Source organism: Lithobates pipiens, unplaced genomic scaffold (assembly GCF_037356315.1).
Source record: "Lithobates pipiens isolate NorthernLeopardFrog02 unplaced genomic scaffold, aLitPip1_a1.2 Scaffold_3, whole genome shotgun sequence".
NCBI lineage: Eukaryota > Metazoa > Chordata > Amphibia > Anura > Ranidae > Lithobates > Lithobates pipiens.
Window position 1 is genome coordinate 256,332,053 of NW_027507790.1, and position 144,179 is coordinate 256,476,231.

The 144,179-nt window shown below is 44.5% G+C and overlaps 1 protein-coding gene across 6 annotated transcripts; it reads right to left on the reverse strand.

Moving 5' to 3' along the window:
* Positions 1-337: 337 nt before the first annotated feature.
* On the reverse strand, positions 338-87,014 carry SLC14A1 (solute carrier family 14 member 1 (Kidd blood group)). Of its 6 annotated transcripts, none has more exons than XM_077463078.1 (10): positions 86,976-87,014; positions 27,309-27,480; positions 17,247-17,348; positions 16,914-17,103; positions 14,764-14,892; positions 14,482-14,674; positions 12,131-12,278; positions 6,799-6,933; positions 3,937-3,986; positions 338-2,388 (listed from the first exon to the last, which is right to left on the reverse strand). In XM_077463078.1, the coding sequence occupies exons 2-10, from the start codon at positions 27,457-27,459 to the stop codon at positions 2,212-2,214; spliced, it is 1,275 nt and encodes a 424-aa protein (XP_077319204.1). In that variant the 5' UTR covers positions 27,460-27,480; positions 86,976-87,014; the 3' UTR covers positions 338-2,211. The 6 variants fall into 6 exon arrangements, with proteins under 6 accessions (XP_077319204.1, XP_077319202.1, XP_077319208.1 ...); XM_077463076.1 differs by lacking the exon at positions 86,976-87,014 and adding an exon at positions 86,588-86,687; XM_077463082.1 differs by lacking the exon at positions 86,976-87,014 and adding an exon at positions 48,175-48,328.
* Between the last annotated feature and the right edge of the window lie 57,165 nt (positions 87,015-144,179).

The following is a 144,179-nucleotide window of genomic DNA, read 5'->3' on the forward strand; positions in this document are numbered from 1 at the left end:
AGCACAGCGGCACCGACCGGAGTCGGCAGTTTTTTTTCATTCAACCCAACTAGTGGTATGTACTAGGCTTAAAATTAAGTGTATACAATCATATATTATATGGTGATTTTGTACAAACAGTGTATGGTGAACTTTACATGTATAATTAAATATTTTTTAAAGTTAAACACCTGCCCCCTACCTTTTTTCATATTTTAAAACTCCCCTAGATCCCATAAACCCATCCATACCTTTTTTCTTGCAAGACCAGGTCAGTCTGGTGATGTTACAGGCCCTTTCAATTCTTCCTCAGTGGTAGAGGTGGACTATCCTTTCTCCTGATTGTAATGAAATGCAAGAGCTGCTGTGAGGCCAGGCTGTGTAATAGTGTGTTCACCCAGGGGATGTGTCCATGACAGCCTAAGCTCAAAGGAAGTTGGTTGATTGATGCTGGCTGTCATTCCACCCAGAAGAAACCGGTGGAGATATTGCTCGAACATGGAGAAGTTTGCAGTGCTTGGCCACATTTTTTATAATACAATACAGGGGGGGAACCATAGAACTTTAAAAATAGAAATAATTGCTTTAAAGTGTATGTATAGGCAAAATTTTTTTTTTTTTTTTTTAGTTCTGGATCCAATAAGGAAGCATTAAAATCCCTGTCAGTTTATTTTTCACTATTTGTGTACCATTGGATAAATCTTTCTTAACTTCCTGTCCCAGGGATGCAAAAGGAAGTCCCCCTAAGTGAGTGGGGGATTTCCCTCTTTGGGTTTTAACAGTTGTCCCTGGAGCAGGTGTTCCTTGTTCTAAACTCTAAATTTTTGGATTCTTCTTACTGTCTTTCTAGGTGATAAAGGACCCCCAGTACAAATAGAAGGGTGAATCTCCCCTTGTGAGCACAGCCAGCAATAAAATCTTGACAGATGGTTTAACCCTGGGGCCTGCAAACTAGAGCCCATGGGCTGAATTCAGCCCTCGTGACACCATTCCTTCCAATGGCATCAACGATGGGGCACTATTCCTCCCAATAACACAATGAGGGGGTGCTAGTCCTCCCAGTGAAACCAATGATGGAGCACCAATCCTCTCAATGACCACAGTCCTGCCCTCCCTAATGTCTGATGGACAATAAATTGGCCCTTTGTAAAGTTTGGAGACGCCTGGTCTAACCCTTTCCCACTCTCTCCAAAACGAAAAAAAGGTTTAGTCTAAAGATATATTTTAAATGGTAAATTGTTGCTGTAAATGCACCTGTAACCTTATAAGTATTATAGTTTGCCACAACCCTTGTAACTGTCACTTTTTCAGGACACCATGGTTTGCATGCAAATGTGGGAAGGCACTAGTGAAACCCCCCCCCCCCCAAAAAAAAACCCAACAAACAATATAGTGAGTAAGTATGTAAATATATATATATATATATCTGTTATTTTCTATTCTATTTCAAGCTATGATTTTCATTATCTGCCAAGAAATGTAACTTTTGTGGGCAACCATTGCGGCAGTACTCTATATGCACAACTAACCATAATATCTATTTTTTTTCATTTTTTTTTGTATAATCTACAATAAGTTTCTTCTGTGCCCCTCCCAGATTTAGCTTCACTTCGTTATTGCAGTCTGACTTTCCCTGATCTCATAGCTATGTCCTGTCAATTGCCATTTCACAATCCAATGAGAGGAACTCAGCGACCAGTAAGAGCACTCTTTATGGTTGAGTTTAGATATAAAGTCAGACCCCAGTAACAAGGTGACACTAAATCAGAGCGTAGCACAGAAGGGGCATTTCTGGCTAATAAATGTTATGGTAGGCGTCTTCTCTTAGGCACTAAAAGTATAAACTGGAGTACAGGTTCACTTTAATATTTACATGCCTCTGTACTAAATTTGGCAGTGTGTGCGCTAAAAATAACTACAACAGATAAAAGTTAGCAAGAAAATGTAAATTTAACATTCAAAAATATATTTAGCTCTCCAAGAAAATTGTAATAATACATAGAACGGCAGGAATTTTTCAGTACTCAGAATATTGATGTGATCCAGCTTTCCACAGCTTGCAGTGTGAGTGTATAATATGTGCATTAGACTGCATGAAGAATGATAGAAGAGTTCTCCCAGAGGTCTAATCATTTGCAGATGAGCCGGAAATGTCCACGCGGAAAGCGCAATAAGGTGAAAAAAATGCAGTAGTCCACAAAATGCTTGGCTAGAATGGACCAGAGTTTGTGCTTAGGCATTACACGGTTCTTTTTTTTCCTTCTTTAGGTTCAGATAGTAGATCCTGTTGGCCTCGGGATAGGTGACTTTGGACAGAGGCAGTTTGTATATGGCAGAATTGTTTGTGGTCAGTAGGACAAAGGTAAGTGTCGTTAAGCAAAACGGCCAAGTGCAAGACGGCAACCCAACCTGGAAGAGAGCGAAAGATAATGAATCCAAAAGCACAATGGTGGAACCCATGAAGTAGGTTAACTGCTTATTATCACAACCGTATTAAGCATATATGTATATATCCATTCAGCTATTAAGAGTTTGACTCTTGGCAATTATATGGACCAAAATTAGTGTAAAAGTGGGTTAAGTTGTGTTTGATCAATAGCGCAATCTCACCTTTTTTCTATACTCAGTTTTTTGAGACACATAAGGTAGAGGAAGCTCATACCCATTGTGTTTGAGCCATAGCGCAATCTCACCTTTTTCTATACTCAACTATATGGACCAGCTCTCTGAACATCACATCTGATATGCGTGAAAGTCTCTTCCATAGAATTTTTTTGGCAATTATATTATGCGGCAGGTTGCCCGATCTTTTCTTTTCTAAACCTTCACAAAAAACTTTATAACCTGGGACTGGCATACAGAATATGGTAACACTTGTGCATAGACATTTTTTTTCACAAATACTAGGGCCAAGTTAGACAGGAACCAACTAACCTACTGACATAGTGTATATTTGGAGTGTGGAGAGAAACATACTACCAGGAGGAAACCCATGCAATCTCCATGCAGATAGTATCTTAGCTTTGAACCAAGGACACCAATGCTGTTGCAAGGCGTAAATTCCTAACAACTAAGTCACTGTGCCACCCTTACCTTATTCAGTAAACACAGACAGAGTCCTTCACCCCTTGTTGCATACTGTGGTTAGTAGGTCTTGCTACCAATTGTGAGATCTTTAAGTGGTGGGCAAAAGGTAAGTAGGTGATGTTAAGGAGAGTATATATATCCATACATTAGGCGTAACTACAGTTTTAGCCAAACCACTTGGTTTTAATGTTTCCCCCAGCAGCGCCGACTGACCTTCACTTTGCTCCCACACCATTTTATTCAGCCGCCAGGAATAAGGAAAGCCAGTCTTTGGCAATTGGCCTTATGACTAGAGTGGCTCGGAGTTTACAAAGTATTTGCTTCACTCCCAGCAGCTGAAGAGGGTAAAAGAAAGGTGACTATGTGTTGTTGGGGAGGGAGATATTAAAAAAGGAAATTTGTTGCTTTGCCCACAACCCTATATGGCAGGATAGGTGATCCCATTATTATTATTATATAAACGTGCCTGGTATTGGTATCTAAACAGACCATCATATAGACTTCCGTAGTTGGACCTATATGTCCATATTTGCTTAAAAACGTTGTAAAAAGAATTTTGGGTATGCAAAGTGTTTATAATTATATATATATATATATATATATATATATATATATATATATATATATATATATATATATATATATATATATATATATATATATATATATAATATAATTTTATTTTTATTTGTTGAGTAAACCACTGCATACCAAAAATGTTAAATTTGGTCTGGTCACAAAGGTTTTAATTGCCCTGGAACTTGGAAGGGTTAAGTTAATTACTTTCAACATGGAGTTTAAATATTCTACACAAAAAATACAGCGAGTGTGATTTTAGGCTCCCTGTAATTACTTTTCAAGCATACTTACCACTGCCATCACATTAGCCAATGCTGCTCCTAGATAGGCACACATCAAAGCTACAAAAAAAAAAAAAAAAAAAAAAAAAAGAGAAATATATAAAAAGGATCATATTAGTTATATGAATATTGTTAAAAAACTAAATCTGAATTTCATAAGTATAAAATACAATCAGTAGCCGACATTAGGATACCTCAGAAGTGGAAGTCTACATTTTGCTCTCAGTAAATTTCTTTTAGGATCCATTCACACCACTTGTGGTGCAATAATGTGGCGCCATTGACTGTTCATAGCGCCCCATTGAACCTTCACAACAAACATGCACTGCAGCGAAACACACCTGTTTTTCCATTTGTGGGGTACAGTGTAGCCTATTTTAAGTGTGTTGCCCGACACAGCGAGCCACAACCCAACTCAATGCACAAAAAAAGTGCATACATTGCAGCCTACTAGTGCGGTGGATTTACTAAAACGGGAGTGTGCAAAATCTGGTGCAGCTGTGCATAGAAACCAATCAGCTTCCAGGTTTTATTGTCAAAGCTTAACTGAGCGATCTGAAGTTACAAGTTGACTGGCTACCATGTACAGCTGTGCCAGATTTTGAGTGCTTTAGTAAATCTCCCCCACCGAGACTTGTGCTGTGAAGGAGCCCTTAAAAAGTCAATCCACGCAAAAGTGATTTTAGTACTTGGCAGATGCACCCCTAAGAATATCTTCTTCAGTTCCTAGGTCTACACATTTGCTTCGCCCATTATGAGGTGTTCCTCTATTAGTAATGGATATATTTTTTTATTTTAGGTTATGGGAAAAATTATAAGAGGAGCTGGGAGTGTGGGACACGCGAAGATGGGCAGGAACGCCCAAAACACTCTTCTTTATGTCCCTATGCCCATTCATTGTCCACTCACCTTCCCTATGGTACTTATGAGACGACTTCACTTGATCTGTTGCTTGATCAAGGTTACTATCATTATTGGATGCAACTACTGCCTCTTTTTGCCACTATATAACCACTATAATGCTGTCTGTTTACTGGGTAGCTACTATATAACAGACGAGATTGTATCATCTTTGTAATATATAAGTGCCTTATATGTTACGTATTTCCCTTGTTATTGATATACCTTTTTTCTAATAGATTCTATATTTGTGAAAAGATAAAATAGGTAATATACTCTCAAATGGTAATGAGAAACAAGCTCATTACAAATCTCCAGAAGAACCATAAAAACTTTTGTGCATGACTCTAGAACAGGGGTGTCAAACTGGCGGCCCTCCAGCTGTTGCAGAACTACAAGTCTCATCATGCCTCTGCCTGTGGGAGTCCTGCTTGTAGTTGTCAGTCTTGAAATGCCTCATGGGACTTGTAGTTTCACAAACAGCTGGGAGGGCCGCCAGTTTGAGACCCCTGCTCTAGAAGAACTGGGAAGATGTCAAAGTTCTGCAGATGCTATCACGTTTTGAGGGTGCCTGAATAAAGTGGGGGCACCCTCAAAACCTGTTAGCATCTGCAGGACTTTGTGACAGTTTCCAAAGTTTATCTAGAGGTGTGCTTATCAGTTCTGGTTGTTCTCATGGAGACTTGTGATGAGCTTGTTGTTCATTACCATTTGTGAGTATATTAGGTACTGTATTTTTATCATTAGAAATAAATGGTGTCTGGGTTAATATATAAGAAATCAGGGGCTGACCTAACATAGAAGAAAAAAAAAGGTGCTATTACACCAGATTATGTGGAGACCCTCATGAGCTGTCGGGTGCAGAATGCACAGTCGCTCACTACTAACAAAGTAAGCGAGCAGAAGCCAATCCGCAACTCCATACATGCTCTTCAATAAGTCCAAAATTATTGCAACTCCATAAAAGATGAATATACACAGCAGATGTTAACGCGTTTCAGCCATAATGGCCTTGTTCACAACGTTTATGTTTGTGAACAAGGCCATTATGGCTGAAACACCTTAACATCTGCTGTATATATTCAACTTTTATAGAGTTACAATAAATTTGGACCTATTTAAAAGCATGTATGGCGTTGCAGATTGTCTCCTACCCACTGACTTAGCATACCAGGGTCCAGTGGTGGCTGGTGCTCAATATTTGGGGGGGGGGGGGGGTCAGCAAACCAACGCCCCCCCCGCGGGAGATGGATGGGACGAAGCAATTCCACCCTCCGGTGCGAGTCAGACATGAAGACGGTGTTTCCCCCCGGCGTGAGGCGGATGGGAAGGCAGCGTTTAGAGGCCTCCTTACCTTGGGAGGCAGAGGATAAGGATCCAGGAAAGGGCTGCTGCTCTTCGCTCCAGCTACTACTCCTCGCTCCGGGGGCCCTTGCTTCTCCTCTCGGACAAACAGAAGGTGGGTCCTAAAACCCAATTGGCCAGGAGTCCTAAGACTGGCCAATCGGGTCTCAGGACCCACTTCCTGATCGGCTGGGAGGAGAATCAGGAAGACAATAGGGAATATTCTCTATTGTCACACAACTGGGTGAGCTCAGGGCACAGTGCTCTGCTCCCCAAGCCCATCCTTTTTTTAAGCCAATTGGAACCACGGGTTCTAATCATGTGCTTCAAAAAATAAATAAAAATAAAACCCTATTGGAATCCATGCGTCCGGCACCCTGCAAGTAGATTAGGGGTCAGACGGGCCACTGCTGCCTGCCAGGGTCCACCTGTAACTTAAAAATCACCTTGGATGGACTAATTCTCTTATAGGCTTTTTTTTATTTTTGTAGCGTTCACGTTTAGGTGAATAGAACAAGAGTGGAACACCATTATATCTTCATAGATATGTTCTCTCCTTTGAATTATGCATGGATTCATAGAACAGTCTAAATATGCATTACTTAATTCTACTTAGCTTTATACTCACCACAAGCAATGGCCAGCAGGTGGGACTGCCAGGTGAGAGCGTAGAACATCCCTCCTACTGCGATACAGCCGAGCACCGCGTTATAGCCCCACAGTCCAAAATAGATTGTCTCAAATGGTGCGGCAATGCTTAATCCTAAAGGAATGAGATCCATTGAGAAAATAGGAATATGCTGCTTCAACAAACATTTTGGAGGAGAAACTATAGTCATTTTTATATTTTAAGATATACACATAAAGTCATCAGCTTGAAGAAGATCAGTCACAAGTGAGCATCTATCATAATCTAAATCTCCCCTCTTGCATTGTTATAACAGTGAACCCTTAGGCCGCGTACACACGGGCGGACTGTTCGCCCAACTTTGTCCGCTGAACAGTGTTTCAGCGGACAGTCCGCTCGTGTGTGGGCTTCAGCGGGCAGTTTCAGCGGACAGTCTGACGAACAAAGTTTTTCGGAATTTCCGTAAGACAGTCCGCTGAAACTTGGTTTCAGCGGACAGTCCGCTCGTGTGTAGGCTTGTTCGACAAACTAAGTTTCGCGCATGCTCAGAAAGGATTTACACGGCGAAGGTTGCATTGCAGTGTATAGGACGTCGTATTTCTCGTCCCGTCGTACGTGCCGTTCACGTCATCGCGCACGCTTTCAGCGGACTGTTCGTTCATCGTGTGTGGTCAAGTCCGTTCATGCAAATTTTGAGCGGACTGTTTGTCGGATTGTTTGACGAACAAAGTTGGGCGAACAGTCCGCCCGTGTGTACGCGGCCTTAGAGATTTTCTTTTGTTTAATTACTTACTTGTATTCTTTCCCTGTCAGATCAAAAGTGTCAAGCAATAAAGCCATTGTAACCTCCTGTGTGTTGATAACAGACAGAAAGGGGTGCATTTATCATTGATTCACTGGAAAAATAAAAGTAACTTTTGATAGGATTGGCCCACATATTTCTGACAAGGTTTCATCTATTTATTATATGACATTCGCTGGGTGAATCTTGTTAAGTAAAGTTTTGATAGTAAATTATTTTTTTTATTTGGCCGAGTTTTTTTTTTTTTATTATTTGCTTTTTTGGACGAGTCTTTGCGGGAATATTTTGGGCAATTCTTGTTGAACAAATGAATGCCCTTTTCTTTTTTCCTGATGCGCTTTCCAGGGTGCTGAAACTGTCAGTACACATTGTCAATACTAGGAGGGTTCTTTTCTTTTTTTTTTTAAATGGTAAAAAAAAGAAAAAAAAACTGGGCTGATTCCTTTGGGTATGAGGGACATGCTTTTTTCAGGACCAAAAATCCACCATAGAAGTGCTGAGCGTGTATTAAAAATACAAAAAAAGCCTTTTAAAATATACATTTCTCACTTCAAACTAGGAAATAGTTTAAATATTGTGCAAGTTGAAAAACAGAGGAATGTTGAATGAATTTCAGAAAATCTATATTTAAAGCCTCTTGAGGGAGATTCGCACCCAGTAGCATAACTTCTCTCTTCCATCATTGCTGCCACAAAGCAGACAATAGCGAATTCTTGGAGGTCCCCTGTACTAAAGTTCTCAGAGGTTTGTTTGTAGTTGAACGTGACAATGATTAATGAGAAGCTAACAGCCATTTCTTTGGATACCTATGAGAGGTTAAATATGGAAAATATGGTCACACCAGATTATGTATACCTGACTGAACCCCGATGCCCTAAGCTCTTGGTTACTTGCCACTCCCCCTGAGGAAGATATGACATTTCTCGGTATCGTCACATGTTGGGGAGGGGACAGAATGGTATGAGAGACATAGTTACATAGTAGGCGAGGTCAAAAAAAGGACAAGTCCATCAAGTCCAACCTATGTGTGCGATTATATGTCAGTATTGCATTGTATATCCCTGTATGTTGCAGTCGTTCAGGTGCTTATCTAACAGTTTCAAGAAACTATCAATGCTCCCCACTGAGACCACCGCCTGTGGAAGGGAATTACACATCCTTGCCAAGGTTAAACCTCTTTTCCTCTCATTTTAATGAGCGGCCATGAATCTTGTTGAACTCCCTTCCGGGAAAAAGTTTTATGCCTATTGCGGGGTCACCAGTATGGTATTTGTATATTGAAATTATATAACCTCTCAAGCGTCTCTTCTCCAGAGGGAATAAGTTCAGTGCTCGCAACATTTCCTCATAACTAATATCCTCCAGATAGTGGAATGTTCTCAGAGCGGGATAGGACACACCAGTGCAGCATCTTTATATTTGTTTGACTTGTTACAGAGTGTTGCGCTCATAGCGCCTATCAAATGTGAGTACCATAATATAGGGAATATTGTAATTTTAAATCAAATTTTGAAAACAGTAATACACTATCCAGTTTCCTCTGTTTTCCATATGAATACTGTTGCAAGCAACCGTAAACCCAGAGGTGGTTTAAAAGAGTGTTTTGACCAAGCTTAGGTGCAAGGTCACACTCAAAGGTGAGCGCATATACCAAAGGGGGGGGGGCACAAGAGTGGACACGAGCACTTTAGGCTCGGTTCACACAGGGGGCGATGCGAGGCGTCACGACTTGCCGCGCCGCGACCTGCCGCGACCTCAGCGGCGACTTGCAAATGACTTCTGTATAGAAGTCAATGCAAGTCGCCCGAGGTCGCCCAAAAGTAGTACAGGAACCTTTTTTCTAAGTCGGAGCGACTCGAGTCGCTCCTCTTAGAACGGTTCCGTAGTACAGAACGGGGGCGACTTGTCAGGTCGCGGCGAGGCAAGTCGTGTCGCCTCGCGTCGCCCCCTGTGTGAACCGAGCCTTACTGTTTTATCATCTGTTTATCATGTGCAATGAGCACCAGAAGAATGGAGGAGTTATGAATGGACTTTGTATTGCGATTCTGTAGACACAGATTAATGCATAAACTAATTTGGCACAAGAGCACTTTAAACATGGTTCACTTTATTTCTATATGGATTATTGTATATTGATGCACTTTTATATAGATTTATGTAAATTACAGGATGCAATTATCGCACAAGGTTGCACATTTCTCTATTGCATATGAATGCAACATGTGTATATAGGAGGTGTGTATGCTACACAGGTTGTCATTGGGAGTATCGCATAGGATTGCAATTTTTAATTAATTGTTTATGATCGTAACTTGTAAATCACATAAGACTGCATTATTATATTCACTCGATTTTTTACATAGGAAGTATGATCCTGGCCCGTCTGTCAGTTTTTCAGGTGGACCCAATGGGACCATCCATTGATCTCCATGGAGTCCATTGTACCCACCGACATCAGGGGGATTCGTTCCCCATCCGTATGGTGGATCGGATCTGATGACAGTCGGTTGGAAATGGACAGGCAGTCCACTTCCGTTCAACGGCCCACTCTACATCAGCAGCGTGGACATGGACCTTTCATCCACCTGCTTAGCCGGGGTTCAGTGAAGGGATCCCCTTCTGAGCCGGCAGATCCGCTGGTGGACTCCGCTAGTGTGAAAGGGGCTTAATAGTAACAAAGGATATAAATCCACTTTTTGTGCACCAAATGCCTTTGCAAAGCAGGCATCATCTCTTTTCTCACCCTGAGGAAAGGTCTGCTCGTTTCTGGAGCCCTAGGACTGGGCGCTGGATTACTCTACAAGGGGCTGCACCTATGGACTGATTGTATGCCAGGACTCTGAGTAGAACCTCCTTTCTGTGCTGCACCTTGAAGCTAATTCCTGGTCCTCAGCCATGAACATGACTAGCTATACCTGTTCTGCATCCTACCTCATGGGCCCCAGCTATGAGGGAATAGACTGTTACAGACTGGAAAAATGTCCCTCATAACGAGCAGGCCATTTTTTTCGATACGTCACTGCGTCGCTTTAACTGACAATTGCGCGGTAGTGCGATGCTGTACCCAAACAAACAATCAATGTTCTTCCCCCCCCCCCACAAATAGAGATTTTTTGGTGGTCTTTGATCACCTCTGTAGTTTTTATTTTTTACGCTATAAAAAAAATAAATAATAATAAATAAAAAAAAACACCAACACCACAAAATATTTTGAAATTTTTTTCTATAATAAATATACAAGAATTTTTTTAAATAACAAATGTCTTCATCAGATTAGGTCAATATGTATCCTAAATCGCAATAAGCGTATATTGATCGGTTTGCGCAAAAGTTATAGTGTCTGCAAGATAGGGGATATATTTATGGAATTTCTTTTTTTTTTTTTTATTTTACTAGTGATGATCTGTGATATTGCGGCGAAACAGATCAGACACTTTTGAGACTTTTTTGGGACCAGTGACATTTATACAGTGATCAGAGGTAACAAAATAGCCACTAATTACTGTATAAAGGTCACTGGCAGGGGATAGAATGCTTGTCAGTTTTTATTGCTGTCTGTGCCCCCTTTTAAGAAGATTCAGCTTCTCCATTTGACTTGTTTACCATTATCCTTGAAAGTGAAAGTAAAAGAAAATCCCAAATTTTGGGTTGTCCCCAGAAAAGTAATAGAGGGGAAATCTTAAAATGGGACCACTCGTTTTGGTGAACTGGGGGTCACCAAGGATTTCCTTTGACTTACTGTTTGGCTATGGGACAGAAAGTGAAGGTAAATTTCCCCAAGGAGACACAGATGGTGGAAAAAAAAATCCCACAGGGGGGAAGAGGAAGAAGGAGAAAGAAAGAAGAAAGAAGAAAGAAGAAAGAAGAAAGAAGAAGAAAGAAGAAAGAAGAAGAAAGAAGAAAGAAGGGAGGAAGGAGGAAGAAGGGAGGAAGAAGGGAGGAAGGAGGAAGAAGGGAGGAAGGAGGGAGGAAGGAGGAAGAAGGGAGGAAGGAAGAAGGGAGGAAGAAGGGAGGAAGGGGGAAGAAGAAGAAAGAAGTCTATAGTTCTACTTTAAGCAGAAGATTGTCTTTGATCTGCTATTTGGAGGATCTCATTTCACCCCTAATCTCATCCCAAGTTTTCTATGCAAAACTACCAAAAAAGGACATACATTGGACTGTTCAATGAGCAAGAGTGAATGAACTGTTGCTGTGTGCCTTGCTGCCTCTGGATTGTGTGGGGGAAAAAAAAAAAAACAGTCAATTGTAACGGTTCCTTCGGGGGTAGCGATACACATATGGACCAGAAAGGTTCACCAGTAAAAGCTTGGTAACTGACACATTCACTACTTTAAAGGAGATGCCCCCAAATTTCAAGTAAGATCATACATGATTCTTGCATTTAGACAGTATTTGTAGAATTTAGCGTTACATTTTATATAATCCATTTAAAGAAGCACTTGAGAAAAAATAATAAAATATATAGATATATATAGATATATCTAAACCCCCCCCAGAAAGTACCCACCCCAAAAGCAGTTCTAGACCTACCTGCCAGCATCCCCATTGCAGAGCCAATAGCAGCGTGCATGCAAATGATGGGGGAGGAAACGAAGAGACCGACCAGCATGATGCCACCACTCCATGGATTATCACACCCGTATACTTGCCCCACACCGACCGGCACAGCTTTCAGCAGCTGAAACACATATATTATAACTGTCCATGTGTTCTACACATTCCATTCCATTTTGAAAACAATTATCTATTTTGACTTTTCTGCCAGCTTACAAAAATAAATAAAAGATACAGCTTTTTAAAACAAACATACTAGTTTCTTGGCTGCTATGCTCTTGCTTTAATATTTTGACGCACCAATGCAGATCACATTGGCAGGAAAGGTCTTCTGACCTTAGCGATTGGCTTACTTGTATTAGGTCAATGACTCGTAAGAATTAGAGCCAGATCATAGGAATAATAGTTGTGCAACTAGCATTTCCATGAGGAGGCCAAACATGGCAGAATTTCTCTTAGTGAGGCTTACTAAAAAAAAAAACCTGTGAACAAGCCTTTGGACAGTCGTGTTTTTTTAAACATTCTAAATAAGCCTCACACTGACCTATGTAGCTGCTGGCACCGTGGAACAATTTATCCTCAGCAGTGAAGTTAGCTATAGCTGCTCAGAGAGCAAACTTCGATATCTCTGCCTTCCTCTTCCATTACACTGCCTCTGTGTTTTATTAGAGATTAGAAGATTGGCAGGCTGGCGACTCACTGCTGGAAGGGGGAGCAGGGGAGCTGCTGAGTCACTGCTAAGAAGAGTGGAGCTGAGCTGTTGACATACTGTTGTGAGTGGGGTTGCTGAACTGGTGAATGACTGCTGGAGGAAGGGGTAGGGGGGAGCTGAGGAATAAGTGAGAGTGGATCAAGAGTAGCTGAGCTGCTGAGCCACAGCTGGGGGGGGGGGGTCCATAAAGGCACATGAGTGCCGCCCACTCTTTCCTGCCACCCCCTCTAGCACCGATAGATTTGTGCAATGCATGAATCCATCTATGGCCCGCCGCTGCCACCCCCTATTCAGGTGCCCGCCATATACTCGAATAGGCGTAAAAAATGGTGATCTGTGAGCGCCATGCTTGGTGCTCGCAGGCCACTCAGCTGTGTTATAAAAGCGAATGAATATTCACTTTCCTAAGACTAAATCGCCTCTCCACGGTCATTGTTCCGCCTCTCAATCAGGTGCTTGGATCTTTTACCCGATTGGCTGAAAGGACAGGTGCTGTGGTTGGATGCCTATCAGGCATCCAATCATAGCAGAGGACAGGAGAAGACATGGAGAGCATTGAGGAGCTGTTCCACTGAAACAAGGTAAGTGCAGACGACGGGCGGGGGGGGGGGGGGGGGGGCACACTGACAGCATTTGATATGGCATGCTGGCAGTATTTGATGGAGCACAGTGGTGGCAATTGATGGAGCACAGTTTTTTTCTGAATTGACATTTTCCAAGAATTGGAACTCGCTTAGAGGGAGAAATTGTGAAAATGAGCTGCTGAGCCACTGCTGGAAGAAGGAGAAGGGGGTGTTGAGCTGCTGGCTTACTACTAGTAGGGGGAGCAGTTTCAGCTGAGCTGCTAAGACACTGCTTTGAGGGGTGGGGGGGTGGTGTCTGAACCTCTAATTGACTGTGGGAGATGGAATTAGGTGGAGCCAAGATGCTGAATAACTGCTGAGAGTGCAGCAAAGGGAGCTAAACTGCTGAGTCGCTTCTCTAAGGCTTCATATACGCTTAAACGACTTTGACCGACGGCCGTGGGAAAGTGCAAAACACTAATTTTGAGGTCAGTGGTCAAAACATTTCATCCTGAAGGCAATTCATTCAAGAGAGAGGTTGAAGCTCCCCTAACCGCAGCAGGTCCTAAACAATCCCAAAAGCTTATGGGTACATGACCACATAGGCTTGTATGGAGTTGAGTTTAGGAGCTTTGGCTAAAAAACACCAAAAGCTCCTAAACTCAAGTTTAGGAGCTGCAATGTACATGGAGCCTAAGGGGTATCGGGGTCTGGGAGGGGAGCAGGCGAACCTGCGCTGCTGAGTCACAGCTGGAAAAGGGGGAGCAGACAGAGCTGACCTTCTGAGATACTACTGGAAGAGAGGAGCTGAGCACCTGAAAGTATAAATGCTTTTGCTGTGACATTTGAGGATGAATTTCCCTACAGGGTTTGCAGCTACAGATATCAAGTGAGTTATTTTAAAGCTCATTTAGTGCTTGTTCAGAATGTGTAAATATTTGAATAGGTTCTGGCCTCAGGCTCACCAACCCAATAAATATCTGCGTCAAGCGAGCTTCACACTACCGCAATTTTGTAATGAACAGGAAACCCTCATTCTGTAGCAGACTTACCTGTGGTATGTCAACATCAGACCAGGAAATGTTTGGGACGACACCTGTAGGCCGAAAATCCACAGTGGGGAAGAATTCATTGTTGGGGCCAGTGGCAGCCAAGTGCAGACAAACGGCGATATTGAAAGGCAGCGTAAAAACTGGCAGGTCCCACCTACTAAAAATGTTACCCAAAGCACTGGACAGGAGCGGACTGCAAGAGAAGACAATGGACATTGAAAAGGTGATTAACGTCCCACCCCAGCCCTTCAGATAAATTCTGCATTAGACTGAAAGACATACCAGGCCATTGACATGACAGCCACAGGGAAAAGTAGCCACCCATACCAGTCTTCTTTAGCAGAGAATACAGCCATCAGCAGCCCCACTAACATTGCACTGTATCCATGGAGTCCGGCTGCTATTGCAGACCTGTTAAATGACAAAAACACATTTATTGGTGACTCCGCTTCATATTTGGTGTACATTTCAATTCCAGCAAACTATTTATCAACTCACTGCCTGCCCAGCCAAATAATGTGATTGAGAATTAAAAAAAATAATTATAATTCATCGAAATTAGTAGATTAATCGATATTAAAAAAAAAAAAAAAAAGAAGATTAAATTGAACACGAAAATTTTTATTAGTAACAGCCCTAATGCATACTATTTTGTGTGTAAAATCGCCAAGTCCTTGTGTATGTTTAGTATCTTGCAAAATGTGTGGGGGCTTGTCTCACAGCAGTGTATTCTTAAGCACATAATTTTTTCTTTTGCAGGCTGAGAGCACTAAAGCAATGGCTTCCTCATTAGTTGTGTCGACGCGCTAGGGATTCTTTGAGCTACTTGCCTGAATGACCTCCTATCTGATGTTGCCTGTATAGTTCTGGGGCCAGAAGTGGATCCTTGCAATTTCTTGGAACTTTTTACTTTTTTAATATTCCTGCATTTGTGTGAATTAATTGATTATTGCAATACGTTATTTATTTTGGCTATAAAACACTTTTAGCTTATTGTATATTATGGAGGTATGATGCCAAACATATCAAAAATAAAATTTAGGTTTTACATACAGTTAAATAACACATAAGGATGCATTTATTAGAAGAAAAAAAAAACTGCATAGCAATTCACCCAATGAATGTACATGTACCCATGTGTATTCGTTCTCCGTGCACAGGGCAAAAAATAAAAAATAATGATTTTAAAGCTATTCCTTGTTGCTTGACCAATTTTCATAGATTTAAAATGGAAAGTACAACATTTGGCCACCAATGGCCATCTAACGGCCAAATTTGGTATTTTCCAGTTTAAAGAAAACCTGCACCTGGAGAAATACATTGTTTTCTGGTCATCATGCTTATGTATTGGGTAGAGCAGGGCAACCCGACCCCTGCCGCACCCGGCCCACTGCCACTAAATCTCCAGCCCGTCAGTGCCTATGATTAATTCATGGACACCTGGCCCGTGGACAAGTGATTGTCTGTTTAAAAATTACATCTGCAAAAGTGTCTGCTCTATAATAAAAATGCAACTATATTCCTCATTAAGAACACCGCTTGTGGCTCCTCCTCTCTTCCCCTCCAGACTGACGTCATTCTCGGCCCCGCCCACTGCAATTGTCAGATGAGGAAAACAGAGGCGGCGGGTCACGTGAGCACCGCTCTTAATGGGGTATATAGCTGCATTTTTATTATACAACACAGACACCTTTGCAGATTACATTTTTAAACAGAGTAAATAATAGGAATACAGTCCACAGCCACCTCTGTGCCCACCTCTCCACAGCCACCTCAGTACACCCCCCACATCCACCTCTGTAGCCCCCCCGCTGTCCACAGTCACCTCTGTATCCCACATCCACCTCTGTACCCCCCTATCCACATCCACCTCTGTATCCCCCCGTACACAGCCACCCACGTACCCCCCCATACACAGCCACCCACGTACCCCCCCATACACAGCCACCCACGTACCCCCCATACACAGCCACCCACGTACCCCCCATACACAGCCACCCACGTACCCCCCATACACAGCCACCCACGTACCCCCCATACACAGCCACCCACGTACCCCCCGTACACAGCCAACATCTGTACCCCTCCCTGTCCACACCCCTCACTGTACCCCCCTCTTTACCGCCCTATCTTTATTTATTAGCAGGTGAATCATGGTTAATCAGGTGAATCAGGTTAATCATGCTGATCCATTGCTGACCCAAGGCAATCCTATTGAAGCCAGAATCACATAGGCAGCTAGATTTTAGGAAAATCTCAAGGTCACCTACAAGTTTCACTCAGTGCAAGTTATTTTTTGGAATTTTTATTTTCTGTTCTCTCTTAGAATTTATGTTTGAATGAATGAATGAAATACTTGTATAGCGCACAATGCGAACTGAATCGCCTCTAGGCGCTGTTTATTGTGAAGATAAAGAAAATTTGCAGATTACCTGTCCTGACTGAGAAGGAGGGCAGTGAGCGTGGACACGGCGGTTCCCAGGCATCCTGCGATCGCCCACCATGGGTTTTGGAGGAAGAGTGCAGCGATAATTATGAGTCCACTCAGAGGATTGCTGACAAACATGACCTGAGATGCTCCACGTAGCACCCAATCAATGAACTGGAAGATGATGGGTTTATCTAAAAACAGAACAATACAATATATTATTTATTATAGATATTTATATTAGAGAAAACAATTTATTCAACCCCAGCACTCATGGAGCTTACACTCTAAAGTTCCTATTTCATATGCATACATACACATAATAGGGCCAATTTACCTTCCAGCATATCTTTGGAGTGCAGGAGGAAGTCAGAGTACCACAAGGAAAGCAGTGCAATGACAGGGAGAGCATGCAAACTCCATGCTGACAGTGTCTTGACTGGGATTCATACCGGGGACCAGAAGAGTAGATGTAAAGCATTAATTAATGACTTTCTAGCCACTTCCAATCTACGTGCATAGGTTCAAACTAATTTGTTTTTTGAGGCACACCTCCATGTAAAAATAAAAAATAAAAAGGAAAAAGACTGGTGCATTGGAAGTCAGCTAAAACATAATTTTATTATAGCATGTGAACAGTCAAAAAGCCAATGCGTTTTGGCCATCAGCTTTGGAGGCACAGCTTGAGACAATTAAAACCATTATTTTATCTTTTTACTAAACTATTAAAATACATGATCAAACACAATTAAAATGGTGACTTACCCTAATGAAGGGGAATCTTCTGGAGGACTTATATTGCATCTGTTATTCCACAAAAAGGTGTGTGAATCAACATACCAAAAGGCGCAATATTGCAAGAAAATTGGGAAGGATTTGGTATGGCTTCTAAAAAGACATATTGTGTCTCATTCAGGATCCTGTTGTCTGAGTTCCATTGTAGCTCCCGAGAGATAGAGGATAGATAGAGATAGATTATATAATCTATATATATATTTTTTTTTTAGCACAATTAAAATGCAGTCAATAATGTTTCAAAAGAGAATTTTCCTTACACATTACAGTCCAATATATAATGCAAGTGTTGCTGAATGTGTTTCTTGGAATATATACACTTCGATCTGTAGCTACAATTGAATACAGACTATTGGATCTGAATGAGACGTTAGATGTTTTTTTTAGAAACCATACAACAATGAAATGGAATATATAAATGCCACAATATATCATATGGCAAGTAGGAGACATACCTGGGTCCACCGTTTTCCCCCCTTTTTGGTCTCAGGCGTGGTTCCATCTATGCACGCACCCCCTTTCAGCATATCAGGTACTTACCATACAACACATTCTGGTTGTACGGTTTCTAAAAAACTACTCGAGTCTCATTCAGATTTAGTAGTCTGTATTCAATTGTAGCTCCTAATGAAGTGGATATATTCCAGTAAACACGTTGAGTAACACTTACATTATATTTTGGACTGTAATGTGGAAGGAAAATCTATTCACTTTTGAAAAATGAATGTATTTTTAATTGTGTTTGATGAGAATTTAATCCTATTCAATAGTTTTGTAAAAAATAAAAATAATGATTTTAATTATTGTCTCAACCAACGCATCAAAAGTCCCACAAGAAACTGTAATTGTTTATAGAACATGCATAAGTTCGATTGACACCTCAATGTCAATGGTCAGGGCAGGTTTCCTGATTAGGACAACATAAGACCATGCCAACCCAATGACTCTCGGCTCCACCTCTTATGCCCCATACACACAAGCAGATTTTCCATTGGAAAAAAACTTGGATGGTTTTCCCGACGGAATTCCGCTCAAGCTTTGCTTGCATACACACGGTCACACAAAAGTTCTCTGAACTTACAACCGTCATGAACGCGGTGACATGCAACACTACGACGAGCCAAGATAATGAAGTTCAATGCTTCCGAGCATGCTTTGAATTGTCGGAATTTGTACAGACAAAAATCGTAATTTCAATTTTCAGAACTTTTTCCGACTGAAAAATAGAGAACTTGCTCTCAATCTTTTTCTGGCGGGAATTCCACCAGCAAAAGTCCGATGGAGCATACACACAGTCAGAATTTGCGACCAAAAGCTCACATCAGACTTTTGCTTGGGGAATTTCTGATTCCGAGTGTGTATGGGGCATTAGAATCTCTACAGGAAGCATAGGTGACAACACATGAAAAGCAATTGGTTAACATGGACAAAGTGTTGTCACTCTATAACAGAAAGACCCTGAACAAGGACCTTCATGTCAAAATTACCAGGTATTTTAATTTAGGCTGCAGTGTTTCAAAGATTTAAAAGTAAATGACATCGACATGTTAAAGGTTATATGAGAGTTTAGTGATTAGGTTTACTAAATAGCAGCCATTATTTTAAATTGGTTTCAGTCCCTTACACAAGGAGACCATACATGAGGCCGTTGGCAGAGAAAGGTTAGACTGTCTCTGCCGATTATCAGTGGGCTGGTGTTGACTCTCAAGGCCAACAAATAGTTTGGCAGAACACACATAGCTGACGTGGAAGAGAATTGGTGGATGCTGTTGATATTTACTTACCAAAGGGTGGCCATATTTCGTAACTGTTGCCTGTGCACTCATAAAAATATTTAAACACTTTAAGACCTTAAAGCGAAAGTTCACTCTTCTACCTTCCTCCCATGCCTTTAACGCTTGGAACAGCCTGGGTGAGGACAGTGCTGGATCCCTGGATAGGTATGTGTCCTGGCAGGAGCAGCTGTCAAAATACAGCCTACACCTGCATAAAATCACACTTGCAGATACACTATTACTCAAAAATAAGTAAAAGTCTAATGCATTTTTACATTGCATTTACCATTTCATTCATAGCTATATCAAAGGTGAGACCTTTGGTCTGCAGGTGGCATCAACTGTAAGTACTTCAAGAATGGAAAGCTTATTCAGTGCCTGGTGCCAGTATGAAACCTTCAGCAAAATCAAGCCTGCAAAAACTTAGTACATCCCAGCCTTTCAACCACGGTGCCCAGGCAACCTGGAGTGCCTTGAGGTTTCTTCAGGGGTGCCTCAGAAAAATGCCTAAAAATTGCCCAAATATTGTATACAAAAGACGGTAGGTGGATGAAGTCTTCCTTCCTTTTAGCTATATAAAGCCACAGGTTTTCTTTGTGCACCATTATGACCTTCTAGTTGCTGACCTGCTAACCTCCAATGACATCATCAGTTGATAAAGGAGGATGTCAGTCACCTGCATACCATGCTTGTTTTGACCCCCTCCCTCTCCATTAGTTTTGGGGTCACATTAGCTGGTTGATGGAGAAAAACTGGGGAAGAAGAGAAATATTGGAATACTAGTCAAGGGCTGGGACAGCGATAATAATGGGGGATTTTAACTACCCAGAAATTGACTGGAGTAGTAGCACTGCTGGGACAGTTAAAAGGGCAAAAAATGTATAAACCTATTACAGGACAATTTTATGGTCCAGTTTATTGAGGCCCCAACTAGGAATGATGCTCTGTTACACCTGGTAATCTCAAACCATGCAGAACGTATTACTAATGTTGAGATAAAGGAACACCTGGGTAGCAGTGACCATAACATGGATTTTATTTGATGTTAGTTGTAAGCAAAAATCACATACGGGAAAGATAAAAAACACTTAATTTCAAATTAGCAAATTTTCCAAGGATGAGGGCTGCTCTCCAGGATTTAGACTGTGAGAGAATATTGGCATCAATGGGCACAGAACAGAAATGGGAATTCTTCAAAAAGACTGTTTGTGATCTCGCTGCAAAGTATATTCCGATGGGCAAGGTTTAAAAGGCTAAAATTAAAACCTATGTGGCTCACGGCCAAAGTTAAAAAAAGCTATAAACTATAAGAAAAGAGCTTTTAAAAAACATAAAAATGAAGGAACACTAGTGTCATTTAAATGTTACAAAGAATATAACAGAATATGTAAAAAGGAAATCAAGGATGCAAAAATTCAAAAACGAAAGACAGATTGCAAAAGATAGTAGGACAAACCCCAAAAAATTCTTCAACATGTGCATCCATCATTACAAGGTGAGGCTACCAGCACAGTGAATATAACTACACCAATACCTGATTAAAACAACAAAACACTTGAAAATGTACAATGCCTTTAACCACTTCAGCCCTGGAAGATTCTCGACCTTAATGACCAGGCCACTTTTTGCAATACAGCACTGTGTCGCTTTAACTGACAATTGTGCTGTCGTGTGATGCTGTACCCAAATTAAATGGATGTCTTTTTTTCCCCATAGAGCTATCTTTTGGTGGTATTTGATCACCTCTGGGGTTTTTATTTGACGCTATAAACAAAAAAAAGACCAACAAGTTTGAAAAACAAACAAAAACAAAACAAAAAACAAAACAATATTTTTTACTTTTTGCTATAATAAATATCCAAAAATAAATAAATTCTTTCATCAGTTTAGGCCGTTATACATTCTTCTACATATTTTTGGGGAAAAAAAAACAAATAAAACAAATCAATAAATCGCAATAAGTGTATATTGATTGATTTGCACATAAGTTATAGCTTCTACAAAATAGGGGATAGAGTTATGGCATTTCATTTTATTTTTTTTTTTATTAGTAATGGCAGCATTCAGCGATTTTTAGCGCGAATGACATTGTGGCGGACAAAATCGGACACTTTTGACAGTTTTTTGGGACCAGTGACATTTATACAGGGATCAGAGCTAAAAATAGCCATTGATTACTGTATAAATGTCACTGGCAGGGAAGGGGTTAACACTAGGGACAATCAAGGGGTTAAATGTGTTCCATCATGAGTGTTTCTAACTGTGGGGGGATGGGACTGACTGGAGGAGACATATCGCTGTTCCTAATTACTAGGAACAGCAGATCTGTGTCTCCTCCCCTGTCAGAATGGGGATTTACATATACAGATCCCGGTTCTGGCTCTCGTGCCCGGTAGACATCGCGTGCATCTGCTATGGCTTTTAAAGGAGCTGATCTATCCATACGTCGATTCGTGGGAACGAGCCAACTTGCTGACGTAAATGTGTGTGAGCTGGTCGGCAAGTGGTTAAATATACATTGAAAGAGTTTGCTATATTCGTTTTAAAGTTCAAAAAATACCTGTGTTGATTTTGCTAGAAACCTTGTTTGAGCTGAAAACTTGTTGTTCTGCCTGTGCTGTGTTCTCGAAACTACAAAACTACACCCCCTATGTTATGGACAATAGAAGGGGGGCAGTGAAAGTCGTCATCTTGGCAGAATCACCAGGTGATTATAAATAAAAAAAATAAAATAAACCTCGAAAGAAAGAAAACTAAGGCAGTCACCATATCCAAGGCTGCATTCACACCTGAGCGTTTCAAAAGGCATGCATTTTTACTGCGAATTTGTCGCCGCAATTTTGTTCAGGTCACCAATGTAAAAAGCAGAACACCTGTAACCTGCCCCAAAGAAGCTCATGTTCTTTTTTGAGCTTAGGGCGTTTTTCAGGTGTTTTGCTTCAGATGACAAAATGCTCAGATGTGAACAGGTGTCATTGAAATACATGGGATTTTGCTGTTCGGGCAATTTTCATGTGTTTTTTGGGATTTTTACGAGTTTTTTTTTTTTAAGAGCAGAAAGCACTCAGGTGTGAATGCAGCCTTAAGACTCGTACAATCATTGGCTGACCGAGCTTCTGATTTTTGTCAAAACAGCGCATGCACGTATCTTGTCCTGCATACGAACGGTATGAAATATGTTTGACAAACACGAACGTAGTGACGTACTATGAGACTATAAAGGAGGATGTTAATTTCTCAGGCACCATTCACTCCTGAGCATAGTTTTTTTTTTAGGCAGAAAGTCGCACGATTTTTCTGCGATTTTGTATAGGTCACCAATGTAAAAAGCAGACGCCTGTAATCTGCCCAAAAAAACAAAAAACAAAAAAAAACAAAAAAAAAAAAACTTGTTTGAGCTTCAGAGGTTTTGGAGCTTCTGGCTTCATGTGTTTTGGAGTGGAGATGTGAGCCATCTCCATAGGAGAATTGATTTTTTTTTCCCCTCCAGCGTTTTGCAGCTTCATCTTCAAGCTACAAAATGTTCAGGTGTGAATGGGGCCTCAAGTGCCACTCTTTGGGCTCCTTCTGCTAATTTCGTGTTAGTAGAAGTTTGGCAAGTGTTGATTTGCACTTTTCAGTTCGCCTCTGAGCGGCCGTACGTCAACCAGTCATGTTGCGTAATCGGAGGAGAGAACATGTGATTATTGAGCTAGGAGTTATTGCTTTGTCCCAAGTCCAGAAACAGGAAGAAGAGTTCTTGGACCAAAAATTGGTTGCTCAATCGTGACCAATTATGTCATATGCCATTGCTGCAGGAGCTCCAGGAGAATAATCCATATGATTTTCGGAATCATCTCCGGATGACGGGTCCCTGCTTTCACCACCTCTTGGCATTGATGACCCCCTATATTAAGAAGCAGGACACATGTATGAGGCTTTCCATCACTCCAGAGCAAAGGCTCATATCCATCTTGCGGTACTGGGTGACGGGGAGAAGTCTCCAGGACCTCAAGTTTACTACTGGGATCTCCCCCCGGGCTCTGGGAGTCATTATTCCAGAGACCTGCTCAGCCATCATTCAAGCCCTGCAGAAGGACTATATTAGTATTTTTTTTACCTTTAAGATCACATTCTATGTATTTATGTTTGCTAATGTATTTTATTAATTTGTTAGTTACATAATTATCAATATTGTAATATGCTGTCAATGTCCTCTTTGTCCTTGTGCATGCTGTAAGATTTTCCTGCTCCTTTTTTGGCCTACATGCATATTTTCCTTCAATAACCTCCCCAGCATGCTATCCAGGGCCCATACACACCTAGCCTGGTGATAATATTTTGTCAGCTACATTTTGTGGCTCTAACCAACTCCTAAAACGTGTAAAAATGCTATTGGTGTCCTCAAATTCGGGCAGAGTGCAAGAGGCCATTTTGTTGGGCCCATTTGGAACTCATTTGGAACAACCCCCCCCCATCCAATTACTCTATCCGCTGACTTTGAAAAACCCATACACACTATCCCTCATTTGTGTTCAAATTTCTGTAGAAATTCACCAAACCATGTAGTGCAAGGGCCTGCCTGATTACCTAAAAATGTAAACTTCTTAAGTTGTTGTCTTCTAATATATTGATTGGTTAAATCATAAATGTCAAAATGTGCTGCAATATGGACAGTGTGTATCCAGCTTTTTAGATTATGACACCAATAGCGTAAGGAGGGGCTGGCCAAAGTATCACTGATTATTTATGCAAACAGCTCTCATGGAAGTGGAGAACCATGGTTACCTGTCCAAAATATCTACCCATTCCCCCCCCTAATTTGTCTAACGGGCCACCGGAGGGGGTGGAAGGAATCGGATAAGTTGACCTTCCACGTTTGTCTTTTCATTTAAGTGTATCCTTATGTTGACTAAGCACGTTTGTGTTAAATCTGATTGCAATGTTATGTGCAGAAGTAGTAATTTTTTTTTTTAATCCACAGTTTCCCTCCAACCCAGAGCAAAGGCAAAGCACATTCACATGTGCGTTTTAAGGTTTTAAAACAAACCAACATCTTGGTGTATAACATGTATGTTTTGCATAATTTCTCTTTTTTTTGTGGCTAAACAGGCATGTTCTAAACCATTAGATACACATTTTAAACTCAGTAACTTACAAAGTTCGAGTTTGGTAAAGTGAAGCAAAAGATATACTCCGAAGGTTGGCCATTTAAAAAGGGAGCTGAACAAGGTCCTGGACTCTGGAGATCTGGAGCAGCAGCGGGTGACCTATATGTCCCCAGGCTGTGGTATTACAACAGCCTGCGGTTTTTGACAGACCAGACCGAACCCAGGCCATCGCTGTCTACGCTCCCTTTGACATCCGCAGAGGCCACAGCTCCTGAGGGCCACACAGGTCCTGATACACAGGATGAAGATTTGGAGGAGCCCAGCTTGACCCAGGTATAGCATTGTTGAACATATTTTTATCCAGAAATACAAATGATGATAACTAGATGTTATTGGGAAAATATTTCTGCCTTAACAAAGTGGTTTCCATAATCAATAGACCGTAGAGACCAAAAATGATTTGAACAAGAATGAAAAATTCTGGGGTCAGAATGATAGTCTTTTCCATTTCTCCACATTTAATTTGCAACAGTGAGGAGATCAAAATTGTGTGTGATTGATGACCAAACCCCAAAAAAGATTCTAATTATGTCCCATTTTCATACACAGGAAAGTGTCAGCGGCCAGTAGCCAGATGGAGTCACAGACCCCCCCTCCCCCCATGCCCTCCTGCTGCAAAAAGAGCCAGGAAGAGCAGGAATCTGGGAGGAGGCCACGGCTTCCTTTCTAAGCCAGGCCACTACTGCACTCTGTACTGACCCAGATGAGGCTGAAGCATTTGGGTGTGTGACAGCCAATAAATTAGGCAGATGGCCAGTAAACAAAGGAGCAGGTGTGAGGAACTCATCCTCAACAAGGGGGTGAGGGGTGACATTTCTGAAAACACCCACCTTTCAGATTTTGTGGCCCCACCTCTTCCACCTCCACAGCCAACCCACCCACTACAGCAGCATGCCAGTCAGTGGCAATACCAGCCTCAAGAACCCCAACAACCCCGCTGGTCTGGGGACTTTCACCCCTTCCCCATTACTAATTTCTATACTTTTGTATTTTTTGGAATAAAATGTTTTCATTTATCTTTTCTATATTTTTGTATGCATGGTATTCACTTTGTTAAGTTCTATGTATTTGGATGGCAGATAGCATGTCTAAATTTAAATTTGTCTTATTTCTTTTCTGCAGAATAATAAAAAAAAAAAATACTTGGCTCTGTCAAAAAAATTGGTAGGATAAAGACAGAGAGAAGGGATTATAGCACTGCCAAATATAAAAGAATATAAGAGCATTCCGGAAAAATTCATAAAAATCTATTTACTTTATTACGTATACACATATATACAAAAAAGTATCAATACATATACATTCAAAGGTGTGAGCACATACAGCACATAAATTAGAAGATAAAAGAGCAGGCCAAGATGTTGTGAAGGCCTGTGGATAGTACAGGTAATCAATTCCTACATGTTTTGCCAAAGCATTGGCTTTCTCAGGGAAATAATATATGCCCGTGCCAAATTAGTAACTTCTAAGTGAAAAAAACATAAAAGAAGAATATAAGATCTATGCAATAAATAATATATCTACATTTTCTGGATGCATGACATGGCTATGTAATCCCCCACACACCCGGTAGGTCCAGCCAGATGTCCCACCTACCCACTAGCTCCAGATGGACTCACGACGAGAGGAAGATATCCCACATTAGTATAAACATTATCCCAAACACAAAGGGCCAACATAGCCTCAAATACATATTAAAACCAGTATCAAAGGAAGGGTGCCGGAAAATATGGATGACAGAGGTATTTTGATAGGGAGATCAACTGCACATGAATCACCCCAAGTGTGTGACTACAAAGAAGAAACACACAGTTATTGAAAAAACTGCCAGTAATTATAGGCAGTTAGGTGAACACTATAATTTATATTATATATAATAAAAAGGGCTCACCTAAAAATATATAGATATATTGTTATTTATTCCATATATCTTATATTCTTCTTCCTTTTTTTTTTTTTTGGCACAGGCATATATCATTTCCCTGAGGAAGGCAATGCTTTGGTGAATATGTAGTAATTGATTGCCTGTACTATCCACTGGCCTTCACAACATCTTGGCCAGCTCTCTTATCTTCTAATGTAAATGTATGTGCTCACACCCTTGAATGTATATGTATTGATACCTTTTTGTATATATGTGTCAATGTAATAAAGTAAATTGATATTTTTTTTTTTATGAATTTTTCCGGAATGCTCTTATATTCTTTTAGATTTGGCAGAGCTATAATCCCTTCTTTCTGTCCTTATCCTACCAATTTTTTGCCATATTTATGGGGATGAGGTGCTACATACTCTGAGGATTCCCCAGCCATACCCCCTCTATTTCTTTCAATACTTGGCTATGTGTTTTACGTCAAATCACAGTTTGAGGGTAGGCAGTTAGCTTCAGTATATTACATTTTTGTTTTTGAGTTTAGATGCACTTTAACTGTTCACTTGCCAGCCACTGCCGTTTCCATAAAGCTCCAATATGGTCGGTGGAATCATCCTAACCTGACTGTCATGCACAGGGCAGCTCAATGTAGAGTCAGGAAAGATGAATAGAATACAGACAAATTTGGTTTAGGCTGGTCTGAATGGGCAAAGCCCATGTTTGCTTTCATGAAGCCCATAATTCTGTAGTAATCCATATTCTTATTATTTCTATTGTTGTTAATATTATTAAATATCATATTTTACCTTTCAGCCAGTTTCCAAATTCTTTCATTTCCCCTGAAATGTAATGGATGGCGGTGCAAAACAAACCAAGGCTGCCAGAACAGTGATTGGGACTCTCTACCGGCTTCTTCCCTTCCTTCTCCGCCATGTTGATAGGAATTTGGCACTCCATGATTTCTACTTTAGCGTAACACTACAAATTAACAGAAAATAGAGGCTCTGAATTTGTTTAAGTGCAGCAATACATTGCCATTAGACCTACCACATGCCCTGTAAAGAGAACCAGTTATGATGTTGGCCAGAGGTTTAAATATTGGAGTTTTCAATTAGCTTACTTATAAAACATTTCAATATTCTTTCTTATTTAGGTACAGTTGTGCTCATACGTTTACATGCCCTGGCAGAATTTATGATTTCTTGGCCATTTTTCAATATGAATGATAAACTTTTTTCACTCATGGTTAGGAATGAGCTTCGAGTTCGAGTCGAACATTGCCTATTCACCGAACAATTTGGGGTGTTCACGGCAAATTCAAAAAGCCGCGGAACACCCTGTACAAGTCTATGGGAGACCCCGCCCCCCTGATGCAACGGAAACCTTTATAATATGTAGCGGATGACATTTGGGACCAAATGTCATACGCATGTAAATTTAGTTTTTGCCTCAGAACAATAGGGGTTCTGAGGGTTAATTATGTAGGTAGGCCTTAACACCAGTCTGGCCAGGCTGTATTTGGAAGTTCTGCCTGGTCATGTGAGCGGAGAGGTGCACGACAGGCCAGAACCAGGTCTGGTTGGATGTTTAGGTATCAGCCTTCTCTGAGCCAATCAGTGGGAGTGCCGGGGCCCGCTGAGGATTCTGGGAAGGGGTACTTAAGGGGTGTGGGTAATGTGTCAAGGGAGAGGTGTTCGTGAGACCCGTGTGGTCTGTTCTGGTTCCGGGACTGGGGTGGCCCCGTGAGGGGTCCCGGTCACGGGGCGTTCAACATCCCGCAACATGTTCCTGTCAGTGGCCCCCGATAGACCTGCTTGGTATGGGGTAGAGATCTGTCTGTTCCCAAGTCTTGGAACCGGCTGGTCCGAGGCGCAGTAACTGAGGGAGGATTCAAAGTGTCCGGGTGTGCTCTCGGCTTAGAGGGACATCACAGCTCGTGGAAGTGACCGGGGGAGGACTCTTCGGAGGAGGTCTGGAAAGTGGCATCCTGAGAAGTGCCTGGTTACTGAGTTGGGAAGGACATTGACAAATTCAAATTTTTCCAGTACTATTGAGGAGACGGGAAACGTTCCAAGTACTGAGGAAAAAGGTTCCTGTTCACCCTTAGTTGATTGTTCAAGTTTGAGTCAACATGCTGACTGCCATGATCTCTGGCTATAGATTTGTTCAGCCTTGAAGTACCCAGCTGCGAGGGGCTACTCTCTGGGTGGAAATAGAGACTTTGCTAGACCTGCAGTTCAAGGTGCCTGAGTTCTTCACCCGTGCCCCCTGTTCCCTAAGAGACTGTGTTATTGAAAGTTCTTACTGCAAAATAAAACGTTTTAAAGAGGACTTCAACTGTGTCAATGTTCAAGTCGTTGGGTATCAACCCTGGGAACTCCTAGATGTGGAAGAGCAGGCCAAGAGAAAGTAGCTGGTAAGCCCATTAAGTCAAGGCTGCCCTGCAACGGGTTATGGCCGCTACATTAATATATATATATATATATATATATATATATATATACACACACACACACACACACACACACACACACACACACACACACACACACACACTCAGAGTGTGTGTGTGTATATATATATATATATATATATATATATATATATATATATATATATATATATATATATATATATATATACATACACACATACAAAAATTATAAGCAAACAGATCACGGGTGAGGATGGTTACTTTAATGGCCATTCAAACCCCTTTGTGTCAATGTGTGCACGTTATCAGGCCAAAATCACCTGGATATGTAAACTTTTGATCAGGGTCATTTGGGTAGTTTCTGTTGCCATTATAATTTAAAGAGAGTAAAACACAGTTGATTGATAATAAATGGCTTCAGCCAAACACTAACCATGAGTGAAAAAAAAGTTTGTGTTATCATTCATATTTAAAAATGGCCAAGAAATCATAAATTCTGCCAGGGTATGTAAACTTATGAGCGCAACTGTATACTTAACTTGTGTAAGCGTGCTATTATATATTACAAAGAAAAAAAAACACACACCACCACCCACACACACCACACATTTGAACAAACAAGACATACAACATTCTCTAAATAAGGCAATGGGTATGTGCATATAACTACCACTATTGATCGTGAAGGGCTCCAATAACTGCCATTCATCATACCTCTCTACCCTCCTGTATGTGGATGGATAGAGGCTCGGCTTCTATATACCAACACTGGGTCATTGTAATTGGTGTTCAGCCATGAATGTGCTAATTAAAAGTCAGACTGGTCCGATAAGGGTTAGTTACTGTAAGACATACTTTAACACCACATCACACCCCTTTTCATGCAATGTATCATCAAAAAAATAAATAAAAACAAACAAAAAAAATAAAATAAAAAAAATTGGACGGATTTTGAAAGAAATTTTCTTCTAGTTTTTGAAAGATGAATAGGAGGCTACCACTGTTTATAATATTGGAAAACAAAGGCGGGCTTGCTCCCATTTTTAGGGTTAATAGATTTTTACTAAGGCACTAAAAGAAAGGCACTCTTGTACATTAACAACGGTATTACAAAGGTTGCATAAATGGCTGAATGAACAAGGCATATTTTGCATAAACACAGTACAAAGCAAAAACGTGAGGTATAATTTTACTATGAGATAGAACAAGAGGAAAAATATAAGCGGGATAAAAGAAAAAAAAAGGCCAAAAGTCCAGCAATATTTAGAGTAGGTTGTTCCCATTTTTCGATTGGCACCTACTTCCAGCTGTAAAGACCTCCCTAAGATCTAATTCCTAAATATTCACCTTAAAGATTTACAATAGATTTAAACACATACCCCTGTCTATTTTTTAAAATAAAATGTACTTTAAATAAAAATACTTATTTATAAATAATATTTATTTTTTAGATTTACCAATTTATGTACATTTGGCAAAATAATGACCCACGCCTTTTTAAGAAGCCAGATTAAAGCTCTTATATTCTCCATAAAAGTTGTTGCCAGATCTAGGAGCACCAAATTAAGGGGGGGGGGCGCACTACAGATTTTTTTTCCCTAGCTATGAACTCCCAAAAAAAAAAAATATGTTTTCTCAACCCAAGCATATTAAAAGTACAAACAAAACTATGCAACAAAACACCTATGCAACATAACAGGTTTAATGCCTTGTTCTCTGGTAAGTAGAGGAGCAGATTTGTTATGCCACATTAGTTATGAGGACTTGATCAAAGACTTTGCAATAAAATAAAAAAAAAAAGGTAGAAGATAAAACTTTTTACACGTTAAATAAATATCAGGTAAAAGTTAATAATTTGCTTATAAGTTTAAAGTGTTTAATATTCATTCGCTATTCTAACACACCTGGGTGGGCTCTGAGCGCAATCCTCTGCATCTAGAGTCCACCCTATTTTGAAGCCTATTAGAGTCTCTAGCTCTAATCAGGTGGTGCATGAATAGGGGGTGGTGGCGCCCGTGTGCCCTTAATGGACGTGCCGCCCATCTAAAAGCAAAAACAAAAGTGTGGGGGAACACTAACACTACACAACCCTGAACACACCATCCCAAACGTGAAACATGGTGGTGGTAGCATCATGTCGGGGGGATGCTTTCTGCAGCAGGGACAGGGAAGCTGGTCAGAATTGATGGGAAGATGGATGGAGCCAAATACAGGGCAATCTTAGAAGAAAATCTGTTAGCCCTTGTACACACGGTCGGACATTCTGATGGACAATGTCCGATAGGACCGTGTTGTCGGATAATCCGACAGTGTGTGGGCTCCATCGGACTGTTTCCATTGGAGTGTCAGACGGACCAAGTTTTCCAGCTGGGCTATAAAATTTTCTGACAACATGATCCGATCACGTGTAGAGTGCCACGCATGCTCAGATCAAATTCCTAGACCAAAGCTATTGGCTACCAGCCTGAACGCAGTCCCGTCCTAACGAAATAACTTCATCACGTTAAGTACGATCGGATTTTCGGACAACTTTGTCCGACTGGGTGTATGCAACAGTTTCGGACAAAATCCGTCTGACAAAATCCGACGGATTTGGTTGTCGGAATGTCCGACCGTGTGTACAAGGGCTAAGAGTCTGCAAAAGACTTGAGACTGGGGCGGAGGTTCACCTTCCAGCAGGACAACGACCCTAAACATACAGCCAGAACTACAATGGAATGGTTGAGATCAAAGCATTTTCATGTGTTAGAATGGCCCCGGCAAAGTCCAGACCTAAATACAATTGAGAATCTGTGGCAAGACTTGAAAATTTCTGTTCACAGATGCTCTCCATCCAATCTGATAGAGCTTGAGCTATCTTGCAAAGAAGAATGGGCAAAAATGTCACTCTAGATGTGCAAAGCTGGTAGAGACATGCCCAAAGACTTGCAGCTGTAATTGCAGTGAAAGGTGGTTCTACAAAGTATTGACTCCGGGGAGCGCCATACTTCTCATATTTGTAAAAAAAAAAAAAAAAAAAAAATTATAGGTATTCATGTAGTTTGTGTGTGGGTTCACTGCTCCTATTAGTTTATCACATTTTGAAAGTTATAGCACTTTTTGTGCAGCAGCTGCAACCGTTGTTATTTATTTAATTATTTCACTTATACTTCAAGCACCAGTTTTTTGCAATATATATTATTAGTATGATTAGTGTTGTATTTTCTCATTGACAGACACAGCACTTCCTTATTCAGAACCATAGGGGTTATATTGCCCCCTACAGGAGTAGGACACTAGGCAGAAAGACTTGGCTACGCCCATGGGCATGCCCTCTTTGCTATAGGCCTTCCGTTTTTTTTTCTGCAGGAGTAAGGACCTGGCTCCCTGCTGGGATCTCTGGTCCTGGCAGTTTCTTTGTTTTTGCTTTTTAAGCTACTAATGGAGGCCCGTTCACGTGCCGAGCTGGAGGTCTGGCTGTGCTGCCTTATTGCTGACACTTGTGGATGCCACCGCAGCACTGTCAGCTTCCATGTTTCTTTCTCCTCCCGGCTTCACTGCAGGGGGAAATCAGTTCTTAGATCTGTGCCACATTCCGCCTACTGTTGAGTCCTCCTGTGTGCCGCCACCCCCCCCCCGCAAAGTGCTGCTGGCAGATGCTGAGGTCACACTTTTTTTTTTTTTTCGGATGGAGAGTATATAAATATGTAATTCACTGGCCCCTTCCTTTCCTGAATGAACACAGCGAGTGATCCCTACTGATCGCTCATGGGGGTTTATTTACTAAAGGCAAATAGACCGTGTACTTTGCAAAGTGCAGTTGCACTCTGTAAAAAGGAGTAGTTTCAGAGCTTAGTAAATGAGCAGAAGCTCCACTGACTTCCATCATCCAATCATGTGCAAGCAAAAAAGCAATTTTTTTTCCCTTGCAGGTGATTGGGTGTTTTTTGCAAAGAGAAGATTTGCCTCATTTACCAAGCTCTGGAGGAACTGCCCTTGCAGAGTGCAACTCCACCTTGCAAACTGCCCAGTCTATTTGCCTTTAGTAAATGAAGCTCACTGCGTTCCTTCATAACTGAAGCATAGTAAACCGTGTTTACTATGTCTCAGTTTGTGAACGAACAGGAAGCCTCCAAGCACTTCCCATTTATTCATCTGTGCAGTGCAACTGAGGCGGGAGGGGAAAGGGGCTGATGAATCTATGTGCTCTGTCCTTTTCTCTGGCTCAAATATGAGTTTAGACCCTAGGTATTTCAGAAGAGCCCCCCCAAAAAGGGCAATAAAAAAAAAGTAACATTTGAACGCCTCCTTAAATTTAGTAATATATATATATAAAAAAACAAAACAAAAAAAACACGCAATAATAAGTAAAAAAATAAATAAAAAATAAACTAAAATAAATTTAAGGACTCGTTCAAATGTGCTTTGTTCTCTGAAGAGCAGTCAGCATTTGGATTCTTCTTCAGAGAGCATTTGACGGGCAGTGAGGCGGCATATTTATTTCTCATCTCCTTCTTTAACCCGGCACCAGCCCAATTTTCATGTTGCTTTGGGGAGCTTCCAAAGAAGTGCTATTCTTTTGAATGGACCTTGGATCATTTGATATTTTTGAAGGGGGGGGGGGGTGTAAGGTAGGCTGTACGGGACTCTGATTGTACAGCAGCCCTGATCCTCATTCTTTTTTAAACAAAAAAAAAGTATATAGAAAAAAGAAAAAAAATTCTAATAAAAACACCATTTGAATCAACAGCACATAAAATAACAATATCCCATTGAGTTGGACACCGGGTGACATGTATAAAAACCTGATACAAATAAATACCACCACAGCAAACAAAGATCTGATAGAGGAAGAAAATAGATGACTTTTTGCTCTGCATACCGGTACAGGGCAATCCCAGGAATGAACACTACGTTATAGTTTTATAGACGGCTGTGCATATTTACCGTTCACACTCTATATTAAAGTTTACAGCTCCTGTTCCTATAAAAACACAGAGATAAGTCTTTACACTGTGTCAATAGTCAGAATTTTCAGTAAACAAAAAAAAATAAAATTAAAAAAAAAACAGTTTCTTACATGTAGAAAAAAGCAAAAAAAGGGAAGGGTAAAATGTACAGGTATATATATATATATATATATATATATATATATATATATATATATATATATTCAAATAATATATGAAATCATAAACAAATATGTGCAATACTTCAAATTCACATGCACGTGTGTATATGTGAATTAAACAAACATTCCACACCATTCCTGTGACAGTAAACACTGTTTAATTTACATTTTGCCTTCTCTTTCTGTATGTGGATGATGGAACTGTAGTTATTTTAATAATAAATAAATAAAAAAGTTCTATCCCCCAATCGATATACAGCTGCCACATGACCCAGCTCTCTCCCATCCTGTCTGCAGGGAAACATAAGTAGGAGGGGCTTCTAGTCCTCTGCTGCTGGTCACGTGTTCAAAACTAACCACTTGCTTACTGGGCACTTATACCCCCTTCTTGCCCAGGCCAATTTTCAGCGCTGTTACACTTTGACAATTGCACGGTCATACAACACCATACGCATATGACATTTTTATCATTTTATTCACACAAATAGAGCTTTCTTTTGGTGGTATTTAATCACTACTGGGGTTTTTATTTAGCAAACAGGTAATTTTTCTCCTTCATTAATGTGCGCTGATGTGCCTGCACTGATGGGCAGCACTGGTGGGCACTGATGGGCAGCACTGGTGGGCACTGCTTAGCAGTCCCCCTTACAAGAGTCGGCAATCGGCTTTATTTTTTAAAATAAATGATTACTGGCTTGTTTACATCATGTGATCAGCTGTCATTGGCGTGGTAAATTTTCCATTTTCCTGACCCCAAACATGGCAACATACATATCATACATAATGAGCGTATAATTTTGAGAGGGAGGGTTTAATGATACAAGCTTAGTCTTTGACAATAGACAAAAGCTTGGATGGTTTTCCTCCCAAACTCTACTGTAGTAAGAGCTGCTGGATCCACCCTGTAGTGTTTTGAGAACGTATGATGTCATGACCAGCTAGCCTCTTTACAGACTGCCTGCAGAGACAATCCTGCCCGTACCGCCCAAGAAGACGACATTACCCTGGTTGAGTGATGAGCTCTAACCACCTCTGGAGGATCCTTCCCGATTAATATTTTTTACTATCCAGGTCAAGGTTGTTCTGGCCAAGGCCACTTTCTCTTTAAATTTTCACGATGAAAAAGTCTGTCAGAACTTCTGAATGTAGAAGTAGCCTGGAGATAGGCTTTGAGGAATTTTGGAATGTCCAACTGGTGAAGATCAGCATCTGATTCCACTGGGAAGGCTGGAAGATGAAACGTCGATGCCACTTTTGGGACAAAATGATCCAATGGCCTCAGCACAACCCTGTCTGGGAAAAAACATGGAATAAGGTCGCCCCTGATTCTTGGAGTTCCGACAACCCTTCCCCCTGAAGTTATGGCTAATAGGAAAGCCATTTTTAAAGGCAATATCCCATAATGAACAGTCTTCTGTCAGAGTACAAGGAGGGTTTGCTAGAAAGTTGAGGACTACTGCCAGGTCCCATTGAGGGAACCCATTTCTCTTGGGAGGGTGTAGTCTAAGTACCACTCTCACGAAGTGCTCCACCAGCAGGTTTGCTGCCCATTTCTTCTGGGTAGAAGCTAAGGTGGCTAAAAATTGCACCTTAAGCGAACTGAGCCCCAAATCGAATCCGGATCACAGGAAAGACAGGATTTGTTTGGGTCACTAGGGTCAAACTGACATCCAGCTGCAAAGCTTGTGAACCTATTCCATATTCTGGAGTAGATGGCATTGGTTGACCCCTTTTTTGGAACTCTGTAAAGTTCTAATACCCTCTGGAGAACACCCTAACTCTTGTAACTAGGGATGGCCGAACGGTTCGCCCGGCGGTCGTTTCGCGGCGAATTTTCGGCTGTTCGTGTTCGCCGTTCATGTTTACTGTGTAAAAGAACTTTGACCTATGATGACACATCCATCATGGGGTACAGGACAGCCAATTGAGACATTACAGCACATGGACACTTGGACATTCCCCCCAACTTATAAATATACCCGATCCGGCGGCCATTTTACATTCTTTCTTCTGTCACTATAGGGAGAGGTTGCTGTGTGGAGCAGGGAGAGACTGCAGTGACCCAAATCGCTAGCTATTAGGTCCACAAAAGTTCTTTTAAGGACTGGTATCATGGTATAGGTGTTAGGTGTAGTTCAGGATATAGGCTTGAGGCACTGCTGTGCTAGTGATTGTTACAGCAGCCTGTCTTTTGTCAGTGTAGAGAGAGGGACAGGACGCTGTGTGCAGCAGGGACAGTCAGTTTAATCATTAGCTGTTACTATTAGGTCCACAAAAGTCCTTTTCAGGACTGGTATGGTAAATTAGTACAGGATATAGTTTTGAGTGCTATTCAAGTTATTGTTCCAGCAGCCTGTATTTTGTCAGTTTAAATAGGGACAGGCAGGAAGCTTTGTGTGGCAGTGAGGGACAGTCAGTTTAATCAGTAGCTGTTACTATTAGGTCCACAAAGGTTCTTTTCAGGACTGGTATGGTAATAGGCTTGTACACATATAATACTCTTTCTTCCAAATATAGAAAGAATATTATACTTGACTGCTGCCCTTCTGCAGTAGTCCTTTATGAGTATAGGGACTGAGGTACAGTCTGCTAATCATTCACAACCTACTAGTTCCACAAAGGTCCCTATAAGGACTGGTAAGGTATAGGATACTACAGTACATAGGGTTGAGTGAGGTACAGTCTGCTATTCCTTAAGGACTGGTATAGGTGCACTACTGCTGACTGCTGCCCTATTCTGCAGCAGTCCTTTATCAGTATAGGGACTGAGAGTTTTGTCACAGGGTCATTTAAAAAATGACAGGCAGAGGAAGAGGCAGGCCCTTCCGCAGGGGTGGTAGGGGTAGGGCAGGAGCAACAGGCTTGAGCCAAAATGGGAAGTTGCAGAAGGTGCGTTCAATTACTTTAAAGGACGCACCAGACTTGGTTGAATGGCTCACTCAGCCTTACTCTTCTGCACCCTCCTCATCCTCTCGATCTGCACCCTCTTCTTCACTCTCTGCTATGTGCACCCCCAAAGACACTACCACCAACAACACCACCACCACCACCACATACCTTCCGCTTGAGTCACAGGAATTATTTTCCGATCCATATCAAGACATTTCTGATGCACAGCCACTCTTGGCATTGGATCAGGAAGAGGAGGTAGCAAGAACCGTCACTCAGCAGTCTGACGACAGTACCCAGATCAGCCCAAGGAGGAGGTTGGTCCCCGGTGTTACTGCCTACTCCGAGATTTCTAATTATAGCGGTGGGGAAGGTGATGTCGATGATGACGTGTCTAGTGATGTCACATGGGTGCCCACAAGAGAGGAAGAGGAGGGGAGTTCAGAGGGAGATATGAACCAGCAGATAGGGAGGAGAAGCAGGAATAACTTACATTGCACAGGAGGGACAAAGCAGACTGCTAATGTATCAGGAGTGAGTCATCGACCATGTACGGTCACATCTGGCGCTCCCAGGATGCCGGCACATGGCATCAAGCAGTGTGGGCTTTTTTTAATGTGTCCGCTGCTGACAATAGCGTTGCCATCTGCAATCTTTGCAGTCAACGCATTAGTGGCAGTAAGCTCAACATTCACCTGGGGACGACCGCCTTAAGAAGGTACATGAGTAGCCATCACCGAGCCCAGTGGGAGCAACGGAACACACAAAGCCACACTCCAGGCTCTCACCGTCCAGCCTCGTCTTCTACTTCTCCTTCTCCTCTCTCCTCATAATTGTCCTCCACTCCACCTTCCATCACGCCAAGCTCACGTTTTTCTGCAAAAAGGCAGGCTTCCGTGGGCCTAATGTTCGAGCATAAAAAAAATGATGATGCCGGATAACCCTCTTGCCCAACGGTTGACGGCTGGCTTGTCAGAACTGATAGCCCGCCAACTACTGCCATATAAACTGGTGGACTCGGAGGCCTTTCGAAAATTTGTGCCCATTGGAACACCACAATGGAAGGTCCCAGGAAGGAAGTATTTCTCAGAGAAGGGCATCCCAGAGCTATATGGCCATGTTCAGCGGCAAGTGAATGTATCTCTGGCACACAGTGTCGGTGCCAAGATACATCTGGCCACAGACACGTGGTCTAGCAAACACAGGCAGGGAAGGTATATCACTTTTACTGCCCACTGGGTGAACCTTCTGACGGCCGTCAAGCATGTAATCCGTGGCACCCGTGTAGATTTGGTTTTACCGCCACGGATTGCATGCAGGCCTGGCTCTTCTTCTCCTCCTCCTCCTACTCCATCCCCCTCCCTCTCCTCCTCGGCTGACTCCTCCTTTTCTGCTGCTAGCGTCTCTTCTGCTGCGCCGCCCAAGCTCCCCAGAACCTATTCGACATGCCAGGTGAGACGTTGCCATGCCGTGCTACGTCTGTTGTGCCTGGAAGCCAAGAGCCACACTGGCCCGGCACTCCTTTCAGCTTTGCGTTCACAGGCAGATCAGTGGCTAACACCGCTCAATTTGACAGTTGGTAAAGTGGTGTGTGACAACGGTGCCAATCTGCTTAGCGCATTGAAACAGGGCAAAATCACGCACGTGCCATGCATGGCACACGTCTTAAACTTGGTCGTGCAGCAATTCGTTGTCAGGCAGGCAAGGAAAATCTCGGCCCATTTCAGAAGATCTTACACGGCCATGGCTCGCCTTGCTGACATTCAGCGGCGACACAATCTGCCGGTCAGACGTCTTATTTGCGATTGCCCAACGCGATGGAACTCAACCTTCTATATGCTCGATAACTGCACGTTTCTGCTGGAGCAGCCTAACGTCTACCTGTATGAACTCTGCGGCAGAACAGGTTCTGAGGAGCTGTTTTTTTTTCACTGCGCCAGTGGCTGCTCATGCGCGACGCATGCAGACTTCTGCGGCTATTTGAGGAGATCACCAAACTGGTCAGTCGCAGCCATGGCGCCACCAGTGACATGGTACCTTATGCCTTCTTTATGGAGCGTGCATTGCGTCATGTCATTGATCAAGTGGTGGAGGAGCAGGAGCGGGAAGAAGAGGAAGTCGCAATGCTGGATGAATTCCCAGGGGGGGGGCTACTCTATCTGAGACAAGTGAACAACAGGAGTCTGAAGAGGAGTCAGAGGAGGATGGAGTCGGGGCGGATGAGGAGGAGCAAGAAGAGCTTGCTTTAAACCTTTCTGGGATCCCTGTTGTGCGTGGATGGGGAGAGGAGAATGAAGAGGACGACATTATCCTGGATGATGAGCAGGAGCCAGGCCACCACACCGCTTCCAGTTTAGTGCAAATGGGGGCCTTCATGCTCCAGTGTTTTAATAGGGACCCCCGTATAAAAAGCATAAGGGTCAAGGACCAGTACTGGGTGGCAACGTACTTAGACCCCCGGTACAAACACAAAATGGTGGAAATGTTACCGCTGTCACAGAGGGCTGTCAGAATGGAGCACTTCCAGGCCTTGCTTCGAGAAATGCTGCATTCTGCTTTTGCATGCGCTGGCAGAGGAGCAATTCCCACTCCCAGAGAAGGAGTTGCGGGTACCAATCCAACAGCGCCTGCAAGAAGAGGCCGGTTTGAAGATGTGTTGGTGACTTCTGATATGAGGTCATTCTTTCAGCCGACCCATCGACAGGTGTCATCCGGATCCAGCATCAGGGAACGCCTAGACCGTCAGGTGTCAGACTACATCGGGTTAACGGCCGATGTGGACGCTCTGAGGAGTGATGAACCCCTGGACTACTGGGTGGGCAGGCTTGACCTCTGGCCAGAGCTTGCCCAATTTGCAATCGAACTGTTGGCTTGCCCCTCGTCCAGTGTCCTGTCCGAAAGGACGTTCAGCGCAGCAGGGGGGATCGTGACCGATAAGCGTACTCGCCTAGCTCACGACAATGTTAACTACCTCACATTTCTAAAAATGAATGAGGCATGGATCTCGGAGGAATTCAACACATGTGACCAGTAGACCATGTATATGTCTATAAACGATTTTTTTTATTCGAGCACACAGACCTTCTTTCTTCATTTGGCTTACTTCCTTGTCCAAAAAAAGCACATCGTACTATATGCCCGTACCCTCCTGTTTGAAGAGGTTGAGCGGTGTCATATTTCTACTGGGGCTGCTTATTATGAGGGGCTCCCACCATCCCTGTGCTATGCTGACATCCTCCTGGGGCTGCTTATTATGAGGGGCTCCCACCATCCCTGTGCTGTGCTGACTTTCTCCTGGGGCTGTACCTCTGCTGTGCATATTATGAAGGGCTTCCACCATCCCTGTGCTATGCTCATTATGAGGGGCTCCCACCATCCCTGTGCTATGCTGACTTCCTCCTGGGGCTGCTTACGGTGCAGGTGTCAGTGCTCTCTATTACGGTGCTGGTGTCAGTGCTGTATATCATGGTGCAGGTGTCATTGCTGTATGTCACGCTGCTGATGTCAGTGCCCTCTATCACGGTGCTACTGCCAGTGCTGTATATCACGGTGCTGGTGTCAGTGCTCTCTATCACGGTGCAGGTGTCATTGCTGTATGTCACGCTGCTGGTGATCATCTCCTGCACCCTCTTCTTTGCCTACCCTGAACTTCCCTCTCCTCCATTGCCTTCATGCGCTCCACAGTCCTGAATTGTCACAATTGCACATATAAAAAAAGAATGCTTGTAGTTGTCGATCCCAGATTCAGCTCATACATGTGTTATGTCATTGGCCATGTGGTGGGACTATGTTTGCACAGCTAGTAATTATTTTGTGGCTGCAAATTTGACCTGTAGGTTTGCAAAGTTCGCCTCCCATTGAAGTCAATGGGGCCCGCCGTGAACGTTATAGTTCGCGAACTATCGGCCGCGTTCGCGCTCCGTGTTCGCGAAACGTCCCATCGGAAGTTCGTCCATCACTACTTGTAACCCCTGCTTTACAATCTCCAGTCTGCCAAGGTCAGTCGTGATGGTTGCAGATGTAGGGCATCTCCTTCAGACAGAAGGAGATGAGGAGTCCCCGGCAGAGTGATCAGTGTACTCATGCTGAGATCCATTGCCAGAGAGACCCATGGTCTGTGAGGCCAGTAAGGAAAAACTGATGACTGTCAAAAATCTCCTCAGGGATTTCAGGATTAAAGAAATTGGAGGGAAGGCATAGGCCAGTTGCACAACCCAAGGATGGGTAAAAGGCATCTGTCTCCTCCACTAGCGGATGAGGGTAGCATGAGAGGAATTGGCTCACGTTGCAGATAGTTGAGGAGGCAAAAATATTCATCTTGCGAACACCCCCACTCATAAATGGGGTCCATGAATTGTCTGGATAGGCAATCTGCTTCTAATTTCTGACCTCAATCTGGGAGATGTTGTTGTGCCAATGTCATGATTGGTCCCACCTTTCTCAAAAGGGTAGGCTTTGCTTCCCACCTTGGTCGCTGTATGTAGGACACTGCTGTCGTGTTGTCCACAGGGAGCAGGACTGGGTGACCCTGTATGTGTGGCAGCAAGGTGGCCAATGCCATGAAGTCTGCTTGAAGTTCCAGAATATTGGAAACTAGGCCGAGTGGGAAATTCCCCTCTGCCCTGGATCTTGAGTTGTTCGCAGGTGGGCCCCACCTTGCTGTGCTGGCAGGGGATCATCGGAATACATGAAGCCATTGTCCCGAGAGGACTCATGCACTGGGATGCTGACATCACTGGTGCAGCCAATGCCTGTTGGAACATCTCCCTGATTTTGGAGAGTTTGAGGTGGCAAAAAAACTGAGGCCGCCTGAATTGGGCCCGCAGGTAGTCCATATTCTGTGTAGGCTCCAGCTGGCTCTGGTAATGCCTGTCCCTCAATGCAAAACTGAGGAACTGCTGGTATGACTGAAGGATCGGGACATGCTGATAGGCATATTGCAAGTCCACTGAAATCCTCCAGTCTCCTGGTTGAATGACCTAGATTATAGTATGGAGATACTCCATCTTGAGTCTATCCAGATGGATTGATTCAGCATCTTGAGGTAGTTCTGGAGGCTGCTGTTTGAACAACCAATAATGGCCTTGCGCTGCTGTGGACTGAATCCGCCATTTTTTGGCAGTGGTCTTGCTGGGTCACTTTGAGCCACCTGGCTCTAACTGCCTCCTGGGTGGGCCTGGCGTTAAAAGGGCTTCTGGGTATCTTGGGGAGCCGCAGGGGTCTTGGCTCTCTGCGATCTTACGAAGGTTGACTGTATACCCCTCCAGCGCCTTTTGTAGTCCTTGGATGGGCGAAGGGCTCCGAAATCCCAGTACCTGTTTGGTGCTCCTCTGGATGGTTGCCCCCTCTGGCATCTGGACCTTCGATCTTGGGGCAGAAGCCCTGATTTTCCTCCTGTAACCCTGGAGATGGTAGTCTCCAGTTTTTTTTTTGGCCAAACAGCGCCTTACCATCAAAAGGCAGTTTACAGCAATCCTGCTTTGGAGGATGGGTCAGCCGCCCAGGGTTTACTTCCTCTTTAATTAAATTCAATGGGAGCGCCTAATGTGTGTTGAGTTGCCACCTCATCCCTTTAAACCCAAACACCTTTGATTTACACAGGTTCTGAGGCTAATGCAATGCAGATAAGGCACCAAGTGAGTTTAATTACCCCCTTAATCAGCTACAGAACCTGTATAATTAATATGTATATGGGTTTAACCACTTTGTGCCCAGGCCAATTCTGACATTTCTCTCCTACATGTAAAATTCTCAATTTTTTTGCTAGAAAATTACATAGAACCTCCCAAACATTATATATAATGTTTTTTTAGCAAAGACCCTAGAGAATACGATGGCGGTCGTTGCAATTTTTTATCTCGCACGGTATTTGCACAGCAATTTTTCGAAAAAAAAGTTTCATGCTTTAAAAAAAAACAAAGAAATAAATTAAAGTTAGCCCAATTTTTTTACATGTGAAATATGAAGTTACGCCGAGTAAAGAGATACCTAACATGTCACGCTTCAAAATTGCACACGCTCGTGGAATGGCGCCAAACCTTGGTACTTAAAAATCCCCATAGGCCACGCTTTCAAATTTTTTACTGGTTACATGTTTTAAGCTACAGAGGAGGTCTAGGGCTAGAATTATTTCTCTCGCTCTAGGTTCGTGGCGATACCTCACATGTGTGGTTTGAACACTGTTTTCATATGTGCGGGGACTTACGTATGCATTCGCTTCTGCGTGCAAGCTCACGGGGACAGGGGTACTTTAAAAAATATATATATATTTTATTGTTAATTTTACTTTTATTTTTTTTAGTTTGACACTTTAACCACTTCAATACTGGGCACTTAAACACCTTCCTGCCCAGACCAATTTTGAGCTTTCAGCGCTGTCGCACTTTGAATGACAATTGCGCGGTCATGCTACACTGTACCCAAATGAAATTTTTATCATTTTTTTCCCACAAATAGAGCTTTCTTTTGGTGGTATTTGATCACCTCTACGAATTTTATTTTTTGCGCTACAAATAAAAAAATACCGAAAATTTTGAAAAAAAAAATGTTTTTTTTTGTTTCAGTTTCAAAACTTTGTAAATAAGTACGTTTTCTCCTTCACTGATGAGCACTGATGGGGCTACACTGATGGGCACTGATAAGGTGGCACTGATGGGCACCAATGTGGCACCAATGAAGTGGCACTGATAGGCGGCACTGATAGGCGACACGGATGGGCGACACGGATGGGCGACACGGATGGGCGACACGGACGGACACTGATAGGTGGCACAAATTGGCACTGATAGCTGGCACAGATGGGCGGCACGGATGGGCGGCACGGATGGGCGGCACGGATGGGCGGCACAGGTGGGCGGCACAGGTGGGCGGCACAGGTGGGCATAGATAGGCGGCACAGGTGGGCATAGATAGGCGGCACAGGTGGGCATAGATAGGCGGCACAGGTGGGCATAGATAGGCGGCACAGGTGGGCATAGATAGGCGGCACAGGTGGGCATAGATAGGCGGCACAGGTGGGCACTCAGGCGGCACAGGTGGGCATAGATAGGCGGCACAGGTGGGCACTCAGGCGGCACAGGTGGGCACTCAGGCGGCACAGGTGGGCACTCAGGCGGCACAGGTGGGCACTCAGGCGGCACAGGTGGGCACTCAGGCGGCACAGGTGGGCACTCAGGCGGCACAGGTGGGCACTCAGGCGGCACAGGTGGGCACTCATAGGCGGCACAGGTGGGCACTCATAGGCGGCACAGGTGGGCACTCATAGGCGGCACAGGTGGGCACTCATAGGCGGCACAGGTGGGCACTCAAAGGCGGCACAGGTGGGCACTCAAAGGCGGCACAGGTGGGCACTCATAGGCGGCATCGGTGTTATAGTAATGGATGCCAATCAGTGCCAAACAATAATACATGCCAATCAGTGATGCCCATTGTGGCCACTGATTGGCATCCATTATGGGCACTGATTGGCACCCATTGTGCTGACTGGCACCCTGGTGGTCTAGGGAGGATTATGGATTTTTATTACCTTTTCCCTGGTGGTCTAGTGGTGTCCCTGGTGGTCCAGTGTGGGCATCCTCGGGGGGGCTGTGCTGATAATCGACCAGCACAGACCCCCCCTGTCAGAGGAGCAGCCGATCGGCTCTCCTCTACTCGCGTCTGACAGACGCGAGTGAGGGAAAGCCGATCACCGGCTCTTCCCATTTAAACTGTGATCAGCCGTGATTGGACACGGCTGATCACATGGTAAAGAGTCTCCGTCGGAGACTCTTTACCGAGATCGTAGTTGCCGGGTGTCAGACTGACACCCCGCAACAACGATCGCCGCGATGCGCGCCCCCGGGGGCGCGCAGCGGCTCATAATCCTAATCACGTCATATGACGTCCGGTTAGGATTATGAAACCACTTTGCCGCCGTCAATTTGTAATAGGGCGGGCGGCAAGTGGTTAAAAAGAAAAAAAAAATGTGATCACTTTTATTCCTATTACAAGGAATGTAAAAATTCCTTTAAATAGGTGGTGAGTCGGTAGAAGCACCTGACGCCCTGTCCCCCCACCGCCCGTAAGAATGTTCAAGCGGTGGAACAGCCGCTATGATCATTCTTATGGTGTAGGGAATCGCTGACTGAAAAAGCCAATATCTGAATGATGTCTGTAGCTGCAGGCATCATTCCGATATAACCTCGGAAAGTCAAGGATGTCCCTGGATGCCCTCCCAGCGCGGTTTTAAAGGGATGAGGTAGCAACCAAAGATGTGTGACACGTGCATTTTAAAGTTTTTTTTCCAGCATGTTTGCACCTAGCAACCAGTCTCCTCCTCTTAGCAACCTCAGGCCTGTAAACCCAATGGAGGATTCAGGAGTGTCCATGTTGGATATGGAGACTTTGATCCACCTGGTGAGGGTCCTCTACAACCCCCCAGTGGTGCCCATTAGAAGAATGATAGTAAGCAGCACGGAGGCCTGGAAAAAAAAAATTGGCATGGCAGATATGGCTCAAGACACCACAACACTACGCAAGAAAAAACAGGAAGTAGATACAAAGACTAAACATGTTATGTCACAGAGGATACTGTATTCCATTGGCCAAAACAAAAAGGTTTTAAGCTTGTACACACATGAAAAAAGCTTCAAAAAGGTTTGAGAAAAAAGTTTGACATGGCTCAAGACACCACAACACTACACAGAAAAACCAGGAAGTAAATACAAGGACAACGACAGGACATGTCACGACGGGAGGGTATTGCCCAACACAAAAATGGCTTAAAACACACAAAGAACGCTTTAAAAACGCACAAAAATGTCCTTCTTTTGTCTCCACCCGCCTCCATTGTCCTGGTCATCTGTTTACAGGTCACCCATTTTATTTATTTTATTACAGGTACCTAATCACTTAAGGACCAGGCCTATTTTTGACACGTGTTGTTTACAAGTTAAAATAATTTTTTTTTGCTAGAAAATTACTTCAAAACCCCAAACATTATACATATATTTTGTTCAGACACCCTAGAGAATAAAATGGCGGTCGTTGCAGAACTTTCTGTCGCACCGTATTTGCGCAGTGGTCTTACAAGCCAACTTTTCTTTGAAAAAATACACTTTTTTGAATTAAAAAATAAGACAACAGTCAAGTTAGCCCAATTTTTTTTATATTGTGAAAGATAATGTTACTTCGAGTAAATTGATACCCAACATGTCATGCTTCAAAATTGAGCCTGCATGTGGAATGGAAACAAATTTTTACCCTTAAAAATCTCCATAGATGACGTTTAAAAAAGTTCTACAGGTTGCATGTTTTGAGTTACAAAGGAGGTTTAGGGCTAGAATTATTGCTCTTGTTCTACCAATTGCGGCGATACCTCACACACATGTGAACACTGTTTTCATATGCGGGCGCTACTCACATATGCGTTCGCTTCTGGCGGGACGGGCGCGTTTATAAAAAAAATCGTATTTATTTTACCTTTTTTTATTTTTACTTTTTTTATTTTTTTTAAAGTGTCACTTTTATTCCTATTACAAGGAATGTAAACACCCCTTGTAATAAAAAAAAAGCATAACAGGGCCTCTTAAATATGAGATCTGGGGTCAAAAAGACCTCAGATTGCGCCCGCTCTCCTCTCCTGTCTGTGTATGTTTGGGGGGGGGGCGATACCTCACGTGTGGTTTGAACACTGTTTTCATATGTGCGGGAACTTACGTATGCATTGGGGGGGGGGGGGGGGGGGTGTTAGTGCTGGCTTTGGACAGTGTTAAAGAGTGTAATACACACTCTCAGCTTAGACAACTGCAGCCAGCAACCCTGCTGGGAAGCCATAGTCCAGTCCAAATAATGTGTCTGGGTTTTTAGGCAGTATGAAACCCGGACGCATAATTCCAAACCCGAACTGTCCGGGAGAATCTTGGACAGGTGGCAACCCTAATCAGGACCCACTTCCTGTTGGGCCTGGATGAGAAGCAATGGCCCTGGATTTATTTATAGGGCTTCTTTAGACTCTTTTTTTTAGCCATATATATTTATAAAGAACGCCAGTGAATTAGGTCAGTCTTTAAAGAGGAAGTAAACCCTGATGGGTTTACTTCTTTGTCTCCCTGCAAAGGTAAAGCATAATGGACTACTATGCATCGCACAGAAGCCTATTATGTGTCACTTACCTGACACAGGAGCCAGCGATGTCACCGCTGTCCCCTCTTCCACTGAGCGTCCATCTTCTTTCCGGGTATCATGGCTCCGGCGCTGTGAGTGGCCGGAGCCGCGATGACGTCACTCCCATGAATGTGCAGGGAGCCGCCACTAATGGCATATCGCTGTTAGCAGCGGCATGCTCAGTGTGCCTGCACGCTGCTCTCTACGGCGCATGCGCCGTAGACATCGGTGCCTGTCTTTTTGCAAATATATTTCTTGCACCTACAGGTAAGCCTTAATCTAGGCTTACCTGTAGGTCAAAGTAGTTTGTAAGTGTTTACAACCACTTTAATAATATATGAATAAGTGCCGGGGTCACACTTGAATCTGAGAATCCACTGCGGATTCCCGCATCGCACCCAACTCGCACAGCAGTTCACACTGCCTTATGAGAACTGTGGGGAGTGTCAGTACAATGTTGATGACTCCCCCATTTCAGCTCGCATATCACACTGCGAACTGACAGTTTGGACATTAATCAGATCACATGGGAGTGAACACCCATGTGATCCGATTCTGGTGCGGAGCAAAGAAAGGGTCCGGAGCGAGTTTGGTCCAAATGCGTTGCGAGTTCAGCCAGACTATCTGTAATCACATCGCACGGACATCGCATGTGATTTGCACTGCAGTGCAGTACGAATCACATGCGATCTCTCACCACGCACTGGCGTGAACCGGCACTTATTGTCAGTGACACAGAAAATATAATAATTTTTTAAACTCACGTTCTCTTGTATTGCCTGGAAGATGTTTGCGATCTCCATCGGCGGGATATGTTATCGTAATTTTCTGAAGCTAGAGGAGGACCGTCCATGACATGTCTTATCTCTGTCCCTGCCAGAACTCTATGTCTGAGTGTGGTAGAGGGAGATATACAATCCTGTGTAGAATAGTAAACTTCTTATCAATTTTAAAGGGAAGCTATATTATATTATATTGTGTCTGGAGCTAAGTGAGGAGAGTTTATGGCTGTCTTATCTCTGTCACTGCCAGAACTCAACCTCTGTATGTTGTAGGTAGAGATATAAAACGCTGTGTAAAATAGTAAACGTCTCACCGAGTTTAACCACTTCAGCCCCGGACCATTTGGCTGGCCAAAGACCAGAGCACTTTTTGCGATTCGGCACTGCGTCGCTTTAGCTGACAATTGCGCGGTCCTGCGACGTGGCTCCCCACAAATAGAGCTTTCTTTTGGTGGTATTTGATCAACTTTGCGGTTTTTATTTTTTGCGCTATAAACAAAAATAGAGTGACAATTTTGAAAGAAAGGCAATATTTTTAACTTTTTGCTATAATAAATATCCCCCAAAAAAATATAAAAAAATTCTTCTTTCCTCAGTTTAGGCTGATACGTAATTACGTATATTAAACATATTTTTGTAAAAAAAAAAAAAAAAAACGCAATAAGCGTTTATTGATTGGTTTGCACAAAAGTTATAGCGTCTACAAAATAGGGGTTAGTTTTATGCCATTGTTATTAATAAGTTTTTTTTTTTACTAGTAATAGCAGCGATCTTCGATTTTTATCGTGACTGCAACATTATGGCGAACACTTCGGGACAATTTTGACACATTTTTGGGACCAGTGTCATTTTTACAGCGATCAATGCTATAAAATTGCACTGATTACTGTAAAAATGACACTGCCAGTGAAGGGGTTAAGTGTGTCCTAGGGAGTGATTCTAACTGTTAGGGGGCGTGGCTACGAGTGACATGTCACTGATCACCGCTCCCGATCGCATGGAGCTATGATCAGTGACAGTGTCACTAGGCAGAACGGGGAGATGCTGGTTTACATTATGCGATCTGAGACGATCGCGGGTATCCCTGCGCACATCGAGTCCCACAATCCTACTCATGGAGCTCGCGGCAGGGTCGCGCGTGCTGCCAGCGACCACGCGGCGGAAAATTCAAAGGGACGTACAAGTATGCCCATTTGCCCAGCCGTGCCATTCTGCCAACGTAAATATGCATGTGGCAGTTGGCAAGTGGTTGAGAAATGTTATAATATTATATAGCAAGGTCCCAGGCCTCCTTCAGTGAACATAAACAAATCCTGTATTATAATAATAATAATAATATTATTTCTGGAGCGATGGAGGACAGTCCATGACATGTCTTATCTCATTCTCTGTCCCTGCCAGAACTCTGCATCTGAGTGTGGTAAGGGAAGATATGAAATTCTGCGGTTAAAAGTAAGTTTCAATTTAAAGGAAAACTATCATATTATATTATATTATATTACAATATATATATATATTATATTACTGTATATTATCTTATATTACTGTATATATTATATTACTGTATATTATATTATATTATATTACTGTATATTATATTATTTCTGGAGCTATGAGAGGACAGTCCATTACTGTCTTATCTCTGTCCCTCTACATCTGAATGTGGTAGAGGGAGATATACAATTCTGTGCATAATAGTAAACTTCTCATCATTTTTAAAGGGAAACTATAATATATTATCATATATCCTGAGTTACCATTTTTATTCTGATCTAAGGGCTTGTTCTCACCAGCTGGGGCACGTTATGCTCAGTGCCCATCAGTGAGATTGGTTGGTGGCTTTTATAGGTAAATAATATGCTTAAAATACACTAAATGCACATACAGTGAATCCGGAAAGTATTCACAGTGCTTCACTTTTTCCTCATTTTGTTATGTTACAGTCTTATTCCAAAATGGATTAATTCCATTATTTTCCTCAAAAACTCTACAAACAATACCCCATAAGGACAACTTGAAAGAAGTTTGTTTGAAATTTTTGCAAATGTACTAAAAATAAGTATTCACAGCCTTTGCTCAATACTTTGTTGAAGCACCTTTGGCACTAGTAATATTATTATACAGCAGGCATATGCAATTAGCAGACATCCAGCTGTTGCAGAACTACAAGTCCCATGAGGCATAGCAAGACTCTGAAAGCCACAAGCATGACACCCAGAGGCAGAGGCATGATGGGACTTGTAGTTTTGCAATAGCTGGAGGTCCGCTAATTGCATATCCCTGTTATACAGGATTTATATAGTGCTGACAGTTTACGCAGCGCTTTACAACATTAGGGCAGACAGTACAATTACAATACAATTCAATACAGGGGGGAATCAGAGGGCCCTGCTCCTTAGAGCTTACAATCTAGGAGGGAGGGTCAAGTTATACTAAAGGGTAATAGCTGTGGGGGATGAGTTAATGGAGAAAATAGTGCAGTTGTTAGATGGAGGCAGGACAGGCTTCTCTGAAGAGGAAAGTTTTCAGGGATTGCCTAAAAGTGGATACATTTGGAGATAGTCTGACAGATTGGGGTAGGGAATCCCAGAGGATGGGCGAGGCTGGGGAGAAGTCCTGGAGGCGGATATGGGAGGAGGTGACGAGGGAGCTAGAGAGCAGGAGGTCTTGGGAGGAACGAAGAGGGCGATTAGGTTGCTATTTTGAGACTAAGCTAGGGAAGTAGCTGGGGGCAGAGTTGTAGATGGCTTTGTAACTTGTTAGTATTTTGAATTTAATCCGTTGGGCAAGTGGCAGCCAATGGAGGGATTGACAGAGAGGGGCAGCAGACACTGTGCGGTTTGTAAGGTAGATGAGTCTGGCAGCAGCATTCATGGTGGACTGAAGGAGAGATAGTCTATTTAAAGGTAAGCCAATGAGTAGAGGGTTGCAGCAGTCAAGGCGAGAGATAACCAGGGATTGAATCGTGAGCTTTGTGGTTTCATTGGTTAGAAAGGGACATAGTAGGCACTTCCTACTTTATTATTTTGCTGCAAGTGCTGCAATAATACGGCTACCCTTTTTGAGTAAACATCAAAGGCCAAATAGCTGCACATTTCGTGGTAGAACCATCTGAACTATGTGAAGGAACATGTAATGATCGATATGTGATTGTTCTGTGTCAGGTATGACATCTGCTTTTCTTCTGCTGATGAAACATTAATCAATTCTTCAAACTAATACCAAGCAAACTGGTTTACAGTGCATCCAGAAAGTATTCACAGTGCTTCACTTTTTCCACATTTTGTTATGTTACAGCTTTATTCCAAAATGGATTACCGTATTTATCGGGGTATAACACGCACCGGCGTATAACACGCACCCGAAGTTTAGGAGGGCATTTTAAGGAAAAAAGTTTTAAGCCCCGTACACACGAGCGGACTTTTCAACATCCAAAGTCCGACGGAATGATTCCGTCAGACTATTCGATCGTGTGTGGGCTGCAACGGACTTTTGATTCGCAAAAGTCTGACGGACTTTAGAAAATGGAACATGCTTCAAATTTTTCCGACGGAACTCCGCCGGACCCAGTTCCTACCGAAAAATTCGCTCGTGTGTATGCTATTCCGACGGACTAAAACCGACGCTAGGGCAGCTATTGGCTACTGGCTATGAACTTCCTTATTCGAGTCCAGTCGTACGTCATCACTTTCGAATCCGTCTGAGTTTGGTGTGATTGTGTGTGGCCAAGTCCGCTCAGTCGAAAAGTCCGTCAGAACTCTGTCGGAACTCCGGCAGAACTCCGGCAGAACTCCGGCAGAACTCCTTCGGAAGTCTGTCGGACATAAGTCCTCTCGTGTGTACGGGGCTTTAGACTTACATTTAAATGCCCGTCAATGCAGCCTTATCAGTGTGCATCTGCAGCCTTGTCCATCATTGCAGAATGATCAGTGTCATTTGCAGCTTGCCCAACGCTGTTTGCAGCCTTGCAGAGTGTCATTTGCAGCTTGCCAGTGTCATTTCCAGCTCGCCCAGCGCCGTTTGCAGCCTTGCCCATGTTTAAATATCCCGCCGCCGAGACAGACCAAGCGAGCGCCGCCGAAAAAGACCGAGCGCCGCCGAAAAAGACCGAGCCGTCTGCTCGGCTCCGCTCGTAGTCCCGCCTCCCTGCTGTTTCTGGAGCGAGCGCTGCCGAAAAAGACCGAGCCGACTACTGTGTATTCGGCTTGGCTCGGCTCGCAGTCCCGCCCAGTATGCAAGCCGAGCCGTGCCGAGTACACAGTACAGTCGGTTCGGTCTTTTTCGGCGGCACTCGGCCTTTTTCGGCAGCGCTCGGTCTTTTTCAGCGGCCGCTTTTAAGGGGGAAAAAGTGCGTGTTATACGCCGATAAATACGGTAGATTGATTCTTTCCTTCAAAATTCTACAAACAATCCCCCATAATGATCATGTGAAAGAAGTTTGTTGAGATCTTTGCACATTTATTAAAAATAAAAAACTAAATAAATCGAATGTACGTACATTAAGTATTCACAGCCTTTGCGCAATACTTTGTTGAAGCACCAATTACAGCCTCAAGTCTTTTTGAGTATGATGCTACAAGCTTGGTACACCTATTTTTGGCCAGTTTCTCCCGTTCTCCTTTGCAGGACCTCTCAAGCTGCATCAGGTTGGATGGGGAGAGTCGGTGCACAGCCATTTTCAAATCTCTCCAGAGATGTTCAATCGGGTTCAACATGGCTCCAAACTCGAGGGTCTGTCCCTAAATGCATTTATAAATTTCAAAAGCCAGTATAAAGGAGTAGCAGTGGTTAAAAAAAAACACTTGTGGGCTTAATTTTTTTTTTTTTGTATAATTCTCCTTTAAGGAAGCGTGGCAGGGTTGTGTGTCCTATGCTCAACTAATTTTGCTAATAGATGTCCCTCATTCCCATCTCAAAACGTTGGGAGGTATGGGTTTAAGTCTGGGCCCTGGCTTAGCCACCCAAAGACATTCACAGAGTTGTCCCATAGCCACTCTTTGGTTATATTGGCTGTGTGCTTAGGGTCGTTGTCCTGTTGGAAGATGAACCTTCAAGCCAGTCTGGAGGTCCAGTGCTCTCTGGAGCAGGTTTTCATCAAGGATGTCTCTGTACATTGCTGCATTCATCTTTGCCTCAATCCTGACTAGTCTCCCAGTTCCTGCCGCTGGAAAACATCCCAACAGCATGATACTGCCACCACCATGCTTCACTGTAGGGATGGTATTGGCCAGGTGATGAGTGGTGCCTGATTTCCTCTAGACTAGGGATGAGCCGAACACCCCCCGGTTCGGTTCGTACCAGAACTTTCGAACGGACCCCACGTTCGTTACGAACATTAGAACCCCATTGAAGTCTATGGGACTCGAACGTTCGAAATGGAAAGTGCTAATTTTAACGGCTAATATGCAAGATACTGCCCTAAAAAGGGTTTGGGGACCTGCCTCCTGCCCCAGGGGACATGGGTCAATGCCTAAAATGTTTTTAAAAATGGCCGTTTTGGCGGGAGCACTGATTTTACTGACAATGAAAGTGAAAAAAAAAAGTGAAATATTCCTTTAATTATGGTGCCTGGGGGGTGTCTGTAGTATGCCTGTGAAGTGCCACGTGTTTCCCGTGTTTAGAACAGTCCCTGCACAAAATTACATTAAACGGAAATAACACCATTTAAAACTGCTTGCGGTTTTAATGTTATATCTGGTTCCTGCAATATGGTTGAAAATCATTGAGAAAAATGGCATGGGTAGCCCTCCCTGCCCATTACCAGCCTATTTGGGTCTTGTACGCATATTAAGGGGAACCCCGTACCCATATTAAAAAAAGGAAATGCGTGTGGCCCCCAGGCCCTATATACTCAGAACAGCAGTATACAGGCGGTGCAAACAAGACAGGGACTGTGTAGGTTTGTTGTGTTAAGTTGAATCTGTTTGTAATTTTCAACTGGTACATTTTTAAAGTGTAGCTCCAGTCAAAAAAACTATTTTTAAGCTTTTTGGAAAACATAGGGAAGGGTTATCACCCCTGTATAATTTGTTTTGTCGTCCATCTTTTTTCATCTCACTTGCTGCTGTCTCCTTGCGTTTGCAAGTAGGAGACATGTAAGTTGGATGTTTGAAAGTAGGGGCCTGCCCTATATGCTCTGCAGAAATGGCGGAACAAGGTGTTGGTTTTGCCACAACATTGTAAGCCCTGAAAGTGACTCTTGGTGGGCGCTGGAGCGCCCTGCTGTGAACGATTATATCAAGAATTGTAATTACATGCCATTGTTGAACAGTGGTAGAAAAATTGACCTTTGGTGGTTGTGGTGCTGGTGCCACAACACTATAAGTCCTCACAGTTACTCTGGGTGGGCACAGGAAGGGGCCCTCCTGTGAAATATTATATCAAGAATTGTAATTACATGTCCCTGTTAAACAGGGGCAGAAAAATTTGGCCTTAGGCACTGCTGCTGGTGCCACCACACTGCAACCTCTTCCATATACTCTAGTTTTTTTGTTGGAATTAGCCCTGCTGCAAAGCATTGCATCAACGCCCCTGTTAAACAGGGGAAGAAAAATTGGGCCTTAGGCTGAGGTGAATATTGCGGTGTATACTGCGGTCAGGGCACGCAGACAATAACCAGAAAACAGCAGAGATAAAAGGGGTATATACAGATGTATACTGTGCTGTGCTGGAGGCACACACAACTTCCAATAACTCCTGCAGATGGCAAGTGGGCTCAAATAGAGAAGAGCTATGTAGGTGGATTATAGCGGTATGTACTGGGTACAGAGCACGCAGACAGCACGCACTATCTCCTAACACTACTGACTGCAAGCTCTATTATTAAAGATAGATCACTAGCTATATAGGTGAGGTGAATATAGTGGTGTATACTGCGGTCAGGGCACAGACAATAACCACTACACAAGAGCAAGATAGGAAATCAGCCAAAAACGATCGGTGTGTACTGTGTTGAAGGTACACAGAACACCCACTGCTTCAGATGCCAACACACTACACGAGGCCGCCTCAATGGCGGCCTTATATAGGGTGGGGCGTGCACTACACAGCCCGAGCTATGATTGGCCACAGGCATCCTGCCTGTGGCCAATCATGGCTCTCCTCGCTGCTGGCGCTGCGATTGGCCAAGCATGCGGGGTCACAGTGCATGCTTGGCCAATCATGAGCCAGCAATGCACTGCACCATCGCAGTGCATTGTGGGCCGTGAGCGCCACACGAATTTTGACGCGAACGGACCAAGAGTACGGATTTCGCCGAACGGACGAACAGCCAATGTTCGAGTCGAACGTACGTTCGACTCGAACACGAAGCTCATCCCTACTCTAGACATGATGCTTGTCATTCAGGCCAAAAGGTTCAATCTTTGTTTCATCAGACCAGAGAAATTTGTTCCTCATGGTCTTAGAATCCTTCAGGTGCCTTTTGCCAAAATCCAGGCGGGCTGTCATGTGCCTTTCAATGAGGAGTGGCTTCCGTCTGGCCACTTCACCATACAGGTCTGATTGGTGGAGTGCTGCAGAGATGGTTGTTCTTCTGGAATATTTTCCCCTGTCCACAGAGAAATGCTGGAGCTCTGTCAGAGTGACCATCGGGTTCTTGGTCACCTCCCTGACTAAGGCCCTTCTTCCCGATCACTCAGTTTGGCCTAGCAGCCCACTCTAGGAAGAGTCCTGGTGGTTCCAAACTTTTTTCATCTACGGATGATGGAGGCCACTGTGCTCATTTGAACCATTAATGCTGCAAAAAAAAAATTTCAGTACCCTTCCCCAGATCTGTGCCTCAATGCAATCCTGTCTCAGAGGTCTACAGACAATTTCTTGGACTTCATGGCTTGGTTTGTGCTCTGACATGCACTCTTAACCGTGGGACCTTTATCTATATAGACAGGATCCAAATCATGTCCAATCAACTGAATCTACTACAGGTGGAGTCCAATCAAGTTGTAGAAACATCTCATGGATGATCGGTGGAACAGGATGCACCTGAGCTCAATTTTGAGTGTCATGGCAAAGGTTGTGAATACTTATGTACATGTTTTTTTTTTTTCATTTTTGATTTTTAATAAATTTGCAAAGATTTCAAACAACCTTCTTTCTCAATATTATGGGGTATTGTTTGTAGAACTTTGAGGAAAATAATGAATTTAATCCATTTTGGAATAAGGCTTTAACATAACAAAATGTGTAAAAAGTGAAGCACTCTGGATACTTTCCGCATGCACGGGAGTATGGTAAAAATTAAAGTGACACTAAATGAATGCTCACATTGACTGCATTTTCATTTGAAATCGCACAATAGTTCTGCCGCTCCGTGACACCATCGCTGGGATTTTGGCGGGCACGGCCAATTAAAAGGGACGTACAGGTACACCCATTTGCCCACCGCTGCCATTGTGCTGACGTATATCGGCGTTCAGTGGTTGGCAAGTGGTTAAAGGCCCATAAACATGATACGAAAATCAGATGGAAAATTCGTACGACTAGCTGTTTGCCTATTTTCGGATCGTTAGTACGGTGTTTTCGGTGGCCGATTACACTTTTTCATCAGACAAAAGCTGGATATGCAAACTAACATTTTTGTTTGATGTAAACTCAACGTCTGATTTTCGTTTAATATGGTTTTCGAATGAAAAAAAACATAAGAGCAAGACTACGCATGCTCAGAAACGAAAGAATACATACAAAACTATTCAACACATTACATCACTTCGGACGTTGTATTCTGTCGTACGAAAATTTTCCTATGGTGAGTAACCTTTTCACTTTCGACATGAGACTAGCATGCCACAAAAAACAGACGTTCGGTTGTCCGAAAATCTAAGCATGAGTACGAGGCTTTAGACTTCCCTTTACCAGAACTAAGGGGCCAAGCCCAACTCCTGAAAAACAACCCCACACCATAATCCCCCCTCCACCAAATGATTTGGAGGGGTGGGCCAATACTTTGGCAATATAGCGTGGATGAGCGAGTTTGGGGTGGAGGAACTTGACTGGCCTGACCTCAACCTGATAGAACACCTTTAGGATGAATTAGAGTGGAGACTATGAGCCAGACCTTCATTTTCAACATCAGTGCCTGACCTCACAAATACGCTTCTGGAAAAATGATCAAACATTTCCATAGACACACTCCTACACCTTGTGGACAGCCTTCCCAGAAGAGTTGAAGCTGTTATAGCTGCAAAAGGCGGGCCAACTCCATATTGAACCCTACGGACTAAGACAGGGATGCTGTTAAATTTCATGTGCGTGTAAAGGCAGGTGTCCCAATACTTTTGGCAATATAGTGTATGTAATGGTATTGTTTCAGTGCACTCGCTGAAATACTAATCTCCTTGGGCTGTCCAAAGGTGACTATCAGTTTTTACAATCAAAACAATGTTCCTAGTGCTGAGGAAGATTTTCCTCTCCATGGCGCACTACACGCACCCCAGCCACTATCTCATTCATGTGTCCCTCCTTCTCAAGTTCTAAAGTTGGGAGGTATGATATTGCGTATTAATATTTTCAATTTACCACTTGTAGCCCGCAGGTTCATGTTCAAGTCCATTATTTCTGAATTATTGTACTGTGTATGGGGTTAGCAGCCCAAACAACCCATAATTTGGTCTCCTACTGTTTTATTGTTTATGCAGTACACACCCACAGCCAAATGATCAGAACAAGGACACCGGCCACCCACCCCACCCACAGCTGGCTGGAGCCATAGGGATCATCAGACACAGGTGTAAACTGAACGCATATAAAAATGAACCATACAGTATTTTCCTTTCACAAGGCTTAGAACTGGTCTGGAAATAACAGGACATTTTGAGCACTTCTGCATTTAGAAAGCAAAGATTAGTTGCAAAGTTACATAGTAGGTGAGGTCGAAAAAAGACACAAGTCCATCAAGTCCAACCTATGTGTGTGTTTATATGTCAGTATTACATTGTACATCTCTGTATGTTGTGGAAGGGAATTCCACATCCTTGCCGCTCTTACAGTAAAGAACCCTCTACGTAGTTTAAGGTTAAACCTCTTTTCTTCTAATTTTAATGAGTGGCCACAAGTCTTGTTAAACTCACTTCCGCAAAAATTTTCTATCCCTATTGTGGGGTCACCAGTACGGTATTTGTACATTGAAATCATATCCCCTCTCAAGCGTCTCTTCAGGCCGCGTACACACGCGGGGACTGTTCGCTCAACTTTGTTCGTCAAACAGTTTCAGCGGACAGTCCGCTCAAAATTAGCATGGACGGACTTGCCCACACACGACGAACGAACAGTCCGCTGAAACCGTGCGCGATAACGTGAACGGCACGTACGACGGGACTAGAAAACGACGTCCTATACACTGCAATGCAACCTTCGGCGTGTAAATTCTTTCTGAGCATGCGCGAGACTTAGTTTGACGAACAAGCCTACACACGGGCGGACTGTCCGCTCAAACCAAGTTTCAGCGGACAGTTTTTCGGAATTTCCGAAAAACTTTGTTCGTCAGACTGTCCGCTGAAACTGTCTGCTGAAAGCCCACACACGAGCGGACTGTCTGCCGAAACACTGTTCAGCGGACAAAGTTGAGCGAACAGTCCCCGCGTGTGTACGCGGCCTTAGAGAGAATAAGTTCAGTGCTTGCAACCTTTCCTAATAACTAATATCCTCCAGACCCTTTATTAGCTTTGATGCCCTTCTTTGTACTTGCTCCATTTCCAGTACATCCTTCCTGAGGACTGGTGCCCAGAACTGGACAGCATACTCCAGGTGCGGCCGGACCAGAGTCTTGTAGAGCAGGAGAATTATCGTTTTAGCTCTGGCGTTAATCCCTTTTTTAATGCCAATATTCTGTTTGCTTTGTTAGCAGCAGCTTGGCATTGCATGTCATTACTGAGCCTATCATCTACTAGGACCCCCAGGTCCTTTTCCAGCCTAGATTCCCCCAGAGGTTCTCCCCCCAGTGTATAGATTGCATTCATATTTGTACCATCCAAATACATTATTTTATATTTCTACATTTAACCTCATTTGCAATGTAGTTGCCCACCCCATTCATTTGTTCAAGTCTTTTAGGTTTCCACATCCTGCAGAGAAGTTATTGCCCTGCTTAGCTTAGTACCGGCCACAAATACAGAGATTGAGCTATTTACCCCATCCTCCAGGTCGTTTATGAACAAATTAAACAGGATTGATCCCAGCACAGAACCTTGGGGGACCCCACTACCCACCCCGGACCATTCCAAGTACTCTCCATTTATTACCACCCTCTCAACTCGCCCTTGTAGCCAGTTTTCAATCCATGTACTCACCCTATGGTCCACGCCAATGGACCTTACTTTGTACAGTAAACATTTGTGGGGAACTGTGTCAAATGCTTTTGCAAAATCCAGATACACCACATCCACGGGCCTTCCTTTATCTAGATGGCAACTCATCTCCTCATAGAAGGTTAATAGATTGGTTTGGCATGAGCAATTATTCATGAATCCATGCTGATTACTGCTAATGATACCGTTCTCATTAATACTGGCTGTCAAGTAAGGTTTGCGTGGTTTAAGGTGCATATTGGTGGGTGTAGCAGGGCATATGCTAGTATGCTTTAGATTAACTGGGGTGTAAGGTGTAGCATGGTCATAGTTGCCAACTGTCCCCAATTTGCTGGGACAATCCCCCATCTCAATGATGTTGTGTCCCAGAATCAGAGCATCACCCATATGCTCAGTAATCACAGGACCACAGGTGGGAGTGGGCTCTTCCCCTTATAATTATGGGTAGTGCCACCCAGACAGTAGTTATGATCTGGGTGGACAATGTATGGGAATTCAGCAAACAAGGTGTCACTTTAAAGCCCCAAGGAAAAACATGTGTATAGGCGCTACAACCTTCACACATAACAGCTCAGACCTCAAGGCTGGCAACACCTCCAACGTACCAGAATAAGGAAATGGATAGTCGGCACTCAGGATGACATTCAAAAAGTATTCCTTTATTCAAAAAACATATACCATGCTGTAAAAACAGCCTATGAATTTCGGATGTTAGTCCTTAGTCATGGCTTGGACTAATGTCTGAAACGCGTAGGATCTTTTTACAGCAAGGAATACTTTTTGGATGTCATCCTGAGTGCCGGCCATCCCTTTTCTCCTTCACCTTGAAGCCCAACTCCGTGCTCTGGGCTCCCCTCAGCAGTATGTTTTGCTTTTTTTTGTTTGTTTTTTTTTTTTGCGTTTTTATTTTTTTATATTTACCTTTTTATGATGTCTTCTGGCCAATGAAGGACCATGCTGGGTTCTCAATCTTCTCCCGAGAGATGGGCGATCCAGGATGATGGATGGTCTGCCAGTCTTTGCTCAGTCTACCATGTTAAAATGGAACTAAACGCTCTCAGTCACCATTAACTATTTTTAATCTTTATGCTGTTAGCATTAGTAAATAGATAGGAAGGCATATGATATTTAATTTAAACCTTTTTTTCTAAATATTTCTTCAGTTGCTTCCTAGTTTCTGGCCTAGGCTGAAATGATGTCATACATCCCAAGGGTCTTCATGTGCATTTTCTTTTATCTGGATGAGGGGCTTCCTTAGCTAAGCACATCCTCCTATCCTATGACTGAGCTAAGGGCAGATGGATTGCAGGAAGTAAATGGTACATAATTCATCTGCCCTTGCTCAAGATGGCTGAAATGCTAGGGGAATGTTTTTCAAAATGATTTCTCAACAAAATAAAGCATAGGGACATGGATGGATGGGTGAGCGGGGGACTTGGAAACACTTGTTAAAGATAGCCTGATATTAAACTAAAATTTTCCAATTGTTTCCCGTGTAAAATTTTTACTGTAAATATGGCTACCTTCATGTTCAAGATTACAAAATACAAAAAGTATATAAAAAAAAGTATAAAAATACAAAACATATATAAAAAAGCAAAGTTTTAAGGAATAAGGGGCTCCATTCGCAAAAGCAGATTGCATGCGGTATTTCGGTGTTTGCCAAATACCGCATGCTATCCTTTATTAACCACTTCAATACAGGGAACTTTCACCCCCTTCCTTCCCAGCCCAATTTTCAGCTTTTATCGCTCTCGCAATTTCAATGACAATTGCGCGGTCATGCTACACTGTACCCAAATGAAATTTTTATAATTTTGTTTGCACAAATAGAGCTTTATTTTGGTGGTATTTATTCACGACTCCGTTTTTTATTTTTTGCGATATAAGCGCAAAAAAGGCGGAAATTTGGAAAAAAAACAATATTTTCGTTTTTCTATTTTAAAAGAAATCCAATAAAATCAAATTTTGTCATAAATTTAAGCCAAAATGTATTCTGCTACATGTTTTTGGTAAAAAAAATTCCATTAAGTGTATAATAATTGGTTTGTGTGATCACGGACATATGTACGCAAATGATCATGTACATATGTGTGCAGGTGATCACGTACATATGTGTGCAGATAATCATTGGGACATGTAATTTTAGTGGGACATATGTGGGGGACATGTTTTTATTATTGGGGACATGTGTTTTTATTATTTGGGGACATGTATGTTTTGGGGACATGTGTGTTTTGGGGACATATGTGGGGACTGTGTTTGTACTGTGTGGTGTGTTGTGTGTTGACACTAGACTGATGATCAGTGAGTAAAAAGCTGTAAAAAACAGCTCATACTCACTGATCATCAGCCGGCTGCAGCGTTCTGCTCTCCTCTCCTCAGCGTTGACTTCCGTGTGAGGAGAGGAGAGCCGATTGCCTAGCAACCGGCTGTTTGTTTACATCACATGACGGCCGTGATTGGACACAGCCGTCATGTGATCAGGAGGGCCAATCACAGAGCCCTCCTGCCGATCTGAGATGTGCCGTGTCCGGGTGACACGAGCACATCGGGATCGCGCCGCTACTTCTGAAGGACGTTCCTGAACGGCCTATCAGGAGTAGACGGCTCCCACCCGGCCGTATATATGCATTGGCCGGGTGGGAAGTGGTTAAGTAGCGCTTCCTCCTCATGATACAGCGTAGGTTGGACGGGCGATTGCATGCCGGCCGGCATTTGTTATGGGTATTTTTACTGCTTTCTATGTAAGTGAATTTCTTTACTTTTATTAAATTTGTTATACGGAATTATGCTAAGGTGAGTCTTCTTTCCATTTCCCTGGGATCCCGAGTACTGCCTTTCTGCTTCACGTGCTGCTGTTGACGGAGTAGGGGTGAGCTTGAGCCTGTTCAGCGAACAGTGAGCAATTTGGGGTGTTCACGGCAAATTTGAAAAGCCGGAACACCCTGTACAAGTCTATGGGAGAAATCTAAAGTGCTAATTTTAAAGGCTAATATGCAAGTTACTGTCCTAAAAAGTGTTTGGGGACCTGGGCCCTGCCCCAGGGGACATGGATCAATGCAAAAAAAAGTTTTAAAAATGGCAGTTTTTTCAGGAGCAGTGATTTTAATAATGATTAAAGTGAAATAATAAAAGTGTAATATTCCTTTAACTTTCGTACCGGGGGGTGTCTATAGTATGCCTGTAAAGGGGCGCATGTTTCCCGTGCTTAGAACTGTCCCTGTACAAAGTGTCATTTCTGCAGAAAAAAAATTCATTTAAAATCACTCGCGGCTATCATGAATTGTCGGCTCCCATAATACAGAGAACACGCAATGAGTGTTCTCTGTATTACGGGAACCGACAATTCATTCATTGATAAAAAAAAAGCGTGGGGCCCTTCAGGTCTGGTATGGATATTAAGGAGAACCCCGCATCAAATATTTTTAAAAAATTGATGTGGGGGTCCCCCTAAAACTCCATACCAGACCCTTTATACAAGCACGCAACCTGGCAGGCCGCAGGAAAAGAGGGGGGACGAGAGAGCACCCCCTCTCCTGAACTGTACCAGGCTACATGCCCTCAACATTGGGAGGATGCTTTGGGGGTCTGTGACCCCTCAAAGCACCATGTCCCCATGTTGATGTGGAGAAGGGCCTCATCCCCACAACCCTGGACGGTGGTTGTGGCGATCTGCGGGCGGGGGCTTATCAGAATCTGGAAGCCCCCTTTAACAAGGGGACCCCCAGATCCCGGCCCCCCCTTTTTGAAATGGTAAGGGGGTACAAAAGTACCCCTACCATTTCACAAAGAAAGTGTAAAAAATTGTTAAATAAGACAAACACACTTTTGAAAAATTCCTATATGGACCATATGGAGGTTTGAACCTTCAGCTATGGGGCTGGAAGCAATAGACTACAATTGTGATGATGTCACCACAAAAGTAACCAGTTTATTGTAACAAACATTGGACCCCATTCACAAAGAGGTATCTACCGCTTTAAGGAATGTGGTAAAATAACAATTCCTTGTGTATGCTCCATCAGACAATTGTTGTTGGATTTTTTCAGAGCGGGTGTACACAAGTCCGTCGGACCAAAGTCCAAAGTACAAACACGCATGCTCGGAAGCAAGGAATGAGCCGGAAGCGGTCGGTCTTGTAAACTAGCGTTCATAATGAACAATTAACATTCGGCAAATTCTGAAATCTGGAAATGCAGCGCACGTTCTCTTCTTCTTTAACCACTTGCCGACCGGCGCACACCGACGTACGTCAGCAGATTGGCACAGACAGGCAAAGGGGCGTACCTGTACGTCCCTTTAAATTTGCCATCGCGTGCGCGTCGTCGGTCGGGGCGTCCGTGAGTCGGGTCGCGGGTCCCGTGGACTCGATCGCCGCAGGGATACCCGAGATCGTCTCACGGTGAGGAAGAGCGGGGAGTGCGATGACGTCAGCACGTCTGCCACCCGACGTACGCTTCGTCATAAAAAGTCTTATTCATGCGAGTTTTAGTTGTACTAGTGTGGATTTAGGTTTAGCGCGGTATTTATTTTTCTTTTTGATCTATTGTAATTTATTAAATGTAGAAAAACGTTCAAGAAAAAAACTTCAAAATGCCGGGATCTTCTTGCTCTGCATTCTGAATGTGTCAGCAAAGTCAGTTTTCTGACTTGGCCATGATGGAAGTTTGCTGCAGGACAGGATTAGAGTCAGAATGAACTTGGCAAATGATGGTAATTTTCCCCGACAGCTGTAATACTGTGACTGGCATCTCCGCAGACTGTATGAAGACTAATATTTTAAGCAGAATGTCCACCAAAGAAAAACTACAATATCAAAAAAGTGAACCCCGATATATTTTTACTGTGTTAAGTGCATGCATACCAAGTAATGTGTAAGTGTAACCTTTCCAGGTATCTATTACCTCTCACAGAGATCACAGTAATTCCCTTACACTGCCTTCACCTGATTTTCTTCCCAGAAGGACAGCACCATCCTTGTTCAGGCACCATCTGGGGTCACCGTCTATTCCTGAACTGAAATGCCGGCTCAGAGACAACAGTCAGGTAAATCCTGGCGACTGTGCAGTTCTTGACTGTTTTCACAAATGTCTGACACAGATCAGCCTCTGCTGCAGCCTCTCACCTTTGTGACTTGCTACAAAGTTGCAATGTACAGCCTGATCATTGGAGAGAAGAGGCTAAAGAAATGCTCGCTTCACCCCTGCCTGCAGCAGACTGGTGACATCTCAAACTAGGCAAAATCACTGGACTGAAACTCAAGGATTTAATTATAAATGGTGGAGATTTATTTTTTGATAATAGTGAAATGTTACTGTATATTGCGTATTACTGTGAAGAACACTTGCAAAGGTCCACTTAAAAAAATATATTTGGCTATGTGCAAGTTGTTTTAGGGGAGGCACAATGATATTTTGTAACATTTATTCTATATAACAATAATATATATATATATATATATATATATATATATATATACTGTGCCTTGCGAAAGTATTCGGCCCCCTTGAACTTTTCAACCTTTTGCCACATTTCAGGCTTCAAACATAAAGATATAAAATTTTTATTTTTTGTAAAGAATCACCAACAAGTGGGACACAATTGTGAAGTGGAACGAAATGTATTGGATTTTTGAAACTTTTTTAACTAATAAAAAACTGAAAAGTGGGGCGTGCAAAATTATTCGGCCCCCTTGCGTTAATACTTTGTAGAGCCACCTTTTGCTGCGATTACAGCTGCAAGTCGCTTGGGGTATGTCTCTATCAGTTTTGCACATCGAGAGACTGAAATTCTTGCCCATTCTTCCTTGCAAAACAGCTCGAGCTCGGTGAGGTTGGATGGAGAGCGTTTGTGAACAGCAGTTTTCAGCTCTTTCCACAGATTCTCGATTGGATTCAGGTCTGGACTTTGACTTGGCCATTCTAACACCTGGATACATTTATTTGTGAACCATTCCTTTGTAGATTTTGCTGTATGTTTGGGATCATTGTCTTGTTGGAAGATAAATCTCCGTCCCAGTTTCAGGTCTTTTGCAGACTCCAACAGGTTTTCATCCAGAATGGTCCTGTATTTGGCTGCATCCATTTTCCCCTCAATTTTAACCATCTTCCCTGTCCCTGCTGAAGAAAAGCAGGCCCAAACTATGATGCTGCCACCACCATGTTTGACAGTGGGGATGGTGTGTTGAGGGTGGTGAGCTGTGTTGCTTTTACGCCAAACATATAGTTTTGCATTGTGGGCAAAAAGTTTGATTTTGGTTTCATCTGACCAGAGCACCTTCTTCCACATGTTTGGTGTGTCTCTCAGGTGGCTTGTGGCAAACTTTAGATGAGACTTTTTATGGATATCTTTGAGAAATGGCTTTCTTCTTGCCACTCGTCCATAAAGGCCAGATTTGTGCAGTGTACGACTGATTGTTATCCTATGGACAGACTCTCCCACCTCAGCTGTAGTTCTCTGCAGTTCATCCAGAGTGGTCATGGGCCTCTTGGCTGCATCTCTGATCAGTCTTCTCCTTGTCTGAGCTGAAAGTTTAGAGGGACGGCCAGGTCTTGGTAGATTTGCAGTGGTCTGATACTCCTTCCATTTCAAAATGATCGCTTGCACAGTGCTCCTTGGGATGTTTAAAGCTTGGGAAATCTTTTTGTATCCAAATCCGGCTTTAAACTTCTCCACAACAGTATTACGGACCTGCCTGGTGTGTTCCTTGGTCTTCATAATGCTCTCTGCACTTCCAACAGAACCCTGAGACTATCACAGAGCAGGTGCATTTATACAGAAATTTATACAGTGATTACACACAGGTGCCGTCGTAACCGACTTGAGTGGGCAAATGCTCACATTCGATGGTGTCTGGCACTTTGGAGCAGTGTTCTCTTTATGGATGAATCCCGGTTTACCCTGTACAGTACAGATGGCAGACAGCGTGTATGGCATCGTGTGGATAGGGTGCCCACATGTCCTGGATTGCCCGGGACATTACCGCAATTAGTAGGTCTGTCCTGGGCGCCTTCATTCCGGGACAATACAGTGTCCCGGAATGAAATTGACCGAGCGAGCAAATAGCGTTGGCGCTCTCTCTGCCTCCAGCTCCATCTGCCTCCAGCCGAGGGGAGCTGAGACCGCCCCTCCACCCGAGCACAGCCGAGCCCACCTGAGCCGAGGGGACCTGAGACCACTTCCCACCCGAGCACAGCCGAGCCCGCCTGAGCCGAGGGGAGCTGAGACCGCCCCCCACCCGAGCACAGCCAAGCCCACCCGAGCCGAGGGAACCAGAGACCGCCCCCACCCGAGCCTGCCTGAGCCGAGGGGAGCTGAGACCGCCGAGCCTGCCCAAGCCGGGGGAGCTGAGACCGCCCCCCTGCCTGAGCACAGCCGAGCCTGCCTGAGCGAGGGGAGCTGAGACTGCCCCCCGCCCGAGCACAGCTGAGCCCGACCGAGCCGAGGGGAGCTGAGACCACACCCGGTCTGAGAGTAAGGTGGTCAGGTGGTCTGTACTTAGCAAGGGGATCTGTACTGAGGGGATACTGTACTTAGCAGGGAGTCTGTACTGAGGGGGGTCTGTAAATAGCGGGGGGGGGGTCTGTACTGAGGAGGGTCTGTACTGAGGGGGTCTCTACTTAGCAGGGGGTCTGTACTTAGTGGGGAGGTCTGTACTGAGGGGGGTCTGTACTTAGCGGGGGGGTCTGTACTGAGGCGGGTCTGTACTTAGTGGGGGGGTCTCTACTGGGGGGTCTATACTTAGGGGGTCTGTACTTATTGGGGGGTCTATACATATCGAGGGGGAGTCCGTACTGATAGAGGGGGATCTATACTGAGGGGGGACTGTACTTAGTGGGGGGGTCTGTACTGAGGGGGGTCTGTACTTATTGGGGGTCTATACATATTGGGGGGAGTCTGTACCGAGGGAGGATCTATACTGGGTGAGGGGGGCTGTACCTAGTGGGAGGGGGTCTGTACTTATTGGGGAGGTGGTCTGTACTGAGGGAGGGGGATCTATATTGAGGGAGAGGGGTCTATACTGAGAGAGGGGGTTCTGTACTGAGGGATGGGGATCTATACTGAGGGAGGGGGGTCTATACTTAATGAAGGGGGGTCTATACTGAGGGGGGACTATACTTGCCAGGGAGTTACACCATGTTTTACCGCACCGGTGGGGTGACGCCAACCCTAGCGAAGTCACTGCTATCCACCTCCTCTATCTTCTCTGGGCCCACTCCAGCATGCTTTAAAACAAGCCCCCGGGCTACACTGCCAACGGTGGTAAGCGACACGCTGCATCTAGTGGCAGGTGATGGTGGCAAGTGACACACTGCATCTGGTAGCAGGCGACGGTGGCATGCTGCATCTGGTGGCGCATAACAAGCTCAGGGTTATATTACAATGTAGTAATAGAAATAATATGATTTGATCACCTGACAAATCACTCGCCCCTGAAATCCCTGTCAACTCAAAGACTACATTCAACAGCCCCCCCCCCCCCCACACTCCTTGGCAAAATTGTCCCGGAATGGTAGTTTGGAAATGTGGTCACCAGTGTTGGTCATCTTACTTTAAAAAAAGTAATTATTTAAGTTACAAATTACTTCTCCCAAAAAGAAATTGCGTTAGCAACTCAATTACTACGTTGGAAAAGTAATTAGTTACTCAGCAAAGTAACTGACTTTTTTTTTTATATTCTAAGGGGCAGGTCTAGTATTACTCTAAGAAAGGGGCGCGTTCCCCCCTGCACGTCTATTTCCCCTCTGTACCCCCCTGCATGTCTGTTCCCCCCCGCACATATATCTGTTCCCCCTCTGTACCCCACTACACATCTATCACCCCCCCACAAACATATATCTGTTTCCTCTCTGTACATCTGTCCCCCCCAAACTCATGGATCGGATCGTTCCTCGGATCAGAGTCACAGATCGGATCATTTTTCGAATCAGCAGATAATTGAATTTGCAAAAACCTGTGAATATTCCACCACCATATAGTCCCCACTGTAATATCCACAATCTCCCCACTGTAATATTGGCTGAGTATGGCTGGGTATGGCTGAGCATGGCTGGGTATCGCCGAGTATGGCTGGGTATTACCGAGTATTGCAGAGTATGGCTGGGCATTACAGAGTATCACAGCGTATGGCAGAGTATGGCTGGGTATTACAGAGTATGGCAGAGTATGGCTGGGTATTACCGAGTATGGCAGAGTATAGCAGAGTATGGCAGAGTATTGGCTGGGTATGGCACAGTATGGGCAGGGTATTGCAGAGTATTGGCAGGGTATTGCAGAGCAGTGGCAGGGTATTGGCAGGGTACTGCAGAGTATTGGCAGGGAATTGCAGAGTATTGACAGGGTATTGGCAGGGTACTGCAGAGTATTGCAGGGTATTGCAGAGTATTGCAGGGTATTGGCAGGGAATTGCAGAGTATTGGCAGGGTATGGAGGAATGGCTGTGACTGCAATTGTCACAGAGCAGCGCTATGGGCACTACAGATCGAGCCCACAGCGCTGCTGCCATCCGATTTCTCCCCTCCACTGTACAGATCTGTACACAGAGGGGAGAGAGGAACCGCCATCATCATGACGCCGGTTTGTTTACAAGTGATCACTCTGTCATTTGACGGAGCAATCACATTGTAAATGGCCGACGGGTGCACCAAGATGGCCGGCGCCCCGGAGCAAGGCCGAAGCCGCTGCCTTTCCTAAGGCCGAGGCTGCGGAGCGCTCCGGATCATGGCGCATGACGATCTGTTGCTGCCCTAGTGTCGGTAGATGTAATTGCGGTGTCACGGCAATTACATCTACCGCCCCCTGTGGCGGTAGATGTAATTGCGGTAACGCCGCCCAAGTAATGGGAACAGTGTTACCACGAGGGGAAGAGTAATCAGATTACTCGTTACCCTCTAAAGTAACGGCTTTAAGTAACAGTTTACTTTACCTCCATTACTTACATCACTGTTGGTCACCCTACGTGTGGGTGAGCGGTTTGCTGAGGTCAGTGCTGTGGATGGAGTGGCCTATGGTGGCGGTGGGGTTATGGTATGGGCAGGCGTATGCTACGGACAACAAGCACAGGTGCATTTTATTGATGACATTTTGAATGCACAGAGATACTGTGACGAGATCCTGAGGCCCGTTGTTGTGCCATTCATCCACAACCATCACCTCATGTTGCAGCATGATAATGCCTGGCCCCATGGGGCAAGGATCTGTACACAATTCCTGGAAGCTGAAAACATCCCAGTTCTTGCATGGCCGGCATACTCACCGGACATGTCACCCATTGAGCATGTTTGGGATGCTTTGGATCGGCGTATACGGCAGTGTGTTCCAGTTCCTACCAATATCCAGCAACTTCACACAGCCATTGAAGAGGAATGGACCAACATTATACAGGCCACAATCAACAACCTGATCAATTCTATGCAAAGCTGATGTGCTGCACTGTGTGAGGCAAATGGTGGTTTTTGGACCCCCCCTCCCCCCAATACAGTAAAACTGCACATTTTAGAATGGCCGTTTATTGTCGCCAGCCTAAGGCAGGACAACGACCCTAAACATACATCCAGAGCTACAATGGAATGGTTTAGATCAAGGCATATTCATGTGTTAGAATAGTTCAGTCAAAGTCCAGACCTAAATCCAATTGAGAATCTGTGGCAAGACTTGAAAATTGCTGATCACAGACGCTCTCCATCCAATCTGACAGAGCTTGAGCTATTTTGCAAAGAAGAATGGGCAAAAATATCAGTCTCTAGATGTGCAAAGCCGGTAGAGACATCCCCAAAAAGACTTGCAGCTGTAATTGCAGCGAAAGGAGGTTCTACAAAGTATTGACTCCGGGGGGCGCTATACAAATGCGCCCCACACTTTTCATATATTTATTTGTAAAAAATTTGGAAAACCATTTCTCTTTTTCCTTCCACTTTATAATTATGTGCCACTTTGTGTTGGTCTATCACATAAAATTCCAATAAAATATATTTACGTTTTTGGTTGTAACATGACACAATCTGGAAAATGTCAAGGTGTATGAATACTTTTTCAAGGCACTGTCTATATAATTTGTTTTTTGCAAATAAACATTTTATACAGGGTACAGCCAAGACACATTAGAAGTACAGGTGATGTAATTGCTAGCTTCCTGAAGAAAATGCTACTTTCCTGGCTGTGGCTTTTGAATCACGGATCCACAACGAGCATGCTTAAACTCATTGCAAGTCAGGGACGCAGACAGTGTTGAAGCCAAAGGTTTCCAAATGACAGCCAGGGAACTAGAATGTTTAAAAAGGGAGAGTTCAGCCATGGCAGCCTCCATTCTTCTCCCATGGCAGTATCCCTTTAACCTCAACCCATAAACACTTACTCATAATCCTAAACCAATTGTAACCATTTTATAGGTCCCTATAGGGTGGTGATATTTTTCCTATGAATGTAAACTCTTTTATACCCTTTCCAGGTATGTTTTGTCGGGAATATAAAAATTAAATCCTGTTTAGGCAGATAGTGACAGGTTACTACAATGATCTTTGCCCAGAACTCATCAAATAGTTTTCTTTGTACAATAACAGCATTTCCATCCAGCACTCAGTCATAGCAATAGTAAATAGGGGTGTCATCCAGTTTAAAAGATAAATGAACCCAAGAACAATAAATGTAATATGTTGCACTTACCAGTCTGTAAAGGCAGGGCTGGATTAAGAGCATTATGTGCTTGGTGCTGAGGATTTTGGTGGACCTTTTACTGGGCACCCTTCTGCATTTCCAAGAGCCTGTGCTGGCGTGTGCCCAAGCTCAAAAAGGCACAGGCTAACAGGCGTAACACTAGGGAAGCCTGGCATTTTATTTGCCGGATTTCTGTAAGGGCCATGCATTGGCATGCACTCTGAGCCGAAAGAGCGCAGCTGCGTGGGCCTAACACTACAGAAGCCACAGACTTCTGTAAGAGCCCTGCATGGGTGTGTCCCAGGCTTCCATTAGCACTGCTCATGTGGTGCCCATTATAAATCCCACCACCCTGCCCATGTGGAATACAGGGCCCCTCAGGGGAGATCTTTTCCCTTTGACCCATTACACAGCTCCCAACTGTCCCTGATTTCGAGGGACTGTCCCTGATTTGGAGCAATGTCCCTCTACCCCTCTTTACTCCTCATTTGTCCCTCATTTTGGTCTGATCCTCGTAGTTGTATATAAAATGTACTTTTTATCTTTTAAAACGTGTTTCCCAATGCTAAATCTTTCATCCAATTTCTAAACTGCTGCATTTTTTACATGTTAAGAGACAATATAAAGGAATAGTAGTGGTAAAAAAAAAGTCCTTGTGCATTTAATTAACCTTTTTTTGGTTAATTTTCCTTTAATGGGGTGCGGCAGGGGGCGTGTTCTATGCCTACATTCGTTTGTTAGTAAGTGTCCCTCATTCTCATCTCAAAATGTTGGGAGGTATGTCATTGATTTCCAAGAGCAGTCTGTTCTTTTTGAATGGCTGGGCCAATATTAAGGTAGGGGCCTGGAGCTGCAGCTCCAATAGCCACTACGTTAATCCAGCCCTGTGTAAAGGTGGTGGCTGCATTAGTTTTCTCAGGTTGAGAACGTTTTTTCAGCAAATACAGAGAATGCATGTTGATCCTGACAGAAATGCTGTGCACTTGTTACTGCCTTTAAGCTGCATTAAAGAATATCTGTAAACGAATGATTGCCCTGTTCCCATGTAATGGAGATGAAGAGATACAGACATGTTTGTAGTCCATATCTAGGGAACATACTAGGTGACAACCATGGTTTCCTCCATAGCTACAGTGCAGGAGTGATGTAGCCACCCTAAAAGAGGAAGATTCTTATTTCCAGGGTTACTGGATGAAAATAAAGCCAAAGTAGCTTGAAAAAAAGAAAAATGCAGCTATCACATCAGGGGCTATACATTACATTTTTGGTTTTGGGTTTAGAGGTGTTTTAAAGTGCTGAAGGGTTGGAACCCTTCTCAAGTTTTTATTGATGCCTATGTCACTGTGGTTCGATGTAAGTATGCATATGTGATATGTGGAGACTGTAAATCACTGCAATAGCTTGAGCTACTACAGTGATGACTGTGATCTTCTGGGTACGGGTCGAGAGGTTGTCTTCATTCTTGCCACTGACCACCAATGTAAGGAGCATTCTTGCCACTGACAACCATATATACTTTTAACCAGCCATTCTCAACTAGCATTCCTTTGCACTCTAGGGTTCCTCAGAGGTTGTTCTCAGAGGTTGTTCTGTGTTCCTTGAGCTGTGGCTGATTGACCTCTCGAGTGATGGCACCTACATAATTCCAGGACCAACACCATTTGCCAGAGCCAGAGACATGACACCAATTTAACCACTTACCGACCAGCGCACGACGATGTACGTCGCCAGAATGGCATGGGCAGGCAAATGGGCGTACATGTACGTCCCTTTAAATTTGCCACCCTGCCATCGGGAGCGCGCCGCCGCCGCCGCGCTCCCGCACTGGTCGGGACCCCCGTGAGTCCGGTCGCGGGACCCGCGGACTCGATCGCCGCGGGCATACCCGCGATCGTCTCACGGAGCGGCCGAATGGAGAAGTGCCGTTGTAAACAACATTTCTCCATTCTGCCTAGCAACTAGTGACGCTGATCTCTGCTCCATGTGATTGGAGCAGAGATCAGTGTTCACTAAATGAAAGCCCAACCCCCCCACAGTTAGTAACACGCCCCTAGGAACACTTAATCCCTACACTGCCACCCACTGGTTAACCCCTTCACTGCCAGTGTCATTTACACAGGAATCACTGCATTTATATAGCAGTGATTACTGTATAAATGACAATGGTCCCAAAAATGTGTAAAAAATGTCCGATGTGTCCCCCACAATGTCGCAGTCACAATAAAAATCGCTGATCGCCGCCATTACTAGTAAAAAAAAAATAATAAAAAATTATTAATAAAAATGCTATAAAACTATCCCTATTTTGTAAACGCTATAACTTTTGCGCAAACCAATCAATAATCGCTTATTGCGATTTTTTTTTACCAAAAATATGTAGAAGAATATGTATCGGCCTAAACTGAGGGAAAAAAATGTTTTTTTATATATTTTTGGGGGATATTTATTATAACAAAAAGTAAAAAATAATGCCTTTTTTTCAAAATTGTCGCTCTATTTTTGTTTATAGCGCAAAAAATAAAAACCGCAGAGGTGATCAAATACCACCAAAAGAAAACTCTATTTGTGGGAAAAAAAGGACATCAATTTTGTTTGGGAGCCACGTCGCATGACCGCGCAATTGTCAGTTAAAGCGTTGCAGTGCCGAATCGCAAAAAGTGGTCTGGTCTTTGACCAGCAAATTGGTCCGGTCTGAAAGTGGTTAAGGAGAATTCTTTCTACTGCCCACCAATTCATTGATTTTATCAGGGGTTTCTTTATGGTAAAAAGGATGACAAAGACCAATTTGAGTTTTCCTCTGCGCCTGAAGATGGTCTGCTACAAAGTAGACCAATTCCAAAGGGAATGTGTACTTTTTTAAGCGTACTCAAGGCCAAACCGTTTTTTTTCTGCACATGTCCCATTGAGGTGATTCCCCTTTTCTTATTCTGAAGACACAACAGGAAGTGGGAATAAGGCTGACCTAAAATTAGTAATTTTTTTCATTCAACCAAGGGGGTTGAATGAAAAATACTGATCTAATTCCCACATCCATATGTTCGAGGTGAATGGGAGAATCCTCCTTGCTGTGTCTTTGTATTATGACAGCGGGAAGATATTCCTGCAATCAGAATAAACTGATCAGCATTACAGTCTATAGCCTGTAGCACTGATCGAGAAGCTTTTTTCCGGCAGGGCCGTTAAACAGAAGTTGATCGTTACATCGACTTCTGTTCAAATACATTGGCCATACATGGATCAAAATTTGGCTGATTCAGCCTTCACCTATTGTTGTAAAGTTTTAGATTTCCCATTACTTTCAGTTCTGATGACAATGGTCACAAGGAGGAATAGGGTGAATCACCACAACAAAAACTTGAAGAAGTTGGGCAGTAGCTTTGGAGCCCTAGAATAATCCTATTGTGATTATTCTATAATAGTGCTCTGGCCCCATTCCAACTAGGTTCCTGGATTCTGGCCTGATAGCTACTACATGCCAAAGGATTTTGTTCGTAAAGTAACTGGATACATCTGAGACTGAAGTATTAATCCATAAGGTAAGCACACCACTCGTGTTCCAATTTAGCACCTTTCTAGTGTAGAGTAGGCTGCTAGATAAATTTAGTTAGCGCCACTGTAATCAGTGGAGCAGGGGTTGATTAATTAGGGCTGCTCAGTATTTCACAGGCTGCTTCTCTGTTGATTCTCCTTGTCTTCTAAAGGATTCTAGAACCATAGTGGGAAGAAGAGCAGGACATGCAGCCTGAATATTTATGAAACTCCAGCCAATCCCTGGGGGAGGGGCTCATAAATAGCCTGAGGCCTGAGCAGCAACAAAGGTCCTGGGTCCAGTCCTGCTGAAGGAGACAAATAGACAAGATCGATATTCTCCTGCACTAGTGCGGGGGGACCTAAAATGAAGTTGGTGGTATTTTCATGGTGATATTGATGTATAGTTGTTCATATATGCCCCGTTGCCTTGGTCAACTAGGGGAAGTCCAAAATACTATGAGCCTGCATGAGTCCTTTTTAAAGCGTTTATTTCAAACAAAATATGTACGGAAAATATCACGTATTCATAGGTGGCTAGGTTACAAGAAAAATAGCACTAAAACAAATAGTATTACATATAAAACAATGCCCATATAAGGGATAAAAGGTGAATAATCAGCTTATTCGGCTAACGTGTTTCAAGGATAATCCTCTTCCTTAGAGTCTTAGAAGACCGTGTCTGGTTTGTATGTTAGAATAGTGGGAGGCCGGATGGATGATGTATCACAGGGTGAATACTGACTAAATGGGTTCTAAATTCTATTTTTCACTATTGTGGTATTCTTTCTGCATCACCACGCTCCTAACACCATACGGGTATGTATAGGGATCAGGTCATCCATTTGTCTTGTAATCCTTCCCAATGGGGTGTTGATGTTGTGATGTCTCAAACAAGCACTGATCTGTGGCTGGATGTGCACGTAGGGGCAACCAATAAAATTTAGATGGGGCTACGCAGATTCCCCTGCGATAGTGTTGCCGTGCGCACTCAGTATGTGTGCTTGGGGGAATTGAGAGATGTGGCTGTGTGCGGCGGCCGTACAGCATGTGAGCAGAGTAGTTGGAGTTTTAACCACAATAGTGAAAAATAACCCTCCCGTTTGGTCAATATTCACCCTGTGATACATCATCCATCTGGCCCCCATTATTCTAACATACAGACCAGACCTGGTCTTCTAATTGCGTGTACACATGACCAGACTTTCCAGCAGAAAAGGTCCAACGGTCTTCCCAATGGACTTTCGACGGAGTTACGACGGACTTCCGAATGAACGAACTTGCCCACACACATGAACGGACTAAAGTCTGTTTGAAAGTCCGTTCGTTTTGAACGCGATGATGATGATGAAATGATTCTGTCGGACCTATTCTACCGGAAAGTCCGGTCGCGTGTACGCGGCATAAGGCTCTAAGAAAGAGGACTATCCTCTAAACGTGTTAGCAGAATAAGCCGATGATTCAACTTTTATCCCTTATATGGGCATTGTTTTATATGTAATACTATTTGTTTTAGTGCTATTTTTCTTGTAACCTAGCCACCTATTAATACGTGATGTTTTCTGTACATACTTATTTTTTTTAAATAAACGCTTTAAAAAGGACTCATGCATCAGACCATGTGCCTTTCTCATCTCTTTTGCATATACTGCTTAAGGAGACCCTGGGGAAGATTTCTAGAAGAATCTACTAGGAAGACACAAGGTTCCAGCTAGGCTTAGCTGGTGGGCCTATTTACAAGCTTGAGTCCAGGGATCAAGTTGGCTCTGGAGAAGCTCACTAGAGAAAGCCAGGAGGAGGTTGGTGGGAAAGAGTCCAGCTGTCCTATGGTGGTCTACATCTCCCTCACTAGGAAGAGCCTGGTGGATATCAGCAGGAGGCAACCGATGATCATATGTATGAGTAGATGACCCCAGTGCTGAAGAGTTAGAAACTCTGTATAACTTTTAGGCCGCGTACACACGGGCGGACTGTCCGCCCAACTAGGTTCGTCAAACAGTTTGACAAACAGTCCGTTCAAAATTTGCATGAGCGGACTTGACCACACACGACGAACGAACAGTCCGCTGAAAACTTGCGCGATGACGTGAACGGCACGTACGACGGGACGAGAAATTCGGCGTCCGATACACTGCAATGCAACCTTCGCCGTGTAAATTCTTTCTGAGCATGCGCGAGACTTAGTTTGCCGAACAAGCCTACACACGAGCGGACTGTCCGCTCAAACCAAGTTTCAGCGGACAGTCTTACGGAAATTCCGAAAAACTTTGTTCGTCAGACTGTCCGCTGAAGCCCACACACGAGCGGACTGTCCGCTGAAACACTGTTCAGCGGACAAAGTTGGACGAACAGTCCGCCCGTGTGTACGCGGCCTTAGACTCTGGAAGGAGTACTAGTCACCTTCAGCTTAGAGATTCTGTAGGACTTTAATTTTTGTACTGTTCAGCCAGAAAGTCAAGGAGTCCTCAAGTTATTCCGTTCTACAGTTTATTGGGGTGTCCCATACTCCGGCTCCCCATCCCTGTTCTTTTTTCTCAATAAAATCCCAAAAAGAACCCCTAGACCAGGGGTCTTAAACTGGCGGCCCTCCAGCTGTTGCGAAACTACAAGTCCCATAAAGCATTGCAAGGCTGATAGTTACAGGCATGACTCCCTCAGGCAGAGGCATGATGGGACTTGTAGTTTCACAACAGCTGGAGGGCCACAAGTTTGAAACCCCTGCCCTAGACTGCTTGGTGGAGCCAGAGGAAGCACTGCATGCACTGCATACTAGCACATTAGATAGATCTACCTTTCACATTGGGCCTTTTGTCTGGTCTTCCTTCCGGGTTTATGCTTTCCGGCCATATGAAGAGCCAGGCCGTGATGATGTCACTCCTATGAGTGTGCATGGGAATAACTATCATGGCAGGGTGCTATCTGCAATCATGGCACACTCAATGTGCCCTGAATTCATGGTATACCGCGCATGCCCCAGTGACATCATCGGCTAAAGCTGTGCAAGTTTAGTATATATTCACGGCACCTACAGGTAAGACTTATTACAAGCTTACATGTAAATAAAATTTTATACTAAGAGTTTAATACCATAATTGATCCAACATATTGGGAGGAGTTATGGAAATAGCAACATGCATTGATGAAGGAGTAGGCGTAGATTTTCATGCAGACCATCCTAGGTCAAACACACGTGATGCTGAGCCTCTGTGATTGGAAGACCCAAAAATCCAAAGAATGAAGGGGAGTGGACTAAGAAGAAAGAGATAGATAATGCTGGATGTTCTCCAGCCAGAAAATGAGGCAGGCCCTATCTGACTTGCTGCAGTTTTTAATGCACACTGTGAGCAGCAATGAATTCAGAATAAGCGACTTCAGTAGGGGAGAGGAGCCTGTACAACTGTGTAAGACTAAAGGCAAGGCTGAAGTTTCTCTTTAAATTTAAAAAGGTTGCATGAGGTATGTGACATTTAGCCTTGAAATTTAAGAAACTGCGCACTTTTGTGCTTGTCATCTGATAATCCCCGGGGACATTGTACAGCATTTATGTCCAAGAAAACAAGTGGGGTGGGGGGGGTGTCAAGAATGTAACCTGGTGAAAATTGTGTATTTGTACTGTAGTTGTTCTCTGACACTCTGGTAGGAGTGATGTCCTGTCTGATGTCCTCTGTGTCATTCTACCTGAAATCTATGTCCTATAGAAGAAATATTCCATCCTGCTGGGAGCACACAATGTCCTGGTACAAGGCTGGCACACACAGAAGTGGGTTTATTGATTGGATTTCTGGAAGGATTCTGTGCCAATAATTATGCCAGCATTGTGTAAAGTTACAAAGTGTGACAATAATGTAACCCTGTACAGCAATGACAATGACAATGACTGCATTCTCCAGCACAATTCCATCTCTGTACTACAATCCCAGGCACTCTGCAGATAAACCACACAGTTTTACATAATACAGGTCCCAAAGAGATTTCCTGAAGAAGTCTTCAATTTAAACCTATGTTTCCAGTAAGAGAATCTTCAATAGGGGTGAATGTAAAATATACTGTAAATACCTTGTGCATATATTGTACATAGAGTTAGGTCCATATATATTTGGACGCAGGCACAATTTTTTTTTTTTTTTTTCAGGTATTTACCAAAACACATTCAAGCTATAGTTATATAATGGATTAGGGCTGTAAGTGTACTCCCAGGTTTAATTTGAGGGTAGATCCAAATGGGGGGAAAGGGTTTAGGAATTACAGATCTTAAGAATAGCCACCCCCCCTCCCCCCTTTTCAAAGGACCAAAAGTAATTTGACAATTGAATCAAAAGATTTTTAATGACCAGGTGAGGGCTACTCTTTCATTATTTCTTCATCAATTAAGCAGATAAAAAGTCTGGAGTTACTTTTAAGTGTGGTATTTGCATTTGGAATCTATTGCTATGAACTTACATCATGCATTCAAAGGAGCTGCCCATGCAAGTGAAACAGGCCATTGTAAGGTTTTAACAAAGAAACAAATCCATCAGAGAGATAGCAGCAACATTAGGAGTGGCCAAATCCAAAGATAAAAGATGAAAGATATACTCCGTAGCCGCCTCCTGGAAGATCACTTTTTGGAATCTCGGCTTGGCCGATTTGTACGTATAGGGCTCCATGGGGCTTCTATTTGCAAAACATATTTTTTGTGACATATATTTGCATTCAATACTTTGTCTTTTTAGATATACTGCATACAAAGGCCTACTCCTGAAGAAGCGAGCAGAGGCTCGCAAAACGCCTCGAGGTTTAGATGCTTGTAAAATTCTACATATTTTATATAATAACATATGTGAATGTTTTTAAGCAATTTGTCACCATGCTACCTTTATATCTTGGCTTTCATGTGTATTTAATCAGGTTTTAAATATAAACCGTGTTACTATGTTTACTCCACTTTGTTGGCCACTATGCGTGCCTCATTTAAAGTCCCGTGGGCTATTTTCTTCTTTTCTGTTGCATTCTGAGGAAAGAAGAATGCACTGGTGAGCTCAGCAACTTAAAAAGGCCTGGACATCCAAGGAATACAACAGTGGTGGGCGATTGCAGGATCCTCTCTATGGTAGAGAAAAACCCATTCACAACATCCAGACAAGTGAAGTACACTTTCTAGAAGGTGGTCGTATCATTGTCAAAGTCTACAATCAAGAGAAGACTTCACAAGAGCAAATACAGAGGGTTCCCCACAAGGTGCAAACCATTCATAAGCCTAAAGAATAGAAAAGCTGAATTAGACTTTGCCAAAAAACATCTAAAAAAGCCAGACCAGTTCTGGAAAAGCATTTTTTGGAAGGATGAAACTAAGATTAATCTGTACCAGAATGACGGGAAGAAAAAAGTGTGGAGAAGGCTTGGAACAGCTCATAATCCAAAACACACAATGTCATTTGTAAAACATGGTGGAGGCAGTGTGATGGTATAGGCATGCATGGCTTCCAGTGGCACTGGGTCATTGGTGTTTGTTGATGATATGACAGAAGACGGAAGCAGCTCAAGGAATTCTGCAGTGTTTAGAGATATACTGACAGCCCAGATTCATCCAAATACAGCAAAGTTGATTGGACGGCGCTTCACAGTACAGATGAACAATGATCCAAAACACACTGCAAAAGCAACTCAGGAGCTTTTGAAGGAAAAGAAGTGGAATATTCTGCAATGGCCGAGTCAATCACCTGATCTCCACCCAATTGTGCATGTGTTTCACTTGCTGAAGGCAAAACTAAAGGAAGAAAGACCCACAAACAAAGAACAACTGAAGACAGCTGTAGGTAGAGCCTGGAAAAAGCACCATAAAGAAGGGAACCTAGTCCTTGGTAATGTCCATAGGTTCCAGACTTCAGGCAGTTTGCCAGTACAGCATTCTCAACGAAATATAATTTTTTTTATATTTTATGTATGATTACATTCATTTGTCCAATTATATTTGAGCCCCTGAAATTGGGGGGGGGGGGGGGGGTGGGTGGGGGGCTGTGTATAAAAAGGTTGCTTTTCCTAAAATTTGTACTTGATATTTATGGTCAACCCCTTGAATTAAAGCTGAACGTCTGCACTTCAATACTATACCCACAGTTGATCCAGAGGAAGGCAAAAAAACACAGAAAAGCATGATCCAATTAGCTTCAGCAGGGGAAACACTTCCTTCCTGATCTGCCGTGAGGCAACTGGATATCCACTGGATCAACTTTACCTATAAATGTTAGTACCCAGTTATATTCTGTACATCTAGGAAAGAATCATAACTTTACATTTATCAACATTAAACCTCATTTGCCACATAGTCACCCAATTAGACAGAGCATTGAGGTCGGCTTGTAAATTGGAGACATCCTGTAAAGACGTTATTCCACTGCATAGCTTAGTGCCATCTGCAAAGACAGAAATCCATCCATCCATATCTATCTATCTATCTATCTATCTATCTATCTATCTATCTATCTATCTATATCTATCTCTTTATCTCTAACTTTATTTATATCTATATCTGTATGTCTATCTATCTATCTATCTATCTATCTATAACTTTATTTATATCTATATGTCTATCTATCTATCTATCTATCTATCTATCTCTTTATCTCTAACTTTATTTATATCTATCTATCTCTTTATCTCTAACTTTATTTATATCTATCTATCTATCTATCTATCTATCTATCTATCTATCTATCTATCTATCTATCTATCTATCTATCTATCTATCTATCTATCTATCTATCTATCTATCTATCTATCTATCTATCTATCTATCTATCTATCTATCTATCTATCTATCTATCTATCTTTATCTCCGTCTGTTGTCCATACCTTGTGGTTTGGTGTGTCTGGCTGTCTTATCTCATGGTAAGAGTTCATTATATATTCTGTAGAATGCCAGCAATGCTTCTGAAGCATTCTATACATTCTCTACCTCCTTGTACAATCTCCTCCTATCTCCCTCTCCTAGTTTATGTCTAGTGATGAACAAACTGAGCAAAGTTCAGTTTGCGTGACTAAAGTATTGCTGATGTTGCGGCTGCCATGACCTTACCTCTAATACCCACATACCATTCTATACATTAACCACTTAAAGCCCGCCTAGTGTGGCATGGTGGCTCTATTGCGCGAAATCACGCAAATTTTTCGCACACCCATTGGACAGAGGGGGAGCCAATCAGCTGGTCCAGTGGATCCAATGTCTGCCAGCCACCCGCGATTGTTCCCCAGACAGGCGGAACGGCGATCTGCCTATGTAAACAAGGAAAATCACCGTTCCGACAGGGGAGGACACAGAGATCTTCTGTTCCCGTTAAGCAGGAGCACTGATCTCTGTGTTCCTCCAGTCAGTCCATCCGCAACATAGTTAGAAAGCACCTCCTAGGGACACACTTAACCCTTTGATTGCCCGTGATGTTAACCCCTTCCCTGCCAATGTTATTAGTACAGTGACAGTGCATTTTTTTAGCACTTATCACTGTAATAAGGTCTTCAAAAAAGTGTCAAAAGTGTCAGGTGTCCGATTTGTCCGCTGCAATGTCGCAGTCCCGCTAAAAATTACTGATCACTGCCATTACTAGTAAAAATAAATAAATAAATAAAAAACATGGCAAAAATCGATCTCATTGAGATGACACCAAGCTATGCAGTGGAATAACATCCTTACAGGATGTCTCCAATGTACAAGCCAACCTCAATGCTCTGTCTAATTGGGTGACTATGTGGCAGATGAGGTTTAATGTTGTTAAATGTAAAGTTATGCACTTGGGGGCTAAGAATATGCATCCATCATATATACTAGGGGGAGTAAAACTGCATAGGGGGAATCAATGATGGAGAAGGATCTGGGGGTTTTGGTAGATCATAAGCTCAATATTAACATGCAATGCCAAGCTGTGGTTTCCAAAGCGAACAAAGTCCTTTCCTGTATTAAGAGAGGTATGGACTCCAGAGAGAGAGAGAGATATAATTTTCCCCCCTGTACAAATTATTAGTAAGACCTCATCTGGAATATGCCGTTCACTTTTGGGCTCCAGTTCTCAAAAAGGATATCGGGGAACTGGAGAAAGTGCAGAGAAGGGCAACAAAACTGATAAGAGGCATGGAGGAACTCAACTATGAGGAAAGATTAGAGGAACTGAATTTATTCCCTCTTGATAAAAGGAGATTAAGGGGGGATATGATCACCATGTATAAATATATAAGGGGTCTATATAATGAACTTGGTGTTGAGTTATTCACTTTACAGCCAACACTGACGACAAGGGGGCACTCTTTACGTCTAGAGGAAAAGAGATTTCATCTCCAAATACGGAAAGGTTTCTTCACAGTAAGAGCTGTGAAAATGTGGAATAGACTCCCTCCAGGTTCTGGCCATCTCAGTAGATTACTTTAAGAAAGACCTGGATCCTTTCCTAAATGTAAATAATATAACTGGGTACTAACATTCATAGTATAAGTTGATCCAGGGAAAATCTGATGGCCTCTCTGGGATCAGGAAGGAATTTTTTTCCCCCTGCTGTAGCAAATTGGCTCCTGCTTTTCTGGGGGGGTTTTCACCTTCCTCTGGATCAACTGTAGCTATAGGATTGGGTATATAGGATTGTATGATATTTTTTATTTTATTTATTTATTTATTATGGTTGAACTAGATGGGCTTGTGTCTTTTTTTAACCTGACTATGTGACTAGTCACTGCTATACCTAAAACCCCATAGCTCTCTCACCTGTAAACCCCTTATGAACCAGCGTTAACCACTTAAAGACCCCTCCCCCCACTGCATATATACTGCGGCACGGTGACTTTATTGCATGAAACAGTGTGCCTGTACATCATTTCATGCATTTCATGCAATAGATAGTGTGGGTATGCGAGCGCCGCCGGAGGATCGCTTCACAGGGGATATGCCGTTTTTTCAGAGTGCATGCGCCGGTGACACCACCAGCTGCATCTACAGTTAATATCTCCTAAATGGTGCATGTTTAGGAGAATTTTATAGTACCTATAGGTAAGCCTTATTATAGGCTTACCTAAAGGTAAAAATCATGCATGGGAGTTTATTCCCACTTTAATGGTAAAAAACTATTAAAAATTTGCAGAAAATATAAGGGAAGAAGGGGAAATAAGGAACAGGAACATATAAAAAAAAAAAAAGATTTTACTTGTAAGGTTGTTTTAAATCACGTCATATGCAGATTTAAGCCCCTTTGATCTGGAGATGAAGGAAATCAAATCAAATAACGTTACTTTGTATCTCTGAATTCCACATCTGAACAGTGTTTACGAACACAGATTAGAAGGTCTGTTTTTGACAGCAGTAGCTCAAGTCAGCTTCTGTATTTTCACAGGAGAAAGCCCTGTCTGTTATGTGACAGTTGGGAATTGCAGTAAAAACAGCTGGGGGGGGGGGAGCAGTAACAGGGTGGAGGGATCGGGTGGGCTACGTACAGCCTTTCCTGGGCAAAAGGGGCAGATGCCCTGGGCCCTGTCATTGTTGTGGGGCCCAAAGCAGCTGCCTCATACTTGCCAACTATCCCAGTGTAAATTCCCTTGTCCCTTGAAGTTTTAGTCCTGTACTGTGTCCTGATATCTTAGTGTGAAGTGATGTTACTAATGCTGCCCAGCTCTTCCTTACTGTTGTCTACAGATGACTCACCTGCAGACCCCGTGTTTACATGTAAATAACCGGCATTCATATGTAAATATTGGCAGCATTACATAAATAGATGCGGCTGGCAGCATTGATATGTAAATAAAGGTGGTATTCATATGTGTATCATGCTCCCCTGCAGTGAGGAGATGATGTGCTGTAACCTCTAGAAACCAATCAGTGAGCAGTATTACTTAACAGGATCTCTAGCAACCAATTAACAAGCAGAAATCATTTGCTGTAACCTCTAACAACTAATCAGTGAGCCGTAATGTGTGGTGTAACCTCTAGCAACCAGTCATTAAGCAGTAGTGATATGCTGTAACCACTGGCAACCAATCGCAATTTCTGCCTGATCTGATACAGTAAACTGATTTTAAGTCTAGCTGCTATTTATTGTATGTCTCAGAGCAGGTGGAGAGCAAAATTGCATGGGGGGGGGGGGGGGGGCAAGAAATTTTTTGCCCAGGGTCCAATCAATATTAAAGACGGCCCTGGTTAGGGTCAGTGTGGAAAGTGGTTACGCTGAGACTTTTAGTTCTGCATAGAAAGGAGAGTCAACACTGGGGAACCTGCTTTTAATGCTGCAAAGATTGCAGGGTGACTGGAATTACAGTTGCAGGGTTACTGAAAAGATGGTGAGGAAATGAGGGGACAACTACAGGTCTAAGGATAAGACCAGTCGGGCCATGTTTGGACCAATAGTAAAGCGATAACAAAAATATCAAAGGAGAATGATGAGACTACAGAGTCAGACAGGAGAAATGACAACACAAGGAATGTGATAAATACATAAAGAGAACACAAAGAAGATGTGGTACACAGAAGTGTCCAGAATTGCCCAGGATTACTTTTCATGTGGTTTGAACGAGTCCTGGTAAACCCATTGTGAGACCAGGTTGTCCAACTATCTGGAAAAAATATTAATGCTACTTGAAGTCTACTCAATCAGAACTTCAGGATGGCCCATACCATTGTATACCTAATGCTAGGGGAGTTAGGGCAATATATATGGACTAATGCCACGGAATTTCCGCCAACAAATGTTCGATGTGAGCTCATTGTCGGAAATTCTGACCGTGTGTAGGCTCCATCGGACATTTGTTATCGGAATTTACGACAACAAAAATTTGAGAGCTGGATCTCAAATTTTCCGACAACAAAATCCGTTGTCAGAAATTCTGACACACAAAATTCCACGCACAGCCTCTATCGGCTTATGCAGCACCCCATAAGGTAAAAGACTGGTTAAAAACTGTTTAAGAAAATAAAAATAAAAATAGAAATAATATTAAAAATATAAAATAATTTTTAGGTGAAATACATGGAGTGGATTGGTGGTAAATTTTACTAAAAATAAAAGTAAAAGTAAAGAAAACCCAATTTTAACAAATTTTAGCATTCATAACCAGCAAAATTTTTCAAACTTGGGTTTGCTGCAAAACTGTCAATTAAAGCCCCATGCACTATATTTTTTCCTTCAGATTTACCAAAACCATATAATATGAGGTTAAACCTTAGGAGTTTCAATTTGTATGCAATCAGGCAGGCCCTTGCACTACATGGTTTTGGTAAATCTGAAGAAAAAAATCTGCAGAAAATCTGATAGTGTGTATGAGGCTTAAGTCTTATGCTGCGTACACACAATCGGAAATACCGGCCAGCAAAACTGCGATGAGAGCTTTTCGTGGGAAAATGCGGCCGTGTCTATGCTCCATCGGAATTTTGCTGGCCGAATTTCTGCCAGCAAAAGATTGAGAGCATGTTCTCAATTTTTCCGACGGAAAAAGTTTTCGATCGGAAATCCTGATCGTCTGTAGCAATTGCGCCGCGCAAAATTCCTGCGCATAGCTCGGAAACAATTTGACACATGCTTGGAAGCAATGAACTTCATTTTCTCGGCTCGTCGTAGTGTTGTATGTCACCGCGTTCTTGGTGGTCGAAAGTTCAGAGTCACAAAGTTTTGTGTGACCGTGTGTATGCAAGCCAAGCTTCAGCGGAATTCCGTCGGAAAAACCATCATAGCTTTTTCCGGCGAGAATCCCGATCGCGTGTACGCGGCATCAGGAGGAGTTTTGTCAAAATGTTCTGCTAATTGACCCCAATTATTTTGTATGACTGAAGTTGAGTTTTGGTTTTTGCTGACAACAATGATTGGAAAATACTCTGGAATCAATGAGATGCAATTTTATAGCTTCTTCCAAATATATACCCAATAAAATATAAAGTCTACAAATGAGTGAACTTCATCTAAAACTACATTCTGCTTATCAATTCCAAACACATGCAGTAATGTGGTTTGCATCCAGATCTGTGCCATTTGACATGAATAATAATAATAATAATAATAATAATAACAATAATTTATTATTGAAGGGAAATAATACTGCTATTATTAAAGCAAATGATAATATTTTATCATTAAATAAAAATAATACCTCTAACAGTAAGTTAATAATACTGCAAGAGAATGTGTGGGTTTAATTGTTGCAACATTTCATGTTTAAAAGATAAGTATCTTTCTGCAGGAATAAAATACAGAAATAACAATACATCAAACATGTTAACAGGTAAATTTCCAGCTTGCCATACCTGGTTGGGGACTTGTGTTATGTGCCCTGGACCTCTCATGAGTTCTGAGGCTGCAGAACAGTCCTTGCTGGCTTTTATCCATGTCTTATAGTCTCCTGACCTGCCCATTTCTCGGTTTGGGTTAATTGGACAGACAGTCCTTCCTACAGTGAGGACCTGGCACTATGCCAAACATTTCTCAGCCTTTTAATCACATTTCACTAGCTGTTCCTTGGGGTTTTACAGAAGCTTATTGCAAGTTAAGGTTGTACTGTAAAGTCGTCTATATACAGGAGCAGAGGTGACTCTCAGAGGTCTAAGAAAATATTTAGTGGTACAAAATCGGTGGGCAAAAGACATTTTAAGTATATCTAACCCCAATAACAAAATGTGATATATTGTAGCTTACCAGTCCTTAGATGAGGAGGGTGCATTTTTTTTTCCTTTTTTCAGGATAATTACATCTTCTGAAGAACAAGAAAATACCAGTTGATCCCGATTTTTTTTTTTTTTTTTTTTTGTAGTTATGTAATATTATTTTTATTTTTTATTTTTTTTAGTTATCTAATATCTTTCTAATATCTCCAGAACACTTTCAAGATAGCCAGTGAAAAAACAAAACAAAAAATAAATAAAATAAACACCCAACTAATCTCATTCAACTACTCAGGTAAAAAAGCTGAGTTTTTATTTCCTTGTCAAAAGTTTTTATTAATTGTATGTTCAAAGACAAGATTTAGAACAGTATATGGTAGAGAATATTAACAACATAAGAAAGTTGATTAATATATAAACTGTGAATATAAAGATATGTATGTAATGATTATACAAACATTTGATTATTCAAATAAGTCTGGGGGTTTAGTATGGGTTTAAATACAAAAAAAAAAAAATGCATACAGTAATATTGAGTAAAACCCTTATATATATATATATATATATATATATATATATATTAGTTATAGTATAGTATATATTATAATTTAATGGGAAATAATATTTATATTTGATAGAATAATGAGTTTTAAAAGAAACATAAAGTACGAAAACGAAAAGTGAAGAAAGAAAGAGGAGAAAAAAGGTGAAGAAGTCCACAGGGTCGACCAAAAAAACAGCTCATGTTACATTCTAGCTGTATAGATATTCAAGTATCCATGAATTCAAATATATTGTCTCCTAAGCAATTAGACACTCAAATAACTAAGTATACAAGTACCGTATTTGCCGGCGTATAAGACGACTGGGCGTATAAGACGACCCCCAACTTTTCCAGTTAAAATATAGTGTTTGGGATATACTCTCCGTATAAGACTACCCCTCTGGTACTGTACTGTAGATACTGCTGTACTGTAGATACTGGTGCACTGTATGTACAGGTATACCAGTAGATATTTTACTGGTACTGTATGTGGTATAACAGCCACCTTACCAGCGATTTGCTGGTTGCTTTAAACAAATGATAGTCTGGTAAGCTCTCCCTGCCTGCCCAGCCCTCCCTGTCTCCAAGACTAATGCAAAACACGCCCCTTTCACTTGTCTGGCCCGCCCTTGTATCCTATTACCGTACATCTGCCTCTCAGAACTAGCACATGCGCGCCTGCTCCTCTTCGCTCCAGTCCTCAGGAGCGAAAGCTCGTCAGAGAAGAGGTATGGTAATAGGATAGAAGGGCGGGCCAGACGGGTGAAAGAGGCATGTTTTGCCGCTGTATGTCTTTTTTTTTTACGGCATTCCAGACGCCTGCAGCTTGTAGCTTGCATACAGGGCGGATGTCACGGCGGCCGCGGTATTTTGGAGCTCCCTCCACGGCGATCGCAGAAGTTTCCAGTCCGCCCTATAAGACGACCCCCGGCGTATAAGACGACCCCCGACTTTTGAGATTTTAATGGGTTAAAAAGTCGTCTTATACGCTGGAAAATACGGTATCTAATACGTAAATCGGCTACCATGGCAGAAGAATGGATTCATTAAATGTTGGTGGGAAGTGATATTTTATCCAGGGGTACCATATTTTCTTCAAATATGGGGAGTTGGTCTCTTTCAATCGCGATCATTTTAGCATGAGACATGGAAGTGTTCAATCTGTTTTTTGTCTCAGCCATCACCAGGACAGGGGACCTCCATGCCCTTGCAATCGTTTGTTTTGCAGCTGTGAGAAGTTGAACAAATAGTTTGAATTGATTGTGTGTTATAAAATTTGGTTTCAGATTGAGTATTGCCGTGGTTGGATCTGGTTGTATTTTTTGTTTAACCACTTGCCGCCCGCCCTATAGGGAATTGACGGTGGCAAAGTGGTTTCATAATCCTGACCGGACGTCATATGACGTGATCAGGATTATGAGCCGCTGCGCGCCCCCGGGGGCGCGCATCGCGGCGATCGTTGTTGCGGGGTGTCAGTCTGACACCCGGCAACTACGATCTCGGTAAAGAGTCTCCGACGGAGACTCTTTACCATGTGATCAGCCGTGTCCAATCACGGCTGATCACAGTGTAAATGGGAAGAGCCGGTGATCGGCTTTCCCTCACTCGCGTCTGTCAGACGCGAGTAGAGGAGAGCCGATCGGCTGCTCCTCTGACAGGGGGGGTCTGTGCTGATCGATTATCAGCACAGCCCTCCCGAGGATGCCCACACTGGACCACTAGGGACGCCACTAGACCACCAGGGAAAAGGTAATAAAGGCCATAATCCTCCCTAGACCACCAGGGATGCCAGTCAGCACAATGGGTGCCAATCAGTGCCCATAATGGATGCCAATCAGTGCCCACAATGGGCATCACTGATTGGCATGCATTATTGTTTGGCACTGATTGGCATCCATTACTATAACACCGATGCCGCCTATGAGTGCCCACCTGTGCCGCCTGAGTGCCCACCTGTGCCGCCTATGAGTGCCCACCTGTGCCGCCTATGAGTGCCCACCTGTGCCGCCTATGAGTGCCCACCTGTGCCGCCTATGAGTGCCCACCTGTGCCGCCTATGAGTGCCCACCTGTGCCGCCTATCCATGCCCACCTGTGCCGCCTATCCATGCCCACCTGTGCCGCCTATCCATGCCCACCTGTGCCGCCTATCCATGCCCACCTGTGCCGCCTATCCATGCCCACCTGTGCCGCCTATCCATGCCCACCTGTGCCGCCTATCCATGCCCACCTGTGCCGCCTATCCATGCCCACCTGTGCCGCCTATCCATGCCCACCTGTGCCGCCCATCCGTGCCGCCCATCCGTGCCAGCTATCAGTGCCAATTTGTGCCACCTATCAGTGTCCGTCCGTGTTGCCCATTGTCATTCAATTGTCATTCAAAGTGCGACAGCGCTGAAAGCTCAAAATTGGTCTGGGCAGGAAGGTGTTTAAGTGCCCTGTATTGAAGTGGTTAAACATTCTGGATGCAATTTCAAAAATTTCTATCCAATAGGTTTGAGCTATTGGACAGGACCACCATATAGTCATAGTCATAGTCAGTAAGGCTGCATTCACACCTGAGCGTAGCGTGTTTGAACGTTTTTACCGGCGTTTTGTCACACTACAACGCGCGACAACGAGCGTTTTTTTAACTTCGGCGTTTTTTTTTCAGCCAATAGGAAAAATATTTTTCATCTGCTTATTTTTTCTTGAGCAGATACAGCATCAAAACGCCCGTAGAAACGCTTGTTGTCGCGCTAAACGCTCGAATCGAGCGTTTCCATTAGTTTCTATGGGAATGAAAACGCCCAAATCAGCCCAATTCGCGCGACAAAAAAGGGTCCGGAACTTGTTTGAGCTTCAGGCGTAGGGCTTCTGGCGACATGGAGTAGAGATGTGAACCATCTCCATTGAGAATAATGGATTTTTTCCCCTCCAGCGTTTTGTAGCTTCAGGCGTAGGGCTACAAAACGTTCAGGTGTGAACGGGCTGTAAGGTTGAATAAAGATACCAGTCCATCCAGTTCAACCTGAGTGAGTGTCTACCCCTATCCCTGTACATTGCAAACTCACATTGGTCCCTACCCAGTGTAGATGTGTACCCAGCTCAGAGCAACCTCGGAAGCATTGAGCTCTGAGTTTTTTTTTTTTACACATTGCCACGTCAAGGCTGATAAGTGCAAATTTAAAGAGGAAAGCACATAGAGCAAGCTTACCTGGAGGGTAAGCCTGCTCTCTGCTTGTACATTGCTATATATGTCCCATGGTTGGGAACTAAAACTTAGGGTTAAAGTAGAAGTCTAATCTTAAACTTGCTCCCACCCCCATTCTAATGCCTTGTACACACGGTCGGACATTTCGTCAACAAAATCATTTTTTTTTCCGATGGATTTTGGCCGAAACTTGTGTTGCATACACACGGTCGGACAAAGTTGTCGGAAAATCCGATCGCTCGGAACGAGGTGATGTTCGTTGCATACAATGGGACTACGTGGAGTAGCCAATAGCTTTGGTCTCGTAATTTAATCTGAGCATGCGTGGCATTTTGTCCGTCAGAATTCTCTACAAACGATCGGAAAAAGTCCAATCAGATTTTGTTGTCGAAAAATTTTAGATCCAGCTCTCAAACTTTTTCCGTCGGAATTTCCGATGGAAAAAGTCTGATAGAGCCCACACACGATCGGATTTTCCGACAACATAATCTGATCGGACCTTTTCCAATGGAAATTCCGACCGTGTGTACAGGGCATAAGTCCTATACTAACTAGCCTGTAGATTAAATCCATGTATACTTACCTATTCTAAGGGCACTTTAGTCTAGCCACGTGATGGGCTCTCAGCACCGCCTTCAGAGTAGAGGAGAGATCCGCCAACAATGGCTGCAATGCCTGTGCGATGACGTCATCCATAGGCTTACTATGGGGCATCCGTTGTTGGCTGGCTGTCCTTCCTCTTCCCTAAAGCCAGCACTGGGAGCGGATCACGTGACCGGACCATATGGTAGGTAAGTATACCACAGTACATCTTCCTTCTTCACAGAGTAGTTAGTATAGGGCTTAGAATGGGGGTGGGATTTAAGATTAGATTTAGATTAGATTTAAAGGGGTGTTCCAGCAGGAATTTTTTTTTTTTAAAGTCAGCAGCTGAAAAAAAAGTAGCTGCTGACTTTTAATAAGGACACTTACCGTATATACTCGAGTATAAGCCGAGATTTTCAGCCTCTTTTTTGAGGCTGAAAGTGCCCCCCTCGGCTTATACTCGAGTCACCGCTGTCTGACTGCCCGAACAGCGTGTCGAGCAGACAGACAGCGGCCATTCTACCTTTCAAAAGCCGCGCCTCTGCCTCCGCCTCCGCCTGTGATAGGCGGAACACTCAATTTCCCAGCAGTCAGTGTTCCGCCTATCACGGACATCGGCTCATCCTCGGATGAGCCGATGTCCGTGATAGGCGGAACACTGACTGCTGGGAAATTGAGTGTTCCGCCTATCACAGGCGGTAGGCGGAGGCGCGGCTTTTGAACAGGGGAATGGCCGCCAGGGCGCCGACGAAGAGCGGCGATCCTGGCATGGGACGACACGGAGGCTCGGGACGGGACGACACGGAGGCTCGGGACGGGATGACACGGAGGCTCGGGACGGGACGACACGGAGGCTCGGGACGGGACGACACGGAGGCTCGGGACGGGACCGGACAGAGGCTCGGGGCACAGGTAGGCTGGACACACAAGGCTGCACGGACACACACACACACACACACACACACGGATGGATGGACACACACACACATGGATGGATGGATGGATGGACACACACACACACACAGGGATGGATGGATGGATGGACACACACACACACACACACACACAGGGATGGATGGATGGATGGACGCACACACACACAGGGATGGATGGATGGACACACACACAGGGATGGATGGATGGACACACACACAGGGATGGATGGATGGACACACACACAGGGATGGATGGATGGACACACACACAGGGATGGATGGATGGACACACACACAGGGATGGATGGATGGACACACACACAGGGATGGACGGACACACAGGGATGGACGGACACAGAGGGATGGACGGACACACACAGGGATGGACAGGCATATCTCACCCTCGGCTTATACACGAGTCAATAGGTTTCCCAGTTTTTTGGGGGTAAATTGGGGGCCTCGGCTTATACTCGGGTCGGCCTATACTCGAGTATATACGGTACCTTTCCAGGATGCCCGCAATGTCGGCCGCTCGAGGCTGACCCGTCCCTCGGCTCTCGTGTCCCGGCGACGCCATCCTCACTAAGGGAAACAGGTAGTGGAGCCTTGCGGCTTCACTGCCCATTTCCTACTGTGCATGAGCGAGTCGTGCAGCGCTTTGTGAATGGGGCGCGCTGTGTTAGGAAACACACATTTTCCAGAACACATCGCGTCCCATTACCCAGAAGACAGAGCGATGAGGCGAGAAGACCGAAGATCACCGCGGAGTAGGAAGAGGCAGATTAGGAAGACTGCCTAGCAACAGGGGTTTTTGGTAAGGTAAAAAAAAAAAAAAAAAAAAAATCACATTTTTTTTTAATAATATTAATGCTGTTTTTTTTTTTGGTTTTGTTTTTTTAGGGTGGCCCTCCACTTTAAACCGTATTTCTGTTTTATCTTTAACATGGGACATCCACTCACCGGCCACTTTATTAGGTACACCTGGCTAATATCAGGTCATTTTTATGAAGGACTAATGTGATGGATGTCTGGTGGTTCAGGACCGCGGAGAGCCGCCTTAAGAATTCTTCCCCTTATGAGAGACTATAATTGCATATGCAGGTCTCTCTACGATAATGTAGAATGTGGATTTATTTAGGAATAGAGACACGTAATTGAAGATTATGTGAACATTGTGTTTGTGTTAATATTGATGTAAAAATAAAAAATAAATCATAATGAAAAAAGGGCATACATCTCTATTGAATGTTATAATAACATTTACAATAAGGCAGATGTTATACTCCATGAGCAGGGCCCTCCTATTCCTTCTGTATTGGACTGTATTGTAATGGTACTGTCCCCCCTCTACAATGTAAAGCGCTGTGTAAACTGTTAGTGCTATATACAGTCATGGTCAAGAAATTTTTCCAGAAAGTCAAGGTTTTCTCACAGAAAAGTATTACAGTAACACATGTTTTGCTATACACATGTTTATTCACTTTGTGTGCATTGGAACAAAACAAAAAAAGAGAAAAAAAAGCAAACCGGACATTCCGAAAATTGGCTGGTCAAAATTCTTGGCACCCTTTCAAAATTGTGGATAAATAAGATTGTTTCAAGCATGTGATGCTCCTTTAAACTCACCTGAGGCAAGTAACAGATGTGGGCAATATAAAAATCACACCTGAAAGCAGATAAAAGGAGAGAAGTTCACTTAGTCTTTGCATTGTGTGTCTGTGTGTGCCACACTAAGCCCTTGTATACACGGTCGGAGAATCTGTCGGAATGAGTCTTATCGGACCGTGTCGTCAGATAATCCGACTGTGTGTGGTATGCATCGGACTGATTCCGTCCGAATCTTCGTCCGACCCAATTTTCCAACATGTTGGAAAGATTTCCCGACCAACTTGGCCGGACGGACCTAATCCGATCATGTGTAGAGCATTTTGATTGGACCAAGTGCCACGCATGCTCAGATCAAATTCCTACATCAAAGCTATTGGCTACTAGCCTGAATGTTGTCCCATGGTAACGAAATTACGTCATCACGTTCTGAAAGATCGGATTTTTCTCCAACTTGGCCCGACCGTGTGTATGCAACAGTTTCGGACACAATCCGTCGGACTAAATCCGACGGGCAAAATCCGATGGATTTGGTTGGCAGAATCTCCGACCGTGTGTACGTGGGCTAAGAATGGACAACAGAAAGAGGAGAAGAGAACTGTCTGAGGCCTTGAGAACCAAAATTGTGGAAAAATATCAACAATCTCAAGGTTACAAGTCCATCTCCAGAGATCTAGATTTGCCTTTGCCCACAGTGCGCAACTTTATCAAGAAGTTTGCAACCCATGGCACTCTAGCTAATCTCTCTGGGCGTGGACGGAAGAGAAAAATTGATGAAAGGTTCTAACGCAGGATAGTCCGGATGGTGGATAAGCAGCCACAAACAAATTCCAAAGAAATTCAAGCTGTCCTGCAGGCTCGGGGGGCATCAGTGTCAGCGCGAAATATCCGTTGACATTTAAATGAAATGAAACACTATGGCAGGAGACCCAGGAGGACCCCACTGCTGACAAAGACATAAAAAAGCAACTACACTACAGTTTGCCAAAATGTACTTGAGTAAGCCAAAATCCTTGTGGAAAAACGTCTTGTGGACAGATGAGACCAAGATAGAGCTGTTTGGTAAAGCACATCATTCTATTGTTTACCTAAAACGGAATGAGGCCCACAAAGAAAAGTACACAGTACCTACAGTGAAATATGGTGGAGGTTCAATGATGTTTTGGGGTTGTTTTGCTGCCTCTGGCACTGGGTGCCTTGAATGTGTGCAAGGCATCATGAAATCTGAGGATTACCAAAGGATTTTGGGTCGCACTGTAGCGCCCAGTGTCAGAAAGCTGGGTTTGCGTCCGAGATCTTGGGTCTTCCAGCAGGACCATCACCCCGAACATACATCAAAAAGCACCCAGAAATGGATGACAACAAAGCGCTGGAGAGTTCTAAAGTGGCCAGCAATGAGTCCAGATCTATTTCCCATTGAACACCTGTGGAGAGATCTTAAAATTGCTGTTGGGAAAAGGCGCCCTTCCAATAAGAGAGACCTGGAGCAGTTTGCAAAGGAAGAGTGGTCCAAAATTCCGGGTGAGAGGTGTAAGAAGCTTATTGATGGTTATAGGAAGCGACTGATGAGTGAGGGGTGCCAAGAATTTTGACCAGCCCATTCTTGGAATTTTATGTGACATTATGTCCAATTTGCTTTTTTCCTGCCTTTTTTGTTTTGTTCCAATACACACAAAGGGAATAAACATGTGTATAGCAAAACGTGTCACTTTTCTGTGAGAAATACTTGATTTTCTGGAAAAATTTCTGGGGTGCCAACAATTTCAGCCATGACTGTAAATCCTAATAAATAATAATAATGCTAAAATAAAATAAACCTACCTGCCAGCTCCCAGTCTTTTTTGGAATGTACACTGCATTGTGCAAATGCAGCTGAGTTTACATTCTGGCACCGTCACTTTAACATGGGGGCCCAGCCAGCTGGCAGCTGCAAATGTCATCATGTACTATACCGGTGCATACATACTGTGAACACATAATGTTCCCCCCGCTGCATGCTAGGACTGCTGGTGTCCTAGCAACCAATGATGTCATGTGTGCCCGCCCCCTGCAAAGTGCTTCTCCTTTCAGCTACTGTCTTCTGCTTGCTGACTTCAGGGCAATAGTGGTCATGTACATACACTGGTCATGCTGATTCTCTTTACTAATTTGCAGGTGTTGTCTAATGGGACCAGCTTATTTATGGGGCCAGCTTATCAATAGGGAGTAACTCTGATGAGGGCAACAGATCTATGGGGGCACTTTTATGGGGCAGCTTATTTATGGGGGCACTCTGATGGGGGGCAGCTTATTTATGGGGGTACTCTGATGGGGAAAAAGATCTATGTAGGCAGAAGATCTATGGGGGAAGATTTATGGGGGCACTCTGATAAGGGGAAGCTTATCTAAGTTGGCACTCTGATGGGGCAAAAGATCTATGGGGGCACTCTGATGGAGCAGCTTATTTATGGAGGCAGTCTGATGAGGCAGCTTATCGAAGGGGGCACTCTGATGGGGGCAAAAGATCTTTGTGGGCAGCAGATCTATGGGGGCACTTTGATGGGGGCAGCTTATTTATGGGGACACTCTGATGGGGGCAGCCTATTGAAGGGGACACTCTGATGGGGGCAAAAGATCTATGAGGGCAGCAGATATATAGGGCACTCTGATGGGTGCAACTTATTAATGGGGCACTCTGATGTTTAATTATAGTATGACAACCAAAGTCAACAAAGTATGAATATAAGAAAATTAATGTGGCCTCTATAGTAAGTTGCCAAAGTAGGAATAAGTAGAGATTGGTATGAAAGTATGAATATCAAACATTATTATAATATTGATATTTATTCTTTGTTGATTTTGTTTATATGGATTTTTGGATTTTTGATTCATACTCATTGGTCCCACTTTTGTGTATATATTGAATCTCTTCACATTCATTTGGGGCTGAAATATTTTTCACTCTTGAGGAACTTGATGTTTATATGCTTATTCTATATTATTCTATATTATTTGAAGACAGAGCTGCAATTTGTTTAGAGGATGGGCCAGGGGCGGGGTCATAGTTGGGTCTAGGACGGAGTCAAAGGGAGCCCTGTCGGGTAGGCTGTACGGGGTCCCATGATTTATAACAACGGCCCTGAAGACGACCACAGCCCGTCACCGGGAAGAAGCCAACTTAGTAGAAGATGACAGATGCTGGACTGTTGAAGGGAGATAAGTATCATGGAGTTTAGATCCACTTTAAGTGTTAAATTTAACCACTTAAGGACTGCCGCATGGCAATGTACGTCGGCACAATGGCACCGACAGGCACAAGCACGTACATGTACGTGCTTGCCTTCCAGCGGCTGGGGGGTCCGATCGGACCCCCTCCCGCTGGCTGCGGCGGTCCATTTCGCTTCAGGAGCGATCCGGGATGAGGGGATGGGCGTTGGTTTCTGGCCATCCCCTCTTGATCGCTCTGGCGGATGAGAAGCTTCCTCCGCCTGTGTAGTGTAAACACAGGCAGGGAGGAAGTGATGTCATTCTCCACGGGGCGGTCTTTTTGACCGGACTGCGAGGAGAACACATAGTAAGTGCACCAAACACTAAACTGACATGTAGGTACACATAGGCACACAAATTACCCCCCGATCCCCCCCCCCTCACAGTCACAGTGTCGCTGATTGTAGTGATTATTTATTTACTGATCACTGCATTTAGTGTCAGTTGTGACAGTAAAAAGTGTCAGGGCAGTTAGTGTTAGATCCAGGGTAGCCCCCTACCCCCCCTAATAAAGGTTTAACCCCCTGATTGCCCCTAGAGTTAACCCTTTCACCCCCTTTTGCCAGTGTCACTAAGCGATCGTTTTTCTGATCGCTGCATTAGTGTCACTGGTGCCGCTAGGTAGCTAGTTATTTTTTATGTTCACCGCCAGGTTTTTATAGCGTTAGGTACCCCCATATACTACCCAATAAAGGTTTTAACCCCCTGATTGCCCCTAGAGTTAACCCTTTCACCAGCAATCACCGTATAAGTGTCACTGGTGATGCTGGATAGCCAGTTAGTTATTTCGTTATTTAGGTTCCCCGTCAGGTTTTTATATAGCGTCTAGGACCCCCATATACTACCTAATAAAGGTTTTAACCCCCTGATTGCCCCCAGGTAACCCTTTCACCCCCTTTTGCCAGTGTCACTAAACGATCGTTTTTCTGATCGCTGCATTAGTGTCACTGGTGCCGCTAGGTAGCTAGTTATTTTTTATGTTCACCGCCAGGTTTTTATAGCGTTAGGTACCCCCATATATTACCTAATAAAGATTTTAACCCCCTGATTACCCCTAGAGTTAACCCTTTCACCAGCGATCACCGTATAAGTGTCACTGGTGACACTGATTAGCCAGTTAGTTATTTAGGTTCCCCGTCAGGTTTTTATATAGCGTCAGGGACCCCCATATACTACCTAATAAAGATTTTAACCCCCTGATTGCCCCTAGATAACCCTTTCACCAGTGATCACCGTATAAGTGTTACGGGTGACTCTGGTTAGTTTGCTTTTTATAGCATCAGGGCACCCACCATTTGTTACCCAATAAAGGTTTAACCCCCTGATCACCCGGCGGGTGATATCAATTAGGTTTTAGGGTCAAGGTCTGCGTCGCCCCAGGCAGCGCTAGGTTAGTGCCAGTACCGCTAACACCCACGCGCAAAGCATACACCTCCCGTAGGGGTATAGTATCTGAACAGATCAATATCTGATCTGATCAGATCTAAACTAGCGTCCCCAGCAGTTTAGGGTTCCAAAAAAACGCATTGTTAGCAGGATCAGCCCAGATACCTGCTAGCACCTGCGTTTTGTCCCTCCGCCCAGCCCACCCAAGTGCAGTATCGATCGATCACTGTCACTTACAAAACACTAAACACATAACTGCAGCGTTCGCAGAGTCAGGCCTGATCCCTGCGATCGCTAACAGTTTTTTTGGTAGCGTTTTATATTTAAATCCTGAAGGCAGTGCTTGGTTTTCGGGGTCCTATACGTGGCTAGGCTCCCAAAAAGTCCTCCACATGTGGTATCCCCGTACTCAGGAGAAGCAGCAGAATTTATTTTGGGGTGTAATTTCACTTATGCCCATAGCATGTGTGAGCAATATATCATTTAGTGACAACTTTGTGCAAAAAAAAACATGTAATATTCCTGCAACTTGTGGCAAAATATAAAATATTCCGTGGACTCAACATGCCTCTCAGTAAATAGCTTGGGGTGTCTACTTTCCAAAATGGGCTCATTTGGGGGGGGGGGATTTTGTGCTATTTTGGCATTTTATGGCCTTCGAAACTGTGATAGGTAGTGAGGAGTGGAATCAAAAATTTGCACCCTTAGAAATCCTGAAGGCAGTGATTGTTTTTCGGGGTGCCGTACGCGGCTAGACTCCCAAAAAGTCCCACATGTGTGGTATCGCCGTACTCAGGAGAAGCAGAAGAATATATTTTGGGGTGCAATTCCACATATAACTATGGCATGTGTGAGCAATATATCATTTAGTGACAACTTTTTGTAAACTTTTTTTTTTGTGTGTCATTATTCAATCACTTGGGACAAAAAAATGAAATATTCAATGGGTTCAACATGCCCCTCAGCAATTTTCTTGGGGTGTCTACTTCCCAAAATGGGGTCATTTGGGGGGGGGGGGTTTGTACTGCCCTGCCATTTTAGCACCTCAAGAAATGAGATAGGCAGTCATAAATTAAAAGCTATGTAAATTCCAGAAAATGTACTCTAGTTTGTAGACGCTATAACTTTTGCGCAAACCAATAAATATATACGCTTAGTGACATTTTTTTTTACTAAAGACGTGGCTGAATACATTTTGGCCTAAATGTATAACTAAAATTTAGTTTATTCGATTTTTCTTATAACAAAAAGTAGAAAATATCTTTTTTTTTTTTAATTTTAGTCTTTTTCCTTTTATATAGTAAAAAATAAATATCGCAGAGGCAATCAAATACCATCAAAAGAAAGCTCTATTTGTGGGAAGAAAAGGACGCAAATTTCGTTTGGGAACAACATTGCATGACCGCGCAATTACCAGTTAAAGCAGTGCAGTGCGAAATTGTAAAAAGACCTCTGGTCGTTAGCCCTTGTACACACGGTCGGACATTCTGCCAACCAAATCCGTTGGATTTTGTCCGAAACTGTTGCATACACACAGTCGGACCAAGTTGTCGGAAAATCCGATCGTTCAGAACGTGATGACGTTATTTCGTTACGACGGGACTACGTTCACGCTAGTAGCCAATAGCTTTGGTGTAGGCTAGTAGCCAATTTGATCTGAGCATGCATGGCACTTTGTCCGATCGGAATTCTCTACACATGATCGGACAAGGTCCGATCGGACCAGTTTGTCGGAAAATATTTCCAACAAGTTGGAAAATTGGGTCCGATGGATATTCCGACGGAATCAGTCCGATGCATACCACACACAGTCGGATTATCCGACAAAACGGTCCGATAGGACACATTCCGATGGATTCTCCGACCGTGTGTACAAGGGCTTAGGCTGACAATTGGTCTGGGGCTTAAGTGGTTAAGGATTAAGGGTTGAATCTACTCCACTGCCCAGTCTATGCAGAATTTAAGAGAAGCCACTGTCTACATATCCTGCAGAATCCAACATTTAAGAATTGTCACCAGCACAGGAGGTGAGGGGAAATGGGACAACTGTCTACAGGAGAATTCAGTTTGAGTTTTCCTTTCATTTATTTCCTGCTGTGTCCCTAGGGCAGGAAATGAAGCAAAATCTCCCCAATGGGACGCAGCGAAATCAGTCAATCAATGTAAAAACAAGTTTTACTGTAGCTATGTTTCAACAAAAAAAGTGCAACGCTAGTCATCATACCAATCAACAATTTTTTAATACTACTGCATAACATATTGTCTTGTGTATTAAATTGTGCTTCAGTCTCCTCTCTTCTTTAGCGAATACTAGGGATGAGCCGAACACCCCCCTGTTCGGTTCGCACCAGAACCTGCGAACAGACCTAAACTTCGTGTGAACTTTAGAACCCTATTAAAGTCTATGGGACTCGAACGTTCACAATCTAAAGTGCTCATTTTAAAGGGTAATATGCAAGTTACTGTCCTAAAAAGTGTTTAGGGACCCAGTTTTTTCAGGAGCAGTGATTTTAATAATGACTAAAGTGAAACAATAAAAGTGTAATATTCCTTTAAATTTCATAGCTGGGGGGTATCTATAGTATGCCTGTGAAGGGGCGCATGTTTCTGGTGCTTAGAACTGTCCCTGCACAAAGTGTCATTTGTGCAGGAAAAAAAGTATTTTAAAATCACTTGCGGCTAAATTGTCGGCTCCCCGTAATACAGAGAACACTCAATGAGTGTTCTCTGTATTAGCCGACAATTCATTCATTCATTGATAAAAAAAAAAAAAAAGCGCGGGGGTTCCCCTAAATTCAATTACCAGGCCCTTCAGGTCTGACATGGATATTAAGGGGAACCCTGCATCAAATAAAAAAAAATAATTGACGTGGGGTCCCCCTAAAAATCCATACCAGACCCTTTATCCGAGCACGCAACCTGGCAGGCCGCAGGAAAAGAGGGGGGGACGAGAAAGCGGCCCCCCTCCCTCCTGAACCGTACCAGGCCACATACCCTCAACATTGGGAGGATGCTTTGGGGGTCTGTGACCCCTCAAAGCACCTTGTCCCCATGTTGATGAGGACAAGGGCCTCATCCTCACAACCCTGGCCGGTGGTTGTGAGGGTCTGCGGGCGGGGGGCATATCAGAATCTGGAAGCCCCCTTTAACAAGGGGACCCCCAGATCCCGGCCCCCCCTGTTTGAAATGGTAAGGGGTACCCCTACCATTTCACAAAGAAAGTGTCAAAATGGTTAAATAAGACAAACACACTTTTGAAAAATTCCTTTATTAAAAATAAAAAAAAGATTCCAGCGGTGCTAATCCACTCTTGCTATCCAGCGACGAATCTCCGGGGTCCAGCGATGGATGATCATATCCAGCGACGGGGGATCTCTCAGTCCAGCGCTGTCCATACATCCTTCTTCTGTCTCCACTGCGGAGACTGCAGAGATCCCAGCGCTGACGTTTCTTATATTAGGAGGGCGGGGCCACTCGTCACCTGACCCCGCCCCCTCTGACGATGGTGAAGGGAGCCAGGGGTTCCCCAGTGACGTGTGGGTGACCCCGCCCCCTCTGATATAACGGAAACCTGCGTTACATCAGAGGGGGCGGGGTCACCCACACGTCACTGGGGAACCCCTGGCTTCCCTCTCCAGCGTCAGAGGGGCGGGGTCAGGTGACGAGTGGCCCCGCCCTCCTAATATAAGAAACGTCAGCGCTGGGATCTCGGCAGTCTCCGCAGTGGAGACAGAAGAAGGATGTATGGACAGCGCTGGACTGAGATCCCCCGTCGCTGGATGTGATCATCCATCGCTGGACCCCGGAGATCCATCGCTGGATAGCAAGAGTGGATTAGCACCGCTGGAATCTTTTTTTTATTTTTTTTATTTTTAATAAAGGAATTTTTCAAAAGTGTGTTTGTCTTATTTAACCATTTTGACACTTTCTTTGTGAAATGGTAGGGGTACTTTTGTACCCCCTTACCATTTCAAAAGGGGGGGGCCAGGATCTGGGGGTCCCCTTGTTAAAGGGGGCTTCCAGATTCTCATAAGCCCCCCCCGCCCGCAGACCCTCACAACCACCGGCCAGGGTTGTGAGGATGAGGCCCTTGTCCTCATCAACATGGGGACAAGGTGCTTTGAGGGGTCACAGACCCCCAAAGCATCCTCCCAATGTTGAGGGTATGTGGCCTGGTACGGTTCAGGAGGGAGGGGGGGCCGCTCTCGTCCCCCCCTCTTTTCCTGCGGCCTGCCAGGTTGCGTGCTCGGATAAAGGGTCTGGTATGGATTTTTAGGGGGACCCCCACGTCAATTGTTTTTTAAATTTGATGCGGGGTTCCCCTTAATATCCATATCAGACCTGAAGGGTCTGGTATGGATATTTAGGGGGACCCCCACGTCTTTTTTTTTAAATGTGACACGGGGGTTCCCCTTAATATCCATGTCAGACCTGAAGGGCCTGGTAATTGAATTTAGGGGAACCCCCGCGCTTTTTTTTTTTTTTTTATCAATGAATGAATGAATTGTCGGCTAATACAGAGAACACTCATTGAGTGTTCTCTGTATTACGGGGAGCCGACAATTTAGCTGCAAGTGATTTTAAAAGACTTTTTTTCCTGCACAAATGACAGTTTGTGCAGGGACAGTTCTAAGCACCAGAAACATGGGCCCCTTCACAGGCATACTGTGAACACTTTTTAGGACAGTAACCTGCATATTACCCTTTAAAATGAGCACTTTAGATTTCTCCCATAGACTTGTATAGGGTGTTCCGGCTTTTCGAATTTGCTGCGAACAGCCCAAATTGTTCACTGTTCGCTGAACAGGCGAACAGGCAATGTTTGAGTCGAACATGAGTTCGACTCGAACTCGAAGCTCATCCCTAGCGAATACTATATATCACTAAACTCAAGTGGAAATCACCGCTTGGGCCACCACGAGATGCTGGCATTCATTATTTGACTGCAATGTTGCAGTCCGATAAAAATCGCAGATCACCGCCATTAAAAAAAATATATATATTAAAAATGGCATAAATCTATCCCCTATTTGATAGACGCTATAACTTTTGCGCACGCCAATCAATATACGCTTATTGCGATTTTTTTTCTATACCAAAAATATGTAGAAGAATACCAATCGGCCTAAACTGATGAAGAAATTATTTTTTTTTACACTTTTTTGGGATATTTATTATAGCAAAAAGTACAAAATATTGTGTTTTTTTCAAAATTTACGCTCTTTTTTTGTTTATAGTGCAAAAAAAAAAAAAAAACTGCAGAGGTTATCAAATACCACCAAATTTGTGGGGAAAAAAGGACATAAATTTCGTTTGGGTACAATGTCGCACCACCGTGCAATTAAAGTGATGCAGTTAAAGTGACACAGTGCCGTATCGCAAAAAATAGCCTGGTCAGGAAGGGGCCAAATCCTTCCGGGGCTGAAGTGGTTAAACGGAGAGCACTAGATTCTACCTTCCTTCTTTTGCATATCCATCATATCTGGTGAGATGATCAGGGTTTTTATCCCATGGGAATAGAGGATTTGAAGGAGGAAAGTGATTACCAGCACTATACCAGCCTTCTCTATTATCCCCAGAAGGGAACACTGTTGATTTTTTCAGATGAGAGGCTGGTGGAGGAAAGCACAAGCATTTTGGATTTTTGCACTGTTGATGTATTGATTTTTTTAATTCACTTCAATTAGTCACAGATACTATATATGAACTTTCAGCAATCTATGTTTATTGATTACTATTTTTAGTAACACCTTTATTATTATTGATGTTTTTTATAGCCCAGCACTGTCTATTGATTATTTTTAGCCTATAATAAGGCTTACCTGTAGGTACTGTAAATATCTCCTAAATGGACACCGTTTAGGAGATATTTACTATATACGCTGCCGCCGATGTCATCGGCGTGTGCACACTGAAGGAACGGCCCACTCGTGCTCTTTCTTTATGGCCCGTGCCGTGACCGGCAGCTCCCATGCGCATGCGCGGGAGTGACGTCATTGCGGCTCTGGCCAATCACAGCGCCGGAGCCCGCAAACACGGAAGTAACTTCGGCCCTGCCAGCTGTGTGCTGGTGCTGATTTAGGGCATTGTTTTAAGGTAAGTATTTAATAATGAGCTAGTATGTGATGCATACTAGCTCATTATGCCTTTGTCTTGCAGGTTTTTTTTTTTGGGGGGGGTTTGTTTACAAAATGATTTATTTGGAAGACAAGAAATTCTACAATTTCAAATAGTATAGGGTATATACAAATATAGGTTACAGTGCAAGAAAAAATTTACAGCCAGAGGTAGAATAAGAGAAACATGTTATCATACTGTATATTACACACGTATATATCCGGAGGAGCATTACTATAACAAAGATGAGGGAGAAATAAAATATGGTAATGGTATAAAATAAGTAGGAGGAATGGTTGGTGTAGCGTGAGGCGCAGTCAATGTGGAACACCAAAGAGATTATAAGGTACAGTCAGGGGGGATTTTTTTTTTATGGAGGTTTACAACCTCTTTAAAAGGGTTGTAAAGGTATGTGTTTTTTCACCTTAATGTATCATAAGCATTAAGGTGAAAAAACACCTAGCAGTCACCGCCCCCCAGCCCCCCTGTTTTACTTATGTGAACCCCTTCATCTCTTCGCTGGGGATGCGCTGTCTCTCTCTCCACGGGCTTCCAACTCTTGATTGGATAGATTGATAGCAGCGCAGCCATTGGCTCCCGCTGCTGTCAATCAAATCCAATAACGCGGGCGCTAATGGGCGGGGCCAAGTCCTGCATTAGGCCTCTATGGACGCCGAATGCTGGACTTGGGAGCATGCCTGCAAGGTAAGCCCCTTGGCTAAGCACTTCTCTGAGGAAGTTATCTGATGCGGGGAGGGGCCGTGAGAGCCACCAGGGGACCCCAGAAGAGCAAGTTAAGGGCCACTATGTGCAAAACGAGTTGCACAGTGGAGATAAGTATGACATGTTTGTTATTAAAAAGAAAAAAAAAGGCCTTTACAGTCACTTTAACCGGTTCCCGACCAGCGCACGACGATGTACTTCGACAGAATGGCATGGGCAGGCATATTGGCTTACAGGTACGTCCAATCTTCAATGCCGCCCTGCCATCGGGAGCGCGCCGCCGGCGTCGCGCTCCCGCGCTGGTCGGGTCCCCCGTGAGTCCGGTCGGCGGTGTCATGGTTATGCAGTGATCTTGCTGTGTTTGCTTACCTTCCCTCATGTCTTCAGACTAAGAAGCCAGCTACTTCCACCTGGTGGTTTTTATAACCTCTCCTCTAAGCATGGCTCCACCCCAGGCCCTATCAGGGAGCCTATATAAACCTGTGCACTGCAGGGCTCAGTGCTGATCAACCATTGTGTATTCCTTTGTGTATTAGCGTCCTGTTTCCTGTCGTGTGCTCTGCTACTGATTTCCGTTACCGATCTTGGCATGTTCTGACCATCCCTGCTTGCCTGTGACCCTGACCTATTGGTGTGTACCCGACTATTCTGTTCTGCTTGTGGCCCCGACCTTGGCTTTGTCCCTCACCATCCCTATCCTCCTGTTGCCTACTGTGGGTGTGAGCTGGGGGGCCCTGGGGGTCGCGACCTGGAGCCAGTTGCAGCCAAGACCATCTTCACCACTCGAAGCTCTGGTGAACACCAGCTGGCTCTTAGACTCCGCGCCCCAGGGAATCTCACGCTCTATCCCCAGTGGGATCTGTCCCCGTCTGCAGCAGTCAGCCGTAGGGTCCACAACCTCGCGGTGCACTCTGCATCCCTACGGTGTGCACCTGTCACCTCGCCTCAAGGTGACCTGACAGTTTGATCAGCCATGGACCCAGCTGACGCGCCGCTTCCTGCAGATGATCCATTGCAGAGCTTAGTTCGGCGACTTGAGACCCAAGAATCGCATCAGACGCAGGTGATGCAATTCCTTCAGGATTTGGCATCCCGTTTTGAACAGGTTCAGGCCTCATTAGGACCCCCAGTTCAACAACCTCAACCACTATCTGCGACTGCACCTATCGCACCAGTCGCATCCACGCATTCATTAGTACTGCCAGCTCCGTCCCGTTTCTCTGGGGACTCCAAGGCCTGCAGGGGCTTCCTCAGCCAATGCACAATTCATTTTGAACTTCAGCCCCAAAACTTCCTGTCCGATCGGGCAAAAGTCGCATATATCATATCCCTCCTGTCCGGCGAGGCGTTGGCTTGGGCCGCCCCTCTGTGGGAACTGAATGATCCAGTGGTTTCTAGCCTGTCTGATTTCTTGAAACTTTTTCGGAATATCTTCGAGGAACCAGGTCGTGTCTCCTCAGCGGCTAGCGCTCTTTTAAGTCTCCGTCAAGAGGCCGCTTCTGTGGGACAGTATGCTCTTCAGTTCCGTATCCTCTCAGCTGAATTGAGCTGGAATAATGAGGCCCTAGTTGCAACCTTTTTACATGGCCTCTCTGATAGAGTGAAGGATGAATTAGCAGGAAGATCTCTTCCTGCTGATCTGGACAGTGTCATCACCTTGTGTAACCAGATCGATATTCGCTTTCAGGAGAGGGCCCTGGAAAAAAGACGCCAGCACTCCCCGTTCTTTAGGCATCCTTAGTCCCCAGTCCCTTCTCCTCGATTCGAGGAGCACCCCCTGCCTACCGAGGAACCTATGCAGTTGGGCTGGACTAAGTTATCTCCCGAAGAACGCGCTAGGCGCAGAACTCTGGGCCTATGCCTCTATTGTGGGGCTAAAGGTCATTTCCGTGACACTTGTTCTCTTCGTCCGGAAAAACGCTCAGGGCTAATACATCTGGAAGGTGGAGTATTAGACCCTGAAATATCACCTTCACCGTCTCGTCTTCTCCTTTCTGTGTTGCTTCATGTCGGTGCTTCCTCTCGTTCGGTCTCAGCACATCTTGATTCCGGAGCCGCTGCCAATTTCATGGATTGGGAAACTGCATCCTCCATGAGACTTACCCTTTTGCCCCTTATAACACCATTGGTGGTCTTGGCGATTGATGGCGCGGTTCTCCCAGGGGGTCCTATCCGCTTCCAGACTATTCCTGTTAAGATGTCAGTAGGGACACTCCACCAGGAGTGGATATCCTTCCTTGTCTTACCTAAGGCTTCATCTCCTATCATATTAGGTCTTCCTTGGTTTCGGCTCCATTCTCCACACGTTGACTGGTCTGCTGGACGGATCCTGGCTTGGGGTTCCTCCTGTTCCTCTTCCTGTCTACTCAAAGGTACCCCAAAGGAGAGACTTCCCGTTACCACCACCCCAGTATCTTCTGCTTTTCCTGCTGTATATGGCGATCTCTGGGACGCGTCCTGCAATAGTCGGACTGGTGCACTCTCTGGGTCATGTGATACTCTGGATGAGGAGCCCACCTATGAACCTGAGTCGATCATTCGCTCCAGTTCGCATAACCATTTACCTCTGTCTGTCCCTAATCTCCCTTGGACGCACAGCCAGGCTAACTTGTCTGCAAGTTCCAGAGTCGCTATGCCTTGTGATGCGATTGAGATGGTCGCTACATCTGACAATACTAATCAGTCGGCCTCCACACCACTTATGCCAGTCCAGCCCATGCCCTATGAGCTTCCTGCTTCTTGTTCAGGACCTTCTGTGACCCAGTCTCACCCTACTACTACTATGTCCGTTCAAACCCATTTTAGAGGCTCAATCCATCCTTTGGATAGAATACCTCATTCGGCCAAGAGGGGTTTTCAATCTTTTTCTCAGGGTTCTGTTTGTGTTTCTGCTATCCAGCTTAAATCTTGCGACATGTCACCCTCTAACCAACCTGACCTCAGGGATCCACTGACCTCTGCCCAGTTTGGTGGTCCTGTGATGGATGCCCAACTCAACTTTAAGGGTGAGGGGGTCCCTGCTCAGACTCCTGATCTTCTCATGCCCTTACCCATTCCTAAAAAGCCTTTAGTCCTCAAGTCCTCTCGTCCTCTCCCTACCTCTGCTTTGGTTTCTGAGGATAATCTAAAATACGAGGTTAGTCAAGTTTTGGATTCCCGGCTCCGTAAAGGCATTCTTCAATACCTCGTACTTTGGAAAGGGTTGGGTCCTGAGGAGAGGTCTTGGATCACTGCATCTGAGGTCTTTGCTCCCTGTCTGTTAAGGAGGTTCCATCTGGAGTTTCCCTTTAAGCCTGGACCCAGGCAGGGAAGGGGGAGGCCTCGTAAGAGGGAGGGTACTGTCATGGTTATGCAGTGATCTTCCTGTGTTTGCTTACCTTCCCTCATGTCTTCAGACTAAGAAGCCAGCTACTGCCACCTGGTGGTTTTTATAACCTCTCCTCTAAGCATGGCTCCACCCCAGGCCCTATCAGGGAGCCTATATAAACCTGTGCACTGCAGGGCTCAGTGCTGATCAACCATTGTGTATTCCTTTGTGTATTAGCTTCCTGGTTCCTGTCGTGTGCTCTGCTACTGATTTCCGTTACCGACCTTGGCGTGTTCTGACCATCCCTGCTTGCCTGTGACCCTGGCCTATTGGCGTGTACCCGACTATTCTGTTCTGCTTGTGGCCCCGACCTTGGCTTTGTCCCTCACCATCCCTATCCTCCTGTTGCCTACTGTGGGTGTGAGGTGGGGGTCGCGACCTGGAGCCAGTTGCAGCCAAGACCATCTTCACCACTCGAAGCTCTGGTGAACACCAGCTGGCTCTTAGACTCCGCGCCCCAGGGAATCTCACGCTCTATCCCCAGTGGGATCTGTACCCGTCTGCAGCAGTCACCCGTAGGGTCCACAACCTCGCGGTGCACTCCGCATCCCTACGGTGTGCACCTGTCACCTCGCCTCAAGGTGACCTGACAGGCGGGACCCGCGGACTCGATCGCCGCGGGCATACTCGCGATCGTCTCACGGGATGGCTGAATGGAGGAAATGCTGTGTAAACAGCATTTCTCCATTCTGCCTAGCAACTAGTGACGCTGATCTCTGCTCCATGTGATTGGAGCAGAGATCAGTGTTCACTAAATGAAAGCCCAACCCCCCCACAGTTAGTAACACACCCCTAGGAACACTTAACCCCTACACTGCCACCCACTGGTTAACCCCTTCACTGCCAGTGTCATTTACACAGGAATCACTGCATTTATATAGCAGTGATTACTGTATAAATGACAATGGTCCCAAAAATGTGTCAAAAATGTCCGATGTGTCCCCCACAATGTCGCAGTCACAATAAAAAACGCTGATCGCCGCCATTACTAGTAAAAAAAAAAATAATAAAAAATTATTAATAAAAATGCTATAAAACTATCCCCTATTTTGTAAACGCTATAACTTTTGCGCAAACCAATCAATAATCGCTTATTGCATTTTTTTTTTTACCAATGTATGAAGAATACGTATAGGCCTAAACTGAGGGAAAAAAAAATTATTTTATATATTTTTGGGGGATATTTATTATAACAAAAAGTAAAAAATAATGCGTTTTTTTCAAAATTGTCGCTCTATTTTTGTTTATAGCGCAAAAAATAAAAACCGCAGGGGTGATCAAATACCACCAAAAGAAAGCTCTATTTGTGGGAAAAAAAGGACGCCAATTTTGTTTGGGAGCCACGTCGCACGACCGCGCAATTGTCAGTTAAAGCGACGCAGTGCCGAATTGCAAAAAGTGGTCTGGTCTTTGGCCAGCAAAATGGTCCGGTCTGTAAGTGGTTAAGGTAGAGTTACACACATGCATGACATTTTGCACTATACTAAATTTAAAGTGATGGTTACAGGGGTGCCTTGGCAAATTGCCTGGATGAAGCATCCTTGTTTGACCCTCCCCTGCCCCTCTCCATCAGTGTTGGGGTCACATTAGCTGAGTGATGGAGAAAAACTGAGGGAGAAGAGAAACATTGGAATTGCTAGTCTGTATTCGTTTACAAAAGTGTATTTGTTTTGGAAGAATAAATCACCTCTAACGTTAGGTGTCCTACTTGTGTGGATGTTGCTACATTATGTAAAACTATTTTGCCCCATACACACGGTCGGACATTCCGAAAACAAAATCCGTCTGATTTTTTCCGACGGATGTTGGCCCATACTTGTCTTGCATACACACGGTCGCACAAAGAAAAATCTGACCGTGTGTATGGGGCATCAGAATCGTTTTTACATTTTAAAATGGGGTGCCTCGAGATTGTCAATAGTTTTTAAAGGGTGCCTTGAAACTGACCATCATTTTTAAAGGGTGCCTTGACTAAAAAAAAAGGTTAAAAAACCCTGATTTAGATATAGAACTATAGAAAAAAAAAGTAAGAAAAAAAAGATCTTCCTTCCGAAGATCTATCTTGAGGCACAAACTCAGGGGCCTCTGGTTGGAGAACTCCACTGTCTGTCACCGTGGGATAAGGAAAAAGGTTGGTAGCAATCTCTGGTTTGGGAGATGGCCACAACCAGTCTATTCCCATCTATTCATCTTTGCTGTCCTCATCATCTACAGTAAGAGGTACAGACTGAGATCTAGTCACTGGTCGGGGTCTCTGAGAGGTTTTGGATGTGGACGGTGAATCTTGCTGTGGTGGTACACGAACTGACTCTGACAGAAGCAAAAGATGATTGCGATGCCAAGTCTTTAGTGGGCCTGTGCATCCTTCTGGCCGAATCTGGTACACTAGCATTCCTGGGAGTTGTTTGCAGATAATATAGGGCTGTGACTATCAGCGATCAGCCAATTTGTGTTCCTCAGGTACACCTAGATTCTGCAGCAGCACTCTATCTCCTGGTTGTAAGTGCTGTACTCGCACCCTGAGGTCGAAATGTTTTTGTTCCTCTGTCCTTGGGCATCTGAAGCAGCTTGAGCCTTATCATAGGCAGTCTTCAGGCATCTCCGCAAAACCACCACTTTTGGGGAAGCATATGGACTCCAAGACTCTCGGATGACACCTGCTCTCTTCAACTCTGCCAATTGTTCACGCAGGTCCTCCAAATCCCCTAAAGGAATCTGTCTGACTTTTTCTCCGAATGGCTTATCTTCTTCAAGATGGATCCGTGTGGGTCACTTTTTGCACATCCCACATCAAACTTGCTCTTGGAGAACGCAGCCCACCATCTTAGTAGCTGAGTCTTGACCCTTTCCTTCCAGGCTGGTGAGAGAGGACTATTCTTTGGATAGAACTCCTCCACAGGAATATCATCTTTCTCTCCCCTCACCAAATGACACAGTGAGACCGGGGTGGCTGGGTCTGCTTGCCCCAGTAACATCCGAGCTGTCATCTTCACAGGTGAGGCTGTGGTATTGCAAACACTAACCAAGATTTTCCTGTGACTTCTCTGTAATGCCTTAGTTGGGACCACTTCAGGAATTATCTCCAACCCCATGTCTTCTTTCTGACCATCCGCTTCAAGGACAATGAAAGGGCTTGATTGCTTCCGAATCAGCTTGGTGGATGCTCTCAAACAGGCTACATCATCATGCTGCAACACTTTCTCACTCTGGTCCAAGCGCCAGATCTTTCTTACTCCTTCAGCTGGGGCCTTCTGTTCTTGTACTAGGCGCTGATAGGCTTGTCTCAACATGGGGTGCACACTTGTAGTTGAAGCTCTCTGTTCTTTAACAAAAGGTGTTAACAGTCTTCTGATAAGGTCAGTATTAGTCCCGTGATGAGGGAACTTTTACTAGCCCCTGGTGGATGACAGACCACTGCCAAAGTATCGAAGGTCTCTGCCTTCGCAGCTACAGAGGGGTCAAAGGTCAGTTTGACTGGTAGATAGCCATCATAGGGGAAGTTCTGAGTCCCAATACCCCATATCTCTAACTCTTCTAACTTCTGTATTGGAAGGTGTTTGAAGTACTTGTCATAAAAGTCTCTGTAGAGGAGGGTCACTTGAGCCCCAGTGTCCAGGAAGACCTTGGTGTAGATTCCCTCCACCTGGATGGGGAAATTGGGAGAAGGCCCCACTAACTTGGGAGAGAATTTAGGGGAAGTGGCAGGCTTATCCTGTTTGATGGCTTGTATTTGCCCTCCATTCTTGCGGAGATTTTGATCCGGCTTGATCCTTTTTTGAGCTATGGGAGTCTGGTGTGCATTGACTCTCTGACGCCGGTTAGTCTGGGTCAAAGGGAGTGGGACACTTGGTCACTAAGAAGCGACAACGGAAGTCCTCTGTGGGGGTTTGGACATCCGATGTAGTCTCTTTGCATTGTTGGGGTTTCTGGAGCTAGCCAATGTAACAGGGCACCCAGTTGACTCCTTCCCCGCGGCCCTCTGTAGTTTTCCATTGGCTTTTGGTGCTGTGCCTCAGGCTTTGCTGGGCTTGGGCACACTTGCTGATATTGCCCAGTCCCTCTGCAGTTGAAGCAAACTTCCTTACTTATTGACCTCTGGCCTGAGATAGTAGATGAAGTCTGTGGTACTCTTGTCTCTGTGACACCTTCTTGGGCTGTCTTGGTGATTTTCGCTATCAATAAAGTCATCATCTCCATTATTTGTGCCATCTGAGATTTCAGGACGGCTATTTCAGAGTTCTGCTCCTCTGACCCCACAGACCTGACTTCAACTAAAGATGTAGAGACTGCAGGAACAGCTGCTTGCTTGTCATCATATTGTCATTAGTATTTGCTGTATTCTGGCCTGATCTATGGTAGAGGGCATCATCCCTTTTTAACACAATCTGCTGTAGCATCCTATCCAGCCATCTGATGCATTCACTTTAACGTTGAAGGGTATGTTCAAATTGATAGATCAGGTTAGCTGCTTTCGCTGGCCACCCAAACTCCTCCTCTAACATGACCAGGTAATCATAATCTGTACAGCTGTTCCTAAATCTCAAGTCCGTGGTGGTTCCTCGCAAACTCTCACTGATGCGTTGCTTCTTTTGGGCCTCTGGCAGATCTCACTCTTCTAGGGCTTGCATGGCCTGCTCTAGCCATACCTCAAACTCTTCCTCTCCATTTGGCACAGGCTGTTTTCCAGAAAAAATCCTCAGCATCCAATATCCAGCTTCCACACAAACTGGTTTGATCTTCTGGCATTTTGACACAAAGTCCCCTATGGCTGTAAAGAACTATGGCCCAATCATGGCCAGTGGCGATTGGGAGGGAACTGTTCCTGTAGCTGACTCCGCTTGAGTGGAGCTGATAGGACCCCCGCCTGAAACCTTTGGATATATTATGCAAAACTTTATCTTGTTGGCCAGTTGCACACTTGTGCCTTTGAAGCTTTCAGGTACCCTTTCTCCATTCCAACAGTGCATGAGTGCGGGAGGTCCCACGATCTGGTCTAACAGCAATCACCCACACCTTTCTGTCTGGGGACAGCTCCTTCACAACTTGACTGATTTTTTCTTCCGCCCAACCCTCTCCAGGGAGCTCAATTGCCCCACTCACTTCTGAGCGGGCGCTTCTGTTTGCACCACTGAATTACAGTGGCGGGATCCATCCTGGTGCTAATAGAGGTGTTGTCTAGGGGGAGGAGTTTGATTGCAGAGCAGCAGAAATCCTGGATGAGCCCCCACGTGTAGCACTACCCCCCCAGGAGCTGCTAATGAACATTTGATTCTGCACCCTGCCTCTCAACCCCAAGAACGGTCTCGACCCATCTGGCACACAAGCTTGGTAATATTAGTATGAGAGAAACACATTAATGACAACACATAAAATATGTTTACCATAGCCCTGGATCTCGTCCCTTCATCTGGTGTAGTAGTAATAGAGACACACAAAGAATATCGATTAACCGCTCAGAAATTTTACTAAAGTGGGTACTAAGCACAAGAAACATTGTGATCAAATATAACAAAAAATGTATGGAAGTTGATAACAATAATACTGATATGAAACTGTGGATTCAATAATCACCGTAGTGAGTATATGTAGACAGGTGTACAGTGGGACAAGTGCTCAATATTCTCCAAGACCTATATTAAACACTTTCCCACTGAAGCCTCAATACACACACACCAAATTGCAGTATAATATTCCTCACATTCAATAATACTATGCAATCTTTAACCTGCACTCAAGGGCTCCCCCTAGTTTGTTGTTCAATGTCACAACTACAAAGTTGAACCATGACGCTTTGTAAAAGATAATAAATGTTCCTTGTCTTCAGGTATCTTCAGCTAGCCTGTAGTTTTAAACTGCAGTATTTGAAATCAAACAGGGAAACAAATAGAAAGCAAACCGTACAATAAATGATGCACTGATAGCTGTTAACTGAATATATATATGGTACTTGTGACACTTCCTCCTTATCAGTGGGTGTAGTACAGTACTGACTATAGCACAGGGAATAGCAAATCCTAGAGTTGCGTTGAATCACTTCTGTGGAACTACAAGTCTCACCAGTGGTGTGTAACTAACTCACTCAGCAAATAGTGCACTTTACTGGAATGGGAAGGTGAGATAGGGAAGGGTACTAATTAAGTAACCAAAATGGGACTTTTAGGGCATGGAAACAATGGAGAGGCAACAGAAAAAAAAATGTTTTAATCATAATATTTATTGAAAGAAGTTTATAATATATCACATGTTCAACAAGGTTAAAAACATGAAAAAATGATTTTGTACAGTAAGCCCTTGTGCGTCTACTCGTTTCGCCGTGAGGCTTCTTCAGGACACGATCAAGGTTCAAAGGCGTAACATATACAAGAAAATCTCACTATCTTGAAAGGATTAGCCTCCTGTACAAGTTTGTAGTAGCTGAAAAGTTTCCAACTAAACACAGGATATTTGTGGCAAAATGAAAGTTGCACAGGATAGATGTGCCCCTGGGAGACAGCCGGGTGTAGTACACTGTAGAATGGGAAGGTTCCCTCTCACCACAATAGACCCAGAGGCTGTTAAGGCTCCGTCCAGACTCTCCTCCTGGATGTCCCAACCTGATGAAAAAATGGCACCGCCACGCTGTACCACTACTCCGGATGGCTGGGATACAGGAAACCTCCAAATGTCCTGGCACTACACACTGATCCGGTTGCTAAGCTGGTAGGGCTGTATTCTGAAGTCCCTCAGAGGCTGGCGATCCCGCTCCGCGCCGTGTAGGCCACAGCCTTTTTATCACACACACACAGACCTCCCTGCTGGTTGTTGAATGGCGTCCAAAGAGACCGAAAGATGGCCACTCTGTCCCTTACCCAGCAGGCTGTTCTGTCCCTTGGCATTGTGGGTTCAGTAGTTCCCAAACTAATTTAACCACATGAGTCACTTACTCCTTAGACTACACATCCCACAATGCATAACTGTTTGCACTCTTAATTAAAGAAAGGGTCCTGACAAAGTTTTAGCAGTCACTAGAGGGAGCCAAACCCTTGCTTAAGAAACAATACATTACTTAGCATGATAACTTTGGTAGCAAACCCCTGCGCTACATATATTTTTGGGGGATATTTATTATAGCAAAAATAAAAAAAATTGCTTTTTAAAAAAAAATGGTCGCTCTTTTTTGTTTAACCACTTAACGACCAGCGCACGCCGATGTACGTCCTATTTTTGAAGAGGGATGTCTCGGTAACGGCAGTAGCTGCTGCCACAACCGAGATATCCATCTCTTCAGGCGCCAGTCCTGGGTTCGCCGCAAGATCACTGCTATCGGCGGCAGGAGACTGTCGTAGCGGCGGAGGCGATTGGGTCCTTTCCCCTGCTGGCTGGGTATCGAGACGAGTGAGGCCAAATCGTCTCTATACCATAGGAGGGAGGAAGCGACGTCAAAACGTCACTTCCGCCCATACCTCTTAAATGTATATTTTTTTAATGTAATTTTTTTAATGTAATTTCAAATGACATTTTTTTTTTTTTTATTGCATTTAAGTCCAAATATGAGATCTGAGGACTTTTTGACCCCAGATCTCATATTTAAGAGGACCTGTCATGCTTTTTTCTATTACAAGGGATGTTTACATTCCTTGTAATAGGAATAAAAGTGATCCATTTTTTTTTTTAAACAGTGTAAAAATAAATAAAATCAATTAAAATAAATAAGAAAAAATAAAAAAAAATTTTTTTAAAAACACTCCGTCACGACAAGCTCGCGCGCAGAAGCGAGCGCATACGTGATTAGCGCCCGCATATGAAAGTGGTAGTCAAACCACACATGTGAGGTATCGCCGCGATCAGTAGAGCGAGAGCAATAATTCTGGCCCTAGACCTCCTCTGTAACGCAAAAAATGCAACATGTAGAATTTTTTAAATGTCGCTTATGGAGATTTTTGAGGCTAAAAGTTTGACGCCATTCCACAAGCGGATGCAATTTTGAAGCGTGACTTGTTGGGTATCAATTTACTCAGCGTAACATTATCTTTCACAATATAAAAAAATATTGGGCTAATTTTACTGCTGTCTTATTTTTTTATTCAAAAAAGTGATTTTTTTCCAAAAAAAAGTGCACTTGTAAGACCGCTGCACAAATACAGTGTGAAAAAAAGTATTGCAATAACGACAATTTTATTCTCTAGGGTATTAGAAAAAAAACAATATAAAATGTTTGGGGGTCCTAAGTAATTTTCTAGCAAAGAAAAACTGTTTTACACATGTAAACACCGAGTCTGAAAAAGAGGCCTGGTCCTTAAAATGGAAGTAAACCCTTCCAAACAACTTTGACCTACAGGTAAGCCTAGATTAAGGCTTACCTGTAGGTCCAAGTAATATCTCCTAAACCTATATGGTTTAGGAGATATTTGCCCGAAAATGGGCACCGCTGTCTACGGCGCATGCGCCGTAGACAGCGGCGCGCAGGCGCACTAAATGCGGCAAGTCCAAGAATGGATTTGCCAAATTTGTCTACTCCCGTGCGCATGCGCGGGAGTGACGTCATCGCGGCTCCGGCGAATGGCAGCGTCGGAGCTCCGAGACGCGACTCCCGTGCGCATGCGCGGGAGTGACGTCATCGCGGCTTCTCCGCTGTCATTCGTCGGAGCTGCGAGAGACGCCACAACCAAGATGGATGCGGCGGACTACAGGTGACAGCGGCGACTTCGCTGGCTCCTGTGTCAGGTAAGTGACACATAATGAGCTACTATGCGATGCATAGTAGTCCATTATGCTTTACCTTTGCAGGGAAAAAAAGAGGAAGTAAACCCATCAGGGTTTACTTCCTCTTTAAGTGGTTATAGTGCAAAAAATAAAAATCGCAGAGGTGATCAAATACCAATAAAAGAAAGCTCTATTTGTGGGAAAAAAGGACATCAATTTTGTTTGGGTGCAAGATCGCACGTCCGCGCAATTGTCAGTTAAAGTGATGCAGTGCCAAATCGCAAAAAGTGCCCTGGTCAGGAAAGGGGTAAAATCTTCCAAGGCTGAAGCGGTTAATGATACACAGTTCTTTATCAAATTAAATGCCATTTAGTTCGAATTTACATCTATTTTGCGTTCTGTGCCACTCGGACCTATGCTTTTGAAAACAATGGTTTAGGTTTAAAGTTATTTCCACTTTTCCCAGCTAATTTACCACTTGGAAGACTCAAATTTTTTTTATAAAATTACATTAAATTCCCCAGTAACTTTCCAAAACTTTTTCACAAACAGCATCACTGCAACTCTAATTGGTTAATTGGCACAGAGCCAAAGGTAAAGTGAAAACAGCGCATTCCATCATTAGCAGCTTTCTTACAACAATGCGGGATACCTGGAGGTGTCTGATTGATCACTCTCTACATAGCAGGAGAAAATGCCACCTTTTTTGTCAGGTTGCCTTAAAACGCGATGTTCGCTGGCGGTGGGTCACATGCTCCTTTTTGCTCAAGATCTCCAACAATGCATTGTTGTGTCAGCGAGGAGAGGTGGGGTTACAGCGGGGATTCAGATTAGCTGCAAGGAATTTCTATTCTCGCAGTACTTTGAAGTGAAGAAAAAAAAAACTGTTTAGAGTTCAACTTTTCAAAAAGTTGCTCAATTTTCTTAGTTTTCAGCAGAAACAGTACACCTATTCATAAAGTGTCATACTTTCTGGTGGCGTGTCCGAGTGGCTACTACGGTCACATCAAGCTTTAAATGCTAAATATCTTTTCTTGTAGTCATTAAAATTCTTAGGATTCCAGGTAAAAGCCCAAGTTCATACTTCTCTTTTTTTTCCCTCCGGTTAAAGTTATGTTGAATTAAACCTTTTTTTTTTTTTTTTTTTAAATGATCTGTGAAAAGTAGATCTTATTTGCCAATTGTCTTATTTCAGCAAATGGTCTTCTAAAGCTGAATTTCAGGCTAATAGGTAACTACAAAGATGGGAGAAACATCGAAAAAACACAGATGGAATACAATATTATTATTATTATGTATTATTATATGACTAAAATGTGTTTTTATTAGAATATAATATTTTAAGATATTTTTTTTTTAAATAACATAAATTATATTTTTACAATTTTGTTTTAATTAGTAAATATTTTTTTTTTAAACACAGATGGAATGAAATGTTAATATTATTATGTATTATTATATGACTAAAATGTATTTTTATTAGAATATAATATTTTAAGATATTATTTTTAAAATAAGATAAATTATATTTTTATAATTTTGTTTTAATTAGTAAATATTTTTTTTCAAACACAGATGGAATGAAATGTTAATATTATTATGTATTATTATATGACTAAAATGTATTTTTATTAGAATATAATATTTTAAGTTATTATATTATTTTTAAAATAACATATGGATATTTTAATAATTTTGTTTTTATTAGTAAATAGTATTAAAAAAACACATGGAATAAAATATTATTATTTATTAATCTATGAAAAAAAAAAAACAAGTTAAAACAGCTGCTTTACCTGTCAAAGGATTTGTAATTGTCAGGTCACCTGCGGGAACCAAGTGACTAGGAGCGCACCGCAGAGTTTGTGGACCCAACGGCTGACTGCTGTTGGTCGATGGTTCTGAGAAGCAGCTACTAGTGATGGCCGAACGGTTCGCCCGGCGGTCGTTTCGCGGCGAATTTCCGACTTTCGCCGTCCGCGGGTTCGAACGCCTTTTTCCGTCGTTCGCCCCGGCGGACTTACGTGTTTAATGTATACAAGAACTTTAACCTTTCGTGACACGTTTATCATGTGTTACAGGACAACCAATTGAGACATGACAGCTCATGGACACTTGGACATTCCCCCTAACCTATAAATACACCCGATCCGGTGGCCATTTTACATTCTTTCTTCTGTCACTGTAGGGAAAGGATCCTGTGTGGAGTAGGGACAGAGAAAACGCTAGCTATTTGGTACACAAAAGTTCTTTTCAGGACTGGTATAGGTGTTAGGTCAGCAGCCTGAGTTTCTTTTGTCAGTTTAGATAAAGGGACAGAGCGCTGTATGCTGCTATTTTAGGGACAGCTCAGCCAGATTAGTCTTTCTTCATCATCATCATCATCATCATCATTAGCTGTTACTATCAGGTCCACAAAAGAGCTGTTCCAGCTAATCGTTCCAGCCTACTCTTTTTTGCCAATTTGTATAGGGACAGGCAGGAAGCAGTGTGTCAGGCAGTGAGGATAATTTTAAAGACTTGCTGTTACTATTAGTTCCACAAAGGTTCTTTTCAGGACTGGTATCAGTGGTACGGTAATAGGCTTGTACACGTATAATATTCTTTCTTCCAAATATAGAAAGAATATTATACTTGACTGCTGCCCTTCTGCTGCAGTCTGCTAATCATTCACAACTCACTTGTTCCACAAAGCTCTTTATCAGGACTGGTAACTTGGTCTGTCTAGGGTGCTACGGTACATAGGCTTGGGTGCGGTACAGTCTGCTGTTCTGTAAGGACCGCTATCGGTCCACAATACATAGGGTTGCCGTGCACTACTGCTGACCGCTGCCCTATACTGCAGCAGTCCTTCATTGGTATAGGGACTGACGTACAGTCTGCTAATCACTAACACACAACCTGCTTGGTCCACAAAAGTTCTTATAAGGACTGGTAACTTGGTATAGGGTGCTACGGTACATAGGCCTGAGTGCGTTACAGTCTGCTGTTCTGTAAGGACCGCTATCGGTCCACAATACATAGGGTTGCCGTGCACTACTGCTGACCGCTGCCCTATACTGCAGCAGTCCTTCAGCGGTATAGGGACTGACGCACAGTCTGCTAAACACTAACACACAACCTGCTTGGTCCACAAAAGTTTTTATAAGGACTGGTAACTTGGTATAGGGTGCTACGGTACATAGGCCTGAGTGCAGTACAGTCTGCTGTTCTGTAAGGACCGCTATCGGTCCACAATACATAGGGTTGCCGTGCACTACTGCTGACCGCTGCCCTATACTGCAGCAGTCCTTCATTGGTATAGGGACTGACGTACAGTCTGCTAATCACTAACACACAACCTGCTTGGTCCACAAAAGTTCTTATAAGGACTGGTAACTTGGTATAGGGTGCTACGGTACATAGGCCTGAGTGCGTTACAGTCTGCTGTTCTGTAAGGACCGCTATCGGTCCACAATACATAGGGTTGCCGTGCACTACTGCTGACCGCTGCCCTATACTGCAGCAGTCCTTCATTGGTATAGGGACTGACGTACAGTCTGCTAATCACTAACACACAACCTGCTTGTTCCACAAAAGTTCTTATAAGGACTGGTAACTTGGTATAGGGTGCTACGGTACATAGGCCTGAGTGCGTTACAGTCTGCTGTTCTGTAAGGACCGCTATCGGTCCACAATACATAGGGTTGCCGTGCACTACTGCTGACCGCTGCCCTATACTGCAGCAGTCCTTCATTGGTATAGGGACTGACGTACAGTCTGCTAATCACTAACACACAACCTGCTTGGTCCACAAAAGTTCTTATAAGGACTGGTAACTTGGTATAGGGTGCTACGGTACATAGGCCTGAGTGCGTTACAGTCTGCTGTTCTGTAAGGACCGCTATCGGTCCACAATACATAGGGTTGCCGTGCACTACTGCTGACCGCTGCCCTATACTGCAGCAGTCCTTCAGCGGTATAGGGACTGACGCACAGTCTGCTAAACACTAACACACAACCTGCTTGGTCCACAAAAGTTTTTATAAGGACTGGTAACTTGGTATAGGGTGCTACGGTACATAGGCCTGAGTGCGTTACAGTCTGCTGTTCTGTAAGGACCGCTATCGGTCCACAATACATAGGGTTGCCGTGCACTACTGCTGACCGCTGCCCTATACTGCAGCAGTCCTTCATTGGTATAGGGACTGACGTACAGTCTGCTAATCACTAACACACAACCTGCTTGTTCCACAAAAGTTCTTATAAGGACTGGTAACTTGGTATAGGGTGCTACGGTACATAGGCCTGAGTGCGTTACAGTCTGCTGTTCTGTAAGGACCGCTATCGGTCCACAATACATAGGGTTGCCGTGCACTACTGCTGACCGCTGCCCTATACTGCAGCAGTCCTTCATTGGTATAGGGACTGACGTACAGTCTGCTAATCACTAACACACAACCTGCTTGTTCCACAAAAGTTCTTATAAGGACTGGTAACTTGGTATAGGGTGCTACGGTACATAGGCTTGAGTGCGGTACAGTCTGCTGTTCTGTAAGGACCGCTATCGGTCCACAATAGATAGGGTTGACGTGCACCACTGCTGACCGCTGCCCTATACTGCAGCAGTCCTTCAGCGGTATAGGGACTGACGTACAGTCTGCTAAACACTAATACACAACCTGCTTGGTCCACAAAAGTTCTTATAAGGACTGGTAACTTGGTATAGGGTGCTACGGTACATAGGCTTGAGTGCGGTACAGTCTGCTGTTCTGTAAGGACCGCTATCGGTCCACAATAGATAGGGTTGACGTGCACCACTGCTGACCGCTGCCCTATACTGCAGCAGTCCTTCAGCGGTATAGGGACTGACGCACAGTCTGCTAAACACTAACACACAACCTGCTTGGTCCACAAAAGTTTTTATAAGGACTGGTAACTTGGTATAGGGTGCTACGGTACATAGGCCTGAGTGCGTTACAGTCTGCTGTTCTGTAAGGACCGCTATCGGTCCACAATACATAGGGTTGCCGTGCACTACTGCTGACCGCTGCCCTATACTGCAGCAGTCCTTCATTGGTATAGGGACTGACGTACAGTCTGCTAATCACTAACACACAACCTGCTTGGTCCACAAAAGTTCTTATAAGGACTGGTAACTTGGTATAGGGTGCTACGGTACATAGGCCTGAGTGCGTTACAGTCTGCTGTTCTGTAAGGACCGCTATCGGTCCACAATACATAGGGTTGCCGTGCACTACTGCTGACCGCTGCCCTATACTGCAGCAGTCCTTCAGCGGTATAGGGACTGACGCACAGTCTGCTAAACACTAACACACAACCTGCTTGGTCCACAAAAGTTTTTATAAGGACTGGTAACTTGGTATAGGGTGCTACGGTACATAGGCCTGAGTGCAGTACAGTCTGCTGTTCTGTAAGGACCGCTATCGGTCCACAATACATAGGGTTGCCGTGCACTACTGCTGACCGCTGCCCTATACTGCAGCAGTCCTTCATTGGTATAGGGACTGACGTACAGTCTGCTAATCACTAACACACAACCTGCTTGTTCCACAAAAGTTCTTATAAGGACTGGTAACTTGGTATAGGGTGCTACGGTACATAGGCTTGAGTGCGGTACAGTCTGCTGTTCTGTAAGGACCGCTATCGGTCCACAATAGATAGGGTTGACGTGCACCACTGCTGACCGCTGCCCTATACTGCAGCAGTCCTTCAGCGGTATAGGGACTGACGTACAGTCTGCTAAACACTAATACACAACCTGCTTGGTCCACAAAAGTTCTTATAAGGACTGGTAACTTGGTATAGGGTGCTACGGTACATAGGCTTGAGTGCGGTACAGTCTGCTGTTCTGTAAGGACCGCTATAGGTCCACAATAGATAGGGTTGACGTGCACCACTGCTGACCGCTCACCTATACTGCAGCAGTCCTTCAGCGGTATAGGGACTAAGAGTTTTGTCACAGGGTCATTTAAAAAATGACATGCAGAGGAAGAGGCAGGCCCTTCCGCAGGGGTGGTAGGGGTAGGGCAGGAGCAACAGGCTTGAGCCAAAGTGGGAAGTTGCAGAAGGTGCGTTCAATTACTTTAAAGGATGCACCAGACTTGGTTGAGTGGCTCGCTCAGCCTTACTCTTCTGCACCCTCCTCATCCTCTCGATCTGCACCCTCTTCTTCACTCTCTGCTATGTGCACCCCCAAAGACACTACCACCAACAACACGACCACCACCACCACCACCACATACCTTCCGCTTGAGTCACTGGAATTATTTTCCGATCCATATCAAGAGGACATTTCTGATGCGCAGCCACTCTTGGTATTGGATCAGGAAGAGGAGGTAGCAACAAGCGCTACTCAGCAGTCTGACGCCAGTACCCAGATCAGCCCAAGGAGGAGGTTGGTCCCCGGTGTTGCTGCCTACTCTACTTATAGCGGTGGGGAAGGTGACGTTGATGATGACGTGTCTAGTGATGTCACGTGGGTGCCCACAAGAGAGGAAGAGGAGGGGAGTTCAGAGGGAGATATGGACCAGCAGATAGGGAGGAGAAGCAGCAATGACTTACATTGCACAGCAGGGACAAAGCAGACTGCAAATGTATCAGGAGCGAGTCATCGACCATGTACGGTCACATCTGGCGCTCCCAGGACACCGGCACATGGCTCCGCAGTGTGGGCTTTTTTTAACGTGTCCGCTGCTGACAATAGCGTTGCCATCTGCAATCTTTGCAGTCAACGCGTTAGTCGCGGTAAGCCCAATACTCACCTAGGGACGACCGCCTTAAGAAGGCACATGAGCAGCCATCACCGAGCCCAGTGGGAGCAACGGAACACACAAAGCCACACTGCAGGCTCTCACCGTCCAGCCTCGTCTTCTACTTCTCCTTCTCCTCTCTCCTCACAATTGTCCTCCACTCCACCTTCCATCACGCCAAGCTCACATTTTTCTGCAAAAAGGCAGGCTTCCGTGGGCCTAATGTTTGAGCGTAAAAAAATGATGACGCCGGATAACCCTCTTGCCCAACGGTTGGCGGCTGGCTTGTCAGAACTCATAGCCCGCCAACTACTGCCATATAAACTGGTGGACTCGGAGGCCTTTCGCAAATTTGTGGCCATTGGAACACCACAATGGAAGGTCCCAGGAAGGAAGTATTTCTCAGAGAAGGGCATCCCAGAGCTATATGGCCATGTTCAGCGGCAAGTGAATGTATCTCTGGCACACAGTGTCGGTGCCAAGATACATCTGACCACAGACACGTGGTCTAGCAAACACGGGCAGGGAAGGTATATCAGTTTTACTGCCCACTGGGTGAACCTTCTGACGGCCGTCAAGCATGTAACCCGTGGCACCCGTGTAGATTTGGTTTTACCGCCACGGATTGCATGCAGGCCTGACTCTTCTTCTCCTCCTCCTACTCCATCCTCCTCCCTCTCCTCCTCAGCTGCCTCCTCCTTTTCCGCTGCTAGCGTCTCTTCCACTGCACCGCCCAAGCTCCCCAGAACCTATTCCACATGCCAGGTGAGACGTTGCCATGCCGTGCTGCGTCTGTTGTGCCTGGAAGCAAAGAGCCACACTGGCCCGGCACTCCTTTCAGCTTTGCGTTCACAGGCAGATGAGTGGCTAACACCGCTCAATTTGACAGTTGGTAAAGTGGTGTGTGACAACGGTGCCAATCTGCTTAGCGCATTGAAACAGGGCAAAATCACGCACGTGCCGTGCATGGCACACGTCTTAAACTTGGTCGTGCAGCGATTCCTTGTCAAATACCCTGGGGTCCAGGACATCTTGCGGCAGGCAAGGAAAATCTCGGCCCATTTCAGAAGATCTTACACGGCCATGGCTCGCCTTGCTGACATTCAGCGGCGACACCATCTGCCGGTCAGACGTCTTATTTGCGATTGCCCGACGCGATGGAACTCAACCTTCTATATGCTTGATAGGCTGCTCCAGCAGAAACGTGCAGTTAACGTCTACCTGTATGAACTCTGCGAAAGAAACGGTTCTGGGGAGCTGGGTTTTTTTTCACCGCGCCAGTGGCTGCTCATGCGCGACACATGCAGACTTCTGCGGCCATTTGAGGAGATCACCAAACTGGTCAGTCGCAGCCATGGCGCCATCAGTGACATGGTACCTTATGCCTTCTTTCTGGAGCGTGCATTGCGTCGTGTCATTGATCAGGCTGTGGAGGAGCAGGAGCGGGAAGATGAGGAAGTCGCAATGCTGGATGAATTCCCAGGGGGGGCTACTCTATCTGAGACAAGTCAACAACAGGAGTCTGATGAGGAGTCAGAGGAGGATGGTGCCGGGGCGGATGAGCAGGAGCAAGAAGAGCATGCTTTAAACCTTTCTGGGATCCCTGTTGTGCGAGGATGGGGAGAGGAGAATGAAGAGGACGACATTATCCTGGATGATGAGCAGGAGCCAGGCCACCACACCGCTTCCACTTTAGTGCAAATGGGGGCCTTCATGCTCCAGTGTTTTAATAGGGACCCCCGTATAAAAAGCATGAGGGTCAAGGACCAGTACTGGGTGGCAACGTACTTAGACCCCCGGTACAAACACAAAATGGCGGAAATGTTACCGCCGTCGCAGAGGGCTGTCAGAATGCAGCACTTCCAGGCCTTGCTTCGAGAAATGCTGCATTCTGCTTTTGCGTGCGCTGGCAGAGGAGCAATTCCCACTCCCAGAGAAGGATTTGCGGGTACCAATCCAACAGCGCCTGCAAGAAGAGGCCGGTTTGAAGATGTGTTGGTGACTTCGGATATGAGGTCATTCTTTCAGCCGACCCATCGACAGGTGTCATCCGGATCCAGCATCAGGGAACGCCTAGACCGTCAGGTGTCCGACTACATTGGGTTAACGGCCGATGTGGACGCTCTGAGGAGTGATGAACCCCTAGACTACTGGGTGGGCAGGCTTGACCTCTGGCCAGAGCTTGCCCAATTTGCAATCGAACTGTTGGCTTGCCCCTCATCCAGTGTCCTGTCCGAAAGGACGTTCAGCGCAGCAGGGGGGATTGTGACCGATAAGCGTACTCGCCTAGCTCACCACAGTGTTAACTACCTCACATTTCTAAAAATGAATGAGGCATGGATCTCGGAGGAATTCAACACATGTGATCAGTAGACCATGTATATGTCTATAAACAATTTTTGGAATCAAGCACACAGACCTTCTTAATTCATTTGGCTCACTTCCCTGACCCAAAAAAGCACACCGTACTATATGCCCCTACCCTCCTCTTTGAAGAGGTTGAGCGGTGTCATATTTCTACTGGGGCTGCTTATTATGAGGGGTTCCCACCATCCCTGTGCTGTGCTGACTTCCTCCTGGGTGTTCTTATTATGAGGGGCTCCCACCATCCCTGTGCTGTGCTGACTTCCTCCTGGGGGTTCTTATTATGAGGGGATCACACCATCCCTGTGCTGTGCTGACTTCCTCCTGGGGCTGCTTACGGTGCTGCTGTCAGCGCTGTATGTCACGGAGCTGCTGTCAGCGCTGTATGTCACGGAGCTGCTGTCAGCGCTGTATGTCACGGAGCTGCTGTCAGCGCTGTATGTCACGGAGCTGCTGTCAGCGCTGTATGTCACGGAGCTGCTGTCAGCGCTGTATGTCACGGAGCTGCTGTCAGCGCTGTATGTCACGGAGCTGCTGTCAGCGCTGTATGTCACGGAGCTGCTGTCAGCGCTGTATGTCACGGAGCTGCTGTCAGCGCTGTATGTCACGGAGCTGCTGTCAGCGCTGTATGTCACGGTGCTGCTGTCAGCGCTGTATGTCACGGAGCTGCTGTCAGCGCTGTATGTCACGGAGCTGCTGTCAGTGCTGTATGTCACGGAGCTGCTGTCAGCGCTGTATGTCACGGAGCTGCTGTCAGCGCTGTATGTCACGGAGCTGCTGTCAGCGCTGTATGTCACGGAGCTGCTGTCAGCGCTGTATGTCACGGAGCTGCTGTCAGCGCTGTATGTCACGGAGCTGCTGTCAGCGCTGTATGTCACGGAGCTGCTGTCAGCGCTGTATGTCACGGAGCTGCTGTCAGCGCTGTATGTCACGGAGCTGCTGTCAGCGCTGTATGTCACGGTGCTGCTGTCAGCGCTGTATGTCACGGAGCTGCTGTCAGCGCTGTATGTCACGGAGCTGCTGTCAGTGCTGTATGTCACGGAGCTGCTGTCAGCGCTGTATGTCACGGAGCTGCTGTCAGCGCTGTATGTCACGGAGCTGCTGTCAGCGCTGTATGTCACGGTGCTGCTGTCAGCGCTGTATGTCACGGAGCTGCTGTCAGCGCTGTATGTCACGGAGCTGCTGTCAGCGCTGTATGTCACGGAGCTGCTGTCAGCGCTGTATGTCACGGAGCTGCTGTCAGCGCTGTATGTCACGGAGCTGCTGTCAGCGCTGTATGTCACGGTGCTGATGTCAGTGCTCTGTATTACGGTGCTGCTGTCAGTGCTCTGTATCTCCTGCACCCTCTTGTTTGCCTACCCTGGTCCCTGACCTTCCCTCTCCTCCATTGCCTTCATTAGCTCCATAGTCCTGAATTGTCAGAACAATTTCCCAAATAAAAAAAAAATGCTTGTAGTTATCGATCCCAAATTCACCTCATACATGTATTATGCTATTGTCCAGGTGGTGGGACTACGTGCTACCCCCTAATAATTACCCCGTGGCCGCAAATTCGACCTAAAGGTTTGCGAAATTCGCCTCCCATTGAAGTCAATGGAGCCCGCGGCGAACGGTCGTTTTCGCGAACGTTTGTGTCCGTTCGCGTTTCGCGTTCGCGAAACGTCCCGTCGGAAGTTCGTCCATCACTAGCAGCTACACAGGGTTGCAGCCACAGTCCTGGACAGGAAGCTAGAGCATAAGATTACAGACGGTCGGAATTTCGGCCAGCAAAAGACCGATGAGAGCTTTTCATCGGAAAATGCAACTGTGTGTATGCTTCATCGGAATTTTGCTGGCTGAATTTCCGCCACCAAATGATTACGAGCAGGTGCTCAATTTTTCTGACGGAAAACGTTTATATCGGAAATTCCGATCGGGTGTATGCAATTCCGACGTGCAAAAACTCACGCATGCTCAGATACAGCTACAAGATGGAAGCTATTGGCTACTGGCTATTGAACTTCCTTTTTATAGTCCCGCCATATGTGTTGTACAGCACCGCATTCTTGTTGGTCGGAATTTGGTGTGACCGTGTGTATGTAAGACAGCTTGAGCGAAATCCCTTCGGAATTCTGTCGGGAAAACCATCAGAGCTTTTTCCAACCAACATTTTGATCGTGTGTACGGGGCATAAGAATTAGCAGGTTTTTACATGGGCCTCTGATGGTGAGGATGGACTTGGCTGCAGCTGACTCTAGGTCAGGGTCTTCCAGGGCCTACCAGCTCACGCTCACGGCAGTGGATGGAGACGAACCAGCAGTCAAGGGCAACAAGGAATAGGAATAGTGAATAGGAATAGCAATGAGCAGACAGGGATGGTCAGAAGAATGAGCCGAAGGTTGGGGTAACAAGCAGACAGGGATGGTCAGGAGAACAAGCCAAAGTCGTTACACGGAATTTAAACATAGAGCATATGGCAAGAATCACCCAGGGAAGCCTCCACACAATTGCTGCTCAGGCAAGGCTGGCTTGCAGTGTGTGGGGATAAATAGTGTTTCCTGTTGGAGGCTGGGGTGGAGCCATGCTGAGAGAAGATTATTTAAACACACAGATGTGAGAGCATGGTCAATAAAGCTGATACACAGACCAGAGAGCTAAGTAGACAGTCAGGGCATGAAACACTACTGCAGATTCATGACAGTAATCCTTTCCACCCAGGCAAACAACTATATACCAATACCAAGAAAAGTGTGCAACTGACCTAGCGCATTACCAAAATAAATGTTATTCTAAGTTAACTGCTTGCCGCCCGCTCACCGTCAAATGATGGCGGGAAGGTTCGGCTCTCGTTCAGGGATGACATCCTATGACGGCCTCCCAGAACGACCTCTGTAAAGATGCCCAATCAATGCCCATCAGTAATGCTCATCAGTGTCACCTATCAGTGCCACCTATCAATGCCCATCAGTGCCCATCAGTACCGCCTATCCGTGCCACCTATCAGTGCCCACCAGTGCCACCTATTAGTGCCCACCAGTGCTGCCTATCAGTGCTCATCAGTGCCACATATCAGTGCCACCTACCATAAGTGCGGCATATTAGTGCCTCGTCATCAGTGCCCATAAGTGCAGCTTCATCAGTGCCCATATGTGCCACCTCATCAGTGCCCATCAGTGCCGCCTCATCAGCGCACATCAGTGAAGGTTACTTAATTACTTAGTTACAAGAAATAAAGTAAAAAACTTTTTTTCCCCCTAAAAAACCCAGCAGTGATTAAATACCATCAAAGGAAAGTTCTATTTGTGTGAAGAAAATGATAAAAATTTCATTTGGGTACAGTGTAGCACGACCGCGCAATTGTCATTCAAAGTGCGACGGCGCTGAAAGCTGAAAAATGGCCTGGGCAGGAAGGGGTTGTAACTGCCCGGTAGGCAAGTGGTTAAAGACAACATTTGGTATATTCACATACTGTACATATGGTGTGTATAGGCATATCTGTCAGGAACGTGGCAGTGCTGATCAGGGGCCCACGCGGGCCCCTTCCCCAGTTGCGCAGCAATGTTCGCCTACCAGTATGCACCTGCGAGCCCTCCGTGTGCACAGGAGCGCGAAGGGTGCGCGTGCACGCTGGAGAGCATGAATCCGCGCGCGCTAGCGCTGTTTGGCACCGAGGAACTGAGGAAGTGTCTGCAGCTCTGTACCTGTGTTATCTGAATCCATCTGGCTGATTGTTTACCAAACCGGCTCCGTCTGACCTCTCTACCTTCTCTAATCAGACCCGGCCTGCCTGACTCTGCCTACCTCTGCTGTGAACCGTTGCTGACTCCTGCCTGCCTTACCGACTCTGCTGTTGTTGGCTGCTCTCATCCACCTGATCACCTGCCAACCCGGACCGTCTGACCTTGCTGTTGTCTGCTGTGTTTCTTCTGCCTATTGCCTGCCGACCTGGACTGTCTGACTCTGCCTACTGTTCCTGTGCCGACCACTACAACTTCCATCATGCACTCCTACCCACTGTGCTCACAAGACTACTGCTCCCATTCCAGTGGCTCCTGAACCAGTGCTGTAAGAGGGGTCTTCTCCTACAAGTCGGGCTCTACTATCAGGTACCTAACAATATCATAATATAGAAAAAGAGAACACACACCTTCAGGTTTGATGTGGTAAACCAGTGGTGTGGGAAGACAAGGTGGCATCTGTAATGGTTGACGCGTTTCAAGGGAGAACCCTCTTCCTCAGAGCCAATTTTGTTTTTTAACTTGGAATAAAATTTATTTTGGTAATGCGCTAGGTCAGTGTGCCCTTCTCTTGCTATTGTTTACAATTGTACAGTCCTAAGGATACCCATTGTCCTGAGGGGGCAACAAGGCGGCTGGCGTGGAAGAAGGATATTAACTTTACCCTCCAAGCTTATTAACCGAGCACAGGAGAATAGCTCTTTGATTAAACAGATATATACACAGATGGAATAAAATAATTTTAAATAATATTATAAAATTTTATTTTAATATAAAATACATTCGTTTTTTTAAATGATAAAATTACATTTTATAAAATATTGTATAATATTATATTATTTTAAAATACAATATATTTTTTATAAAAAAATAATAGAAACATAGAAGAGTAATAAAACCAATACAGTAAAGGTGCTTCCTTGACTGTTGTCTTATGCCGCGTACACACGATCTAACTTTTTGACGGACTTGGTCCAGCGGACAATCCGACGGACTTTGCAGCTGAGGTCCGCCGGACTTTCAAATGAACGGACTTGGCCACACACGATCACTCCAAAAGTCAGACGGATTTGAACGTGAAGACGTAGAATAAGGAAGTTCATAGCCGGTAGCCAATAGCTGCCCTAGCGTCGGTTTTAGTCCGTCGGACCAGCGGATTGTCCTCTAAAAGCAGAGTCCGGCGGACAAATTTGAAGCCAGTCTTATTTCTAGGTCCGCCGGACTTTTGGGAAGAAAAAGTCCACTGGAGCCCACACACTATCGAATTGTCTGATGGACTCTGGTCCGCCAAACCAAGTCCGCCGGAAAGTCAGATCGCGTGTAAGCGTCATTAGATAATCAATGTGCCAGAACCAGCTGCCCCTTTAAGTGTGCAGACATCAAGACCCCAAAACATAACAAAGGGTAGGTAGGTGCTAGTTGCTCACTATATGCAATCAATTTTTTTCAGTTAACCAGACACAGCCAAAAATGACATCTATGTTATGACACAAGTCCATATATAACATGTCAAATCGCTAACGGTAGTCCCAATCCACCGTGCGAAACCTTGTGTGATGACTATTTCTTCACATTAGGTGAGTAGGTGCTTGTTCCACACACTCGGGTGCAATGTGCACCTACCAGAAATATAGCAGCGTATACGCTTTAAGGAAGATATCTTTATTCTTTTGTCCTTAGTAACTCCTCTCTAGTCATGGACGAACTTCCGATGGGACGTTTCGCGAACGCGGACCGCGAACGCGGCCGATAGTTTGCGAACCGCAACGTTCGCGGCGGGCCCCATTGAGTTCAATGGGAGGCGAACTTTGCAAACCTACAGGTCAAATTTGCAGCCACAAAATAATTACTAGCTGTGCAAACATAGTCCCACCACATGACCAATGACATAACACATGTATGAGATGAATCTGGGATCGACAACTACAAGCATTCTTTTTATATATGTGAAATTGTTGTGACAATTCAGGACTGTGGAGCACATGAAGGCAATGGAGGAGAGGGAAGGTCAGGGTAGGCAAAGAAGAGGGTGCAGGAGATGATCACCAGCAGCGTGACATACAGCAATGCCACCTGTACCGTGATAGAGTCATCTGACACCAGCACCGTAATAGAGAGCACTGACATCAGCAGCGTGACATACAGCAATGACACCTGCACCGTGATAGAGTGATCTGACACCAGCACCGTGATAGAGAGCACTGACATCAGCAGCGTGACATAAAGCACTGACTCCAGAACCATGATATACAGCACTGACACCAGCACCGTGATGGAGAGCACTGACATCAGCAGCGTGACATACAGCAATGACACCTGCACCTTGATAGAGTGATCTGACACCAGCACCATGATAGAGAGCACTGACATCAGCAGCGTGACATAAAGCACTGACACCAGCACCATGATATACAGCACTGACACCAGCACCGTGATAGAGAGCACTGACATCAGCAGCGTGATATACAGCACTAACACCAGCACCGTGATATACAGCACTGACACCTGCACCATAAGCAGCCCCAGGAGGAAGTCAGCATAGCACAGGGATGGTGGGAGCACCTCATAATGAGCATAGCACAGGGATGGTGGGAGCCCCTCATAATATGCACAGCAGAGGTACAGCCCCAGGAGGAAGTCAGCACAGCACAGGGATGGTGGGAGCCCCTCATAATAAGCAGCCCCAGGAGGAAGTCAGCACAGCACAGGGATGGTGGGAGCCCCTCATAATAGGCAGCTGCAGGAGGATGTCAGCATAGCACAGGGATGGTGGGAGCCCCTCATAATGAGCATAGCACAGGGATGGTTGGAGCCCCTCATAATATGCACAGCAGAGGTACAGCCCCAGGAGGAAGTCAGCACAGGGATGGTGGGAGCCCCTCATAATAAGCAGCCCCAGGAGGATGTCAGCATATCACAGGGATGGTGGGAGCCCCTCATAATAAGCAGCCCCAGGAGGAAGTCAGCACAGCACAGGGATGGTGGGAGCCCCACATAATGAGCATAGCACAGGGATGGTGGGAGCCCCTCATAATATGCACAGCAGAGGTACAGCCCCAGGTGGAAGTCAGCACAGCACAGGGATGGTGGGAGCCCCTCATAATGAGCATATCACAGGGATGGTGGGAGCCCCTTATAATATGCACAGCAGAGGTACAGCCCCAGGAGGAAGTCAGCACAGCACAGGGATGGTGGGAGCCCCTCATAATAAGCAGCCCCAGTAGAAATATGACAACCTCTTCAAACAGGAGGGTACGGGCATATAGTATGGTGTGTTTTTTTTGGACAAGGAAGTGAGCCAAATGAAGAAAGAAGGTCTGTGTGCTCGATTAAAAAAATCATTTATAGACATATACATGGTCTACTGGTCACATGTGTTGAATTCCTCCGAGATCCATGCCTAATTCATTTTTAGAAATGTGAGGTAGTTAACACTGAGCTAGGCGAGTACGCTTATCGGTCACGAACCCCCCTGCTGCGCTGAACGTCCTTTCTGACAGGACACTGGACGAGGGGCAAGCCAACAGTTCGATTGCAAATTGGGCAAGCTCTGGCCAGAGGTCAAGCCTGCCCACCCAGTAGTCCAGGGGTTCATCACTCCTCAGAGCGTCCACATCGGCCGTTAACCCGATGTAGTCGGACACCTGACGGTCTAGGCGTTCCCTGATGCTGGATCCGGATGACACCTGTCGATGGGTCGGCTGAAAGAATGACCTCATATCCGAAGTCACCAACACATCTTCAAACCGGCCTCTTCTTGCAGGCGCTGTTGGATTGGTACCCGCAACTCCTTCTCTGGGAGTGGGAATTGCTCCTCTGCCAGCGCACGCAAAAGCAGAATGCAGCATTTCACGAAGCAAGGCCTGGAAGTGCTCCATTCTGACAGCCCTCTGTGACGGCGGTAACATTTCCGCCATTTTGTGTTTGTACTGGGGGTCTAAGTACGTTGCCGCCCAGTACTGGTCCTTGACCCTTATGCTTTTTATATGGGGGTCCCTGTTAAAACACTGGAGCATGAAGGCCCCCATTTGCACTAAACTGGAAGCGGTGTGGTGGCCTGGCTCCTGCTCATCATCCAGGATAATGTCATCCTCTTCATTCTCCTCTCCCCATCCACGCACAACAACAGGGATCCCAGAAAGGTTTAAAGCATGCTCTTCTTGCTCCTCCTCATCCGCCCCGGCACCATCCTCCTCTGACTCCTCTTCAGACTCCTGTTGTTTACTTGTCTCAGATAGAGTAGCCCCCCCCTGGGAATTCATCCAGCATTGCGACTTCCTCATCTTCCCGCTCCTGCTCCTCCACAGCTTGATCAATGACACAACGCAATGCACGCTCCATAAAGAAGGCATAAGGTACCATGTCACTGATGGCGCCATGGCTGCGACTGACCAGTTTGGTGATCTCCTCAAATGGCCGCAAAATTCTGCATGCGTCGCGCATGAGCAGCCACTGGCGCGGTGAAAAAAAACCCAGCTCCCCAGAACCTGTTCTGCCGCAGAGTTCATACAGGTAGACGTTAAATGCATGTTTCTGCTGGAGCAGCCTATCAAGCATATAGAAGGTTGAGTTCCATCGCGTTGGGCAATCGCAAATAAGACGTCTGACCGGCAGATTGTGTCGCCGCTGAATGTCAGCAAGGCGAGCCATGGCCGTGTAAGATCTTCTGAAATAGGCCGAGGTTTTCCTTGCCTGCCGCAAGATGTCCTGGACCCCAGAGTATTTGACAACGAATCGCTGCATGACCAAGTTTAAGACGTGTGCCATGCATGGCACGTGTGTGATTTTGCCCTGTTTCAATGCGCTAAGCAGATTGGCACCGTTGTCACACACCACTTTACCAACTGTCAAATTGAGGGGTGTTAGCCACTGATCTGCCTGTGAATGCAAAGCTTGGGCGGCGCAGCGAAAGAGACGCTAGCAGTGGAAAAGGAGGAGTCAGCTGAGGAGGAGAGGGAGGAGGATGGAGTAGGAGGAGGAGGAGAAGAAGAGCCAGGCCTGCATGCAATCCGTGGAGGTAAAACCAAATCTACACGGGTGTCACGGGTTACATGCTTGACGGCCGTCAGAAGGTTCACCCAGTGGGCAGTAAAAGTGATATACCTTCCCTGCCCGTGTTTGCTAGACCACGTGTCTGTGGTCAGATGTATCTTGGCACCGACACTGTGTGCCAGAGATACATTCACTTGCCGCTGAACATGTCCATATAGCTCTGGGATGCCCTTCTGTGAGAAATACTTCCTTCCTGGGACCTTCCATTGTGGTGTTCCAATGGCCACAAATTTGCGAAAGGCCTCCGAGTCCACAAGTTTATATGGCAGTAGTTGGCGGGCTATGAGTTCTGACAAGCCAGCTGTCAACCGTTGGGCAAGAGGGTTATCCGGCATCATCATTTTTTTACGCTCGAACATTAGGCCCACGGAAGCCTGCCTTTTTGCAGAAAAACGTGAGCTTGGCGTTATGGAAGGTGGAGTGGAGGACAATTGTGAGGAGAGAGGAGAAGGAGAAGTAGAAGACGAGGCTGGACGGTGAGAGCCTGGAGTGTGGCTTTGTGTGTTCCGTTGCTCCCACTGGGCTCGGTGATGGCTGCTCATGTGCCTTCTTAAGGCGGTCGTCCCTAGGTGAGTGTTGGGCTTACCGCGACTAATGCGTTGACTGCAAAGATTGCAGATGGCAACGCTATTGTCAGCAGCGGACACGTTAAAAAAAGCCCACACTGCAGAGCCATGTGCCGGTGTCCTGGGAGCGCCAGATGTGACCGTACATGGTCGATGACTTGCTCCTGATACATTTGCAGTCTGCTTTGTCCCTCCTGTGCAATGTAAGTTATTCCTGCTTCTCCTCCCTATCTGCTGGTCCATATCTCCCTCTGAACTCCCCTCCTCTTCCTCTCTTGTGGGCCCCCACGTGACATCACTAGACACGTCATCATCGACGTCACCTTCCCCACCGCTATAAGTAGAGATCTCGGAGTAGGCAGCAACACCGGGGACCAACCTCCTCCTTTGGCTGATCTGGGTACTGCCGTCAGACTGCTGAGTGGCGGTTGTTGCTACCTCCTCTTCCTGATCCAATACCAAGAGTGGCTGCGCATCAGAAATGTCTTGATATGGATCGGAAAATAATTCCTGTGACTCAAGCGGAAGGTATGTGGTGGTGGTGGTGTTGTTGGTGGTAGTGTCTTTGGGGGTGCACATAGCAGAGAGTGAAGAAGAGGGTGCAGATCGAGAGGATGAGGAGGGTGCAGAAGAGTAAGGCTGAGTGAGCCACTCAACCAAGTCTGGTGCATCCTTTAAATTAATTGAACGCACCTTCTGCAACTTCCCACTTTGGCTCAAACCTGTTGCTCCTGCCCTACCCCTACCACCCCTGCGGAAGGGCCTGCCTCTTCCTCTGCCTGTCATTTTTTAAATGACCCTGTGACAAAACTCTCAGTCCCTATACTGATAAAGGACTGCTGCAGTATAGGGCAGCAGTCAGCAGTAGTGCACCTCAACCCTATGTATTGTGGACCTATACCAGTCCTTAAGGAATAGCAGACTGTACCTCACTCAATCCTATGTACTGTAGTACCCTATACCTTACCAGTCCTTATAAGGACCTTTGTGGAACAAGTAGGTTGTGAATGATTAGCAGACGGTACCTCAGTCCCTATACTGATAAAGGACTACTGCAGCAGAAGGGCAGCGGTCAGCAGTAGTGCACCTCAACCCTATGTATTGTGGACCTATACCAGTCCTTACGGAATAGCAGACTGTACCTCACTCAACCCTATGTACTGTAGTACCCTATACCTTACCAGTCCTTATAAGGACCTTTGTGGAACAAGTAGGTTGTGAATGATTAGCAGACTGTACCTCAGTCCCTATACTGATAAAGGACTACTGCAGCAGAAGGGCAGCAGTCAGCAGTAGTGCACCTTAAACCCTATGTATTGTGGACCTATACCAGTCCTTAAGGAATAGCAGACTGTACCTCACTCAACCCTATGTACTGTAGTACCCTATACCTTACCAGTCCTTATAAGGACCTTTGTGGAACAAGTAGGTTGTGAATGATTAGCAGACTGTACCTCAGTCCCTATACTGATAAAGGACTACTGCAGCAGAAGGGCAGCAGTCAGCAGTAGTGCACCTCAACCCTATGTATTGTGGATCTATACCAGTCCTTAAGGAATAGCAGACTGTACCTCACTCAACCCTATGTACTGTAGTACCCTATACCTTACCAGTCCTTATAAGGAACTTTGTGGAACAAGTAGGTTGTGAATGATTAGCAGACTGTACCTCAGTCCCTATACTAATAAAGGACTACTGCAGCAGAAGGGCATCAGTCAGCAGTAGTGCACCTCAAAACTATGTATTGTGTACCTATACCAGTCCTTAACCACTTCAGCTCCGGACCAATAAACACCTTAAGGACCAGAGGTCTTTTTGCAATTTCGCACTGCGCTGCTTTAACTGGTAATTGCGCGGTCATGCAATATTGCACCCAAACGAAATTTGCGTCCTTTTCTTCCCACAAATAGAGCTTTCTTTTGATGGTATTTGATTGCCTCTGCGATTTTTTTTTTTTTGCGATATAAATGGAAAAAGAGCGAAAATTTTGAAAAAAAAAGATATTTTCTTCTTTTTGTTATAAGAAAAATCGAATAAACTAAATTTTAGTCATACATTGAGGGCAAAATTTATTCAGCCACATGTCTTTAGTAAAAAAAATGTCAATAAGCGTATATTTTTTGGTTTGCGCAAAAGTTATAGCGTCTACAAACTAGAGTACATTTTCTGGAATTTACACAGCTTTTAATTTATGACTGCCGATCTCATTTCTTGAGGTGCTAAAATGGCAGGGCAGTACAAATCCCCCCCAAATGACCCCATTTTGGAAAGTAGACACCCCAAGGAAATTGCTGATGGGTATGTTGAGCCCATTGAATATTTATTTTTTTTTGTCCTAAGGGATTGAATAATGACAAAAAAAAAAAAAAAATTTTTTTTACAAAAAGTTGTCACTAAATGATATATTGCTCACACATGCCATGGTTATATGTGGAATTGCACCCCAAAATATATTCCGCTACTTCTCCCGAGTATGGGGATACCACATGTGTGGGACTTTTTGGGAGTCTAGTCGCGCACGGCACCCCGAAAACCAATCACCACCTTCAGGATTTCTAAGGGTGCAAATTTTTGATTTAACTCCTCACTACCTATCACAGTTTCGAAGGCCATAAAATGCCAAAATAGCACAAAACCCCCCAAAATGACCCCATTTTGGAAAGTAGACACCCCAAGCTATTTACTGAGAGGCATGTTGAGTCCATGGAATATTTTATATTTTGCCACAAGTTGCGGGAATATTACAAACTTTTTTTTTTTGCACCAAGTTGTCACTAAATGATATATTGCTCACACATGCTATGGGCATATGTGAAATGACACCCCAAAATACATTCTGCTGCTTCTCCTGAGTACGGGGATACCACATGTGTGGGACTTTTTGGGAGTCTAGTCGCGCACGGCACCCCGAAAACCAATCACCACCTTCAGGATTTCTAAGGGTGCAAATTTTTGATTTAACTCCTCACTACCTATCACAGTTTCGAAGGCCATAAAATGCCAAAATAGCACAAAACCCCCCCAAATGACCCCATTTTGGAAAGTAGACACCCCAAGCTATTTACTGAGAGGCATGTTGAGTCCATGAAATATTTTATATTTTGCCAAAAGTTGCGGGAATATTACAAACTTTTTTTTTTTTGCACAAAGTTGTCACTAAATGATATATTGCTCACACATGCTATGGGCAGAAGTCAAATTACACCCCAAAATAAATTCTGCTGCTTCTCCCGAGTACGGGGATACCACATGTGGGGGACTTTTTGGGAGCCTAGCCACGTACGGGACCCCGAAAACCAAGCACTGCCTTCCGGATTATATATAAAAAACAAACTAACCAGAGTCACCCGTAACACTTATACGGTGATCAGTGGTGAAAGGGTTAACTAGGGGCAATCAGGGGGTTCAAATTTTTATTAGGTAGTATATGGGGGTCCCTGGCGCTATATAAAAACCTGACGGGGAACCTAAATAACTAACTGGCTAACCAGCGTCACCAGTGACACTTATACTGTGATCGCTGGTGAAAGGGGGTGAAAGGGTTAACTAGCAGCAATCAGGGGGTTAAAACCATTATTGGGTAGTATATCGGGGTACCTAGCGCTATAAAAACCTGGCGGTGAACCTAAAAAAATAACTAGCTACCTAGCGACACTAGCGACACTGATGCAGCGTTCAGAAAAATTATCGCTTAGTGACACTGGCAAAAGGGGGTGAAAGGGTTAACTAGCGGAAATCAGGGGGTTAAAACCATTATTGGGTAGTATATCGGGGTACCTAGCGCTATAAAAACCTGGCGGTGAACCTAAAAAAATAACTAGCTACCTAGCGACTGTAGCGACACTAATGCAGCGATCAGAAAAACGATCGCTTAGTGACACTGGCAAAAGGGGGTGAAAGGGTTAACTAGCGGCAATCAGGGGGTTAAAACCATTATTGGGTAGTATATCGGGGTACCTAGCGATATAAAAACCTGGCGGTGAACCTAAAAAAATAACTAGCTACCTAGCGACACATGCAGCGATCAGAAAAATGATCGCTTAGTGACACTGGCAAAAGGGGGTGAAAGGGTTAACTAGCGGCAATCAGGGGGTTAAAACCATTATTGGGTAGTATATCGGGGTACCTAGCGCTATAAAAACCTGGCGGTGAACCTAAAAAAATAACTAGCTACCTAGCGACTGTAGCGACACTAATGCAGCGATCAGAAAAACGATCGCTTAGTGACACTGGCAAAAGGGGGTGAAAGGGTTAACTAGCGGCAATCAGGGGGTTAAAACCATTATTGGGTAGTATATCGGGGTACCTAGCGATATAAAAACCTGGCGGTGAACCTAAAAAAATAACTAGCTACCTAGCGACACATGCAGCGATCAGAAAAATGATCGCTTAGTGACACTGGCAAAAGGGGGTGAAAGGGTTAACTCTAGGGGCAATCAGGGGGTTAAATCTTTATTGGGGGGTGATAGGGGGCTACCCTGGACCTAACACTAACTGTCCTGACAGTTTTTACTGTCACAACTGACACTGAATGCATTGATCAGTAAAGAAATGATCAATGCAATCAGTGACACTGTGACTGGGGGGGGAGGGGGGGCGGGGGGGGATCGGGGGGCGATCGGGGGGGGGATCGGGGGGGGGGGTTTGTGTGCCTGTGTGTACCTACATGTCAGTGTAGTGTTGGTGCACACTTACTATTAGTCTTCTCCTCGTAGTCCGGTCAAAAAGACCGCCCCGAGGAGAATGACATCACTTCCTCCTTCCTGTGTAAACAATACACAGGGGAGGAAGCTTCTCACTGGCCAGGAGCGATCCAGAGGGGGTGGCCGAAAACCAACGGCCATCCCCTCATCACGGAGCGCTCCTGGACCGAATCGGACCGCCGTAAACAGCGGGAGGGGGTCCGATCGGACCCCCCACCCGCTGGAAGGCAATCACGTAAATCTACGTGATTGTGCCTGCCTGTGCCATTGTGCTGACGTACAATGGCAATACGGCGGTCCTGAAGTGGTTAAGGAATAGCAGACTGTACCTCACTCAACCCTATGTACTGTAGTACCCTATACCTTACCAGTCCTTATAAGGACCTTTGTGGAACAAGTAGGTTGTTAATGATTAGCAGACTGTACCTCAGTCCCTATACTAATAAAGGACTACTGCAGCAGAAGGGCAGCAGTCAGCAGTAGTGCACCTCAAAACTATGTATTGTGTACCTATACCAGTCCTTAACCACTTCAGCTCCGGACCAATAAACAAAACTCTCAGTCCCTATACTGATAAAGGACTGCTGCAGTATAGGGCAGCAGTCAGCAGTAGTGCACCTCAACCCTATGTATTGTGGACCTATACCAGTCCTTAAGGAATAGCAGACTGTACCTCACTCAATCCTATGTACTGTAGTACCCTATACCTTACCAGTCCTTATAAGGACCTTTGTGGAACAAGTAGGTTGTGAATGATTAGCAGACGGTACCTCAGTCCCTATACTGATAAAGGACTACTGCAGCAGAAGGGCAGCAGTCAGCAGTAGTGCACCTCAACCCTATGTATTGTGTACCTATGCCAGTCCTTAAGGAATAGCAGACTGTACCCCACTCAACCCTATGTACTGTAGTACCCTATACCTTTCCAGTCCTTATAAGGACCTTTGTGGAACAAGTAGGTTGTGAATGATTAGCAGACTGTACCTCAGTCCCTATACTGATAAAGGACTACTGGAGCAGAAGGGCAGCAGTCAGCAGTCAGCAGTAGTGAACCTCAACCCTATGTATTGTGGACCTATACCAGTCCTTAAGGAATAGCAGACTGTACCTCACTCAACCCTATGTACTGTAGTACCCTATACCTTACCAGTCCTTATAAGGACCTTTTTGGAACAAGTAGGTTGTGAATGATTAGCAGACTGTACCTCAGTCCCTATACTGATAAAGAACTACTGCAGCAGAAGGGCAGCAGTCAGCAGTAGTGCACCTCAACCCTATGTATTGTGGACCTATACCAGTCCTTACGGAATAGCAGACTGTACCTCACTCAATCCTATGTACTGTAGTACCCTATACCTTACCAGTCCTTATAAGGACCTTTGTGGAACAAGTAGGTTGTGAATGATTAGCAGACTGTACCTCAGTCCCTATACTGATAAAGGACTACTGCAGCAGAAGGGCAGCAGTCAAGTATAATATTCTTTCTATATTTGGAAGAAAGAATATTATACGTGTACAAGCCTATTACCATACCAGTCCTGAAAAGAACCTTTGTGGACCTAATAGTAACAGCTACTGATTAAACTGACTGTCCCTCACTGCCTCACACACAGCTTCCTGCCTGTCCCTATTTAAACTGACAAAACAGAGGCTGCTGGAACAATAACTTGAATAGCACTTTTGTGGACCTAATAGTAACAGCTAATGATTAAACTGACTGTCCCTGCAGCCCACAGCGTCCTGTCCCTCTCTCTACACTGACAAAAGACAGGCTGCTGCAAAAATCAGTAGCACAGCAGTGCCTCAAACCTATGTCCTGAACTACACCTAACACCTAACACCTATACCAGTCCTGAAAATAACTTTTGTGGACCAAATAGCTAGCGATTTGGGTCACTGCAGTCTCTCCCTGCTCCACACAGCAACCTCTCCCTATAGTGACATACGAAAGAATGTAAAATGGCCGCCGGATCAGGTCTATTTATAAGTTAGGGGGAATGTCCAAGTGTCCATGTGCTGTAATGTCTCAATTGGCTGTCCTGTACCCCATGATGGATGTGTCATCATAGGTCAAATTTCTTTTACACAGTAAACACGGAAGTCCGCCGGGCGGATGGTGAACAGCCGAAATTCGCCGCAAAACGACCGCCGGGCGAACCGTTCGGCCATCCCTACTCCTCTCCGGCAAGATTTCATTATGTCTCAGTCTTGAAAATCCTTTTGCTATGCACTCCATTACCATCATGTGTATAAATTAAATAACCAAGAAATAGATCATAGTGTGGTACACTATATTACCAAAAGTATTGGGACACCTGCCTTTACACGCACATGAACTTTAATGGCATCCCAGTCTTAGTCCGTAGGGTTCAATATTGAGTTGGCCTACCCTTTGCAGCTATAACAGCTTCTACTCTTCTGGCAAGGCCGTCCACAAGGTTTAGGAGTGTGTCTGTGGGAATGTTTGACTATTCTTCCAGAAGGGCATTTGTGAGGTCAGGCACTGATGTTGGACAAGAAGTCTCTTCTCTAATTCATCCCAAGGGTGTTCTATCGGGTTGAGGTCAGGACTCTGTGAAGGCCACTCAAGTTCCTCCACCCCAAACTCGCTCATCCATGTCTTTATGGACCTTGCTTTGTGTACTGGTCCAAATCATTTGGTGGAGGGGGGATTATGGTGTTGGGTTGTTTTTCAGGGTTTGGGCTTGACCCCTTAGTTCCAGTGAAGGGAACTCTTAAGGCGTCAGCATGCCAAGACATTGTGGACAATTTCATGCTCCCAACTTTGTGGGAACAGTTTGGGGACGGCCCCTTCCTGTTCCAACATGACTGCACACCAGTGTACAAAGCAAGGTCCATAAAGACATGGATGAGCGAGTTTGGGGTGGAGGAGCTTGACTGACCTGCACAAAGTCCTGAGCTAAACCCGATAGAACACCTTTGGGATGTATTAAAGCAGAGACTGCGAGCCAGGCCTTCTCGTCCACATCAGTGCCTGACCTCACAAATGCACTTCTCGAAGAATGGTCAAACATTCCCATAGAAAACAAGATAAGGTCTGGTTTCACCGGTAACACACCTCCATCCCTGTAATATGCAACAAGAAAAGAGAAATTCGCCCTGAGACTTTAGATGAGGTGAGCACCACTAAGCCAATAAAAGAACAAGAGTAAGTACAGTATATGTTTTTATTCAGTAAAAATATTACAAGCATATTGTCATCAAAGAAAGCCACTTAGTACAAGGTACATAAAACTGGATTGAATAAAGTTGGTAGTAGTAGTAGTAGTAGTAGTAGTAGTAGTAGTAGTACAATTGTGTATGAACAATCACATAACATACAAACATCAGGTGTACCCGACATGTTTCGCGAGTCCCAGCTCGCTCTTCAGGGGTAAATGTGTATGAATTGTACCTTAGGTGAAAGGATACAGTTTGGTATATGGTAAATACTTGGTATTTTAAAGGGAGAGGGTAAGAGGGGCCTAATAAATAGAGGCCCCATACGCACCACTACACAAAGCCGAGCCAACAAATGTGAAGCCTTCAGACAGTGGCAGCAAATGTATCGCCAGGGAGCTGAGGAGGCAGAGCCAGAAGAAACCCCACACAGGGCAGATTGGAGGGAAAGCATCGCATGGATGGGAAATGTGTATCCCTATTGGTCTCACTATGTCCATGATAAGTATTGACTGTAAACATA

Bases quoted from the DNA above. Each gene is read 5' to 3' on its own strand.
- SLC14A1 (XM_077463076.1), bottom strand. From the start codon at position 86,626: ATGAGAGGTCCAGGGCACATAACACAAGTCCCCAACCAG. The intron at 17,104-17,246 runs GTAAATTGGCCC...TTCTGTTTTTAG, and splicing joins CTCCAAAGATATGCTGGAAG to ATAAACCCATCATCTTCCAG. The intron at 3,987-6,798 runs GTGAGTATAAAG...TTTTTTTTGTAG, and splicing joins CCTGCTGGCCATTGCTTGTG to CTTTGATGTGTGCCTATCTA.